The sequence below is a fragment of the Rattus norvegicus genome, chromosome 17 (assembly GCF_021556685.1).
Source record: "Rattus norvegicus strain SHRSP/BbbUtx chromosome 17, alternate assembly SHRSP_T2T, whole genome shotgun sequence".
In the NCBI taxonomy this organism is placed as follows: domain Eukaryota; kingdom Metazoa; phylum Chordata; class Mammalia; order Rodentia; family Muridae; genus Rattus; species Rattus norvegicus.
Window position 1 is genome coordinate 67,801,473 of NC_141550.1, and position 121,896 is coordinate 67,923,368.

Genomic DNA, 121,896 nt, shown 5'->3' on the forward strand with positions numbered 1-121,896 from the left:
AACAGTGCTATTCTGCTTTCTTAATAAAGTAAATTACATACATAATGCTGTTGGCAGGCCTCAAATGGTTATTTTACTTTGTGAATTTTATTTCCTATGAGATAAGTTTGGTTCCTGATCTCAGAGTCAAAAAAACTAGTCAACAATTGTTATGCCTATGAACACACATTATAGGCATTACTAATACACTATTGTTATTTATATGTAAGAGTCTCTTACACATGTTTCTGTCACTATTTTTTCTTTTTCAAATTAATTTAAAAAGTAACGGGCTTTCATAGGAAATTTTCCTACATGCTTCATTTTGGTTGGATTTCCCCCTCCTCCCTCATTTTACTTTGTGAGGTGTCACTGCAGAGGCTAGACACGCCTCAAACTCATGGACTAGTCTGTAGACAGTGAACATAACACTGCAGTCCAGCCAGGCAAGATATGCCATCGTCACGATAGTGCCAAGTCTGTTCTGCTATGAGTCAACCAAGTGGTCTCTGGTTTTGATGCCCACTTTATATGAAGGAACTGGTGTTTGGCATTGCAAACCTATCGAAAACTATATGTCCAGTGGAGAAGTTCTTACTCTTACTTTGTTAAATAGATATGATGCACACATCCAATTGCCTTCTAAATAATTATGTTATATGTCCATAGATTATTATTATTAATATATGCTCTAGTTGGAAGCTCCATTTTCAGTGGACAGTATTAACTGCAGAGATTCAACTGAGCACAGTGATGGGAATAAGTGACGTTGAACACTCAGCTCTGAATGAGACAACCATGTGACCCTCTTCAAAGATAGGAGGCATCACAGAGGAGGGAGAGGAAGAATGTAAGAACCCCCTCCCCCAATCGGTGAAGAGTGTTCAAAATGCTGTCATGAAGCCCCACCCATCCCTGAGGATTGATAAACAATTAATGGTTGCTGAGGGAGGAAGAGATATTTCTTTTCAATGGAAAAAGTGTCCATGCTCCCTGAAAACAACCCTAATGGAACCTCTTGGGTCACAAAACATAAAAGTCAGGGAAGTAGAATGGGTAGAGGGAAGAGATCAGCAGGGTTGGGAGTGGCCAACAGTAATAAAGGGTGAGTATGATCAAAATACCTTATGTGCATATATATATAAAAAATATAAAAAATGAACCCCATAATTACGCCTAGTTGATATATGCTAATAAAACATTTAAAATATCAAGATGGGGTTGTAGAGATGGCTCATCAGTTAAGATCATCAACTACTCTTTTGGATCAACGATCAATGCTCACACAGCCTTATCATAACCTCTAACTCTAGTCCTAGGGCAGCCAACACCTCCTTCAGGCTTCCAAGGGCTCTGAATATGTATAGTGTGCAGATCTACATCCAGACACACAAAATAAACACAAAAAATTTAAAAGATATTTTAAAGATCTTAGCATACAGATGTGTTCAGGCAGAGTTCCACAGGAATAAAGACCTGCTCACAAGTTTAGAGTTTTAATCTGACCAAGTCAAACCAACAAGGATAGAATCATTCCCTTTTCTAGAACTGGTCAAATCATGGACATGTAATATTCCTCCATGCAATATTTAGGCTAGATAAAAACTAAATCGTATTTATTGTTCATGTGCAGTCCATGTCAGTGGAGAGTGTGCATGGTGTCACACAAGGAGGTTGTGGTCAGGAAAAGCAAGCTTAGCCTCAGCTACATAGTGAGTTTGAGGCCAGTCTTGTCTCAAAAGAGAGTTCAATGAAACAAAGCAAAAGCTAACAAGGAGCTTCCCTTATTTGCTTGCTGACTCTGGCACCACACGTGCTTAGATAGGAATGGTTAGATCTAAAAATATAACTGTTGACACGAAACAATAGCTTAGATGTTTAGTGGAACGATAAATGTTTGGTGTGAGAACGGGACGGAGGTTTATTTATAAATAAATCATGCAGAGGGACTATGGGAAGAGTAAAATTACAGAAGATACTTAATAATTAACTTGAGCCCTTTTCTCTGCGGAATCACCATGATGGCTGGGACCCTGCACACAAACCCTGAAAACTGGAGGGCCTTCAAGGCCCTCATCGCTGCTCAGTTCAGCGGGGCTCAGGTCCGCATGCTCTCCGCACCACCCCACTTCCACTTTAGCCAAACCAACTGCACCCCCGAATTTCTCAGAAAACTTCCTGCCGGCAAGGTTGAGGGCAATGACGGACTCTGTATTTGAGAGCAATGCCATCGCTTATTGCTTAAGCAACGAGGAGTTGCAGGGAAGTACGCCAGAGGCAGCAGCTCAGGTGGTGCAGAGGGTGAGCTTTGCTGAGAGTGACATTGTCCCTCCAGCTGGCACCTGGGTGATCCCCACCTTAGGCATTATGCACCACAACAAGTAGGCCACTGAAAATGCCGAAGAGGAGGTGAAGCGAATCTTGGGGCTGCTGGACACTCATCTGAAGACACGGACTTTTCTGGTTGGTGAGAGAGTGACACTGACTGGCATCACAGTTGTCTGTACCCTGTTGTGGCTCTATAAACAGGTCTTAGAGCTTTCTTTTCGCCAGGCCTTCCCCAATATCAACCAATGGTTCCTTACCTGCATTAACCAGCCTCAGTTCAGGGCCATCTTGGGGGAGGTGAAGCTGTGTAAAAAGATGGCTCAGTTTGATGCTAAGAAGTTTGCAGAGAGACAGCCGGAAAAAGATACCCCAAGGAAAGAAAAGGGCTCACGAGAAGAGAAGCAGAAGCCCCAGACTGAGCGGAAAGAGGAAAAAGAGGCAGCTGCCCCAGCTCCTGAGGAAGAGATGGGCGAGTGTGAGCAGGCATTGGCTGCTGAGCCCAAGGCCAAAGACCCTTCGCTCACCTGCCCAAGAGTACCGTTGTGTTGGATGAGTTTAAACGAACGTACTCCAATGAGGACGTCCTCTCTGTGGTGCTGCCATTTTTTGGGAGCACTTTGATAAGGATGGCTGGTCCCTGTGGTATGCCGAGTACCGCTTCTCTGAAGAGCTCACCCAGACCTTCATGAGTTGTAACCCCATCACTGGAATGTTCCAGCGATTGGACAAACTGAGAAAGAATGCCTTTGCTAGTGTTATCCTGTTTGGAACCAACGACAGCAGCTCCATTTCTGGGGTTTGGGTCTTCCGAGGCCAAGATCTTGCCTTTCCGCAGAGTCCAGATTGGCAGGTGGACATGGCAGAAACTGGATTCTGGTAGCGAGGAGACCCAGACCCTCGTTCGAGAGTACTCTTCCTGGGAGGGAGCCTTCAGCACGTGGGCAAAGCCGTCAACCAAGGCAAGATCTTCAAGTGAACTTGTCTTGCTAGTCGCCTAACTGCCTGCACCTACCCTTCAAGGGAGATGGGGGTCATTAAAGGAAATGTACATTGAAAAAAGAATAATGATTAACTTGAACATAGAACAGCAACACATGCCAGCAGTCCTAGCACTCAGGAAGAAAAATCCAAGGTCCTACCAGACTACATAGTGCATCCGAGGCCAAGGTGACAAAATGCTGAGGCACCGTATCAAACATAGAATTTAAATAAACAGACCTGGCTGCTCTTTCAAATTACCTGGCTCCATTTCTAGCACCCACACACTAGATGACAACTGTGTAGAACTCCAGTTCTAGGGGCTCTCCACCTCTGTGGGTACTGAGCAGTGTACATGCATATGCAGGCAAAACATCCATAAACATAAAATAAAAATAAATAAGTCTTAAAATGAAACAAACAGGCACCAAAAAAAAAATCACATAAAAGAGGGGTGGGGATAGAGCTCCAATGTTAGAGTGCTTGGATCCCTGGGTCCTATCCTCTGATCTGCATAACTAGACAGATTGGAATACCCTCTAAATCTCAGCACATGAGAAATAAGGGCAAAACCAGGCTGGACAGTGTTTAATGGTTGACCCTCCTGTTGGAGGTGCTCATTTGTAGCATTTGATAATTGATTTTAAAAACCTACTGGGTATTATATTTCTGTCTGTTTAATAATTGTTATGACGGTTTGGAACAAAAGGGATAGAAAATATCTCAAGTCTGTGCGATCCTTTTCCATATTCAAGAACCCCTCACCCATCAGGGGCTTTGCAAACATCCAAACAAAAATCAGGAATAAAGGATCAGGGTTTGACATTGATTTGTCTAGTTACTTAAATAGCTAGTTAGTTGAGTTAGTTAGTATGTTCGTTATGAAGAAGGTCTCATGAAGCCCAGGCTGACATCACACTCACCATGTAGAGGGAGAAAACCTTGAATTTCTAATCCTGTCTCTAACTCCACGTGCTAAGATACGGGGGTTCACCACTCTACTTGGTTTTACACAGTGCTGGGCAGTGAACTAGTATGTCATGCATGCTAGGCAATCACTAAGCCAACCTAACTACCTAGCCCAAACAAAATAATTCTAAAGGAGATCATGACTAACAATCCAAGGAAGGACTCATAATCCAAGATGATGACGAAATGTGGCCTTTGTTGTAATTCTGCAGTTAGCAAGACAAAGGTTGACTATCCCAAGAAAGGACAGCAGGAGTCAGGTAGAAAAGTTGTCATCCTGCAGCATCCGATGGGCTATTGCACAAGGTTATAGGAGGGGTGTGTGGGATTGCACAGGGCCTGTTAGTTCTTTGTTGCCAGGATCCAGGGTGAACAGGAGTTACTAGGGTAGGACTTGAGTCTGTGGAAGTTTTGCAGGGAAAGTGGAATTAAGTTTGCAAGCAATGAGTCTCCGTGGGTCATCAGATTGGGAGATGAGATTTTTGGATTGTTTGCGTGTGTGTGTGTGTGTGTGTGTGTGTGTGTGTGTGTGTACATGTGTGTGTGTATGAAAGATTAGATAAAGAAGTTGAAAGACAGAATCACAAACAAATTCGAAGAATTTGTTGATGGATGGTAGCTGGTTTGTTTTAAGGACCTTAGTTCTATCCAAAGTTCTAGAATCGGGCAACAAATGACCCCTTATTCTGTGAAGCAGAATGAGTGCTTCCAGGAGCTGAGATTTGGAGATACACATGAACCAAGTAAAGCAGAGACAACACGAAGTAGTGATGTCCATTCTTAACTTTTCTTGACATAGGTGAGGCCTTCATGTATGTATACATACATACACACAAACACACACACACACATACATACATGCAGTTCATATTATTAGGTGCAATTTTGCTTTAACTTCAATTTGGGCTCTAAAACAGTAGAGACCCTTCTACTTTCCAGAAAAAGAAGACATTAAAAAATGGTGTCATGTGCAAATTCTCGTTTGCTGAAACTTGAGCCATCTGCCACATCGCAGGGCTTGCAATAAAAGTTGAATCCAGCAACAGGTTGAAGGGGAGGGAAGAGGAGACATATGCACTCGTCATCACCGACCCTTCTTGGTTGATTTCACACTGTGATGCTTCTCCCAGCACACTGTCAAGGCTCACTGATTCCAAGGATAATTCAAAGGTGAGTGTAGAACCCATGACGTCTATAGGTTTGCCACATTAAAGACCATGACTAGTATATTCAATTTCCCATCTGAGCAGAGGCATTTCACACTTTGACAGTAATAGATCCTACTGTGAGGAGAGAATGTGATGCAGTCCTCAAAATGTTTCCCTTCCGAGTCTAAAGATGTGGGTTTGATCCTCAGAACTCGGGTACAGATGTAAGGTGCAGGACCAGGTGAGTGGCCCTTGCTGCAAAAAGTACGTGTGAGTCAAGACTGGCGAGCCCACTTCAATCCCCAGAACACACGTAAAGGTGAAGGGAGAGAACCAACTGTGCAATTGTCCTCTGACCTCCCCAACAGTGCTGCGGCACATTGCACTCCCCATATTAATGATTGATGTAATCATTTTGCTGTAATCAATCACAGTATGGGGCAAAGACAGGGGAACCCTGGGGCTTACGACTTCCTCAGTCTAGCCTGATGGATGAGACAGTGAGAGATCCTGCTCCCAGGAGTCGGCTGGTGCTTGTCAGGCCGGCACCCACCTTCCTATGGTCTCTCTTGTACACATACAATCTCCATATGGAGCTGAACATGTGAACCTGCACATACATGTACACACGCATACAGCACACACATATAACACACACACACACACACACACACACACACACACATGCTGAACCACCGATTTAAAGAATGCCCTACAGGTCCTATGGTGACGTTTTGAACTGAAGTTTCTTCTTCTCCAATGACTATAGCTTTGTCAAGTTGACATCCTGCTAGACAGCACAACATACAAAATATTTTGACTTTTCTACAAATAATATTTTCCAGTTTCAGGAAATAGAGATGGAGGGAGGGTGTGTGTGTGTGTGTGTGTGTGTGTGTGTGTGTGTGTGTGTAAAATAAAAGCGAGGAAGTGAAGAACCAACAAGATCATTGTCAGGCAATCTGGAGTCCCTAAATAAATTTAAGGTCTACAACCCTCACCAATTTTACATACATACAAACATACATACACACACTCAATATTTATTTATTGTTAGTAGAGTCACACAGAGCTAGGAGCCACTGTCAACTTTAATATGTATATGTGATCATTTTAGGGGCAGGAGCAGATGGCTCGACACTTAAGAGTGCTCACTGCTCTTCCAGAGGATCTCAGGTCAGTTCCCAACATGCACCTACATGAGAGCTAAAAACCATTTGCAGCACCAGCTCCAGGGGATCTGATGCCTCTTCTGACCTCTACCTGTTCCTGCATTGCAAATGTTGTGTGTATGCAGGCCAATACACATAGACACACACACACACACACACACATACACACACAAACACACACAAACACACACATATACACACACACATAAACACACACACATGTACACAAAATAAAATAAGCACATATAAAATGTGATCAGTCTTGGTGTTACCTTTAGGATAAGTAGCTTTACTCCTTTGGGCCAGTGCAGAGGCTCCATGTAAGTGACCACAGCCTATGTATTTTATTTAACCAATAACTTGGCTAAATAGCCAAATTTATTCAACATATTGTATATATGTTTAAATTTTTTACATTTCAGCTGAGATTACAAAGACATTATATGAATAAAACTTAGAAAGGACTGAATATTTTTTCTGCAATGCAAAAAGAAGTCAAGCCTTGAAGAATCTTTAACACAGTGTGGCTCTTTCTGTAGACAGGCCCGTCCCAGTGTTAACTGCAATTTCCCTTCTTTTACTCTGAAACAGTAGAGAGCCATGTGTTTTCCAGAGAAAGAAGACAGACCACTTACACCATGTAATGGCATTCAAACACCTACTTGGTGAAACTTCAGTCATCTGCTACATCCCGGTTGTTGGAATAAAAGCTGAATTCAGCGGGTGGAGGGGAGAGAGGAGATGGGCTGGGGCAGGAGATCACCCTAGTTCAGACCTACAGGGAGGGATGTTAAGACTTTCCTTAAGACTCCACTGCATCTTCTCAAGTGTTAGTCTGAGAAGGCTACATGGACAGAAGTAGACGCCTGAGTGAGTGTGCATGGCCTGCCAGGGAACGGGATGTGAGCATGCATGTACCTGGAGAGTGTGATGGGATGCGGCTGGGTAGGTGGCCTCCATACATAGTCTCTACTCCAGGCACTGATGCTTCTGATTTGGGGCCTTCATTCATTTAATTTTGTGTGCATTGGTGTGAAGTTGTCAAATCCCCTGGAACTGGAGTTATAGACAGTTGTGAGCTGCCTTGTGGGTGCTGGGAATAGAACCTGGGTCCTTCAGAAGAGCAGACTGTGCTCTTAACCTCTGAGCCATCTCTCCAGTCCCGCTGCTTTTTCATTTTAAATTTAGTTTATTTAGCTCTGCTCTGACATGACTACTGTATTGGAGATGAAAAGCATCTGACATCACTAAGGACTTCTGTGTTCCCAACATGTACAACTACCTAATTCAAACTGCCGCCTCAGCCTTTTTATATTATTTATTTTATGTGCTTTTGGGGTTAAGTGCAATCAAGACTCGTAAATAATTTTACAGTGACTTGGGCCCCTGAGATCTCAGATAAACTACAGAGGAATATTTAATGCATGGATTCCAGAAAAAAAGTTGCAATGCCTGTCATTTTTATTCACCTATGCTAATACACTGAGGTAGGCACACCCTCCTTCAGTCTCCAGTGGGAAGGGATTAAGGACCCTACTTGTCACAGAGCCAAATCTGAAAAGGTCTTCCAACAGAATACTACTGTGTTACCCAGTATAAAAGAAGCTGCAGGTAAGGCCGCCTGTCTCCATTCATCCTGGGTTTCAGAGGCTGCACAAGACCCAACTTTGAGAAGGTGAGAGCCTAGGTCTGTCTGTGCCTAATGGTTGGTATCTCAGAGCTGTGCTGTCAGTGTGGTGTGTATCTCTCTGACCCAGGCACTCGTCTCCTGGCTTCCTTAGCATGATCACCCTGTATTGGGAGTGGGCTGCATTGGGGCTTGTGGGAACATTTATTTATCTATTCTGTAGTACTGCAGGATGGGTCTCAGGTCCTCGCTCAGATTAAAGTTCCCTATCACTGAACTCTATTCCCAACCCTGGTGCTTTTGATTTCTCCAATTCTACATACTCTCGGACTTCTTTTGTGAACGGGCAAGTATCAAATAAAAAACATAATCACAAATAAAGGAAGACAAGAGCATGACAATGATGGCTAACAGTAGAGACATTCTTTGGTGGCATTCGTCCAGGAGTGTCCATTGCCCACAGTTAGCTTCATTTGAGGACACTGCTCTCTCTACACAGTGATTTAATCATCAAGGAGAAATAAAATTCAGACCATGAGAACTCTCAGTTGCCCATGTAGCTCACTGTCTGATCACTAAAGCCTCATCCTTCTCGTTACACTTCCATATCTGCACATGCTTCCGGCGCTGACGTTGGAGGGGCTCACACACCTCTCTCCCCTTATGCTTTCTGTTTATACAAGAGGCCGTTGGTGTTCACAGGTATGTTCCAGGCAAGCAAAACCCACCTGAATGAACTCCAGATAAAACGCCTGGAGGAGATCCTCATTGTCATTGACAAGCAGGACCAGATCATTGGGGCCGACACCAAGAAGAACTGCCACCTGATGGAAACCATTAACAAGGGTGAGTGGAAAGGAGGGTGCCATGTGCAGGCCTGGTGCCATGGACCACTCTGAGCCATGCAGGGTCAGGAGGCAGCTGTCCAGCGGGTGCTGCTGCGGCTGCTGCTAACTTGATAAGGCTAACACTTCCATCAGTGCACTGGGTGATGCAGACTGTGACTGCTGCCTCGAAGGGATTGGGAAAGTCAGAAATTGTAGCCAAGCTGGGGGTGGCGCTGTACATCTTTACTCCCAGTAGAGAAGCAGAGACAAGTTATCTCTGTGAGTTCAAGGCCAGCCTCTTCTCCATAGGCAGGCCTGTCAGGTCTATATGTGTCTCCAGGAAAAGGGGTTGGTGGGAGACACCCCACTGTGAGCCCTCTAGGTGCCTCATGTGTCCCAACTTCCAGGCATAAGCAGTGACTCTCTGTGCCACTGGGCCATCCATATGCCTGCACAGTGTGGCCAAAGCAGCTAGAACATACTTTCAAGATTATAGCTTTAGATTCACACAGTGGGGCTCAGCCTGCCTTGCAAGGCTTACTTTACTTCTTGGCTCTCTAGCTTTTGTTTACAAGTGGAGGAAAACTGCAGTACTCACTTGCAGACTTTCTGTGTGTAAATAAATACTGAATCACCAAATGCCAATCGACTGGCATAGGTTCTATCCCAGCAAGAATCACCAGCCACTCCTGGTGCCATCATCCTGAGTTGCATGAGACTGAGAAAGAGATGGATATGCAGACTCCATGCTGACTCCAGCATGACCCTCGCACATGCTCACTTTGCAGGCCTGCTACACCGAGGCTTCAGTGTGGTCCTCTTCAACACACAAAACCAGCTCTTGGTTCAGCAGAGAGCAGATGCCAAGTACACTTTTCCTGGTGAGCCACCCAGGTCAACCCCAGGGAGCACTGGAGTCTAACTTAGGGTTTGGGAACCTGACAGGGATGTGAGAGAACCCATCTGAGCACTCTTCCCTCCTAACCCCGTGTGTGTGTGTGTGTGTGTGTGTGTGTGTGTGTGCGTGTGTGTGTGTGTTTGAGCGTGTGTGTGTGTGTTTGAGAGAGAGACAAAGAGAGAGAGAGAGAAGAGAGAGAGAGAAACAGAGAGAGAGAGAGAAGAGAGAGAAACAGAGAGAGAGAAACAGAGAGAGAGAGAAAAGAGACAGAAAGACAGTCCCACTGCCACTAGATACAATGAAATTAAATTCTAAGCATTTTGCAACTCGAATCAAGCTGTGAGATTTTATAATCTACTATTTGCATATAGAAGAGCTGATACTGATAAAAGTCCAAGGTGAACCCACTCTCTACACTAACTATGACCAGGAAGGAAATTGCTCCTATTCAATAAAGAGTGTTCTCTCTAAAGCTGCATGCTATATGTTGCCCCAAGACATTTTACAGATTCCTGTTCTAGTCACCCTTTATATGTGCCTGAGGAGCTGGAAGAGGAGGATGCCGTGGGAGTGAGGAGGGCGGCCCTGAGACGTCTGCAGGCTGAACTGGGCATCCCCCAGGACCAGGTACCCACTCACTCAGCATGGGCTCAATGAACTTTTTCATGTGCTCAGGGGTCTGTTTAATACGTAGAATGTCACATGACATTGCTGTCAAGTTTCATCCATCAAAAGCTGACCTAGGAAGTGTCTGCTGGCCTAACAGGGCTTCTGTCTTGCATAGGAAACAATGTTCCTGTGAAGTGCCCAACCCTGGTCCACAGGAGAGGCTATGGAACAAGGCACTGTATTGAAGCTGCTTTTCTTTCCATTCTCAAAAAGAAATCTTTCACATACCTGCATGTCCTAATGCTCAGAGCTGTGTTCAGCCTCATGTCCTGTTCACATGTGGTCTTCATTGTGAATGAAAAGTGAAGCTGTTGTTATAGAAATGGTGCCCTCTTCAATGTCATCTGCCTACACGCTAATAAAGTGCAAGTGCTTCAGAGGCACTCTATGAAAAGGACTGAGCAAAGGAATCAACTGTTTTGTTTTAATCTAAGTTTTATCTATTACTGAATTAATAATGTACCAACTTTGACACAGACTTCCATAATGGACAGCATTTTCATGAACCGGATCTACCACAAGAGTCCTTCTGATGATATCTGGGGAGACCATGAGAATGGCTATCTTTCTGTTGGTGAGGAAGATCCCAGAGAAGTGAGAAGCTACAGCTATATGAGCCAGGAGGACGTGCAGGAGCTACTGGACAGGGGGACCCGTGGAGAAGAGAAGATCACCCCTTGGTTCAGGACCATTGCAGAAGGCTTCCTGTTATCTTGGTGGCCCCATTTAGAGGATGTGTCCCCATTTGTGGAGCCTGACAAGATATATGGGCTGTGAGTCGTGAGAAGTACAGTTATAGGAGAGGTCATCTCCAAGCCATGATTGGAATACATAAGGATGAGGGTAGTTATAGAAGTTGAGTGCTGAAATCCTTCAGTCACTTTGTCAGCTAAAATCCACCCTGTGAGTTTTAACTAGTAGTTCCCTTGATTCTTCGTGCTCTTAAAAAGTTTTCAACTGCAGTCTACAGAAATATCACTTTCCTCCCTAAAAGTTCTGTGCGGTGCATCTGATACCCTGTAGTCTCTGTAGAGCAGAGGCTCAGACAAGGACCACTGCAATCCCGGTCGTCTCTGCCTGTTATAGTCATCACTTGCAACTGCAGAATTCCCTCCGGTGGGATGGGCTGCATGATTGTAACAATATGCAGGAGGAGTTTGTGGCTGGAAGGGGGTTGGGCACACCTTAGGTCACAGCACTCCGGAGGCAGAGGCAGATGGATCTCTAAGTTTGAGGCTAGGCTGATCTACTTAGAGAGTTCCAGAACAGCCTGGGCTACACAGAAAAACCCTATCTCCAAAAACTAAAATAAATAGAAAGATAAAAAGGTAAGTAGATGGTTGAAAGATAGGTAGGTAGGTAGGTAGGTAGATAGGTAAAATAAAGTTAAAAGAGGCAGAAATTTGCATTTCTAATCAGGTTCATTAACTTCACAGAAGCTCGCCCTCATTTGGTGAGCCAAACCCCAGAATTCCAGTTGCTTTCAGGTCTACTTGTACGCTATCTAGTATGAGTTACAAAAGAAAATACAGGACAGTTTTGGACAAATATAAAGAGAAATCAAAACTTTCATTTTCTTCAAAATGAGTAAGGGATGAATATTTTTGGCAAAATGCTATGCCTACATTATAAAAAATGTTGAATGTCTATTCCAAAGTATCTGTAATCTATAAATCATGGAAACACTGAATGCAGACTCTGGAGTCATTGACTTGATAGTCGGCGAACTGGAACTGTGATAAAATAGCTGGGAAGCAAACTTAGTACAGCAGGAACGATTGCTTTGGGTTTACTGTATCAAAGTCTCAATGTGTGTTCTATGGCTCAACTGCTTTGGACCTAAGGTAAGACAGAAACCAGTAAGGCAAAAGCTAGAGCTATGAGGTAGGTAGAAGAGGGCAAAGTTCATGTTGGCGAGGAAGCACAAAGAGGGAGAGAGACGCACAGAGAAGAGTAAATCCTTCACAGGCATAACCCACCTAGGTCCTACCTACTTAGAGCCCATTATCTATGAGTTCAATAGATTTGCCCACTGTTGCAATAAGAAAGCCCCGATGTTCTAGTCACCTAAACTATCTATCATCAATCCTGCATCAGGGTCAACCCTTTAATGCATGGACTTTGGGAGAAACATTTCTGAAATAACTAATAACAATCAAACGAAAAAAACTAGCTATTTTGATTTTTCTTGGTTTTTGATTTTTTTTTTTGCGGGGGGTTGTTTTTTGACTAATGAGAAAAGTAATTTCTTGTTACTACAAAAACAAAATTTTTTTGTTAACTGCTTGTTAAATCCTTTGCCATTTGCTGTCTTATAGCATTCAGTCATTTTTCTCGGTAATAAATAAAAACTAAGAACAAATTATCTGTTCCTTCACTGATTATTGTATGGCCTATAGTCCTGGGGTGATTGTTGGAATAAGGAATTCATAGGATTTCAAGGTAGAACTGGTCACTTGGAGAGGAGGGCTTCTGTCATTAGGATCTCTTCTCTGTCATTCCTAGTCTTGTCCCTTGCCACATTTAGACTCAGTGCTTTTGTCCTGATGACATCCCCAGCAGAGTCGAGGAGTCATCTGCACTTGTCATCACCGACCCTTCTTGGCTGATTTCACACTGTGATGTTTCTCCCAACAATTTCCCAGCACACTGTCGGGGAGCACTGATTCCAACGATAATTCAAAGATGAGTGTAGAACCCATGACATCTATAGGTTTGCCACATTAAAGACCGTGGTTAGTGTATTCAATTTCCCATCTGAGCAGAGTCATTTCACACTTTGACAGTAATAGATCCTACTGTGAGGAGAGAATGTGATGCAGTCCTCAAAATGTTTCCCTTGCAAGTCTAAAGACGTGGGTTTGATCCTCAGAACTCAGGTACAGATGTAAGGTGCAGGACCAGGTGAGAGGCCCTTACTGCTAAAAGCATGTATGAGTCAAGACTGGCGAGCCAAGTTCAATCCCCAGAACACACGTAAAGGTGAAGGGAGAGAACCAACTGTGCAATTGTCCTCTGACCTCCGCAACAGTGCTGTGGAACATTCCACTCCCCATATTAATGATCGGTGTAATCATTTCATTGTAATCAATCACAGTACTAAGGCAAAGACAGGAAAATCCCTAGGGCTTACTGCTTCCTCAATCTAGCCTGATGGATGAGACAGTGAGAGATCCTGCTCCCAGGAGTTGGCTGGTGCTTGTGAGGCCGACACCCACCTTCCTGTGGTGTCTCTTGTACTCATACAATCCCCATATGCAACTGAACATGTGAACCTGCACATAATGTGCACATGCATACAGCACACACATATAACACACACACACACACACACACACACACACACACACACACACACTCACCTGATGAACTACTAAACTCCACAATGAGACCCAAGCAGGGCCATGTGTGACAGTAGACAGACAGATTCTCTCAGCTCAGCCACACCTGCCCATTCAGTCTACACTGACAAAACCTGCCCCAAATCCTTCTAAGGGTTCTGTTGTTGTTTTCACCAAGAAGGCTCACTTCTAATTCTCCTTCCAACTAAGACTCTGCATTGCAAACTAGCTTCCAAATACTCCTGCTGGTTCAGGGCTGAGCTTAGAATAGGAAAGATGACCGAAGTATCCACACCACACAGGACACGTCATTTAAACCCAAGCTCAAGCTCTGCTTGAAGTGGAACAATACACAGATCCTACTTGGGGTTTTTATTGCTGCAGTGAAACACCATAACCAAAGCAACTCAGGGAGGAGAGGGTTTATTTTTCTTATGCTTCTGACTACTGTTCACTACTGAAGGAAGTCAGGACAGGAACTCGGAGGCAGAAGCTGATGCACAAGCCATGGATGGATGCTGTTACTGGCTTCTCCTCATGGCCTGCTCAGCCTGCTTTCTTATACAACCTAGGATGACCAGCCCAGCAGTGGACCAATGAATAATGAACTGGGCACTTTCCCTGACAATCACCAATTTAAACAATGCCCTACAGGTCCTATGGTGGCGTTTGGCAACTGAAGTTTCTTCTTCTCCAATGATTATAGCTTTGTCAAGTTGACATCATGCTAGACAGCACAACATACAAAATATTTTGACTTTTTCTACAAATAATATGTTCCAGCTTCAGGAAATAGTGATGGTTTGGGTGTATATATGTGTGTGTGTGTGTGTATGTGTATGTGTGTGTGTGTGTGTGTGTGTGTATAAAATAAGAGCAACGATGTGAAGAACCAACAAAATGATTGTCAGGCAATCTGGTGTCCCTAGATAAATTTAAGGTCTACAACCCCTCACCATTTTTACATACATACATACATACATACATACATACATACATACATACATACATACACTCAATATGTATTTATTGTTACTAGAGTCAAACAGAGCTAGGAGCCACTGTCAACTTTAATATTTACATGTGATCATTTTAGGGGCAGGGGGAGATGGTTTGACACTTAAGAGTGCTCACTGCTCTTCCAGAGGATCTCAGTTCAGTTCTCAACATGCACCTACATGATAGCTCAAAACCTTTTGCAACACCAGCTCCAGGGGATCTGATGAATCTTCTGATATCTACCTGTTCCTGCATGCACATGGTGTGTGTGTGCGTGTGTGCAGGCCAATGCACACACACACACACACACACACACACACACACACACATAGAGAAACTTACACAAAATAAGTAAACACATACAAAATGTGAATAGTCTTGGTGTGACCTTCAGGGTAAGTAGCTTTACTCCTTTGGGCCAGTGCAGAGGCTCCATGTAAGTGACCACAGCCTAAGTATTTTATTTAATCAATAATTTGGCTAAGTAGCAATCTAATCAGTACGTCTAGACTAACTTTACATGAGTTCATTGAGATGAATGGTGTTGGGAATGGAAAAATATTGGTTTTTATTTGTGTGTTCATTACAATAATGTGACTTTTAAAATTAATATATGTATGTATACATATATGTAACTTATATATGAAAGTAAAGATTTGATTTATTCAACATATTGTGTATATGTTTGAATTTTTGCATTTCAGCTGAGATTACAAAGACTTTATATGAATAAAACTTAGAAGGGACTGAATATTTTTTCTGCAATGCAAAAAGAAGTCAAGCCTTGAAGAATCTTTAACACAGTGTGGCTCTTTCTGTAGACAGGCCCGTCCCAGTGTTAACTGCAATTTTCCTTCTTTCACTCTGAAACAGTAGAGCCATGTGTTTTCCAGAGAAAGAAGACAGACCACTTACACCATGGAATGGCGCTCAAACACCTACTTGGTGAAACTTCAGTCATCTGCTACATCCCAGTCGTTGGCATAAAAACTGAATCCAGCGGGTGGAGGAGAGAAAGAAGATGGGCTGGGGCAGGAGATCAGCCTAGTTCAGACCTACAGGGAGGGATGTTAAGACTTTCCTTAAGACTCCACTGCATCTTCTCAAGTGTCAGTCTGAGAAGGCTACATGGACAGAAGTAGACGCCTGAGTGAGTGTGCATGGCCTGCCAGGGAGAGGGACGTTAGCATGCATGTACCTTGCGAGAGTGTGACGGGATGTGGCTGGGTAGGTGGCCTCCATACATAGTCTCTACTCCAGGCACTGATGCTTCAGATTTGGGGACTTCATTTATTTAATTTTGTGTGCATTGGTGTGAAGATGTCAGATCCCCTGGAACTGGAGTTATGGACAGTTGTGAGCTGCCTTGTGGGTGCTGGGAATAGAACCTGGGTCCTTCAGAAGAGCAGACTCTGCTCTTAATCTCTGAGCCGTCTCTCCAGCCCCGCTCCTGCTTTTTCATTTTAAATTTAGTTTATTTTGCTCTGCTCTGACCTGACTACTGTATTGGAGATTAAAAGCATTCTGACATCGCTATGGACTTCCATGTTCTAGACATGTACAACTACCTAATTCAAACTGCCACCTCAGCCTTTTTATTTTACTTTATGTGCTTTTGGGGTTAAGTGCAATCAAGACTCTTGCATAATTTTACAGTGACTTGGGCCTCTGATCTCAGATAAACTACAGAGGAATAGTTAATGCATGGATTCCAGGAAAAAAGTTGCAATACCTGTCATTCTTATTCGTCTATGCTGATACACTGAGGTAGGCACACCGTCTGTCAGTCTCCAGTGGGAAGGGATAAGGACAGAGACTGTTTTGTCACAGAGCCAAATCTGAAAAGGTCTTCCAACAGAATACTACTGTGTTACCACATATAAAGGAAGTTGCACGTGAGGCCGCCTGTCTCCATTCACTATGGGTTTCAGAGGCGGCACAAACTCAACTTCAGAGAAGGTGAGAGCCTAGGTCTGTCTGTGTCTAAAGGTTGGTATCTCAGAGCTGTGCTGTCAGTGCCGTGTGTATCTCTCTGACCCAGGCACTCGTCTCCTGGCTTCCTTAGCATGATCACCCTGTATTGGGAGTGGGTTGCACTGGGGCTTGTTGGGACATTTATTTATCTATTCTGTAATACTGCACATTGGGTCTCAGGTCCTCACTCAGATTAAACAAGTTCCCTATCAGTGAACTCTATTCCCAAACCTGGTGCTTTGATTTCTCCAATTCTAGATACTCCCAGACTTCTTTTGTGAACAGGCAAGTATCAAATAAAAAACATAATCACGCAAACACTGACGGGGCCCACGAGGATCTGGCACCTTCCAACACAATCTAGCACTGCAGTATCCCAAGATATCTGCTGGATATCTTGACAGAAGCATATGTTCCAATTCCGTGGCAGCCCAGAACAGCTGCCCCACATTCCCTTACACTTAAATCTGCACATGAAAGAATACACAACACAATGACCTTAGATCCAATTGATAAGATATACTTGCCCAACTGCTCCCAAACCCCTTGGGAGAGAGAGCTTGCCTCCCGGACAGGTGGGCACTCCTGACTGCAGAGCGGTAGAGACCAACTATACTGCCCACCCCTGCCCACATCCCTGGCCCAAGAGGAAACTTTATACAGCCTCTGGGAATCAGAAGATAGGGACACTCTTAGGGCAGACCCCATGCAGTCCAGACACCTCCCAGACCTGAAGGGAATCGGTCAACAGTTCTCTGCACCCAAATCCGGTGGGAGGGAGAGCTAAACCTTAAGAGTGATAGACACGCCTGGGAAGCCAGAAGAGACTACACTCTGCCCACATTTCTGATTCCAGAGGAAAACACCTAACGCCATCTGGGACCCCAGTGCACCAGGGCTCCGGGAAAAGGTGGCGCAGACCCTCCTGGTTGCTGCCCTCACTGAGAGCTCAAAAGCAGCCTGCCACAAGCAACTTGAGCTGCGGGACCACAGGTAAGACCAACTTTTCTGCTGCAAGTGACCTGCCTGGTGAACTCAAGACACAGGCCCACAGGAACAGCTGAAGACCTGTAGAGAGGAAAAACTACACGCCCGAAAGCAGAACACTCTGTCCCCATAACTGGCTGAAAGAAAACAGGAAAACAGGTCTACAGCACTCCTGACACACAGGCTTATAGGACGGTCTAGCCACTGTCAGAAATAGCAGAACAAGGTAACACCAGAGAAAACCTAATGCCAAGTGGCAAGCACAGGAACCCAAGCAACAGAAACTAAGACTACATGGCATCATAGGGACTCAATTCTCCCACCAAAGCAAACACTGAATATCCAAACACACCAGAAAAGCATGATCTAGATTTAAAATCACATTTGATCATGATGCTGGAGGACTTCAAGAAAGACATGAAGAAGTCCCTTAGAGAAACGCAGGAAAACATAAATAAACAAGTAGAAGCCTATAGAGAGGAATCACAAAACAGGACCCCCGTTGAAGGAATCAGAGAAAGATCTGTTTATTTATGTTTTCTTGGAATTCTTTCAGGCATTTTTGTGATTCCTCTCTGTAGGCTTCTACTTGTTCTCTAAGGGAGTTCTCCACGTCTTTCTTGAAGTCCTCCAGCATCATGATCAAATATGATTTTGAAACTAGATCTTGCTTTTCTGGTGTGTTTGGATACACATGTTTATTATGGTGGGAGAATTGGGCTCCGATGATGATGCCATGTAGTCTTGGTTTCTGTTGCTTGGGTTCCTGCGCTTGCCTCTCGCCATCAGATTATCTCTAGTGTTACTTTGTTCTGCTATTTCTGACTGTGGCTAGACTGTCCTATAAGCCTGTGTGTTAGGAGTGCTGTAGACCTGTTTTCCTGTTTTCTTTCAGCCAGTTATGGGGACAGAGTGTTCTGCTTTCGGGCGTGTAGTTTTTCCTCTCTACAGGTCTTCAGCTGTTCCTGTGGGCCTGTGTCTTGAGTTCACCAGGCAGGTCACTTGCAGCAGAAAAGTTGGTCTTACCTGTGGTCCTAAGGCTCAAGTTCACTCGCGGGGTGCTGCCCTCGGGCTCTCTGTGGCGGCAGCAACCAGGAAGATCTGCGCTGCCCTTTCCGGGAGCTTCAGTGCATCAGGGTTCCAGATGGCCTTTGGTGTTTTCCTCTGGTGTCTGAGATGTATGTGCAGAGAGCAGTCTCTTCTGGTTTCCCAGGCTTGTCTGCCTCTCTGAAGGTTTAGCTCTCCCTCCCATGGGATTTGGGTGCAGAGAACTGTTTATCCGGTCTGTTTCCTTCAGGTTCCAGCGGTGTCTCAGGCAGGGGTCCTGCCGCTCCTGGGCCCTCCCCCACGGGAGCCCAGAGGCCTTATACAGTTTCCTCTTGGGCCAGGGATGTGGGCAGGGGTGGGCAGTGTTGGTGGTCTCTTCCGCTCTGCAGCCTCAGGAGTGCCCACCTGACCAGGCGGTTGGGTCTCTCTCTCACGGGGTCTGGGAGCAGAGAGCTGCTGCAGGCCGGGATCCTCGGGTGTAGGTCATCCTTCTTGGTCTCCATCTCGATTCTCCTCCTCCGTCCCCTTCTCTCCCGCCTTACAAAAGCTTTGTCCCCGCCTTATTTTTTTTACTCTACAATCATGGCCTTGACCTAACTTGTGCCAGCCCTCACTTGCATATAGACATCAACCTACACTAGGTGTCCACCTTTTATTGGGAGTTACACCCTTTCCTTGGCCTGTTGTGTTCAGTGAGTTCTTGGATCTGTTTTCTTTGATACTATTTTAATATAGCCATGTTCCCCTGTGGTCCCAATTAACCCCAATATATTTATTAGGTACCTTTCATTTCCCAGTAATAGGTCATCTCAGCATGTCTGTGCATGTGGGTAGTGTTGAGCAGCAGATGCCCTTCAAATGCCTACCCAAATGCAGTCATATTCCCTCTTCCAAATGTAGGGGAAGGCTGCTTCCCAAATAGAGTCTCTGTCTGAAGCTCTGCCCACAAAACCCCATTGTTGTGCACTCTTTGGAATGACAGTAAAAAAGCCTGCTCCCAACGGAGAGAAACTCAGTGACACTGCATGATTTTGATTCTTAATCCTTTGAAGTATCCATTGAAGAACCTGGCCAGCGAGGTTCTTGTTACTTTTACTTTCTTTGAACTCAATAGCTGCACTTCTTTGCTATTATCTTTGAGAATAAATATCAGGGTGCAATGGCTGTTCCAGGTTGTCAATTTGACTATATCTGGAATGAACTATGATCCAGAATTGGAGGGCTCAACTGTAATCCAGATCTTGAGTCTGGAACAAACAAGTTCCTGACCTGGATCTTCACATGGAGATCTAGACACACAGTAGCCATGAAAAACTTAGGCCTAGGCAAGAAGTACACAGCCTTAATTTGGGAAACCAAGGCAAAAAGATCTCTGAGTTCAAGGTCAGCTGGGACAGATCCAGGCATGGTGGTACGCACCTTTAGTCTGGACCACACCTTCTGCTGGAGACCTACATAAGGACATTGGCCGAAAGATTTGCTCTTCTTCATCTGCTTGCATTTACTTGCCAGCACATCCGTGGGAACTCAACTTCTACAGAAGACCAGCTGAAACAACTAGCCTTGTGGGACTGAGTAACTACTAGATTCTTGGACTTCCTATCTACATCTGACCATTTTTTGGGTAGTTAGACTACAGACTGTAATCACAGTATATTCTCTCAGTATAGAGAGACATTCCATAAGTTCTGTGACTCCAGAGAACCCTGACTATTACACATGTAATCCCCCCAATTAGCTGTGAGGACTAAAAGGATGCTGAGAGGTTGACTGTAGTTAATTCATAGTAAGGGAATACTAAAGGTCTTAGGGGAGAAAAATAACTTTTACTCTTATGAGCCTTTACACCTAGATGCGTTTCCTTTCTCTTTTTGTTCTGATCAAGAATGACGAGAGTGTAAAGATTGGTGAGAAAGTCTGGAATGCCTGGAGGACTGATATAACACTGGGACAGCCAATGGTATCAGTCACAGGCTATATTAATCTCAGGGTAGGACTACCCTGTCTTGCTACCCTATTTCAGGTATCCTCCAGACTGCTATGCCCACAAATCTCTAATCACAGATGTTTATGCCCTATGGGTATTCAACTGAACTTTCATGGCAACTGTGGGTATTAAGGTTGACAGAAAACTAAATTAGGGATGGGCAAGATGACTCAGTGGGTAAAGATACCATCAAGGCTGATGACCTTAGTTCAATTCCCACGCCCCTCAGGATAGAAGGAGAGATCCACCTCCTTCCTGCTGTCTTCTGATCTCCAGATCTGCACTGTGATACAGGTAATACACACACATACTCTCTCTCTCTCTCTCTCTCTCTCTCTCTCTCTCTCTCTCTCTCACACACACACACACACACACACACACACAAATAAACATAATATTTTAAAGGTAGAACGAGAATACAATAACCAACTACCACATCCAATTTCACCTTCCTTATACTAGAAAGAATGAATGGCTGTCTGTTTAGGAGAAAATCATATTGGCTAGCAGAGAAGGGCATTTAAAGCCAAACAGCAAAAGATAATTTGTCCCCTACTGCGGATATGCAAAAGAAGAACGGAGGATGGGAGAGCGATCACTGGAGTCTGCCAACTTGTGTTTGTGTTCAGAAATGTGGCTCACACAGACTTGTACAAAATGTGGTCTTTAATGAAGTGATTTGAAGATAGGTTGGGCATTCTTGGTACTGGAGGTTTCTGAGGTCAAACAAGCTTGGGATCCTGTGCATACACTCCTCACAACCTACACTTGTGGCTCTAGGGTGAAGAGGGACATCTTTCTTTATGACAAAGACGTCCCAAGGCAAACATTATAAAGTACTAGTTGAATGCCATGTTTCCCAACAACAACCACATGTTCAACCTCTCTCAGCTGTCCATCCTTCTGACCATCCTCATGCTGACATACGAAAGTGTGGCCTCAGTATTGGTCTGAGCCTTAGCCTCTGGCTCTGACCAGTTTCTTCTGTTTCATTTGTGTCACATGCACAAGCTTATGCTTCATGTTTTCACTGCTTTGCTTCCTCACCATATTGGACTCTGACCCTCTGAGATCATGAGCCAAGCCAGTTAAGCAGTTTCAGTGCTTGATGACAATCATATAAGGGGAATTTAATATACATTAATAGACAGGGTGAACACACAATGGCCTGTGTGTGTTGAGGGGCAGACGTCAAAATATGAGCCACAGTTACCAAGCATGGTAGGTAGAAAAGTTGGGAGGTTGAGGAAGAAGAATTTTGAGTTCTAGGCTAACCTGGGTTACATAGTGTGATGCTATCACAAACAAACAAACAAACAAACAAACAGAGGTTAGACAAAATGAAATGAAATTGCTTTACAGATACAGGGTTTAATTTAGCAAGATGTAAAATGTAAGCAAAGGTTGTTGGGGGTACCTGGAAGAGAATGGGGGACAAGAGACTCAAAGAAAGATGCCAAGACAAGAGTCTGATCAAGGCGACAATTATATTTTTCCCAAAGCTGAATTTATACCATAACATGAGTAACAGAGGGAGCGGGGGGAAGTGTGAAACGTTTATGTAGGCCAAGGACACAGTATTCGTGTGGTCAGGGAGTCGGCTGATGTTGACAGGATGTCAGAAAGGTCACAGGTTTGTCATATTATTAGTCAGCAGGAGAGCTTTATCGTATCATTCATCCTGACCACAGATTTGTATTAGTCCTCTGCAGCTCGCTGGGGATTCTCCATGAACCCAGTCATACTTAATTCTAACCATAATAATAGCATCAACAATGGAGGGCTTAAAGGGCATCACTCCAAACAGTAAAATCCGTATTATTTTTTTCATAAATGGTGTTCTCTCCTCCATAAGAAAATCGAAACAGCTGGCTAGAGACTTGAGTTCAAAGTGTTCTTTTGAGGACATCAAAAACACTTTGTCAAATCAACTACTTTAAAAAATTATATTTATTTAAATGACTGTTCACTCATTTACCCAACTGATTTGAGCTTGACTGCGTGACTGTGTTCTATACAAATAGTTAGCATAGCAGTGAAGCCAGAGGCTCCCAGCGGACAGGTTATCTATCCAGTGGCTGCAAGTCAGAGCAGGATACAAGTTAAGTATTAGCTAGGTACTCTAGTCTTGCCAAATTTGGGTGCTTAACAGATTATTCTGGATTTAATGTTCTTACGGTTTCCTCCACACAAAGCCTCAGGCCTTTGAGAGGACTGGCATGCCCGCCATTCAAGGGCTGCCTCAGGTGGTTGTGTAACTTCAGTTCTTACAGCGTTGACATCGACTCTATCTTTAGGGGATCTTTTCTTCTTTAGTTCCTCTGTTTCTAATTTGGGGAAAACAATACATTTCTTTCCCACACCGAGGCAGTTGAAAATAAAGAAATGAAGCAACTAGGGGAAAAAAGGCAAGAAACCACGGGATGGGATTGGTTGTTGGTAGCATGTTTGCGCGCTGTACGTGAAGCTGCAGGTTCAGCCTCCAGCACTGAGCAGGCATACTGGTGTGTGCCTGGAATCCAAGGACCAGGGGAGGTGGAGGCAGGAGGATCAGAAATTCAAAGTCATCCTTGGCTACACGAGAAGTTTGAGGCTGGTCTGGGATACATAGCTCTGTGTCAAGAAAGAAAAGAAAAGAAGATTCAGAGTTAATGATAATGATTTTTGGCTTTCTGGAAAAGAGGAGTCCTTTCCCTGTTTTGGTCCGGGTGCATAGCTAACATCTGAGCTGTGGGTCTGCCCTGAGCTCAGTGCTGAACTGGGGCATCCTCACAGCCAGTGTCTTATTTCCGGTTCCTCATACTCTGTATATCTTGTCAAGCTCTATGAACCGGGTCGCTTCATCTAAGTAAGGCCACCATGCATACAGGAACTGCTCCACGACGAATCTCAGCCAGGGGGTCACTTGGACTTCACCCCGGGCCCCCCTTTCTAGAAGCTCTTCCAGTTCTTCTCGAGTCAGGTAGCTGAAGCTACTGACTTCACTCGGATCTGGACAGATCTTGACGTCTTTCTTGATAAGCAGAAGGTAACAAACTTCGTGTTCTCCCCAGACTGCATCAGATTTTGCCTTATAATGATACCTTTTCATAAACACGATGTCCTCTAGAGAAACCTGTGATGGAAATTGATACAATGAGAACAAATCTGGTGTAAAATGCAGAATACGTGGAGAAATAAAAGCAAATATATGTGTTCTCAAGAGAGATTAACAACTTTGTTTAGTAGTTGGTAATTGATTAAAGCTTAATTTGGTTGACTGATCTGTTCATTTTTTTTTGTGATTGTAATATATTTTATAAATGATGGATTTTTTTTTTGGTTCTTTTTTTTTGGAGCTGGGGACCGAACCCAGGGCCTTGCGCTTCCTAGGTAAGCGCTCTACCACTGAGCTAAATCCCCAGCCCCGGATTTTTTTTACAGTATATTCACACACGTGTAAAATATACTTTACACACACACACCCTTTAACACCTCTTGCCTCTTTTTTTACTTCTTGTTGTTACCCTCTTTCCTAACCATCAATCTTCTGTTTTCACCATAAACACACTCACAGACACACACAGAGACAAACACACGTACACACAGACAGACACACAGATAAACACACAAACATACAAATCTAGATTATGTTTATGAAATAAAATGTGATAATTGTCTTTCTTAGTCTTGTTTTGTTTGGTGTGATGATAACACACATAAATTAATGATAAAATAAATTTTAAAATATTTTTAAAAGAATATATTACACACACATATCCCCCACATTTGTTTTAAATAATATCAAACTTTTACACATCCAATCCAGTCTACTTCTATTATTTGGCTGCTGTGACTACTGTCCCAAGAAACATACACATGTATCTTTGTTGTATGTGTACAAGGACTCCTATGGGCCTGTGTACATGAGCTATAGGACCAGCTCAAATGGAAGTCTTTTTTTTCTTTAACAAGCAGCAACATCTTGTTTGGCATTTCAATGTAGTTAGGGTAATTATTAGGGTAATGGTTATGATGTTTAAGTTTCACTCCATGCCCTTTAATATACATTAAGGATAAAAGACCCGTATGAACTCCAGACATGAAGGGGAGAGGTATACTTCCACAGCACTCTTTGCCATTTTTCTTAGAAGTTTTCAGATATGCCATAGGGCATGGCATGACCGTGCATCATCTCTAGGCATTTTCTTTGGTACTCACAACACAACACTGGTGTAAAAAGAAGGGAAACAGGGGCTGCTAAATAGAGCTCGTGCTTGCTTTATTTCTCATGGGAACACAGGGGCCCCCACACTGATACTGGAGAAGATGATGCTTGGCAACTGCTTGGCATAGACAGCTATAGAATAACCCAAACATCTATGTCTCTTTCTTCTAGCTGTTGGAGAGGTGCAGATATGGAAGAGGAAGCTATCGAGAGGCCCCGCGCCAGCCTGAAGGACTGCTATTTAAAAGACAGTTCTTCAGCCTACTACTGTGTCTTGATTTTGCCAATAATTATTTCATTAAAACTTTGGAAGGCCCGGCCCGCAGCAGCTCTCTGCTCCCAGACCCTGTGAGAGAGAGACCCAACCGCCTGGTCAGGTGGGCACTCCCGAGGCTGCAGAGCGGAAGAGACCACCAACACTGCCCACCCCTGCCCACATCCCTGGCCCAAGAGGAAACTGTATAAGGCCTCTGGGCTCCCGTGGGGGAGGGCCCAGGAGCGGCAGGACCCCTGCCTGAGACACCGCTGGAACCTGAAGGAAACAGACCGGTAAACAGTTCTCTGCACCCAAATCCCGTGGGAGGGAGAGCTAAACCATCAGAGAGGCAGACAAGCCTGGGAAACCAGAAGAGACTGCTCTCTGCACACATATCTCGGACGCCAGAGGAAAAAACCAAAGACCATCTGGAACCCTGGTGCACTGAAGCTCCCGGAAGGGGCAGCACAAGTATTCCTGGTCGCTGCAGCCGCAGAGAGCCCGTGGGCAGCACCCCACGAGCGAACTTGAGCCTCGGGACCACAGGTAAGACCAACTTTTCTGCTGCAAGAAAGCTGCCTGGTGAACTCAAGACACAGGCCCACAGGAACAGCTGAAGACCTGTAGAGAGGAAAAACTACACGCCCGAAAGCAGAACACTCTGTCCCCATAACTGACTGAAAGAGAGGAAAACAGGTCTACAGCACTCCTGACACACAGGCTTATAGGACAGTCTAGCCACTGTCAGAAATAGCAGAACAAAGTAACACTAGAGATAATCTGATGGCGAGAGGCAAGCGCAGGAACCCAAGCAACAGAAACCAAGACTACTTGGCATCATCGGAACCCAATTCTCCCACAAAAACAAACATGGAATATCCAAACACACCAGAAAAGCAAGATCTAGTTTCAAAATCATATTTGATCATGATGCTGGAGGACTTCAAGAAAGACGTGAAGAACTCCCTTAGGGAAACACAGGAAAACATTAATAAACAAGTAGAAGCCTACAGAGAGGAATCGCAAATATCCCTGAAAGAATTCCAGGAAAGCATAATCAAACAGGTGAAAGAATTCAAAATGGAAATAGAAGCAATAAAGAAAGGACACATGGAAACAACCTTTGATATAGAAAACCAAAGGAAGAGACAAGGAGCCATAGATACAAGCATCACAAACAGAATACAAGAGATAGAAGAGAGAATCTCAGGAGCAGAAAATTCCATAGACATCATCGACACAACTGTCAAAGATAATGTAAAACGGAAAAAGCTACTGGTCCAAAACATACAGGAAATCCAGGATTCAATGAGAAAATCAAACCTAAGGATAATAGGTATAGAAGAGAGTGAAGACTCCCAGCTCAAAGGACCAGTAAATATCTTCAACAAAATCATAGAAGAAAACTTCCCTAATCTAAAAAAAGAGATACCCATAGGCATACAAGAAGCCTACAGAACTCCAAATAGATTGGACCAGAAAAGAAACACCTCCTGTCACATAATTGTCAAAACACCAAACGCACAAAATAAAGAAAGAATATTAAAAGCAGTAAGGGAAAAAGGTCAAGTAACATATAAAGGGAGACCTATCAGAATCACACCAGACTTCTCGCCAGAAACTATGAAGGCCAGAAGATCCTGGACTGATGTCATACAGACCCTAAGAGAACACAAATGCCAGCCCAGGTTACTGTATCCAGCAAAACTCTCAATTAACTTTGATGGAGAAACCAAGATATTCCATGACAAAACCAAATTTACACAATATCTTTCTACAAATCCAGCACTACAAAGGATAATAAATGGTAAAGCCCAACATAAGGAGGCAAGCTATACCCTAGAAGAAGCAAGAAACTAATCGTCTTGGCAACAAAACAAAGAGAAGAAAAGCACACAAACATAACCTCACATCCAAATATGAATATAAAGGGAAACAATAATCACTATTCCTTAATATCTCTCAATATCAATGGCCTCAACTCCCCAATAAAAAGACATAGATTAACAAACTGGATACGCAACGAGGACCCTGCATTCTGCTGCCTACAGGAAACACACCTCAGAGACAAAGACAGACACTACCTCAGAGTGAAAGGCTGGAAAACAACTTTCCAAGCAAATGGTCAGAAGAAGCAAGCTGGAGTAGCCATTCTAATATCAAATAAAATCAATTTCCAACTAAAAGTCATCAAAAAAGATAAGGAAGGACACTTCATATTCATCAAAGGAAAAATCCACCAAGATGAACTCTCAATCCTAAATATCTATGCCCCAAATACAAGGGCACCTACATACGTAAAAGAAACCTTACTAAAGCTCAAAACACACATTGCACCTCACACAATAATAGTGGGAGATTTCAACACCCCACTCTCATCAATGGACAGATCATGGAAACAGAAATTAAACAGTGATGTCGACAGACTAAGAGAAGTCATGAGCCAAATGGACTTAATGGATATTAATAGAACATTCTATCCTAAAGCAAAAGGATATACCTTCTTCTCAGCTCCTCATGGTACTTTCTCCAAAATTGACCATATAATTGGTCAAAAAACGGGCCTCAACAGGTACAGAAAGATAGAAATAATCCCATGCATGCTATCGGACCACCACGGCCTAAAACTGGTCTTCAATAACAATAAGGGAAGAATGCCCACATATACGTGGAAATTGAACAATGCTCTACTCAATGATAACCTGGTCAAGGAAGAAATAAAGAAAGAAATTAAAAACTTTTTAGAATTTAATGAAAATGAAGATACAACATACTCAAACTTATGGGACACAATGAAAGCTGTGCTAAGAGGAAAACTCATAGCGCTGAGTGCCTGCAGAAAGAAACAGGAAAGAGCATATGTCAGCAGCTTGACAGCACACCTAAAAGCTCTAGAACAAAAAGAAGCAAATACACCCAGGAGGAGTAGAAGGAAGGAAATAATCAAACTCAGAGCTGAAATCAACCAAGTAGAAACAAAAAGGACCATAGAAAGAATCAACAGAACCAAAAGTTGGTTCTTTGAGAAAATCAACAAGATAGATAAACCCTTAGCCAGACTAACGAGAGGACACAGAGAGTGCGTCCAACTTAACAAAATCAGAAATGAAAAGGGAGACATAACTACAGATTCAGAGGAAATTCAAAAAATCATCAGATCTTACTATAAAAACCTATATTCAACAAAACTTGAAAATCTACAGGAAATGGACAATTTCCTAGACAGATACCAGGTACCGAAGTTAAATCAGGAACAGATAAACCAGTTAAACAACCCCATAACTCCTAAGGAAATAGAAGCAGTCATTAAAGGTCTCCCACCCAAAAAGAGCCCAGGTCCAGACGGCTTTAGTGCAGAATTCTACCAAACCTTCAGAGAAGACCTCATACTAATATTATCCAAACTATTCCACAAAATTGAAACAGATGGATCACTACTGAATACCTTCTACGAAGCCACAATTACTCTTATACCTAAACCACACAAAGACACAACAAAGAAAGAGAACTTCAGACCAATTTCCCTTATGAATATCGACGCAAAAATACTCAACAAAATTCTGGCAAACCGAATCCAAGAGCACATCAAAACAATCATCCACCATGACCAAGTAGGCTTCATCCCAGGCATGCAGGGATGGTTTAATATACGGAAAACCATCAACGTGATCCATTATATAAACAAACTGAAAGAACAAAACCACATGATCATTTCATTAGACGCTGAAAAAGCATTTGACAAAATTCAACACCCCTTCATAATAAAAGTCCTGGAAAGAATAGGAATTCAAGGCCCATACCTGAACATAGTAAAAGCCATATACAGCAAACCAGTTGCTAACATTAAACTAAATGGAGAGAAACTCGAAGCAATCCCACTAAAATCAGGGACTAGACAAGGCTGCCCACTCTCTCCCTACTTATTCAATATAGTTCTTGAAGTTCTAGCCAGAGCAATCAGACAACAAAAGGAGGTCAAGGGGATACAGATCTGAAAAGAAGAAGTCAAAATATCACTGTTTGCAGATGATATGATAATATATTTAAGTGATCCCAAAAGTTCCACCAGAGAACTACTAAAGCTGATAAACAACTTCAGCAAAGTGGCTGGGTATAAAATTAACTCAAATAAATCATTAGCCTTCCTCTACACAAAAGAGAAACAAGCCGAGAAAGAAATTAGGGAAACGACACCTTTCATAATAGACCCAAATAATATAAAGTACCTCGGTGTGACTTTAACCAAGCAAGTAAAAGATCTGCACAATAAGAACTTCAAGACACTGAGGAAAGAAATTGAAGAAGACCTCAGAAGATGGAAAGATCTCCCATGCTCATGGATTGGCAGGATTAATATAGTAAAAATGGCCATTTTACCAAAAGCAATCTACAGATTCAATGCAATCCCTATTAAAATACCAATCCAATTCTTCAAAGAGTTAGACAGAACAATTTGCAAATTCATCTGGAATAACAAAAAACCCAGGATAGCTAAAGCTATCCTCAACAATAAAAGGACTTCAGGGGGAATCACTATCCCTGAACTCAAGCAGTATTACAGAGCAATAGTGATAAAAACTGCATGGTATTGGTACAGAGACAGACAGATAGACCAATGGAATAGAATTGAAGACCCAGAAATGAACCCACACACCTATGGTCACTTGATTTTTGACAAAGGAGCCAAAGCCATCCAATGGAAAAAAGATAGCATTTTCAGCAAATGGTGCTGGTTCAACTGGAGGGCAACATGTAGAAGAATGCAGATCGATCCATCCTTATCACCCTGTACAAAGCTTAAGTCCAAGTGGATCAAGGACCTCCACATCAAACCAGACACACTCAAACTAATAGAAGAAAAACTAGGGAAGCGTCTGGAACACATGGGCACTGGAAAAAATTTCCTGAACAAAACACCAATGGCTTATGCTCTAAGATCAAGAATCGACAAATGGGATCTCATAAAACTGCAAAGCTTCTGTAAGGCAAAGGACACTGTGGTTAGGACAAAACGGCAACCAACAGATTGGGAAAAGATCTTTACCAATCCTACAACAGATAGAGGCCTTATATCCAAAATATACAAAGAACTCAAGAAGTTAGACCGCAGGGAAACAAATAACCCTATTAAAAAATGGGGTTCAGAGCTAAACAAAGAATTCACAGCTGAGGAATGCCGAATGGCTGAGAAACACCTAAAGAAATGTTCAACATCTTTAGTCATAAGGGAAATGCAAATCAAAACAACCCTGAGATTTCACCTCACACCAGTGAGAATGGCTAAGATCAAAAACTCAGGTGACAGCAGATGCTGGCGAGGATGCGGAGAAAGAGGAACACTCCTCCATTGTTGGTGAGATTGCAGACTGGTACAACTACTCTGGAAATCAGTCTGGCAGTTCCTCAGAAAAATTGGAAACAGATCTACCTGAGGACCCAGCTATACCACTGCTGGGCATATACCCAAAAGATGCCCCAACATATAAAAAAGACACGTGCTCCACTATGTTCATCGCAGCCTTATTTATAATAGCCAGAAACTGGAAAGAACCCAGATGCCCTTCAACAGAGGAATGGATACAGAAAATGTGGTACATCTACACAATGGAATATTACTCAGCTATCAAAAACAACGAGTTTATGAAATTCGTAGGCAAATGGTTGGAACTGGAAAATATCATCCTGAGTGAGCTAACCCAATCACAGAAAGACATACATGGTATGCACTCATTGATAAGTGGGTATTAGCCCAAATGCTTGAATTACCCTAGATCCCTAGAACAAACGAAACTCAAGACGGATGATCAAAATGTGAATGCTTCACTCCTTCTTTAAATGAGGAAAAAGAATACCCTTGGCAGGGAAGGGAGAGGCAAAGATTAAAACAGAGACTGAAGGAACACCCATTCAGAGCCTGCCCCACATGTGGCCCATACATATACAGCCACCCAATTAGACAAGATGGATGAAGCAAAGAAGTGCAGACCGACAGGAGCCCGATGTAGATCGCTCCTGAGAGACACAGCCAGAATACAGCAAATACAGAGGCGAATGCCAGCAGCAAACCACTGAACTGAGAATAGGACCCCCGTTGAAGGAATCAGAGAAAGAACTGGAAGAGCTTGAAGGGGCTCGAGACCCCAAAAGTACAACAATGTCAACAACCAGAGCTTCCAGGGACTAAGCCACTACCTAAAGGCTATACATGGACTGACCCTGGACTCTGACCCCATAGGTAGCAATGAATATCCTAGTAAGAGCACCAGTGGAAGGGGAAGCCCTGGGTCCTGCTAAGACTGAACCCCCAGTGAACTAGACTATGGGGGGAGGCCGGCAATGGGGGGAGGGTTGGGAGGGGAACACCCATAAGGAAGGGGAGGGGGGAGGGGGATATTTGCCCGGAAACCGGGAAAGGGAATAACACTTGAAATGTATATAAGAAATACTCAAGTTAATAAAAAAAAAACTTTGGAAGACATCATCAATAGATTTAATTGGTGACAGAGCTGTTTAATCTGTCCTCCTCTGCCTTCTCTATCCTTGCTGACTTCTTTAGCCAGTTGTCGCAGCTCGTGGCAAGTGCTTCATGCACTTTGCAAACAGACTTGAGTCCTCAGAAATTTACAAAGGACTCAGAGGCCTTATCTAGAGCACTGGTAAAATGCTGATCGACATTCAGTTGTGTTGATACGTTGGACAAATTTACCACTTACTTCCAAAAGTCATTGTCCAAGTAGTGTTGGCGTGTTTTCCATAATCGCTCCCAGGCCCTTGTTGTGGATGAGAGTCCTCTTTTCCTGAGTCATTATGCGGTAAACCAGTAGACACAGCATGGTGTAAGTCATACATGTTTGCCATGTCATGTTTCTCTTGGCAAGTAATATGGCATTCCGCATGCAGGAACTGTAAGGGGCCTGCTGTTGTCCGTTGGGGATACTCATGATCACTTTAGTATACGAACTTATATGGATTTTCAACACTGAAATTCTTTATCTTTTAGTCCACCTAGAACCTTTTTCCTATGTGGTGATAATTTGATTTTTTTTAATAAACATGAAGTTTCTTGCTTGCAATAACCCCCTGTTCAGTTGGAAAGGGAGACTCCAAGATTCCCTAAAAAAAAACTTTAAGAGAAAAAAGTCCCTTAAACTCTTCAGCGTGAGCCAAGGAGTCAATAACCCTGTGGATTTCTGTCTGGTTTCGGTCTTCTCCACCACAGTCATTTTGATTTCTTGGAGCAGCTCTGGGAAAGGGTGGTTTGAAGGAGTTAAACCATGGATTGGTGCCGCGTGTCTAACCTTGGCTCTGCTCTTTCTGCCAAATCAGCTTCTGTCAATTTATCCTTTTTACTAAACTGGGTAATGACACACCTATTTAAGCAATCCCTTTAATCTTAACCTGGCTACCACTGTCTGCCTAGGATTCGTTTCTCAGACTCCAGGATGCTCTTGTACCAATGTACAACATGATTTCCAAAACAAAACCAGACAAACCACCTTGTACCTTTGTAAACTCTTTCTCTACGAAGTTTAGGGTAGACCACTCATAAAGCCCAGGTAAGAGTTGGTCATTCCACATTGCTCTCTTGACATATTCTAACACGATGGCTTCGGTCAGTTGGGCTTTTATTCCATGTCTCATTGAAATCTACCACTTTTGGTTCCAAAGACATTGTACTAGTGTGGAAACCTTATAGTTTTTTTGTAGGTCCAAAGTCAAGGATGAAGTCAAAGTCCAGAGGTGGGAGTAGCTTCTCACATAGGAAGAGATAATAAGTATTTCCTATAGAAGTCTTCATTCTATTTTTTTTGAGGAGTTTCCATGCTGATTTCCATGGTGGATACACTAGTTTACACCCCACTAGCAGAATAAGAGGGCTTCTTTCTTTCTAACCACATCTCTGTCAGCATTTGCCCTTCTTCCCAAGAAGCCATTTTTGATAGTAATAAGACAGAACCTCAGTGTATTTCAGTTCTTCAGTTATATTTCCCCCAAGGACAAAGAACGTTACAGACTTACGGGCTGTTCGCACTTGTGTTATGAACTCGGGTTCACTCATTTGTCCATTTGCTGTTGAGAGTGTTGGCTAATATTTTCCTATACCTTAATTTAGATAACTAAATCTTACTTAGACCCATTGAAATGGCCTGTATCCTTTAAAGAAGAAACTATTCCACCCCTTATTTCAGAGATCACCATGCAAGCTCAGCAGTTTTCTGTGGAAAATATCTATCCCCTCTCAAGCCCCTGCTCCAGTGGATAAATGAAGGGATGTGCACAGCCAATCCTAGACATTCTTTTCAGTGCATATTTTGGGAAACCTCAGGGTTTTCCCAAAAGCCATATTCCTCAGTAGACTTGACCTAGCTTAGATATTGAATTCCCCAAGCCCCACCACGTCTTTCTCACAGCCCCAGGTGAGCTGAGGCCAGGGGGCACAGACATGGGTACCTGGTCCTGGGGGATGCCCAGCTCAGCCTGCAGCCGTCTCAGGGCTGCCTTCTTCACTCCCAAGGCGTCTTTCTCCTCCATTTCTTCAGGATTACTCAGTGGATGACTACAACAGGAATCGGTATAGTACCCTGTAGAGAATACACATGAGAAACAATATTCTTATTTGTCCCTGGAGATACAATAGTTGCAACAGAACTGCAGCCCTCACAGGATCATCAAGGCATGAGAGAGGAGAGAAGGAAGGGAGTCAGGGTCCTTGCTTCCAGGGCTGTGGTGTTCTTAGTTGAAAAACTAAGTGTTAGTTGAAATTCCTGGACAGATCACACCAAGCCAGCACAGTTCTCTCTTTGGGAGGGGAAGAAGCGAGGAAGAAAAAGAGAGAAGAGAGAGTTGTGTTGGAGATTCCACTGAATCAAATCGCGTAGGCCTGTTCTTGTTAAGCCACTGTGAACCTACCAGGGAAGGTAAGCTTCGTGTCTGCTCGGCGCTGAATCAGAACTTTCTTCTCTGAGTTGAACAAAGCAACACTGAAGGCTCGGTGCAGCAGCCCTGAAAAGGCAAAGGTCCTCGTGTGCGCATGCGTGACAGACTTGTGACGGTTGCCTGCATCCTGTCTTCAATCCCCATGTTTCCAAAGAGACCTAGATGCTTCTAGCAGTTGCATGCTTCATAGGACCAAGGTTTCATACCATCTAGTTATTAAAAGTTATTTGACAAACTTGTGAGGGAAAACCAGATCTAGATGCTAGCGAAGCAAAATCCGCACACAAAGATTTTATTCAGGATTATTGTAACTGGGACAAAAGAGACGTCGGTATAGATTTGGGACCAACTCTGAGCATCAAATGGACACTTAAAGTCAAGTGACAGAGTGGAGGTGAGGGGAAATGTCTAAATGGGAAGAAAGACAAGGAAAAAGGAGAGTTGGGAGAAATTGGTACGTTCAGCTGGCCTTGGAGATCCATGAAGTTTTGAGGCAGAGGTAGGCAGGTCTCTGTGAGTTTCAGGTCTGCCTGTAATTCCTAGCACGTTTCAGACCAGCTAGGACTGCACTATGAGACTCTGTCTCAGAACAATCAAATAACACCTACATAATCCAATACCCCCTGTGATAGGGCTTGAAAACACGATTGAGGTTCAGGATGGGGAATTCTTTTTGATCCTCACAGGATTCTTATCCCATAAGATTTTAGAGGGAAGTGCGCAGCTGCCTATAAGGTTCAGAATTCTGATAGTGGATGGTTTTAACAGACAATCCTCTGTCCAAGTCAGCTCCCCATTTTAATCTTTGCCTCTTTATCAAATAAAAAGGGAGAGGAGGAGAAAGGGAGGGAAGAGGGAACGAATGGAGAGGGAGTGAGAAGAAGAGAGAAGGAGACAGAAGGATAGGGAGAGGAAGAGGGAGAGGGAGAGGAAGAAGAAGGAGAGGCAGAGGGAGAGGAAGAAGAGGGAGAGGGAGAGGGAGAGGGAGAGGGAGAGGGAGAGGGAGAGGGAGAGGGAGAAACTATTGCACAGTAGACAAAACAAAACTACCTTTCTCAATGTTTTTATTCTGATGGCAGTTCCTCTTAGTGTCTGCACCAATGACCTTATCGTTTTCATCAACAACAATCATCATCTCATCTAAACGCTCCAGCTGGTGTTTATCGATCCAGTCAACAGTGACATCAGACATGTCTACTAGCTGTGATCCGACCTGTGTAAAAGAGTAGCACCATCTACTGTTTTGCTATTTGTTATCAGACACCTCCAAGGTCATCACACACCTTCATCCCTCAATGACAAAAAACACTATCTACGGACGCAATAGTGCTGTTAGGTACCAACAGGGCATGTGTGTTTCCACTTGTATATTTCTGTAGAGAACCTCTTGATGACTTTCTGAGTGAGAACATAGCCCTCAAGTTCCCTTGAGTCTTTTCAAAGATGACCCAAAGGTAAATCTCCACAAAATGAATGAATACCGAGGAAAAGTACATGTAATGCTGTTTGTGACATATTTCAAAATGAAGGCCTGGCGGTTGGAACAGACCTGGAGACATTCTATATAGTCTTTCCAGAAAGTCATGTTCACCCATAGAAAGGCTAGTGTCTCCCTCTTAGTGTCTGTCTTAGTTAGGGTTTTACTGCTGTGAACAGACACCATGACCAAGGCAAGTCTTGTAAGGACAACATTTAATTGGGGCTGCTTTACAGGTTCAGAGGTTCAGTCCATTATCATCAAGGTGGGAGCACGGCAGCATCCAGGCAGGCATGGTGCAGGAGGAGCTGAGAGCTCTTCATCTTCATCTGAAGATGCTAGCAGGATACTAGATTCCAGGCAGCTAGGATGAGGGTCTTAAAACCCACACCCACAGTGACACACCTGTAACAGGACCTCACCTCCTAATAGTGCTGCTCCCTCGCCCGAGCATATACAAACCTTGACAGTGTCCAGATGGATTTTCTAAGAACATATTGTCAGTAACAATTGTTTTGACCAAGTGTTTCTATTTTCTTTCCCCTCTTGTTTGTGAGTCCAAGACAGTTTTTCTATGTAATCCAAGTTGGGATCAATTTAATTCATTAGCCTTCTGCAAAAGCCTCCTAAGGATCGGTAAGATTGGCACGGGTCCCTATGCCCGGCTTTTGCCCTCTTTAAAGAAATATGAAGAGGGAGGGTAAATACAGTCAATTCCTTATGTAGGTATAGAAAATGTCAGAGTGAGACCCATTATTGTGTACAGCAAACGTATGTTAGTAAGAGAAGCAAACAGTCACATTAAAGACTTTGTAATTCACTTCTGCTGTCCATCCTCATCCTCTTATTTCCCTACAAAATCATTGTCTCGGGGAAGAGGCTGCTTAGCTAGATCTCAGAGCATGGAATGGAGCAAAAATCCAAGAGGGGTGGGGAGGAAGAATTTAAAAAGTATATTGACGACTTCCTCAACAAAGGACTTTCTAGAGTGAAAGATACTAATCACTCCTGGCTATTGGAAATTGTAGCGGTGATGTCCATGCTGACCTGGGACCTTCGGGTGTGAAAAGGCCACAGTTAGGAGGTCTCCAAGTCTTAGTGTTTTGAACAGGAAGCCTCGCCCTAGTCTCTCTGTGTCTCACTTTATCCTGTCGCCTTCCTTGTGCAATCTGTTCTCTTCTTCTTTTCTTCAACCCTTAAACAAATGTTCCAGGCATCAACTATCTCCAGTGCCATGGAACAGGGCAAAATTATAAAAAACAAAGGAAGTATAAAAGAGCTAGAAAAATACATTCATGAACAGGGTAAGATTCTCTTAGAAAAATCCTTTCTGGATACTAATATAATAGCACACATTTCAAGACACAACCGAGGGGATTTAGCTCAGTGGTAGAGCGCTTGCCTAGCAACCTCGAGGCCCTTGGTTCAGTCCCCAGCTCCAAAAAAAAAAAAAAAAAAAAAAAAAAAAAAGAAAAAGAAAAAAAAAAAGAAATAAGGTTGGAATCAAGACACAACCGAACCACTAGTAAGTATCCACCTGGGGAAAGACATGCACAAAAAACAGGACAAATCAAAATGCAAAATTTTATCTTCCTGACATATTATTGTCCTATCACGTTATCAGAAGTTCTTGTTTTACAATAAAAATGTGCATAGTAGGAGATCACAGAAGAGCATAAATACATGATTTAAATATAAAGAAACCTGCTGAAGGGAGATCTCTTCCGTCGGAGGGCAGTCGACCAAATTCTCAGTGCAGTGGAGACATGGGCTTCTCCTCCTCCCTTTTATTCTAGGCAGGCCTTCTGAAGAATGGACAGTGGCCAGCCCGGTGTCAGGGACACCTCTCCCACTTAATCTACAAATCCAGTGCTAATCTCTTCCAGGAACTCCCTCGACAATCTCTCGTCTCTATGAGAAAATGCCTGACGAAAGAAAATTAAAGAAAGAATGTTTATTTAGCTCGCAGTTTGAGGAGGCTGCCCGTGATGCTAGGAAGGTGGGGTGACAAAGGAGTTTAAATGAGTGGACAGGAAAGTGAGGCAGCTGGTTACACCACAAACAAAACAAAAGGACAAAGAGGAATTCAGCTGTCTTTCTATCGCCCCCACCCCTCTTAATTCAGTCTGGAACTCTCGGCCAAGAGCTGCCCAGAGGTGTGTCTCATAGGTGATTTTCAATTTCTTCTAGTTGATAGGTTAACCATTTCATAGATACGCAAAGAAATAACATTTGATTCCTACCTGAGGTTAGTATTGTAAGTTCCCACATAAAGTTAACCCTCACTTAAAAGTAACGTACTTATAATTCCTGTAGCTGATGAGAGGGCTTTATCACTCAGTTTCTAAAAGATTGCCCAGCTTAAAATAAAAACTAAGACAGAAACAATGAGAGCAGAATAGAAGTTAGAATTCTTTTTTGTAAATAAAACTCAACATCCTACCAAGAGAAGTATTTTCAAGAGTTCATGAAATATCTGTGTTTGGGACCAGGTAATAGACCATTGACAAAAGCTGAAGCCATAGATGATATGTTATAGGTGCTACAACCAACATTAAACATATGTCTATACTTCAAAACAGTAGGAAAATGATGCCGTGAGATAATTTAGTAAGTAACGTCAGAAAGTTTCATATTATAGCTTGTATAATTCAGTGGCATTGCCATCACTGACAAGCCTGGTTCAGTGGAATACACCTGTTACTCCAACACTCCAGAAGGTGAAGCAAGAGGATCAGGAATTCAAGACTAACGTAGCCTACATAGTGAGGCACTGTCATAAACAGGACAAAAGAGGATTGTGGTAAGATGGACTCAAATGTTGCTTTTGTAGAGGACACAGATTCAGTTCCCTGGCACCCCCTATGGCTTCTCTCAACCATCAAAGTCCAGGTTAGGATATCTGATACCCTCTTCTGGCCTCCACGGGCACTTCTGCATACAGTGCCCATTCATACACGTGGGCACTCATAGATGCAATAAAATAAAGATAGATACATCTCTTTTCAAAAGGACGTAACAAAGAACGTCATGTCTTTAAATGGTGCATTAATTTCTTTAAGTGGTGCGTTATGAAATTTATTGCCCTTCATTTTAAAGATGAAAAGATAAAAGAACATTTTATAATGGGGCAGGAGAGATGATTCAGCACTTGTGAGAGATTATTTCTCTGGGAAAGGATCCAGGTTCATTTCCCATCACCCTATGGTGGCTCATAACCTGTAGAACCAAATTAAGCACAGAATGTACTACAGGCAAATTCACTCAGTATTCTCCATCCCTTTTCAACGTGCTCCAGGGCATAAGAGAGGGAATGTTGTCACTGGGTTAGTGGAGGAATCGGGATCTGATACATAGAGCACAAAAATACAAGTCATGAAGAGAAAGAATGAGAGGAGAGAAGGGAGAAGAGACAGATACAGAAGGAAGAAGAAAGAAAGAGATGGGGGTGAGATTGTGGTTGAAGAATACAAAGAATTTTCCTAAAACAGTTTTCACAACATTTTTTTTTCATTACTGAAGGGAATCCTGGGCCTCACTAAGGCTCTACCACTGTGCAAGATTTCCACTGTTATGGTTTTCAGAGTTGCAGTTCATAACCAAGATGGTACACAGGAAAGCCTTAGAAGAGGATTAATAAAATCAGATGATTATTAGGAAAGATTGTTATGTTATATGGAGACAAGCTAGAAGCAGCAGAAAGAGTATGAGCTATCAAGGGGAGATAGAGAAAGACAGGGCTAGAAGAAAAGCAAGCAATCGGTGGGAGAGTGAAATTCCAGTGGATAAAACTCGGGGTTGCTCTTCCCGAAGACCTGGGTTTGATTCTCAGCCCCCTCATTTTGTCTCACAAGAATCTGTAACTCAGTTCCAGGGAATCTGATGCTCTTTTCTGACCGTCACAGGCACTTGGGTGCATGTAGTACATAGACAGCCATGTAGGCAAAACACCCTCACATATAACATGATAATGAAATGTTTGAAAGAAAGATTAAGAACTGCAAAAAGACTGGGTTAAAAGGAGTAGACAGAGCAGTGCATATATGAGGGGGACACATGCACACAAAACCAAAACTATAAAAAACAAAACAAACATGTGTACTTTGAAAAACAGTAGCCCAACTTATGCTTGCCGGGTGTGGTGGCTTACACTTCGAATCCTAGCACTCAGGAGGCAGAGGCAGGTGGATCTTTGTGAGTTTGAGGCCAGGCTGGTCTACAGAGTGAGTTTCATGACTGTCAGGGCTACATAGAGAGACATTGTCTCAAAAGAAAAAAACTGAATTAATATTATTGAATTCAGACGGATAGGGCTGGGAGAGGTTCAGTAAGTGAAGTGCTTTCTTCTAGGGGAGACCCTGTGAAGAATTGATATCCTTTTCCATGATTTATTTGTTAGGCCATGGTGGTATTCTGGCAATGAAACCCAAAGCTTCACATGTGCTAAGAAAGTGAACTGCATCTCCATCCTATTTTCTTTTCAAATGTTTGGTCGAGCTCTCCAGTGAGGCCACCCTGCGTATCCTTTCACTGCAGGAAGATTTTAATTGCTCATCTCTTAAAGAGGTATACAGGAATGGATTCACATCCCTGTATCAGCAATTATTTATCAATTCCATCACTAATTTTAAAAATATGGGGCTGGAGAGATGGCTCAGCAGTTAAGAGCACTGACTGCTCTTCCAGAGGTCCTGAGTTCAATCCCCAGCAAACACATGGTGGCTCACAACCATTTGTAATGTGATCCGATGCCCTGTTCTGGTGTGTCTGAAGACTTTACAATGTACTCATATAAGTAAAATAAATATATCTTTAAAAAAAAATTGCCCTCTCTCTTTCTCTGTTCTGATCTCTCTATCTCTCTCTCTCGCTCTCTCTCTCTCTCTCTCTCTCTCTCTCTCTCTCTCTCTCTCTCTTTTATTAACTTGAACATTTCTTATTTACATTTCGAATGTTATTCCCTTTCCCGGTTTCCGGGCCAACATCCCCCTAACCCCTCCCCTTCCCCCCCCCTTTTTTTTTTGGTTCTTTTTTTCGGAGCTGGGGACCGAAGCCAGGGCCTTGTGCTTCCTAGGTAAGCGCTCTACCACTGAGCTAAATCCCCAGCCCCCATTCCCCTTCTTTATGGGTGTTCCCCTCCCCATCCTCCCCCCATTGCCGCCCTCCCCCTAACAATCTAGTTCACTGGGGGTTCAGTCTTAGCAGGACCAAAGGCTTCCCCTTCCACTGATGATCTTACTAGGATATTCATTGCTACCTATGAGGTTGGAGCCCAGGGTCAGTCCATGTATAGTCTTTAGGTAGTGGCTTAGTCCCTGGAAGCTCTGGTTGCTTGGCATTGTTGTTCATAAGGGGTCTCGAGCCCCTTCAAGCTCTTCCAGTTCTTTCTCTGATTCCTTCAACGGGGGTCCTGTTCTCAGTTCAGTGGTTTGCTGCTGGCATTCGCCTCTGTATTTGCTGTATTCTGGCTGTGTCTCTCAGGAGCGATCTACATCCGGCTCCTGTCGGTCTGCACTTCTTTGCTTCATCCATCTTGTCTAATTGGGTGGCTGTATATGTATGGGCCACATGTGGGGCAGGCTCTGAATGGGTGTTCCTTCTGTCTCTGTTTTAATCTTTGCCTCTCTATTCCCTGCCATGGGTATTCTTGTTCCCTTTTTAAAGAAGGAATGAAGCATTCATATTTTGATCATCCGTCTTGAGTTTCTTTTGTTCTAGGCATCTCGGGTAATTCAAGCATTTGGGCTAATAGCCACTTATCAATGAGTGCATACCATGTGTGTTTTTCTGTGGTTGGGTTACCTCACTCAGGATGATATTTTCCAGTTGTTCTGATCTCTCTTAAGTCATGTCCCTTTCCTCTCTCTCCTCATGAGATTTGGGCATATCCTAAAGAAAAATGATCCTATCAATGTGAAGGCAGTACAGATCTTTTTCTTATTGATTTTTGGTATATTTTTTTTAAGAAGCTAGTAGATCACTTTAGAGAAGGTTTTATTTGCATAAAAATGAGGAAAAAGCACATTTTCATGTAGTCTCCTCATATGCACACCACTCCTGTCCCTGTTATTGCTACTTTGCTTTAATACGATACATTTATTATCACCAATGAACCTACAATGACACCTTAGTGTCATATAAGGTCAACAGTTTACAAGAAGGCTAATTCTTGGTGTACATTCTTTAGACAGATGTATAATGACACATACTTGTCATTGTAGTTGCACACAGAAGTTTCATGGTTAATCAGGGATGAACCTGATTAATGAGTCAGAGTTTCTCTGAACAACCAGGATTACAATCCCAAAGGCATCTTCCCTACTCCGACATCCTCCCTAATTTCCAGCCCATCACCATTGATCTTTTAACTGCCTCCATTTAAAAGAATAGTTTTATTTTATTCTATGTGTATGGGTGCTTTCCTTCATTTTTTATGTACAGCTAGGAGAGGTGTCAGATCCCCTGGAACTGGAGTAACAGATGGCTCTGAGCTGCCATGTGAGTGCTGGGAAAAAGTCCAGATCTCCTCTAAAAGCAGCCAGTGCTCTTAACCACAGAGCCTTCTCTCCAGGTCCCTAACTTTCTCTATTTTAATATGTTAAATTCATTCTCTGAGAATTTCATATGTGCATATAATGTATTTCTATCTTGTTTGCCTCGTATTCCCACCAACTCCTCCTGGATTCCTCTCTTCACATCCCCCTCCAACCTCACGTCTTTCCTTGTTTGGTTTTGTAATGTCTTGGGTGACCCCTCCTTTTCTTTTCCAGGATGTCATGTGGTTGGGACAATATGCTATGTTTCCTTCTGTATTGAGGTTGTCTTTATTCTTTAAGTGGATGACTCTTTGAAACACAAAAAGGTAAAGTAATTCGGAAGGACAATCAAGGGAGATTCTGCATATCAACCTCACGTTGCTGCACATGTGCACTTGAACCCATACAGACATGAGAACACATCCATGCACACATGCATGCATAACTTTCTCTCTCTCCATCTCTCTGTCTCTCTTTGTCTCTCTGTCTCTGTCTCTGTTTCTCTCGCTCTCTCACACACAAACACACACACACACACACACACACACACACACACTCACACACACACACATGAGAAAAGAAGATTAGAATAGATGCACGTCCCTGTGTACACATCCTCTATCAGAACGTGGCCATCCTAACTCGTGGTACAGCTGTCTCTGTTGTCCTCAAGCCTTTCGGTCTGATGCCATGATGTCAGTTTCTGTTACAGTGTTTTCTTACCATCTTTATTTAGTGGTTTGCTTCCAAAGCCATTGATTTTCCGATTCTGTTCTCTTCTCAGCCCATTGATTTCCTCTCCAACCTTCACTTTCTTCTTTTTTTCTTGAGGTTAGTTCGCTCTTCAATTTCTGGTTTCTTGAGGTATAAATTGTTATCTGTCTGAGGTTTCTTATGGCTTTTAGAGTTTTGTGTACACATGTGTGAGCGTGTTCATGTGGGTACAGGTGCATGCACCCATGGCATGAATGTGGAGGTCAGAGGACAACCCTGGGTGTCTGTCTTCAGGTGATCTTTATCTGCTATTCGATATGGGGTCTCTTATTATCCTGCATCTGTCCCTACTAGCAAGCTTCAGAAGGTTTTGTCTGTTGCTTTCTCCTGTCTCACCATCACCAGAGGTACAAGGCTGCCACCACACGCAGCTTTTCAATGTGGAATCTAGAGATCAGAACTCCACTCCTCACTCTATGGAGGTAAATAGTCTACAACGGTGCCGTCTCACCAACCCATTCGACCTTTTTTTCTGATATGGGCACTTATAGTTATAACTGCTCCCCCAGCATTATTTATCAATATGTTGTGGGTGCCCTCACTTGATTAAATATATTTCGCTAATTTCCTTTGTGATATCTTTGAATTGTAAGTTACCTAGAAGAAGTGTGTGATTTAACTTCCAAATGTTTGGATTTTATAAATTTCCTCCTGTTATTGATTTGTGGTTTAATCTTATTGATCTCATATGATTTTGTTTCCCTTTACATTTATTAAATTCTATTCCACGTCTCAGCCTATCCTGAAATGTATTCATACAGATAAAATTTAAAAAAATCTAAATGAACAAAAATTAATCAGCAGAGTATTGTCTTCAAAACTGAGATTTTTTTGGAGGTGGGGGGTTCAAAATAGGGTTTTTCTGTGCAGCCCCATCTGTCCTGGAACTCACTCTGTAGACCAGGCTGACCTAAAACTCACAAAGATCTGCCTGCCTCTGCCTCCTGAGTTCTGAGATTAAAGGTATCTTCCACCATTGTCCAGGTAAAAGTGAGAATTTTTAGTATTTACGGGATCTCTCCTCCCTTCTGGCTTTGATTCTGAAATATGTCATAACCATCTTTTTCTTTGATCTAGAATTCTGCCATGATTAGAGAGAAAGAATGACTAGGCAAGGTTGGAGCAACATGAAAGCAGATGGTTGAGAAAAGTGTGATTTTTTTCCCTCAGACTTTATCATTAGTTCTGACATGACCTTTAAGTTTTTCTTAATTTTCTATTTATTTTTAACATCTCCTTGAATGATTTTTCCTTATTTTTAAATTTTAATCACAGCAGCCTGTTCATGTGTGACCTTCAGTTAAAACTTTCAGTAGAGTGAGGAAAAGAAATCCCAACCATACAGGGTCAAGGGTTTTCCCATAAGGCAGGAAGAAAGCCAAGTTCTTTGTAGCTAGCCTTCCCATTTTCCCCAAATCCTCATGAGTTGAATTAACATAATCATAAAACACAGGAGCAGCTAAAGTACCAAATTACAGTTTCCCCTGCCACCATTTCCTCTTTTTGTCAAATTAGACATCAGAGTGATGACAGATGAAAGGTTCAAGTGAGCACACAAACAAAAGGATACCTTAAATCGCTTATTGAAAGCAGCAAAATGGCACCCAAATACATCTGAAAATCGAGCTCAGAGTAAACCATCAGCAAAAGAGTGGACCATCAGCAAAAACATGAAGGTCCCAGCCCAGAAAGAACTCCCTAACAATCCACTTGGGATGGCAATATCAGATGGCTGGTCACGAGGTCCCGTGCTGGTATCCGGTGTCTACCTGGGTGACTCGTTTGGTGATCACAGATTGTTTGGCGTGCCCAGATTTATCCACACAAAACTGTCAACACAAAAACGAAACTCTCAACTCCAGGGGAATAAGATATTATTATCAAATATGAGTGATCACCAGGTGGGAACACAGATTCCGGTTATCTCAAACCTCATGTTCCACTGTGAAAGTGTAGTCACGTGGGATTTTATTAGTTATAGAACACAGCAAAAAAAAGCAAAAAAAAGGGGGGGGGGACTTTTACCAAACAGATTGGTGGAGGACAATAGGTAGATACGAACTAAGAAAATCTCTGTTAATGACCCAAGTATTTTCCAGTGATATTCTTCGGCTTTCAAACTGCTGAAGGCTAGTGTTTTTCTAAGAGAATTGGATAGTAAGAGATATAAAAGAATGACATAGAAGAATGGCTTCCAAAGGAACTGAAATTAGCCCAAAGTAATTGGCTCTAACCTGTTATATTTTAACTCTCTATAATCATAGGTTCCATCATTTGACCTTGTAGAATCCTTAACATATGGGGCTCCTCAGTATGTGTTTGTCAGATAGAGTTCAAAAGGCAAAGAGATTCATTCAGGTCATGTAAAGGCGAATGTGTTAGTATTTAGTTGAGCTGGCCTCTCCTAACTCCACGGGTATGGGAGGGTGATTAGAAGACCCATGGCAACATCTTGGGATAAAGAGGCAAACCTGTTTATGGAGAACATCTGTGGATGTTAGCAATCTAAGTAAAGCAGTGCCTTCCCACCCTTACATTGAACTCAGCATTGGTCTTTTGATGAAGCAAGTTATGGACTTGTTTCATCCTGTCTTGTTCCTTGTAAACATTTTGCTTTAGTATCGCTTTCTTTTTTTTTTCTTTTCTTTTCTTTTTTTCGGAGCTGGGGACCAAACCCAGGGCCTGGCGCTTGCTAAGCAAGTGCTCTACCACTGAGCTAAATCCCCAACCCCTAGTATTGCTTTCATTGCTGATTTCTGGTTCAGTTTTGGCTGGACAGCTGTGGGCCCTCAGAGATCCTTCCATTCCTTGGTGAATAAATACAAAGATTGTATCACATGGGTGACATACTGCTAGCCTCTGAGTGCTTATAGAATTGGAGAAACACTTGGAAAAAAATCAGAATTTTTAAGTGGTATCCTGCCTGCATGAAAAGGGACTTAACCCCCCCCCCCCAATCCAAAAGGGTATTAAATGAAAATTCCAGTGCAAGGGATGGCATCATTCCCTGCAAATTGTTGATCAGGAAGACCCAGAGGCCCCTAAAATGACAGAGTATCACTAATGCTATTGGTTGCATGCCCGAGCTAGATGGGACAACTGTAGGCTTAAGATCATGTAGTGGGGTTGGGGATTTAGCTCAGTGGTAGAGCACTTGCCTAGCAAGCACAATGCCCTGGCTTCAGCCCCCAGCTCCGAAAAAAAGAAAAAAGAAAAAAAAAAAGGATCATGTAGCACGTGAAGAAGACAACCTGAGACTGAGCTGAAAGCTCCCTTCTGAAGGGTGACTTTTATGGTCACTGGAAGTTATTATTATCCAAGATGTCAAGGGAGAATTTTCAACAACTGTCTCTGCAGGAGTGTACCTTATCAACATGAACAATAAGATTTGCCATCTAGTACAGTAGTGGCATAGGTACAATGGTTATGAACAGAGCAACAGATTCCTGGTTGGGTTTAAGAACTGCTCCATAAAGGAAAGTCATGTCTGGCACTGTAGTCAAGGACAAACTTGTGATTTGTGAAGTCCTAGGCCCCATTATGGAAGCAACAGCGACTGTCTGGTTGAGTAGGGTACCTGTCAAATTGTCCTCTCTCTAAACATTTGTGTTGATGCCTATAGACTACAGCTGCTGTTCCACATTTGTTTTGGAAGAAAACAACAAATGGGTAGTGGTTGCTGATAGATTTACCACTGGCTAAAATCTCAGGTAGAGATGAAGTTTAGGGTGTCATTGCCGTCCAACATTAAAAGAGGGATTATGAGTATATCACCCCTTCCAGGGTTCAAGGAACACTGTAGACAAGAGGATAGAGAGAATGTAAGAGTTGAAGAAAAGGGGAGATAGCCTTGATCTAGACATGGAAAGTAATGACTAGTGGAGCAGAGTGATAGAATGATAGCAGTCAGATCTATGGTGGCAGTCATGGGGCTAATGATACTAGTAGATGGGTGGGGGTAAACTCAAAGGAGCTTCACTTGGGATTTAAGCCATTCATCCTTTCTGTCTTTCCCACTCCACCATCTTCAAATGATCTTGGAAAATGCTAGAGCATTCAAGAAGTAGACGGCTGATTGAAGGAGGACTCCATGATGCAGCTTCTATATTGCAAGGACTGTGAATTGACTCAGCCAATTTTTTTCAATTAAATTCATTTAATGAGTCAAAAATTGAATTATGAGCATTAGAAGAAGAAACTTGTTTAGTGGTCAAAGCTTCCACCAACACCTCATTTCGCCATGCTCCATCCTCATCATGCTCAAACTTTCCACCCTTAGATTATTTCCTCTCTTTCATTTTGTCTCTATTTTATCAGTATTATTTATTTATTTATTTATTTATTTTTTTATTAACTTGAGTATTTCTTATATACATTTCGAGTGTTATTCCCTTTCCCGGTTTCCAGGCAAACATCCCCCTCCCCCCTCCCCTTCCTTATGGGTGTTCCCCTCCCAACCCTCCCCCCATTACCACCCTCCCCCCAACAATCACGTTCACTGGGGGTTCAGTCTTAGCAGGACCAAGAGCTACCCCTTCCACTGGTGCTCTTACTAGGATATTCATTGCTACCTATGAGGTCAGAGTCCAGGGTCAGTCCATGTATAGTCTTTAGGTAGTGGCTTAGTCCCTGGAAGCTCTAGTTGCTTGACATTGTTGTTCATAAGGGGTCTCGAGCCCCTTCTAGTTCTTCCAGTTCTTTCTCTGATTCCTTCAACGGGGGTCCTATTCTCAGTTCAGTGGTTTGCTGGACTCAGCCATTTTGAAGTCACCCAAATTCTTGTAATGTACCCTTGCCCCATGCTCCATAAGGAAATGAACACACCGAGTCACCAACCTGGATTCTGGTGGACTCATACTTTGGTCTGTCATTGGTGTCCTATCTGAGTGAACATGCATTTGTTTTCATCTTGCCTGTTATTGTAATCATTATGTCTCACAGTATATTCAGATGGAAAAATGAGGAAAAACCACCCTGTGTACATAGAACACATTAATAATTAATTTGTTGGCCCCTGAACATGCACTTTCTTGTCCCAGGACCCAGACAGTCAGCTATCCAGAGTAGACAGTCCAATCTGGTCTCCCATCTTATTCTGTCTGTTTGTCTCTGTCTGTCTGTCTGTCTGTCTGTCTGTCTCTATCTCTCTCTCTGTGTGTGTGTGTGTGTGTGTGTGTATGTGTACATATTCATGTGGATGTGTGCATGTGTTTGGAGGCCAGATGCTGACATTGTTGCCTTCAACTGTTCTCCTCTCTGCCTTATTTATTGAGACAAGATCTGTCGCTGGGCCTGAAGCTCAGTGACTCCGTTAGGCAGACCAGCCAATGTGTGCCTGACACCCTCCCCTTCCCTCCCCTCCTCCCAGCATTGTCACCAGGTTTACAGGTGCTCACTGCTGCACTTGGCTTGTTACCTGGGTGCAGGGGTTTCATGCTCTTGCAGGACACTTTACTGACTGAACCCTTTCTTTAGCTCCTTAACTGTCACTTTTTAAAATCTACATTCCCAGCTTTTCACCTCAGGAGTAAGTCAGTTTAGGATGACTTGTTGAGAATATATTCGTGGATTCAAGATAGGTCTTCCCTGTTCCTACGACTTGCTATAAAAATTCTAGGTCAAGTTTTCCTTGAAAATATTTTTTAAGATTTGCGTGCATGCATGCATGTGTGTGCGTGGATGCGTGCATGTGTGCGTGCGTGTGTGTGTGTGTGTGTGTGTGTGTGTGTGTGTGTATTACCCTGAAGTACAGCTTGCCCTAATGTTTCTTTCCAGGTGATTTTAGTCTAGGTGACTTCCTATTGTGTGGCTATGATTAGAACATTTTATCCCCATAGAAATAAAGATAATTATTGAGTATGAAAAAAGTTTCGCAAACATGGGAGGAGGAACTAAAGAGCCTAGTATTGATGTAAATCACACGCACACAATGAGCAGTAAAGCAAGCTTTACTTGGCAGCAGAGTTAGTATTTCAGTGAATTAAACAAAAGGGAAAAAACAGTGTAGGCATAGGACCTGGAGCAAGGGCTCATTGACTTTCAGATGCTGAGTTACCAAAGGTGATAGGTTAACAAAGGCTTTGTTAAATGGTTCATTGTGTACTTGGTGAATGACAGAATGGTGGCTGCACAGAGTTGTCTAGTTCTCTTAGGTCCACTGAAAAATCTATTGAAGAATCTATTTTCAACTGGTATCCCTTAACGAAATTGGGTTGTTCTGGCTAGTTTTATGCCAACTCGATACAAGCTAGAGTCATCAGAGAGAGGGGAGCCTCACCTGAGAAATGCCTCCATAAAATCAGGCTGTAGGTAAGCTGTAGGGCATTTTTAAATTAGTGATTAATGGTGGAGAACTGAGAACTTATGGGTGGTGCCATCCCTGGGCTGGTGGTCCGGGGTTCTGTAAGAAAGCAGGTTGAGAGAGTCATCAAAAACAAGCCAGTAAGAATCACCCCCCATTGTCTCCATATCAGCTCCTCTCTGCAGGCCCTTTTCCTGCTTCAGTTCCTGTCCTGATTTCCTTGGAACCATAACCTAAATAAACCCTTTCCTCCCCAAGTTTCTTTGGAGTTTTATCACAGTGAGAGTCTCATCACCCTACGACACAAGTCTATTACTTTGTGTTTGTTACATAGATTATTGGATAAAGAAGTTCTCAGAGGGTTTCAGTCATCCCCAATTGTGGTACAGTTCCCATTAGTGTGATGCCAGTTGAGTGACACTGTACTAAGAATAATACCTCTTTCTCTTCCCCACCTCCCCTCACTTCCTTTCCACCCCTGACCCATCTTTCCCTGTCTTTCTTTTTTATGCAGATGCCAAACTCAGGACCTTGGATACACTAGGCAAATACTTTACTCTAATAGCTATTTGGCAAACACACAACAACCAGAAGTCTAAATTTTAGATCTGGAGAAATTCTCACCAGATTAAGAGCACTTGCTGGTCTTGCAGAAGACCCTAGTTCGTTTCTCAGTACTCATATGTGGTGGTTCTCAACCACCTGCAACCCAACTCCAGGAGGTCTAATGTTCTCTTCTTATCTCTACAGGTATATATGTACACACACACACACACACACACACACACACACACACACACACACACACAAAGTGGTAATTTATGGTTTCTTTGGAAACTCAGTTATGTCATATGATGTTTTGTTGGGGAAGATAGGTGAAAGGATATTTTGCTGAAGCAAACACACGAGAGGACATACGATGTTTAGAAAGAATAGAAATATGACCCCACAGCCAGTGGGAGGAGTCTCTGGCATTGGTTCACCTTACATCTTGTTGCTGATCTTTGCTTGTCATGACTTTGTAGAGAGAAACTCACCAAAGTACTTTTCATGATATTGTGGAGGCTGCTTGCTGCTTGCTGCTTCCATGGACTCAGATGGACTGGTGAGGTCTTGAAGAACTTTGGACAAAATCCAAGCCTACATGCATGCATACAAACAAACAACATGCAGGCAAAGCACTCATACACATAAAATAAAATAGGAAAAAAATTTTAAAGTCTAAACTTTCTATGTCAGGTCACCGTATATATAGAACATAGTTTCCTATTTATAAGGTGACCTGAAGTACTAACTTGTCCTTCCTTTGCAAAACAAAGGAAGAAAAAGTGAAGAGCTAAGTACTTCTTGTTTTGAGGCAGGGTCTCTCTCCTTACACACTAGTTTCCGGCCAAGTCTCCTGCCTGTGCTCCTGTGTCACCCTGGGAAATCTGAGATTACAGCTGTGCATCACTACATCCAAGGGCTGAAGTCAGCTCACCAGACTTGTATGGCTTTTGTCTGCAGAACCATCTCCCAGTCCCTAGGCATCATCCTCTTTAAAAGTGAACGAGTAGTTTGCACTGGTTGGCTCACCTTTGCATTCATTCCCCTGCCCGGCCTTGAATGCTTTCCAAGGCAAAAACCACCATTGGCTTTTTTGTGGCTGGATCAGAAAGATCCGATGGCAGTGTGGTTCAGCAGACACCATTTGAACATGAAGCAGAATGGTTGAAATATTCCCAGAAGGGAAGTATTTGGCATTCATATTTAACAGAAAATAGATGCTTCTTGGGGTTGGAGAGATGGGTCAGCAGTTAAGAGCTCTGGCAGCTCTTCTAGGGGACCTGGGTTCAAGTCCCAGCAACTACATGACAACTCACAACTGTCTGTAACTCCAGTTCCAGGGAATTTAACATGCTCGCACAGACATACATGCTGGAAAAACACCAATGCAAATAAATCATAAACTTCATTAAAACTTTGAGGTTTTTTTTTCTTTTATGTAATTTAACCATCATTTCTCCAGTGTGAACTTTGTAGATATCAAACTGTTGTAAAGGTTGAAGGGCTTCAATAGAGTGGCAAAAGGCAAATAAGAAACAAGGTTTTGACCTGAAGGGACTGACCGGATAAACAGTTCTCTGCACCCGAATCCCATGGGAGGGAAAGCTAAACCTTCAGAGAGGCAGACATGCCTGGGAAACCAGAAGAGTCTACACTCGGCCCACATCTCTGACTCCAGAGGAAAACACCAAATGCCATCTGGAACCCTGGTGCACGGAAGCTCCCGGAAAGGGAGGCAAAGATCTTCCTGAATGCCTCCGCCTCGGAGAGCTCATAAGCAACACCCCACGAGCAAACTTGAGCCTTGGCACCACAGGTAAGACAAACCTTCCAGCTCCAAGCGACCTGCCTGGTGAACTCAAGACACAGGGCCACAGGAACAGCTGAAGACCTGTAGATAGGAAAAACTACACGCCCCAAAGTAGAACACTCTGTCCCCATAACTGGCTGAAAGAAAACAGTAAAACAGGTCTACAGCACTCCTGACACACAGGCTTACAGGACAGTCTAGCCACTGTCAGAAATAGCAGAACAAAGTAACACTAGAGATAATCTGATGGCGAGAGGCAAGCGCAGGAACCCAAGCAACAGAAACCAAGACTACATGGCATCATCCGAGCACAATTCTCCCACCAAAGCCAACACAGAATATCTAAACACACCAGAAAAGCAAGATCTAGATTCAAAATCACACTTCATCATGATGCTGGAGGACTTCAAGAAAGACATGAAGAACTCCCTTACAGAAACACAGGAAAACATAAATAAACAAGTAGAACTCTACAGACAGGAATCACAAAAATCCCTGAAAGAATTCCAAGAAAATATAAATAAACAAGTAGAAGCTTATGGAGAGGAATCACAAAAATCCCTGAAAGAATTCCAGGAAAAAATAATCAAAGAATTGAAGGAATTAAAAATGGAAATAGAAGCAATCAAGAAAGAACACATGGAAACAACCCTGGATGTAGAAAACCAAAGGAAGAGACAAGGAGCCATAGATACAAGCATCACCAACAGAATACAAGAGATAGAAGAGAGAATCTCAGGAGCAGAATATTCCATAGAAATCATCGACTCAACAGTCAAAGATAATGTAAAGCAGAAAAAGCTACTGGTCCAAAACATACAGGAAATCCAGGACTCAATGAGAAGATCAAACCTAAGGATAATAGGTATAGAAGAGAGTGAAGACTCCCAGCTCAAAGGACCAGTAAATATCTTCAACAAAATCATAGAAGAAAACTTCCCTAACCTAAAAAAAGAGATACCCATAGGCATTCAAGAAGCCTACAGAACTCCAAATAGATTGGACCAGAAAAGAAACACCTCCCAACACATAATAGTCAAAACTCAAAATGCACAAAATAAAGAAAGAATATTAAAAGCAGTAAGGGATAAAGGTCAAGTAACATATAAAGGCAGACCTATCAGAATCACACCAGACTTTTCGCCAGAGACTATGAAAGCCAGAAGATCCTGGACAGATGTCATACAGACCCTAAGAAAACACAAATGCCAGCCCAGGTTACTGTATCCTGCAAAACTCTCAATTAACATAGATGGAGAAATCAAGATATTCCATGACGAAAACATATTTACGCAATATCTTTCTACAAATCCAGCGCTACAAAGGATAATAAATGGTAAAGCCCAACATAAGGAGCCGGATTTAGATCGCTCCTGAGAGACACAGCCAGAATACAGCAAATACAGAGGCGAATGCCAGCAGCAAACCACTGAACTGAGAACAGGACTCCCGTTGAAGGAATCAGAGAAAGAACTGGAAGAGCTTAAAGGGGCTTGAGACCCCATATGAACAACAATGCCAAGCAACCAGAGCTTCCAGGGACTAAGCCACTACCTAAAGACTATACATGGACTGACTCTGAACTCTGACCTCATAAGTAGCAGTGAATATCCTAGTACGATCATCAGTGGAAGGGGAAGCCCTGGGTCCTGCTAAGACTGAACCCCCATTGAATGTGATTGTTGGGGGGAGGGCAGCAATGGGGGGAGGATGGGGAGGGGAACACCCATAAAGAAGGGGAAGGGGAGGGGTTAGGGGGATGTTGGCCTGGAAACCGGGAAAGGAAATAACACTCGAAATGTAAATAAGAAATACTCAATTTAATAAAGACAAAAAAAGTTAAAAAAAATGATGAAGTAGCCAAGTCTTTAGGAGGTGGGAGAGTTTGTCAGTTTTGATAGCCATGTGAAGAAAAGGCTCATTTCTCCCAGGGCCAATGTCTCTTCAGTGGACTCTGCAGGGTTTCCTTAGATGCCTGCATCTGTTCTTTTGAGACAGGCAGGGTCTCTCTAGTCAGGGTGACCTTAGCTCACTCACTGTAGTCACTCTAGTTTTACACTCATGGCAGTTACAGATGAGAGCCACCATACCAGCTCCTGTATTGGGTTTTTGTCTTATTAAAAAATAAGTACTTTTTTCCCTTGTTCCTTTGGTTATTATGGGCAGTTTTCAATGTTGCATTTTACACACTAGTTTTGTTAGAACTGTTTTGGATGTAGGAGAGTGACTCTGGGACAGCCAAGACACTTTGGAGTGAGTGTACTTCGGTTAATGAAGCCTGGTTGTTAGGTTGTAGATACTCCAGGGATTTTGGATCATCCTTTGGAGGATCAGAACACCATTGAGATGCAGGCCATCACAGCCCTGGCCCAGCCCCGAGCTGCAGTTCTGTATGTGATGGATTTGTCTGAGCAGTGTGGACATGGGTTGAAGGAGCAATTAGAACTCTTCCAGAATATCAGACCCCTGTTTATCAACAAGGTAAGTGTGCTAACTAATGCTTAGTTTACGTAGTAGCCCCTTCTCACTCATAGGTAATGGGTTCCAAGACCACTGGAGCCGTTCTATGTTCCTTGACCATAGATGTTAGTGATGTGACAACTTACATAAACCTGGTTGCCTGGTAGCACAGACAGTAGTAAGCCAGACAAAGGGATGATCTGTGTCCTGGTGGGAATGCAGCACTAAGACAAGACTTCATTGCACTGCTTAGGATGGAGCACATTTTATTTACAAGTTGTTTATTTATAGAACTTTCCACTTGGTGTTTTATAGCAGTAATTGATTTCAGCTTGGGTCAGGGAAATAGCAGAAAGCAAGGGCGTGGACAAGGAGAGGGACTACATGACTCTATACATGGTTTTATACATGGTTCTATACATGATTCTATACATTCTTCTATACATGATTCTATACATGATTCTATACATGCTTCTATACATTCTTCTATACATTCTATAAATGATTCTATACATTCTATACATTATTCTATACATTATTCTATACATGATTCTATACATGATTCTGTACATGATTCTATACATGATTCTATACATGATTCTATACATTCTTCTATACATGATTCTGTACATGATTCTATACATGATTCTATACATGATTCTATACATGATTCTATACATTATTCTATACATGATTCTATGGTGTGAAAGTAGTGACTTCTTTCTTCCTTGCTAGCCTCTTATTGTTGTAGCAAACAAATGTGATGTGAAGAGAATAGCTGAACTTTCTGAAGAAGATCAGGTAAGTCACTGATACATTAATTATGTATACTTTATTTTAAAGTAGCTGTGAGTCCTTTGACTGTCCTTTAGAAAGATTTTTAGTGCTCCCAGAACAGGTTTCTATTCGAGAACTAAGATGATCCTCAGTGGTTTAGTGGCAGGACATTAAAGCTGGAGTGTAGGTTCCTGACTCCTGCTCTGTGTCCAGTCTGTAGGAACGCCTGTGTTCTGGGGTTGCTACACTAAACCATTGGGAAATGTGCTTCCCTAGAAAAGGACTGCTTTTAAATTGGTACCCAAGGGGAAGCCAGGTACCTCAAGTCATGTGTACTTTTATCTTTTCCAGGCCTTAGGCTATGAAATGTTCTAGGGAAGTATTTCCCACAAGTTTCTCTTTAGAACGAGTGTAAATATGGCTTACTTTATTACATAGTGGAATCTGTAGCTAAGTAAGTTTGCAAGTGAGTAAGGGAGAACACCTTCTAAGTTCAGTGTCTGCCAGCATTATCCATGAGGTAGGCTGCATTGGTAGTCAAAAATTTTCAAACAGTTTAATCCTTTTAGTAGACAGTTTTCAGGATAAATGCTTTGAGAGACAGGTACTTGAACAGTGCTCTCACTGCCATCCTGAGTATAAGTTCCCTTCATGTTTACCTGTAGCTTGTCAGAAATTAATACCCTAGGGCTCATAGACTCCTCGTCCAACCCCCTGGGGTATGGAGCAGTATGAGTTTGCACAGGTGACAAGTGCACACTGAAAGTGCTGTCTGGATATATCTTTATATCTTTTGTCATGTTTAAACCAAGGTGGATGGTTCCTGAGTGGAAGGGACTTCTGTCCATGGGAAGCATTAGTTTGTCCTAAGTTGTCTTCTTAGGGCAGAACACAGCAAGTTTGGGGTTTTTTTTCGACTACTTACTTATTTAAAGACAGGACTAATGTAGGTTAGGATGGCCTTGAACTCTTTATCCTCCCGTCTGCTCATTCCAGCTGGCAGGATCGTATATTCTTTAAATTACTAATTACCTAACTGATGTCAGAGAATCAGTTTATTTTGAAAAGCAGAGAAACAAAAACTCTTTATATCTTATAAATAATCTTAATTTGTCAGTCCATATGGCATTGAAGAGAGGAGGAGGCGGGAAGGGAGTGGGCAGAGCCTGGGAGACTTACAAGTGAAACAAACTGGTCAGGTGCTCAGGCTTTGGGGTCAGCTCAGGTCCAGCTTCACTACTCAGCAATGTGGTAGGAAAGGGAGTCACCCTGTGGAGCCCCACATGTCTGGCTAGTGAAGGTACTGCCTGGATAATTGGTCACTGGCCAGCTGTTAGTAGAGAGCTGACATCACTGTAGGTTATCTTTCTGGTCTCTGATTCTCTCTAGTGAAAACAGTGCCTACCCTGCAGTCATTGGTGTTACAGGAATTGGGAAGTGGATGCTGTAGAAATGTACAGCTTGCTTAGCACTTGCACTATAGAGCCTGTCCTTCAACATTGGTGTGTTGTCACATGGTAGTAACAGTCAACAGTTATCACATGACTGGGGACTCAGTGACTGCCTTACACCCCGGGTCACAGTGACTGCCTTACACCCTGGGTCACAGTGACTGTTTTACACCCCGGGTCATTCTTTGTTAAGTGACAGGATTTGTGCTCAGAGACCCTAGCTTTCGCTGAAATCATGCTCTACACCCTTGATAATAGAAGTTGACCTTGTTCATGGGAACTTTTAGTGTCTATTATAAGTTGGTCCCCCGTCTCTAAGCTAGAGAGAGGTTTGTAGTTGTAAACATTTGAGAAGAGCATATTGCGTCCCTTCTTTAGAGTCTTAGTGATTCACAAAATGAAACAGCAAATATTTTTGTATTTTCTGAAGAATTATCTTGGGCTATTATAGCAGAAACTTTAAAATAAGGAATAGCATTGAAAACGTCTTTTGAAAAGTTGGTCCTGTCTTCATGAGGAACTGTGCTTCAGAAATCCCAGCAGGGAGACTGAGGCAGAAGCTAGCTTGTATTACATGGTGTATGTGTTCTAGGCCAGCCTGAACTACGAATCCAGGGTCTGCCTTCTTAAAACAAAACAATAAAAGTTGGTCATCCTCTTCTTTTGCATTTTTCCTCCTGAGAAATTGCATCTTGAGTTTGTGGATATAGGTCAGTGGGAGCTTGCTTGTAGCTGAGTTTAACCCCTAGTGCTGGGAGTTGGGGAGTAGGGGAAATCTTACAGAGTATTCCACAGAGCTTCTGACTTTGATTCGGTTTGATTCTGTGGGGGTTTGTTTGTTTGTTTAATTTTTGAGGCAACATTTTTCTCTGTAGCTTTGACTGTTGTAGAGCCTCACTTTAAACCAGGCTGGCCTTGAACTCAGAGATCCACCTGGCTCTGCTGTTCCACTTATGTATTTATTTATTTATTTTTAATTATATAAGATTGTTGTAGAAATTAACTTAAAACTGTTCTTAGAGTTAAAAACAAATCATAGTTGTTGAGCAAATAGTGTTTGCAACTTCCATTCACAAAACATTAATGCATGTTGCCCTTCTTTTCTTTGTATTCCAGAAAATATTTCTAGACTTGCAGGCTGAAGGATTTCCTGTCATCGAGACCAGCACCCTGACTGAGGAAGGTGTCATTCAAGTTAAAACAGAGGTTGGTGCTTTCTTAACTCGGGGCTAGTGTTTTTGTCTGAGATAGGTCAGTTGTGGGAAACTGTTTGCATTTTGGGAATTACTAACACTGGAAATAATTTAGGTTGGGTTTTTGTTTTTGTGTTTGTTTTTGTTTTCCTTGAATAGGATTAGTTGTTTAAATTCTTAGGGGAACCTAGTTACCTGCTGAAAGAAAATATGTAGGAAGTTCCATACTGGGTTGTGAACCTGTGGATGAGTGGAGGACTTGATTCTTCCTTGCAGTGTGAGGCTGGGGACTGGCCTCAATGGCTTTGTGACTCTTGTTTTTCTACTTTCTTAGGCTTGTGATAGGCTTTTGGCTCACCGAGTAGAAACGAAAATGAAAGGAAATAAAGTGAATGAGGTTCTGAACAGATTGCACTTAGCTGTGCCCAACAAGAGAGATGACAAGGTAAGGCAAGGCTGCCCTTCTTCGCAGGCTTCAGTTTGTGTTGCTGTGCTGGGCCGGTGGCCGCTTGGCACGTCCTCTTCCTGGTGTACACAGAGTCACATGTGGGTTTCACTTTTTCGTTCCTGGTGAAGTCACACGTGCCTGTGGGAGGGATGAAGTAAAGAAGAGTTCTGTGCACCTACTTCTCCCTGTCACAGTCTGTGTTGTAACTTGTTGTTTGTCCCTTAGAAGTAGCTTGGGTGCAATTGTCACACATCCCCATCCCCCCTGTTTTTTAAATTGTCAGTGGAAGCATATTTTTGTGTTTTTCTGCCATTATAAGCAGTCTACATCTTTATAGATGTGTTCCTACAAATAAATCTGTATTTTAGGATAGAAGTTCCTAAAAGTTGTTTTCTTTACCACTTTTTTCCTTGCCTGCTTTGTAAATATGTACACAGTGTGCATTCCTGGTGTCTGTGGGGGTCCAGAGACAGCATCAGATCCCCTGAAGTCATAGTTAGCGGTGAGCCAATTGAGTCCTGAGTCCTGTGAACTGAACTAGGTCCTCCACAGGAACAACCTGCAGATTTTCTTAACTGCTGAACTGTCTCTCCAGCCCCTCTTTATTTTATTGTTGTTTTTAAACACCTCAAAAACCTGCACATTTTCATTACATTAGCATTAGTGCTCTTTCGTAGTTATTAGATTGTGGGTTCTAGAGAACTGACAACATTATTTCTAAAATACTTTAGTGTCATTTTTCTCTGTATTTTCGTATTTTTGTTTCTGTTTGCTTTCATTTTTCTTCTGAATAGAGTTTTATGTGTGCTCAATTTAGTTTTTCCTGAGGGAGGTGTGGTTTACTACTTGTTTCATGGGGTGGTCATTGTTCTCAACTAATTAATGAATTTAATTCTGTTGAATTGTAAACATACTTAGGTTTATGTCTGTTTCTCATTCTACTGTTTTCCTGTATGTTTTTCTTATATGTTTCATGATAATTTTTTAAAAAGATTTATTTATCTATTATATATAAGTATACCGTAGCTGTCTTCAGATACACCAGAAGAGGGCATCGGATCTCCTTACAGATGGTTGTGAGCCACCATGTGGTTGCTGGGAATTGAACTCATGACCTCTGGAAGGGCAGTTGGGTCCTCTTAACCGCTGAGCCATCTCTCCAGCCCTTACGATAATTTTTGTTTTTGTTTTTTTTCCAAATGAACTATAGAATCAATTTTGGTGGTTGTCTGGTCTCTTTTACCTACTCTGGCCCCAAACCTCACTCCCCAGAATGCACTTTCTTTTAATTGGTGTGGGTTGTTTTGTGTTTCCCTTGTAGACTGTCTTTTTGTGTGTGTGTTTGGTTCCTTTAAGTTTCTTTCATACTTGGGAAGGCATTTCACATACTTTAAACAATGTCTTCTTAGGAGAGACCCCCTTTCATCCCAGAAGGAGTGGTAGCTCGTCGGAAGAGAATGGAGATCGCAGAACCCAAGAAGAAGAGGGTCGGTTACTGGACCTCTTTGTCTGAGTTTCTTATGAACAGGGACAGAGGGCCTGCCTGTGCACCAGAAAAAGTGATGCTGGGTGGTGGTCTTAGCCATGTGAAGCCTCCTTGGTGCAGGAAATGCAAATTGAGTGTGCCCAGGGTTTGGCCCTGTAAGATTCAGGGACACAGTGGTGAATCCTTAGCATATGCTTGACTGGAGCTTTTCAGTTGATGTCATAGTTCAGTGAACAAAGTCCATGAGACACGTAGTCCTCAGGTGGGCAAAACAGCCCTCCTGATAGACATAGATGTGCAAAAGGTCAGAGGCTGCTTCATCGGGAAGGAGGCTGCAAAGCATCTGGGGACATAAAGCTAAGACAAACTTTTGGGGCTTTCTTTTCAGGAACGAGATCCTGAAAATGGGAGATGATTATATTTTGGATCTTCAGAGTAAGTAAGGTGTTTTGGAATGTCAGTTGTATGAAAAGTGTTTCAGAAAAGAAAGGAACTCAGTGAGTGAAAGTCTTCCAGAGAGTTTATTGGTTTATAAACTTTTACTTATTTTCTTTTTTTTAAAAAATATTTATTTATTATATATGAGTCCACTTAAGATGTCCTCACACACACACAGAAGAGGTCATCAGATCCCATTACAGATGGCTGTGAGCTACCATGTGGTTGCTGGGAATTGAACTCAGGACTTCTGTAAGAGTAGTCAGTTCTCTTAACCACCAAGCCATCCCTCGAGCCCCCAAGATTTTACTTTTTTGAAGATTAGAACTTGCAGACTTACAGAGATGTGTATAAATAATGTCCTGTTGTTTCAGATGAAAGGATTCTTTTTTTGTAGTATTTGGAAGTCGGACACACGGGTCAGTATTCTTGTTAGTAGTAAGTTAAGGGTGTTGAACACAGCTGTTTTGTTAGGCTGTAAAGTGGTTTTACTTATAAAGGGATTATCCAGAGTAGTCATCTTGATGACACAGTACTTGAAGATTTGAGAAACTACCATAAACATAACTCCTTTTTCCTTTCAATATTAGAATACTGGGACTTAATGAATTCATCTGAGAAGTATGATAAGATACCAGAGATTTGGGAAGGCCACAATGTTGCTGATTATATCGATCCTGCTATCATGAAGGTCTGCAATGCTTTTTGAATTACTTGCCCCACTTTGACATTTAGAAGAACTTCACCAACTTTTACTCCTTCCTTGTTCTCCTTTTGTTAAATGCCCTCAGAGATCCTTTCACCCTGTTTTTGCTCTCTTGGAGACATCACTTCTCAATTCAAAGGACATTAATTATTCTTTTTCTGTGTGGTCCTGGTGGCGCCCAGCCTTCCCTACCGAGCTGCAGTGGCCCCATCATTTTGCTTGTGTTGATGTCCAGTGTGGAGATCCATCCTGTCCCTGGCTCCGTCCTCTCTCTGGAACATCTTCTGAGTCTTCTCAGACATCCTCCTGCAGTCTTTTGCCAGTTTAGCAAGTGACAGCAAATTAACAAGAAAATTCAGTCCATGGGGTGTGAGCTCTGATTTCCAGATTTCTCTGTCTCACTGACCTTTTTATGTTTGGTTCCTTCTAATCTGGAAGGGGGGATTAACCTCAGTGCCTTTCTTAGACACATTCCCACAGAGAGCTGGCCCACCGCCGACCTCTCTCCTGCCGGGCACCTATCCCTTGCTTGCTTTTTCATAGCGCGTCAATGTTTACACGATTATCTTCTCATTTATCTATATTTCTGTGTGCGTGCGTGTGAGTGTGCATGTTTGTGTTCGTGTGCATGTGCGTGTTTGTGTGCGTTGCTGGGGCGTGAACCCAGGATCTTGTGCTTGTGAGCTTTGTCACCTCGCTGCATCCCCAACCTCTGTGCATTTAAAGTTTCACTTTGTCACCAGTGCAGTTGTGCTTAGTATGGTATTTGAGAGGATGAATGGGGGTTTGTACAGATTTATTTTGTGTATCTGCAGTGGACACTAGGGAATGAGGGAAGGGGTCCCTATGTTTTTTATCTTTAAAGATGAAATGCAATTGGCAGAAAACAGTGCATACGTTGGTCATGCTGTCTCTTTGGCCTTCGTAAATCCTCTTTTCCATGAGATTAACTGTACACGTGGGCCCCGGTTGTGACGAGACCACACAGCGTTCTCATACCTTCAGGTATCTGAGGACACATGATTCCTGTAAATATGTCGCTGCACTTACCTCCCTGCAGGGTTTCCTTGTTAACTTCATGATTCTTTTTAAAGAAATTAGAAGAGTTGGAAAAGGAAGAAGAGCTCAGAACAGCTGCTGGGGAGTATGACAGCGAGTCTGAGAGTGAAGACGAGGAAATGGTGGAAATCCGACAGCTGGCAAAACAAATTAGAGAGAAGAAGAAGTTGAAAATTCTACAGTCCAAAGAAAAGAACACACAGGGACCCCGGATGCCCCGGACTGCTAAGAAGGTTAGTGTGGAGCCCCGCAGAGCCAAGTCCAGGCTTGCATGCTGGATCCTGTGTAATCCGCCATGAGAGCCCGGCTTCGCTGCCTGGGATGTCAGGTGCGGCACACCCCGGCGTTCGCAGGGTCCTGCTCTGGGCTGCAGCTTCTCTCCATGCATTGCAGCTCCAGGTGCATCCCTGCTGCAGACTGAGTCATTGCTGCCATGATGTGAGTTAAACCGAAACCTGATGACGGCTGAGGATGTTAGGTAGTTGTTAAAGAGGGTCTCAGGTAGTCCGGGCTTGAACCTGCAGCCAAGGAGTTCCTTCCCGACTCCTGCTCCACAGGTGCCAGGAGTACAGCCGTGTGCCACTGTGCATTTTCGTGACCTAGTTTTCTATTGATTGAGACTCCTAAATCCACAAGGCAGCTCGCCAGCCCCTGATGTTGCTGAGCATAGGAGCATCGCTCTCCAGGTGTGAATGGACCCTGAGCACCACTTGGCTTTGTGTCGGGATGTCATTGTCTTTACTTCTGTTCTCCTTGGAACTACCTCTGTGTCCATAGCCTTCCTGAAAGCTGAGGTCAGGGAGTGAGTGGCAGGTTCCCAAAAGGGATAGATACTGGGCAGTTAAAGTATAATGGAGGTGGGGGGTTGGAGGTGGGGGGTTGGCGTTGTAGATTCCACAATGGACGCTCCTGGTTTGAAAATACTGTTTTCATGTGCTTGGGCGGCCACTAATATTCACAGACGTGTTGTTTCTCCTGGTGCTTAGTTGTCTGTGAGAAGAGAGTCTGGTTCCCGAGTCTGTCTTCCCTCAGCTGTAGTGCCTTCTCTAGCCCATGCAGCCATTCTCTCACCCCGAGAACATAGCAGTCTTGCCATGACTTCTGTGTAGCAAATGCACTGTTTGTTTTTGTGGGGTTTAGCTGAACTGTCCAGAAACTGAAGTTATCCCAACTGGCAACAAGCATTGACAGTAGGTAATAGTCACTGTACAGCTATACTCTGAAGACCCAGAGCAGGAACAAACTCAGTCTCTCCTGCTGTATGCTGACACGTGGATCCTTTATTTGACTCCGGCTGGGTGGGAGAAATCTCCACCATCAAGCCATCAATCAGTCCTGCACCGACTCTGCTGGGTATCCCTCAGTTAATTCACATCTCACACTGTCTCCCTGCCTGAAGGGAGCATCAAGACCGTGAGGCTGAGAGTTTCCTTGCACCAGGCTAGCCCCACTTGCAGGTTATGGGGCAGGGCCTCTAGAGCTCAACTCTCTAATTACAGAGTGTGGTTCCCCTGATCCTGTCTTTGAGTTTGATTAATTTACTAGAGTACCTCACAATTGGGAAAACATTCCCTTTTGTTGATTACATTTGCCAGTTCATCGTAAAGTGTATTTTAAAATTTAAGAGATGAAGGCAGTGAAGTGCTGAATGAGGGCAATCTGAAGGGACCTTCAGTCCTGGGCCATGTGACCCCTCTTAGCACATGGCTGGGTGTTTCTCATTTTCCTGTATGCTAGGCATTTAGAGTCACTTCAAACTCTGTTCTTTTAGGTTTTTATTAAAGCTTTTTGCATAAACATACTTGGATCCTGGACTGTAAAAGTGTGATGGGCAAGCTTCTAAACTAATGCTAACAGACTATGTCTGTCCGCCCAGCCTCTTTAGGCCTTTCTGTGCTACATACCTGTGCGCCTCTGAAACAGGGTCTTGAGTTTGCTGCCACAGGGTAATCATAGGTGGCCTGCTCCCGTACAGAAAGGCGGGGGAAGGGGAAGGGACATTTTTTTCCCCTTCGGAGCTGGGGACCGAACCCAGGGCCTTGCGCTTGCTAGGCAAGCGCTCTACCGCTGAGCTAAATCCCCAACCTGGGAAGGTACCTTTTTAAGGTCTGTCGTCTGCCTTGGAGAAGAGATTATAATATTACATGTAATGGTGTAATACTATAGCCTGTCCTTCCATAGAGACGTAGTTGGTGCAGCTTTCTATTTCTTAGGAAGAAAATGGAGCATGTGTAAAGGGGGCAGAAGATGAGAGAAACCGAGAGACAGACAGACTGACTGACTGACTCTTGTGTATGACCTGAAGTCCATAGTTAAAAAGACTCAACTTTACCCCAGGTAGCCTCTGGAACCAGGGACTAAAGGCCAGATGCTCTAGTCCTTTCTGTTCCAGTCCTGAGGAAAGGATGAGGGCTGCGGGCTGGCATCCAGTAACCGAGAGCAGAGCACGTGTCTGCCACTTCTCTGTCCAGCACAGCTTCACCTGTTTTTTTCCTCTCTCTCTTTCTCTCTCTCTCTCTCTCTCTCTCTCTCTCTCTCTCTCTCTCTCTCTCTCTCTCTCTCTCTCTCCCCTTTTCTTTTAAAATTAAATTTCAACAGACATCTTACTTAGAACAAGTTATCTTCCCTCCCTTCCCCACCTTCTCAGGTTCAACAGGCAGATTTAGAGAATGAGATGCGTAGTCTTGGCGTGGACATGGATGATAAAGACAATGTAAGTCTGGAGGGGCAGTGTGGTTTCAGATGATCCGTGCTTTTGTTGTTTTGAGACGTTCATTGTCTTGCTGTGTCGCCCAGCCAGCCTTCAATCTCAGTCTTTCCCTGCCTCTAGTTCTCCAGTGCTGGTGGCAGGCATGTGCTGCCAAACCCTTCCCACAGTCAGTTTGCTTAACGATGCGGGTACCTTCCGAGAAATCTGTCCTAGGTGATCTGCTAATGTAAATGTCATGGCATGCACATGATATACGTAATGTAGCTGATGCATATGCCTACTGCCTCAGCTGTTTGGAGTGGGAGGTTAAAACCTCAGCATACATCATGTGAACTGTGGACCAAAACCATTGCCATTACTGCTTGTGATTGATGTTATCCAGTAAAGAACATTAGTGCACAGGATGTGCAAGAGCTGTGGCCTAAGAGCACCATCTTACTCACCACCAGCATGGGTGCTGAGCTGGACATTTCTGAAGCCTTGTCAGGAGACACAGGAGAGCATAGCACTGCGTCTGACCCTTAACCCCTGGCTTCAGACCAGAGCCCGCGAGTAAGCTGCAGTAGGCCTTCCAGAGTCTTTCACTTGCGAGTGATATTGTCTTTAAGAGCTTGTCTGTTTTCTCTTCTTGTTGGACTAATTTCGATTGTTACCAAGAGCACTGTTTGTTTTCCAGGCCCACTATGCAGTCCAGGCCAGAAGATCTCGGAGTGTCACCAGGAAAAGAAAACGAGAAGAGTCTGTTCCTCCCTCTTCCATAGCCCGCAGTCGCAGTCGGAGTTGCTCTAAAACGCCACGTGATGTTTCTGGTCTTCGGGATGTCAAGGTTTGTTTCGTTGATCTGGGACAAAAGAAAATAAGAACCTTCAGGGGTGTTTATAGAACCTCCAGCAAGCACCAGCCATTACTTGAGGAGGGTTGTGATTAAGAGATTAGCTGTTCGTCCTATCTTCTACTTTGTAGCATCTTTGGAGAGGAACTTGGACCAGAAGCAGTTGGATCCCCTGGATAGGTGTTCTGGCAAACCATTCTGAACCCCTTGACATGGCAGATAGACAGACATGGCCTCATAAAGTATGGATAGTCTAGGCTTAGGTCCCAACTGTTTGCAAAATACTAGGAAGAGGCCCCATTTCCAGTGAGGAAGTAGGCTGGGAAAACTTGGTTCATTTTCCTCATTAGGGGAATTGTTATCTCTTCAAGGTGGTAGCTTGTCACTATGGTATAATTTGTAATGTCTTTTTCAAAGGTGCAATAGTTGCTTAAAATCTCACTGAAATTTCTTTTTGAGAAAAAACTTTTTTTTTTAGTATTTTGAAAATTCAAATATAAGAGAAAACCTATTTAAACTAGCAGGTTCTCTAATAGAAGGCTGAAGTTTTCATTTCAGATGTCATTTCTATCTGGAAGTCTAGGAAGTGAGTGTTGAGTTGAGGTAGTGTTTTACTATGACTCCTAAGCGGCCTGAGAGTCCAGACTGCTCCATGTTCACCCGGGAGTAAGATTACACTATTGGTCTATGGGTTTCAATACTGGCATTGACATAAGTCAGAAGGTTCAGACCCTGGAAGTCTGAACAGATGCTCTTATAGTCTACTAATGGTAGAAAGGTCCAAGGCTTCCTCACGTAGTCACTGAGCTCAGATGCTCTTGTAGTCTATTGACTGTAGAAAGGTCCAAGGCTTCCTCATGTAGTCACTGAGCTCAGATGCTCTTATAGTCTACTAACGGTAGAAAGGTCCAAGGCTTCCTCAGGTAGACACCGAGCTCAGATTCTCTTATAGTCTATAACTGTAGAAAGGTTCAAGGCTTCCTCACGTAGTCATTGAGCTCATGCAGATAGTTGGGTGGTCTGAGAACCCGGTGACTGAGACAACTGGGTCTTGATGGTTCCTTCTGACTTTGGTAAAATGGTTCCCAGGTAATTACAATGCAGGACAGAAATGTGGTTTTCATTGTTGTGTGTTCTCCTGTGTAGATGGTGAAGAAAGCCAAGACCATGATGAAGAAAGCCCAGAAGAAGATGAATCGCTTGGGGAAGAAGGGGGAAGCAGATAGGCATGTGTTTGATATGAAGCCCAAGCACCTACTCTCTGGGAAGAGGAAAGCTGGTAAAAAGGACAGGAGATAATGTCCTCTTCGGTCGGAGTAGTTTAACTAGACCCGTGATTATTTCTGAGTGTGTGATGGTGTGTTTTATAGAATTTGGGATCAACATCTGTTAACCAAAGAAACGATGGAAATGACTTTTAAATGCTTGTTGCTGTGCTGAAAACTGGTAAAGCCGAGTAAGCGTGTGGTGCCGTGGCCCTGTGCAGTCAGATGTTACCTGCAGAGTGCTCTGTACTGGATGACGCGCTTCTTTCACAGCCAAGGGACTCATTTTGCAGAAAAGATGTATTGGTGTAAGGAGGCTGCTTTGGTGGGGGAAAACTTTTGTAGTAGATCTTTTGACACCCAAAATACCTATTTTTGTTAAGAAAGTATTCCTGCTGGGAGGTCTTACATTTAGCGTGTATCAGAACTTAAACTACAGTCTTAAATTATTTTCTGCATCTGTAGTACAATGTATCATTGTAACTTCAAACATTTTATCCAAAGTAAACATCCAGCAAAAACATAGTTTTGATCATTTACATTTAGTTTGATTTAATTGCAAGTCTCTTGATAGCCAAAAGGAACGGGCAGGGAATAGGACTTTGCTTAGAGCAAAAATAGTTTTTTAAAGGGAATAAGTGCCTGGATATGTCTTCTTTCACTAACAACAGCTGGATTAAGATTGGTGTCCTAGAAAGTAAAGAAACATTGATGAGAGGGATCCCAGTGTGGCTGGAACTGCAGCCCTGTCCACAGATCAGAAGACAGCCTTCCCACTGTCAGCGCTTCCTGTCAGTGTGACCGCTTCTGACCTGTATCGGAAACCAGTGATGTATACATGTATTATATTCTCTATCCTAAATCATATGGACTCTTTGAGACTTTTTTAAAAAATAGTTTTATTTGTCTTGGATATGTCATGTATTTGCATTTCAAGTGTTATCCCCTGTCTCCCCTCTTCCATCCCCCTCCCCAGCTTCTATGAGGGTGCTCCCACTCCCACCCACCCACTCCAACCTCAACACCCGAGACTTCTTATATTGGCTTTAGTTGTCTGATGACATTTGATGTCTTGATCTATTTTTTTATGTGTAGATGATTAAAGTTTATAATCATTAGTATGACTAATACCTTGATTAAATCATAGAATTATTCATCTAACAGTAGAAGATCTAGACAAAGCTTTTTTTTTCCTTAATAGAACTTGTATTTACTTAAATTTCAGAGGCGTTAGTGAGAAAGGGTAGAGGGTGCTGTTCAAAACAAAACAATTAAGCAAATACAGGAGCAGAATGTTCGAGGTCTTGAGCTTCACTGTGTTAGGAATCTGTCCTCATTGCTGTTAGAAAGAACTGGCTGTGAATGCTGGTGTTTGGTAGGTAGGCACTGGGCTACCTCTCTGCCTACCATGCCCTTTAGCAGTGCTGGTTACTAATAGAAGAAGCTGGAATGTGGTGGGGATTCAGCCGCTCCTCCTCTAGAGAGACACTAAATAGTCTTTAAATGTTAGAGGACTCATTCTGATTGTAAGCATATACTACAAAGACTACAAAGACTAAAGACAGCACTGCAGTACTGTCATAAAGACAACCATGCAGATGGTTGGAACAGAGTAGAGTAATAGCAGAAATCATTATCCTAAACAATGGACCAGAACAAACAGTGGGCAAAGGACTGTTTCTCCAGCAGCCACTGTGGGAAATGTATGGTTAAAGTCAGGCTCTACCTTACACCACATTAGAACATACATGTTTAAAAGCCTAAGGAGGAGAAGGACCTGCAGAACTCCAAAGCTTTAAAGAAAAGGGTAAAACCATCAGAACAATTGACAATTTCTTGGCTATGGCACCAGAGTAAAGGAAAGGTGAAAGTACATAAGCAGGACGCCCTCGGGATTCTTGGTATCGGAGGAGACAGCCTGCGGGATGGGAGAGGAGGTCTGCAGGTGGCAGGAGTATGAGTAATCCATGGTTTGTAAAGCTCAACAGAGACCAACTCAATATTGCAAGGGTCTTGAATATGTATTTCTCCAACCGAGATAGTCAGGTGTCCAGATAGCCACAGGCAGACATCTTCAGGGATGCTTTCACCTAAACATTGGGGAAATAGGAATTAGCGTGAAACCACTGCTGCACACCCACCAAGCTGACCAGGTCAAACAACAGCCAAGAAGGGGGTAAGCATGGGAAACCCAGGTAATTCTTCCCTTGTAGTATGTCCCTCAGGTGCTTGGTAGAGTGCTTTGCTAACATGAAACATTCCTGGATAGACAGTCAACACACAGGTGGAAACCTTACCATGCCTTGCTCCTTATCCTGCTTGCTGCTAAGGTGATCCCTCCTTGTTTGAGAAAAATAACTGACTGTATTTTCAAAAGCTATCTCACTCATTTTTAATTTTTTTCTAAAGATATCAGTCATCTTGTTTGTAACAATGATAGTTTAATTTCATGTTTATTCTGTTCCTGGGGTTCAATACATAAAACGAAAAATGTTTATAACCAGAAAATGTTCACTGGATCAAAGTTTTCCCTAAATCTGTCTGTGAATTATCAATAAAAAAGTGATCTGAAGTTAGGGTCTATTTCCAACAAGGTAAAAGTTATTGTTCACAGTGGGGAGGGCGTGATGCCTATTCTTGGTTGTCAACCTGACTATGGGGATTAACTAAAACCCCAAAATGGCGAGCACAACTGTGAGGGATTTTTGCTTAATTTGAAGCTTAGATTCTTCCTGGGCATTCCAGCAGGAAAAATCTACTGAGTCTAAATGTTGCAGCACGACAGGAGAGATGGGAGAAAAGACATCCTGGGGTTTCGGTGTTAGAATTTGTTCCCTCCAAGTCAGCCTGTTGAACTCTGAATTCATTATAGGAATAATGACTCCTACTCAAGGAAGAATTAGGCAACATCCACTGGATGTTTTTAATTTTCAAGACAGTTGCCCAAGCTTGGTGTAGTGGCAAATGCCTTTAATCCAGCACCTGGGAGGCAGAAGTAGAGGGATCTCTGAGTGGAATGCTAGCCTGGTCTACAGTGAGTTCCAAGATAGCCAGAGCTTATAGTGAGACCCTGTCTTTGAAAAAAGAAAAGAAACATACCCAGTACTATGGGGAACAGGGAATTTTTTGATGACTGAATCTTCTAGCACAATTCTCATAGTAAAGATTATATGTTTCCATCATTATTGGTAAGTATATTCACAATGACATTTGACCAGGCAAATTTATTCGTTGATTTATACTGACGAACATTAAGCTGCTTGCTTTTTGGCCGTTATTTAACATGTAGAAGACAGGCTTAATGTTTTGTACTGGGGGTCAGCAGTGGCCTAGGTAAAAATTCAACAGGAAGTACTTGATTAAGCTCATCAGCTCCACAAAGAGTCCTTGTGAAATCTGTGAAGCCGGTGAAAACCAACAAAGCTCTTATGTAATCCTCACGCACCACATGCTGCCTACAGAGAGAGCCCTGATCAGGTGAGCCTATGTAACACAAGGGACGGTGGTGACACCACAGGGAGGTTTTAGGAGAAAAGAGATATTTTTCCATAGATGATACAGAAATATTCTGAGCTGGAGAGAAAGAGGAAGCAATTAAATGAAATGAAGAGCTTGAATTTTATTTAGTGCAAGCAATTAAAGGAAATTAGAACTCAAGGTTCTGTCATACATGCCAGTTTTACCCATGGGTTATTAAAGAACTTTGTTTTTGAGACATTTTATAATTTTATGCACACGAGGTTTTGCCTTGTTCTGTATGTATACCACATAGTTCATTCCAGGTACCCACAGAGGTCATAAGAGTGAACAGGAGCAAGTACTCTTAGCTGCTGTCATTTCCCACACCCAATCCCTGCTTCAACCATTACTTTTCTATACCCCTCAAAGTCCATATATCTTGTCAGGCTCCACAAATGGGGACACATCCTCTAAATAAGGCCACCAAGGCAACAGGAAGTCTTCTACCATGCTTCTGAACCATCGGGTGATCTTCTCTGCCCCACGGGCTCCCTGTCCAGTAGCCCCTGCACATCCTCCTGGCTCATATAGCTGTAGCTTCTCACTTCCCTGGGATCTGGGTTCAGCGTAAGGTCCTTCCTTACCAACAGAAGATAGCCAATCTCATGGTCTCCCCAGACGGCATCTGACTGACACTTTTGGTATTTTCGGGTTATGAAGGTTATGTCCTTTATGGAAATCTGTTAAAGTTGTTACAGTATTAATAACAGAGAAAATGGGCATTAGATAGAAAACAGCTCATTTCTTTCCTCATTCCTTTCCAGAATGCCATACAAGCACTTAAGCTTCAAGCAGATGGTAGGCAAATCACAATGAGGAGAGCACCGAACTTGGGTTTCATTTCCTGGTCACTATGGCTTCCTTGTTCACTTACAGTGAAGACCATGTATACAGGACATAAGGCTAAACACAGTTATGTAGTGTAGGACATACAGTTACGGGAAAGATTTCTTTTAGAAAATGCAAATAAAAGCACTGGAGGGCTGGTGATGGTAGTACACGCCTTTAATCCCAGTACTAAGGCAAGGCAAGCAGATCATTGTGAGATCCAGGTTAGCCTAGTTTACAAAGCAAGAACCAGGACAGCCAGGCTTACCTACACACACAGACACACACACACACACTCACACACACACACACACACAAGCACACACACATACACACACACACACACACACACACACACACACACACACACAAGCACACACACATACACCCTGTAAAAAAAGTTGGGCACTTCATAGGAATGCTGTTTCCTACGGGAGACAGAAGCCATGTTAGCCCAGCAGCCACTCCCTAAGTTACCATTTTATGGATGAAACTTGACAACACTGGCATGTGACCTTCTATGTATCAAACAGATCCCTGAGCACATGAAAAAGTTCATTGAGCCCCATGCTGAGTAAGTGTGTACCTGGTCCTGGGGGATGCCCAGTTCAGCCTGCAGACGTCTCAGGGCCGCCCTCCTCACTCCCACGGCATCCTCCTCTTCCAGCTCCTCAGGCACATATAAAGGGTGACTAGAACAGGAATCTGTAAAATGTCCTGGGGCAGCATACAGCATGCTGCTTTAGAGAGAACACTATTGAATAGGAGCAATTTCCTTCCTGGTCATAGTGTAGAGAGTGGGTTCACCTTGGACTTTTATCAGTATCAGCTCTTCTATATGCAAATAGTAGATTATAAAATCTCAAAACTTGATTCGAGTTGCAAAATGCTTATAATTTAATGTCCTTGTATCGAGTGCGAGTGGGACTGTCTTTCTGTCTCTCTCTCTCTCTCTCTCTCTCTCTCTCTCTCTCTCTCACACACACACACACACACACACACACACACACGGGGTTGTGAGGGAAGAGTGCTCAAATGTGTTCTCTCACTAGTCATTCCTGTGAGGTTCCCAAACCCTAAGTTAGACTCAAGTGCTCCCTGGGGTTGAGCTGGGTGGCTCACCAGGAAAAGTGTACTTGGCATCTGCTCTCTGCTGAACCAAGAGCTGGTTTTGTGTGTTGAAGAGGACCACACTGAAGACTCGGTGTAGCAGACCTGCAAAGTGACCATGTGCGAGTTAGGGTCATGCTGGAGTCAGCATGGAGTCTGCATATCCATCTCTTTCTCAGTCTCATGCAACTCAGGATGATGGCACCAGGAGTGGCTGGTGATTCTTGCTGGGATAGAACCTATGCCAGTCGACTGCATTTGTTGACTCACACAGTAAGTCTGCAAGTGAGTACTGCAGTTTTCCTCCACTTGTAAACAAAACCTAGAGAGCCAAGAAGTAAAGTAAGCCTTGCAAGGCAGGCTGAGCCCCACTGTGTGAATCTAAAGCTATAACTTGAAAGTATGTCCTAGCTGCTTTGGTCACACTGTGCAGGCATATGGATGACCGAGTGGCACACAGACTCACTGCTTATGCCTGGAAGTTGGGACACATGACGCACCGAGAGGGCTCACAGTGGGGTGTCTCCCACCACCCCCTTTTCCTGAGACACATATAGACCTCACAGGCCTGCCTATGGAGAAGAGGCTGGCCTTGAACTCAGAGAGATAACTTGTCTCTGCTTCTCTACTGGGACTAAAGATGTACAGCGCCACCCCCAGCTTGTCTACAATTTCTGACTTTCCCAATCCCTTCGAGGCAGCAGTCACAGTCTGCATCACCCAGTGCACTGATGGAAGTGTTAGCCTTATCAAGTTAGCAGCAGCCGCAGCAGCACCCGCTGGACAGCTGCCTCCTGACCCTGCATGGCTCAGAGTGGCCCATGGCACCAGGCCTGCACATGGCACCCTCCTTTCCACTCACCCTTGTTGATGTTTTCCATCAGGTGGCAGTTCCTCTTGGTGTCGGCCCCAATGATCTGGTCCTGCTTGTCAATGACAATGAGGATCTCCTCCAGGCGTTTTATCTGGAGTTCATTCAGGTGGGTTTTGCTTGCCTGGAACATACCTGTGAACACCAACGGCCTCTTGTGTAAACAGAAAGCATAAGGGGAGAGAGGTGTGTGAGCCCCTCCAATGTCAGCGCCGGAAGCATGCGCAGATATGGAAGTGTAAGGAGAAGGATGAGGCTTTAGTGATCAGACAGTGAGCTACACGGGCAACTGAGAGTGCTCATGGTCTGAATTTTATTTCTCCATGATGATTAAATCGCTGTGTAGAGAGAGCAGTGTCCTCAAATGAAGCTAACTGTGGGCAAGGGACACTCCTGCACGAATGCCACCAAAGAACGTCTCTACTGTTAGCCATCATTGTCGCTGTCTGGGTCTTCCTTTAATATGTGATATTTTTATCTTTATTAACTTAAGTATTTCTTATTTACATTTTGATTATTATTCCCCTTCCCTGTTTCCAGAGCAACATGCCCCTATCCCCTCCCCCTCCCCTTCTATATGGGCTTCCCCTCCCCACCCTCCCCCCATTACCGCCCTCCCCCAAACAATCACATTCACTGTGGGTTCAGCCTTCGCAGGACCCAGGGCTTCCCCTTCCACTGGTGCTCTTACTAGGATATTCATTGCTACCTATGAGGTCAGAGTCCAGGGTCAGTCCATGCATAGTCCTTAGGTAGTGGCTTAGTCCCTGGAAGCTCTGGTTGCTTGGCATTGTTGTACATATGGGGTCTTGAGCCCCTTCAAGCTCTTCCAGACCTTCTCTGATTCCTTCAATGGGGGTCCCAATCTTAGTTCAGTGGATTACTGCTGGCATTCGCCTCTGTATTTGCTGTATTCTGGGTGTGTCTCTCAGGAGCGATCTACATCCGATTCCTGTCGGTCTGCACTTCTTTGTTTCATCCATCTTATCTAATTGGGTGGGTGTATATGTATGGGCCACATGTGGGGCAGGCTCTGAATGGGTGTTCCTTCTGTTTCTGTTTTAATCTTTGCCTCTCTATTCCCTGCCAAGGGTATTCTTGTTCCCCTTTTAGAGAAGGAGTAAAGCATTTGCATTTTGGTCATCCTTCTTGAGTTTCATGTGTTCTATGCATGTAGGGTAATTCAAGCATTTGGGCTAATAGCCACTTATCAATGAGTGTATACTATGTGTGTTTTTCTGTGATTGGGTTACCTCACTTAGGATGATATTTTCCAGTTCCATCCATTAGCCTATGAATTTCAAAAGTCATTGTTATTGATAACTGAGTAGTATTCCATTGTTTAGATGTACCACATTTTCTGTATCCATTCTTCTGTTGAAGGGCATCTGGATTCTTTCCAGCTTCTGGCTATTATAAATAAGGCTGCTATGAACATAGTGGAGCACGTGTCTTTGTTATATGTTGGGGCATCTTTTGGGTATATGCCCAAGAGAGGTATAGCTGGGTCCTCAGGTAGTTCAATGTCCAATTTTCTGAGGAACCTCCAGACTGATTTCCAGAATGGTTGTACCAGTTTGCAGTCCCAGCAGCAATGGAGGAGTGTTCCTCTTTCTCTGCATCCTCGCCAGCATCTGCTGTCACCTGAGTTTTTGATCTTAGCCATTCTCACTGGTGTGAGGTGAAATCTCAGGGTTGTTTTGATTTGCATTTCCCTTATGACTAAAGATGTTGAACATTTCTTTAGGTGTTTCTCAGCCTTTTGGCATTCCTCAGCTGTGAATTCTTTGTTTAGCTCTGAACCCCACTTTTTAATAGGGTCATTTGTCTCCCTGCGGTCTAACTTCTTGAGTTCTTTGTATATTTTGGATATAAGCCCTCTATCTGTTGTAGGATTGGTAAAGATCTTTTCCCAATCTGTTGGTTGCCATTTTGTCCTAACCACAGTGTCCTTTGCCTTACAGAAGCTTTGCAGTTTTATGAGATCCCATTTGTCAATTCTTGATCTTAGAGCATAAGCCGTTGGTGTTTTGTTCAGGAAATTTTTTCCAGTACCCATGTGTTCGAGATGCTGCCCTAGTTTTTCTTCTATTAGTTTGAGTGTATCTGGTTTGATGTGGAGGTCCTTGATCCACTTAGACTTAAGTTTTGTACAGGGTGATAAGCATGGATCGATTTGCATTCTGCTACATGTTGACCTCCAGATGAACCAGCACCATTTGCTGAAAATGCTATCTTATTTCCATTGGATGGTTTTGGCTCCTTTGTCAAAAATCAAGTGCCCATAGGTGTGTGGGTTCATTTCTGGGTCTTCAATTCTGTTCCATTGGTCTATCTGTCTGTCTCTGTACCAATACCATGCAGTTTTTATCACTATTGCTCTGTAATACTGCTTGAGTTCAGGGGTAGTGATTCCCTCATAAGTCCTTTTATTGTTGAGGATAGTTTTAGCTATCCTGGGTTTTTGTTATTCCAGATGAATTTGCAAATTGTTCTGTCTAGCTCTTTGAAGAATTGGATTGGTATTTTGATGGGGATTGCATTGAATCTGTAGATCGCTTTTAGTAAAATGGCCATTTTTACTATATTGATCCTGCCAACGCATGGGAGATCTTTCTATCTTCGGAGGTTTTCTTCAATTTCTTTCTTCAGTGTCTTGAAGTTCTTATTGTACAGATCTTTTACTTGCTTGGTTAAAGTCACACCGAGGTACTTTATATTATTTGGGTCTATTATGAAGGGTGTCATTTCCCTAATTTCTTTCTCGGCTTGTTTCTCTTTTGTGTAGAGGAAGGCTACTGATTTATTTGAGTTAATTTTATACCCAGCCACTTTGCTGAAGTTGTTTATCAGCTTTAGTAGTTCTCTGGTGGAACTTTTGGGATCAGTTAAATATACTATCATGTCATCTGCAAATAGTGATATTTTGACTTCTTCTTTTCCGATCTGTATCCCCTTGACCTCCTTTTGTTGTCTGATTGCTCTGGCTAGAACTTCAAGAACTATATTGAATAAGTAGGGAGAGAGTGGGCAGCCTTGTCTAGTCCCTGATTTTAGTGGGATTGCTTCAAGTTTCTCTCCATTTAGTTTAATGTTAGCAACTGGTTTGCTGTATATAGCTTTTACTATGTTTAGGTATGGGCCTTGAATTCCTATTCTTTCCAGGACTTTTATCATGAAGGGGTGTTGAATTTTGTCAAATGCATTCTCAGCATCTAATGAAATGATCAGGTGTTTTTGTTCTTTCAGTTTGCTTATATAATGGATCACGTTGATGGTTTTCCATATATTAAACCATCCCTGCATGCCTGGGATGAAGCCTACTTGATCATGGTGGATGATTGTTTTGATGTGCTCTTGGATTCGGTTTGCCAGAATTTTATTGAGTATTTTTGCGTCGATATTCATAAGGGAAATTGGTCTGAAGTTCTCTTTCTTTGTTGGGTCTTTGTGTGGTTTAGGTATAAGAGTAATTGTGGCTTCATAGAAGGAATTCGGTAGTGCTCCATCTGTTTCAATTTTGTGGAATAGTTTGGATAATATTGGTATGAGGTCTTCTATGAAGGTTTGATAGAATTCTGCACTAAACCCATCTGGACCTGGGCTCTTTTTGGTTGGGAGACCTTTAATGACTGCTTCTATTTCCTTAGGAGTTATGGGGTTGTTTAACTGGTTTATCTGTTCCTGATTTAACTTCGGTACCTGATATTTGTCTAGGAAATTGTGCTTTTCCTGTAGATTTTCAAGTTTTGTTGAATATAGGCTTTTATAGTAAGTTCTGATGATTTTTTGAATTTCCTCTGAATCTGTAGTTATGTCTCCCTTTTCATTTCTGATTTTGTTAATTTGGACACACTCTCTGGGTCCTCTCGTTAGTCTGGCTAAGGGTTTATCTATCTTGTTGATTTTCTCAAAGAACCAACTTTTGGTTCTGTTGATTCTTTTTTTTTTTTTTTTTTTAAAGATTTATTTATTTATTATATATAAGTACACTGTAGCTGTCTTCAGATGTACCAGAAGAGGGCATCAGATCTCTTTACAGATGGTTGTGAGCCACCATGTGGTTGCTGGGAATTGAACTCATGACCTCTGGAAGAGCAGTCGGGTGCTCTTAACCGCTGAGCCATCTCTCCAGCCCCGGTTCTGTTGATTCTTTCTATGGTCCTTTTTGTTTCTACTTGGCTGATTTCAGCTCTGAGTTTGGTTATTTCCTGCCTTCTACTCCTCCTGGGTGTATTTGCTTCTTTTTGTTCTAGAGCTTTTAGGTGTGCTGTCGAGCTGGTGACATACGCTCTCTCCTGTTTCTTTCTGCAGGCACTCAGTGCTATGAGTTTTCCTCTTAGCACAGCTTTCATTGTGTCCCATAAGTTTGGGTATGCTGTACCTTCATTTTCATTAAATTGAAAGAAGTCTTTAATTTCTTTCTTTATTTCTTCCTTGACCAGATTATTGTCGAGTAGAGCATTGTTCAACTTCCACGTATATGTGGGCATTCTTCCCTTAATGTTATTGAAGACCAGCTTTAGGCCGTGGTGGTCTGATAGCACGCATGGAATTATTTCTATCTTTCTGTACCTGTTGAGACCCATTTTTTGACCAGTTATATGGTCAATTTTGGAGAAAGTACCATGAGGAGCTGAGAAGAATGTATATCCTTTTGCTTTAGGATAGAATGTTCTATAAATATCTGTTAAGTCCATTTGGTTCATGACTTCTCTTAGTCTGTCTAGGTCTCTGTTTAATTTCTGTTTCCATGATCTGTCCATTGATGAGAGTGGGGTGTTGAAATCTCCTACTATTATTGTGTGAGATGCAATGTGTGCTTTGAGCTTTAGTAATGTTTCTTTTATGTATGTAGGTGCCCTTGTATTTGTAGCATAGATATTCAGGATTGAGAGTTCATCTTGGTGGATTTTTCCTTTGATGAATATGAAGTGACCTTCCTTATCTTTTTTGTTGACTTTTAGTTGAAAATTGATTCTATTTGATATTGGAATGGCTACCCCAGCTTGCTTCTTCAGACCATTTGCTTGGAAAGTTGATTTCCAGCCTTTCACTCTGAGGTAGTGTCTGTCTTTGTCTCTGAGGTGTGTTTCTTATAGGCAGCAGAATGCAGGGTCCTCGTTGTGTATCCAGTTTGTTAATCTATGTCTTTTTATTGGGGAGTTGAGTCCATTGATGTTGAGAGATATTAAGGAATAGCGATTATTGCTTCCCGTTATATTCATATTTGGATGTGAGGTTATGCTTGTGTGCTTTTCTTCTCTTTGTTTTGTTGCCAAGGTGATTAGTTTCTTGCTTTTTCTAGGGTGTAGCTTGCCTCCTTATGTTGGGCTTTACCATTTATTATCCTTTGTAGCGCTGGATTTGTAGAAAGATATTGCGTAAATATGTTTTCGTCATGGAATATCTTGATTTCTCCATCTATGTTAATTGAGAGTTTTGCAGGATACAGTAACCTGGGCTGGCATTTGTGTTTTCTTAGGGTCTGTATGACATCTGTCCAGGATCTTCTGGCTTTCATAGTCTCTGGCGAAAAGTCTGGTGTGATTCTGATAGGTCTGTCTTTATATGTTTCTTGACCTTTTTCCCTTACTGCTTTTAATATTCTTTCTTTATTTTGTGCATTTGGTGTTTTGACTATTATGTGACGGGAGGTGTTTCTTTTCTGGTCCAACCTATTTGGAGTTCTGTAGGCTTCTTGTATGCTTATGGGTAATTTTTTCTTTAGGTTAGGGAAGTTTTCTTCTGTGATTTTGTTGAAGATATTTACTGGTCCTTTGAGCTAGGAGTCTTTACTCTCTTCTATACCTATTATCCTTAGGTTTGATCTTCTCATTGAGTCCTGGATTTCCTGTATGTTTTGGACCAGTAGCTTTTTCTGCTTTACATTATCTTTGACAGGTGAGTCGATGAATTCTATGGAATCTTCTGCTCCTGAGATTCTCTCTTCTATCTCTTTTGTTCTGTTGGTGATGCTTGTATCTACGGCTCCTTGTCTCTTCCTTTGGTTTTCTATATCCAGGGTTGTTTCCATGTGTTCTTTTTTGATTGCTTCTATTTTCATTTTTAATTCCTTCAACTGTTTGATTGTGTTTTCCTGGAATTCTTTCAGGGATTTTTGTGATTCCTCTCTGTAGGCTTCTACTTGTTTATTTATGTTTTCCTGTGTTTCTGTAAGGGAGTTCTTCATGTCTTTCTTGAAGTCCTCCAGCATCATGATGAAGTGTGATTTTGAATCTAGATCTTGCTTTTCTGGTGTGTTTGCTTTGGTGGGAGAATTGGGCTCCAATGATGCCATGTAGTCTTGGTTTCTGTTGCTTGGATTTCTGTGCTTGACTCTCGCCATCAGATTATCTCTAGTGTTACTGTGTTCTGCTATTTCTGACAGTGGCTAGACTGTCCTATAAGCCTGTGTGTCAGGAGTGCTGTAGACCTGTTTTCCTGTTTTCTTTCAGCCAGTTCTGAGAACAAAGTGTTCTGCTTTTGGGCATGTAGTTTTTCCTATCTACAGGTCTTCAGCTATTCCTGTGGGCCTGTGCCCTGAGTTCACCAGGCAGGTCTTTGGAGCAGAAAAGTTGGTCTTACCTGTGGTCCCGAGGCTCAAGTTTGCGCGTGGGGTGTTGCTTATGAGCTCTTCGTGGGGGTAGCAACCAGGAGAACCTGTGCCGCCCTTTCTGGGAGCCCCCATGCACCAGAGTCCCAGATGGCGTTTGGTGTTTTCCTCTGGATTCAGAGATGTGGGCAGAGTGTAGTCTCTTCTGGTTTCCCAGGCGTGTCTGCCTCTCTGAAGGTTTAGCTCTCCCTCCCATGGGATTTGGGTGCAGAAAACTGTTTATCCAGTCAGTCCATTCAGGTTCCGGCGGTGTCTCATTCGCAGGAGACCTGCTGCTCCTGTGCCCTTATCTATGGGAACCCAGAGGCCGTATACAGTTTCCTCTTGGGCCAGGGATGTGGGCAGGGGTGGGCAGTGTTGGTGGTCTCTTCCGCTCTGCAGTCTCAGGAGTGCCCACCCTGAGAGTTTTAACTAGTTGTTCCCTTGATTCTTCGAGCTCTTAAAAAGTTTTCCACTGCAGTCTACAGAAATATCACTTTCCTCCCTAAAACTTCTGTGTGGTGCATCTGATATGCTGTAGTCTCTGTAGAGCAGAGGCTCAGACAAGGACCACTGCGATCCCGGTCATCTCTCTGCCTTTTATAGTCATCACTTGCAACTGCAGAATTCCCTCCGGTGGGATGTGTGCTGCATGATTATAACAACATACAGGAGGAATTTGTGGCTGGACAGGGGTTGGGCACCTTTGGTCATAGCACTCCAGAGGCAGAGGCAGATGGATCTCTGAGTTTGAGTCTAGCCTGATCTACTTAGTGAGTTCCAGAACAGCCTGGACTACACAGAAAAACCCTGTCTCCAAAAACTAAAATAAATAGAAAGATAAAAAGGTAAGTAGATGATTGAAAGATAGGTAGGTAGGTAGGTAGGTAGGTAGGTAGATAGATAGATAGATAGATAGATAGATAGATAGATAGATAGAATAAAGTTAAAAGAGGCAGAAATTTGCATTTCTAATCAGGTTCATTAACTTCACAGAAGCTCGCCCTCATTTGGTGAGCTAAACCCCAGAATTCCAGTTGCTTTCAGGTCTAACTCTATGCTATCTAGTAATGATTTACAAGAGAAAATACAGGACTGTTTTGGACAAATGTAAAAAGAAGTCAAAACATTCATTTTCTTCAAAGTGAGGAAGGGGTGAATATTTTTGGCAAAATGCTATACCTATATTATAAAAAATGTTGAATGTCTATTCCAAACTACCTTTAATCTATAAAATTCATGGAAATGCTCAATGCAGACTCTGGAGCCATTGGCTTGTTAGTCGGCGTTCTGGAACTGTGATAAAATAGCTGGGAAACAAACTTAGTACACAGGGACGAATGCTTTGGGTTTACTGTATCAAAGTCTCAATGTGTGTTTATGGCTCAATTGCTTTCGACCTAAGGTAAGACAGAAAGCAGTAAGGCAAAAGCTAGAGCTATGAGGTAGGTAGAAGAGGGCAAAGTTCATGTTGGCAGGGAAGCACAAAGAGAGAGAGAGACGCACAGAGAAGAGTAAATCCTTCACAGGCATAACCCACCTAGATCCCACCTCCTTAGAGCCCATTATCTATGAGTTCAATAGATTTGCCCGCTGTTGCAATAAGAAAGCCCCAATGTTCTAGTCACCTAAACCATCTATCATCAATCCTGCATCAGGGTAAACACTTAAATGCATGGGCTTTGGGAGAAACATTTCTGAACTAACTAATAACAAGCAGATGAAAAAAAAAAACTAGCTGGGTTTGGGGATTTAGCTCAGTGGTAGAGCGCTTGCCTAGCAAGCGGAAGGCCCTGGGTTCGGTCCCCAGCTCCGAAAAAAAAAAAAGAAAAAAGAAAGAAAAAACTAGCTATTTTGATTTTTCTAAGTTTTTTGGGTTGTTTTTTTTTGTTTTTGTTTTTTTTTGTTTTTTGACTAATGAGAAAAGTAATTTCTTGTTACTACAAAAACAAAAAGGTTTTTTTGTTAACTGCTTTGCCATTTGCTGTCTTATTGCATTCGGTCGTTTTTCTTGTCAATAAATAAAAACTGAGAACAAATTACCTGTTCCTTCACTGAGTATTGTATGGCCTATAGTCCTGGGGTGATTGTTGGAATAAGGAATTCATAGGATTTCAAGGTAGAACTGGTCACTTGGAGAGGAGGGCTTCTGTCATTAGGATCTCTTCTCTGTCATTCCCAGTCTTGTCCCTTGCCACATTTAGACTCAGTGCTTTTGTCCTGATGACATCCCCAGCAGAGTCGAGGAGTCATCTGCACTCGTCATCACCGACCCTTCTTGGTTGATTTCACACTGTGATGTTTCTCCCAACAACTTCCCAGCGCACTGTTGGGGAGCACTGATTCCAACGATAATTCAAAGATGAGTGTAGAACCCATGACATCTATAGGTTTGCCACATTAAAGACCGTGGTTAGTGTATTCAATTTCCCATCTGAGCAGAGCCATTTCACACTTTGACAGTAATAGATCCTACTGTGAGGAGGGAATGTGATGCAGTCCTCAAAATGTTTCCCTTGCAAGTCTAAAGACCTGGGTTTGATCCTCAGAACTCAGGTAGAGATGTAAGGTGCAGGACCAGGTGAGAGGCCCTTACTGCTAAAAGCACGTATGAGTCAAGACTGGAGAGCCCAGTTCAATCCCTGGACACACGTAAAGGTGAAGGGAGAGAACCAACTGTGCAATTGTCCTCTGACCTCCCCAACAGTGCTGTGGAACATTCCACTCCCCATATTAATGATCGGTGTAATCATTTCATTGTAATAAATCACAGTACTAAGGCAAAGACAGGAAAATCCCTAGGGCTTACTGCTTCCTCAATCTAGCCTAGTGAGAGATCCTGCTCCCAGGAGTTGGCTGGTGCTTGTGAGGCCGACACCCACCTTCCTGTGGTGTCTCTTGTACACATACAATCCCCATATGCAGCTGAACATGTGAACCTGTACATAATGTACACATGCATACAGCACACACATATAACACACACACACACACACACACACTCACCTGATGAACCACTAAACTCCACAATGAGACCCAAGCAGGGCCATGTGTGACAGCAGACAGACAGATTCTTTCAGCTCAGCCACACCTGCCCATTCAGTCTACACTGACAAAACCCTGCCCCAAATCCTTCTAAGGGTTCTGTTGTTGTTGTTTTCACCAAAAATGGTCAGTCTTTCTTCTCCTTCCAACTAAGACTCTGCATTGCAAACAAGCTTCCAAATACTCCTGCTGGTTCCGGGCTGAGCTTAGAATAGGAAAGATGACTGAAGTATCCGCACCACACAGGACACGTCATTTAAACCCAAGCTCAAGCTCTGCTTGAAGTGGAACAATACACAGATCCTACTTGGGGTTTTTATTGCTGCAGTGAAACACCATAACCAAAGCAACTCAGGGAGGAAAGGGTTTATTTTTCTTATGCTTTTGACTACTGTTCACTACTGAAGGAAGTCAGGACAGGAACTCGGAGGCAGAAGCTGATGCACAAACCATGGATGGGTGCTGTTACTGGCTTCTCCTCATGGCCTGCTCAGCCTGCTTTCTTATACAACCTAGGATGACCAGCCCAGCAGTGGACCAATGAACAATGGACTGGGCACTTTCCCTGTCAATCACCAATTTAAACAATGCCCTACAGGTCCTATGGTGGCGTTTGGCAACTGAAGTTTCTTCTTCTCTAATGATTGTAGCTTTGTCAAGTTGACATCATGCTAGACAGCACAACATACAAAATATTTTGACTTTTTCTACAAATAATATGTTCCAGCTTCAGGAAATAGTGATGGTTTGGGTGTGTGTGTGTGTGTGTGTGTGTGTGTGTGTGTGTGTGTGTGTGTATTGTGTGTGTGTATAAAATAAAAGCAAGGATGTGAAGAACCAACAAAATGATTGTCAGGCAATCTGGAGTCCCTAGATAAATTTAAGGTCTACAACCCCTCACACTTTTTACATGCATACATACATACATACACTCAATATGTATTTCTTGTTACTAGACTCAAACAGAGCTAGGAGCCACTGTCAACTTTAATATTTACATGTGATCATTTTAGGGGCAGGGGGAGATGGTTCGACACTTAAGAGTGCTCACTGCTCTTCCAGAGGATCTCAGTTCAGTTCCCAACATGCACCTACATGATAGGTCAAAACCATTTGCAACACCAGCTCCACGGGATCTGATGAATCTTCTGATATCTACCTGTTCCTGCACGCACATGGTGTGTGTGGGCGTGTGTGCCAATACACACACACACACACACACACACACACACACACACAAACACACACACTTTCACAAAATAAGATAAACACATAGAAAACGTGATCAGTCTTGGTATGACCTTCAGGGTAAGTAGCTTTACTCCTTTGGGCCAGTGCAGAGGCTCCATGTAAGTGACCACAGCCTAAGTATTTTATTTAATCAATAATTTGGCTAAGTAGCAATCTAATCGGAACGTCTAGACTAACTTTACATGAGTTCATTGAGATGCATGGTGTTGGGAATGGAAAAATGTTGGTTTTTATTTGTGTGTTCATTACAATAATGTGACTTTTAAAATTAATATATGTATGTATACATATATGTAACTTATATATAAAAGTAAAGATTTGATTTATTCAACATATTGTGTATATGTTTGAATTTTTGCATTTCAGCTGAGATTACAAAGACATTATATGAATAAAACTTAGAAGGGACTGAATATTTTTTCTGCAATGCAAAAAGAAGTCAAGCCTTGAAGAATCTTTAACACAGTGTGGCTCTTTCTGTAGACAGGCCCGTCCCAGTGTTAACTGCAATTTTCCTTCTTTCACTCTGAAACAGTAGAGAGCCATGTGTTTTCCAGAGAAAGAAGACAGACCACTTACAGCATGGAATGACATTCAAACACCTACTTGGTGAAACTTAAGTCAGCTGCTACATCCCAGTTGTTGGCATAAAAACTGAATCCAGCGGGTGGAGGAGAGAGAGGAGATGGGCTGGGGCAGGAGATCAGCCTAGTTCAGACCTACAGGGAGGGATGTTAAGACTTTCCTTAAGACTCCACTGCATCTTCTCAAGTTTGAGTCGGAGAAGGTTACACGGACAGAAGTAGATGCCTGAGTGAGTGTGCATGGCCTGCCAGGGAGAGGGACGTTAGCATGCATGTACCTTGGGAGAGTGTGACGGGATGCGGCTGGGTAGGTGGCCTCCACACATAGTCTCTACTCCAGGCACTGATGCTTCAGATTTGGGGCCTTCATTTATTTAATTTTGTGTGCATTGGTGTGAAGTTGTCAGATCCCCTGGAACTGGAGTTATGGACAGTTGTGAGCTGCCTTGTGGGTGCTGGGAATAGAACCTGGGTCCTTCAGAAGAGCAGACTGTGCTCTTAACCACTGAGCCGTCTCTCCAGCCCCGCTCCTGCTTTTTCATTTTAAATTTAGTTTATTTTGCTCTGCTCTGACCTGACTACTGTATTGGAGATGAAAAGCATTCTGACATCGCTATGGACTTCTGTGTTCTAGACATGTACAACTACCTAATTCAAACTGCCGCCTCGGCCTTTTTATTTTACTTTATGTGCTTTTGGGGTTAAGTGCAATCAAGACTCTTGAATAATGTTACAGTGACTTGAGCCTCTAAGATCTCAGATAAACTACAGTGGAATACTTAATGCATGGATTCCAGGAAAAAAGTTGCAACACCTGTCATTCTTATTCATCTATGCTAATACACTGAGGTAGGCACACCGTCTGTCAGTCTCCAGTGGGAAGGGATAAGGACAGAGACCGTTTTGTCACAGAGCCAAATCTGAAAAGGTCTTCCAACAGGATACTACTGTGTTACCACGTATAAAGGAAGCTGCAGCTGAGGTCTCCTGTGTCCATTCACTCCCGGGTTTCAGAGGCGGCACAAACAAAACTTCAGAGAAGGTGAGAGCCTAAGTCTGTCTGTGCCTAACGGTTGGTATCTCAGAGCTGTGCTGTCAGTGCGGTGTGTATCTCTCTGACCCAGGCACTCGTCTCCTGGCTTCCTTAGCATGATCACCCTGTATTGGGAGTGGGCTGCATGGGCTTGTGGGAACATTTATTTATCTATTCTGTAGTACTGCGCATTGGGTCTCAGGTCCTCGCTCAGATAAAACAAGTTCCCTATCACTGAACTCTATTCCCAACCCTGGTGCTTTTGATTTCTCCAGTTCTACATTCTCCTGGACTTCTTTTGTGAACAGGCAAGTATCAAATACAAAAAAAAATAATAATCGCAAATTAAAGGAAGACACAGAGAGCGACAATGATGGCTAACAGTAGAGACGTTATTTGGTGGCATTCGTGCAGGAGTGTCCCTTGCCCACAGTTAGCTTCATTTGAGGACACTGCTCTCTCTACACAGCGATTTAATCATCATGGAGAAATAAAATTCAGACCATGAGCACTCTCAGTTGCCCGTGTAGCTCACTGTCTGATCATTAAAGCCTCATCCTTCTCGTTACACTTCCATATCTGCACATGCTTCCGGCGCTGACATTGGAGGGGCTCACACACCTCTCTCCCCTTATGCTTTCTGTTTACACAAGAGGCCGTTGGTGTTCACAGGTATGTTCCAGGCAAGCAAAACCCACCTGAATGAACTCCAGATAAAACGCCTGGAGGAGATCCTCATTGTCATTGACAAGCAGGACCAGATCATTGGGGCCGACACCAAGAGGAACTGCCACCTGATGGAAAACATCAACAAGGGTGAGTGGAAAGGAGGGTGCCATGTGCAGGCCTGGTGCCATGGGCCACTCTGAGCCATGCAGGGTCAGGAGGCAGCTGTCCAGCGGGTGCTGCTGCGGCTGCTGCTAACTTGATAAGGCTAACACTTCCATCAGTGCACTGGGTGATGCAGACTGTGACTGCTGCCTCGAAGGGATTGGGAAAGTCAGAAATTGTAGACAAGCTGGGGGTGGCGCTGTACATCTTTAGTCCCAGTAGAGAAGCAGAGACAAGTTATCTCTCTGAGTTCAAGGCCAGCCTCTTCTCCATAGGCAGGCCTGTGAGGTCTATATGTGTCTCAGGAAAAGGGGGTGGTGGGAGACACCCCACTGTGAGCCCTCTCGGTGCGTCATGTGTCCCAACTTCCAGGCATAAGCAGTGAGTCTGTGTGCCACTCGGTCATCCATATGCCTGCACAGTGTGACCAAAGCAGCTAGGACATACTTTCAAGTTATAGCTTTAGATTCACACAGTGGGGCTCAGCCTGCCTTGCAAGGCTTACTTTACTTCTTGGCTCTCTAGGTTTTGTTTACAAGTGGAGGAAAACTGCAGTACTCACTTGCAGACTTACTGTGTGAGTCAACAAATGCAGTCGACTGGCATAGGTTCTATCCCAGCAAGAATCACCAGCCACTCCTGGTGCCATCATCCTGAGTTGCATGAGACTGAGAAAGAGATGGATATGCAGACTCCATGCTGACTCCAGCATGACCCTAACTCGCACATGGTCACTTTGCAGGTCTGCTACACCGAGGCTTCAGTGTGGTCCTCTTCAACACACAAAACCAGCTCTTGGTTCAGCAGAGAGCAGATGCCAAGTACACTTTTCCTGGTGAGCCACCCAGCTCAACCCCAGGGAGCACTGGAGTCTAACTTAGGGTTTGGGAACCTCACAGGAATGACTAGTGAGAGAACACATCTGAGCACTCTTCCCTCACAACCCCGTGTGTGTGTGTGTGTGTGTGAGAGAGAGAGAGAGAGAGAGAGAGAGAGAGAGAGAGAGAGAAAGAGAGACAGAGAGACAGAGAGACAGAAAGACAGTCCCACTCGCACTCGATACAAGGACATTAAATTATAAGCATTTTGCAACTCGAATCAAGTTTTGAGATTTTATAATCTACTATTTGCATATAGAAGAGCTGATACTGATAAAAGTCCAAGGTGAACCCACTCTCTACACTATGACCAGGAAGGAAATTGCTCCTATTCAATAAAGAGTGTTCTCTCTAAAGCTGCATGCTGTATGTTGCCCCAGGACATTTTACAGATTCCTGTTCTAGTCACCCTTTATATGTGCCTGAGGAGCTGGAAGAGGAGGATGCCGTGGGAGTGAGGAGGGCGGCCCTGAGACGTCTGCAGGCTGAACTGGGCATCCCCCAGGACCAGGTACCCACTCACTCAGCATGGGGCTCAATGAACTTTTTCATGTGCTCAGGGATCTGTTTAATACACAGAATGTCACATGCCAGTGTTGTCAAGTTTCATCCATCAAATGATCACTGAGGGAGTGGCTGCTGGCTAACATGGCTTCTGTCTCCCATAGGAAACAGCATTCCTATGAAGTGCCCAACTTTTTTTAGAGGGTGCATGTGTGTGTGTTTCTGTGTGTGTATGTGTGTGTGTGTGTGTGTGTGTGTGTGTGTGTGTGTGTGTGTAGGTGAGCCTGGCTGTCCTGGTTTGTGTGTGTGTGCATGTGCGTGTGCGTGTGTGTGTGTGTGTGTGTGTGTGTGTGTGTGTGTGTGTGTAGGTGAGCCTGGCTGTCCTGGTTTGTGTGTGTGTGCATGTGCGTGTGTGTGTGTGTGTGTGTGTGTGTGTGTGTGTGTGTAGGTGAGCCTGGCTGTCCTGGTTTGTGTGTATGTGCGTGTGTGTGTGTGTGTGTGTGTGTGTGTGTGTGTGTGTGTGTGTGTGTAGGTAAGCCTGGCTGTCCTGGTTCTTGCTTTGTAGACTAGGCTAACCTGGATCTCACAATGATCTGCTTGCCTTGCCTTAGTACTGGGATTAAAGGCGTGTACTACCATCACCAGCCCTCCAGTGCTTTTATTTGCATTTTCTAAAAGAAATCTTTCCCGTAACTGTATGTCCTACACTACATAACTGTGTTTAGCCTTATGTCCTGTATACATGGTCTTCACTGTAAGTGAACAAGGAAGCCATAGTGACCAGGAAATGAAACCCAAGTTCGGTGCTCTCTTCATTGTGATTTGCCTACCATCTGCTTGAAGCTTAAGTGCTTGTATGGCATTCTGGAAAGGAATGAGGAAAGAAATGAGCTGTTTTCTATCTAATGCCCATTTTCTCTATTATTAATACTGTAACAACTTTAACAGATTTCCATAAAGGACATAACCTTCATGACCCGAAAATACCAAAAGTGTCAGTCAGATGCCGTCTGGGGAGACCATGAGATTGGCTATCTTCTGTTGGTGAGGAAGGACCTTACGCTGAACCCAGATCCCAGGGAAGTGAGAAGCTACAGCTATATGAGCCAGGAGGATGTTCAGGAGCTACTGGACAGGGAGGCCCGTGGGGCAGAGAAGATCACCCCATGGTTCAGAAGCATGGTAGAAGACTTCCTGTTGCCTTGGTGGCCTTATTTAGAGGATGTGTCCCCATTTGTGGAGCCTGACAAGATATATGGACTTTGAGGGGTGTAGAAAAGTAATGGTTGAAGCAGGGATTGGGTGTGGGAAATGACAGCAGCTAAGAGTACTTGCTCCTGTTCACTCTTATGACCTCTGTGGGTACCTGGAATGAACTATGTGGTATACATACAGATCAAGGCAAATAACTCGTGTGCATAAAATTATAAAATGTCTCAAAAACAAAGTTCTTTAATAACCCATGGGTAAAACTAGCATGTATGACAGAACCTTGAGTTCTAATTTCCTTTTTGCTTGCACTTTCCTAATTGCTTGCACTAAATAAAATTCAAGCTCTTCATTTCATTTAAGTGCTTCCTCTTTCTCTCCAGCTCAGAATATTTCTGTATCATCTATGGAAAAATATCTCTTTTCTCCTAAAACCTCCCTGTGGTGTCACCACCGTCCCTTGTGTTACATAGGCTCACCTGATCAGGGCTCTCTCTGTAGGCAGCATGTGGTGCGTGAGGATTACATAAGAGCTTTGTTGGTTTTCACCGGGTTCACAGATTTCACAAGGACTCTTTGTGGAGCTGATGAGCTTAATCAAGTACTTCCTGTTGAATTTTTACCTAGGCCACTGCTGACCCCCAGTACAAAACATTAAGCCTGTCTTCTACATGTTAAATAACGGCCAAAAAGCAAGCAGCTTAATGTTCGACAGTATAGATCAACGAATAAATTTGCCTGGTCAAATGTTATTGTGAATATACTTACCAATAATGATGGAAACACATAATCTTTACTATGAGAATTGTGCTAGAAGATTCAGTCATCAAAAAACTCCCTGTTCCCCATAGTACTGGGTATGTTTCTTTTCTTTTTTCAAAGACAGGGTCTCACTATAAGTTCTGGCTGTCTTAGAACTCACTGTAGACCAGGCTAGCATTCCACTCAGAGATCCCTCTACTTCTGCCTCCCAGGTGCTGGATCAAAGGCATTTTCCACTACACCAAGCTTGGGCAACTGTCTTGAAAATTAAAAACATCCAGTGGATGTTGCCTAATTCTTCCTTGAGTAGGAGTCATTATTCCTATAATGAATTCAGAGTTCAACAGGCTGACTTGGAGGGAACAAATTCTAACACCGAAACCCCAGGATGTCTTTTCTCCCATCTCTCCTGTCGTGCTGCAACATTTAGACTCAGTAGATTTTCCCTGCTGGAATGCCCAGGAAGAATCTAAGCTTCAAATTAAGCAAAAATCCCTCACAGTTGTGCTCGCCATTTTGGGGTTTTAGTTAATCCCCATAGTCAGGTTGACAACCAAGAATAGGCATCACGCCCTTCCCACTGTGAACAGTAACTTTTACCTTGTTGGAAATAGACCCTAACTTCAGATCACTGTATTATTGATATTATCACAGACAGATCTAGGGAAAACTTTGATCCAGTGAACATTTTCTGGTTATAAACATTTTTCGTTTTATGTATTGAACCCCAGGAACAGAATAAACATGAAATTAAACTATCATTGTTACAAACAAGATGACTGATATCTTTAGAAAAAAATTAAAAATGAGTGAGATAGCTTTTGAAAATACAGTCAGTTATTTTTCTCAAACAAGGAGGGATCACCTTAGCAGCAAGCAGGATAAGGAGCAAGGCATGGTAAGGTTTCCACCTGTGTGTTGACTGTCTATCCAGGAATGTTTCATGTTAGCAAAGCACTCTACCAAGCACCTGAGGGACGTACTACAAGGGAAGAACTACCTGGGTTTCCCATGCTTACCCCCTTCTTGGCTGTTGTTTGACCTGGTCAGCTTGTTGGGTGTGCAGCAGTGGTTTCGCGCTCATTCGTATTTCCCCAGTGTTTAGGTGAAAGCATCCCTGAAGATGTCTGCCTGTGGCTATCTGGACACCTGACTATCTCGGTTGGAGAAATACATATTCAAGACCCTTGCAATATTGAGTTGGTCTCTGTTGAGCTTTACAAACCATGGATTACTCATACTCCTGCCACTTGCAGATCTCCTCTCCCATCCCGCAGGCTGTCTCCTCCGATACCAAGAATCCCGAGGGCGTCCTGCTTATGTACTTTCACCTTTCCTTTACTCTGGTGCCATAGCCAAGAAATTGTCAATTGTTCTGATGGTTTTACCCTTTTCTTTAAAGCTTTGGAGTTCTGCAGGTCCTTCTCCTCCTTAGGCTTTTAAACATGTATGTTCTAATGTGGTGTAAGGTAGAGCCTGACTTTAACCATACATTTCCCACAGTGGCTGCTGGAGAAACAGTCCTTTGCCCACTGTTTGTTCTGGTCCATTGTTTAGGATAATGATTTCTGCTATTACTCTACTCTGTTCCAACCATCTGCATGGCTGTCTTTATGACAGTACTGCAGTGCTGTCTTTAGTCTTTGTAGTCTTTGTAGTATATGCTTACAATCAGAATGAGTCCTCTAACATTTAAAGACTATTTAGTGTCTCTCTCAGAGGAGGAGCGGCTGAATCCCCACCACATTCCAGCTTCTTCTATTAGTAACCAGCACTGCTAAAGGGCATGGTAGGCAGAGAGGTAGCCCAGTGCCTACCTACCAAACACCAGCATTCACAGCCAGTTCTTTCTAACAGCAATGAGGACAGATTCCTAACACAGTGAAGCTCAAGACCTCGAACATTCTGCTCCTGTATTTGCTTAATTGTTTTGTTTTGAACAGCACTCTCTACCCTTTCTCACTAACGCCTCTGAAATTTAAGTAAATACAAGTTCTATTAAGGAAAAAAAAAGCTTTGTCTAGATCTTCTACTGTTAGATGAATAATTCTATGATTTAATCAAGGTATTAGTCATACTAATGATTATAGACTTTAATCATCTACACATAAAAAAATAGATCAAGACATCAAATGTCATCAGACAACTAAAGCCAATATAAGAAGTCTCGGGTGTTGAGGTTGGAGTGGGTGGGTGGGAGTGGGAGCACCCTCATAGAAGCTGGGGAGGGGGATGGAAGAGGGGAGAAAGGGGATAACATTTGAAATGCAAATACATGACATATCCAAGACAAATAAAACTATTTTTTAAAAAAGTCTCAAAGAGTCCATATGATTTAGGATAGAGAATATAATACATGTATACATCACTGGTTTCCGATACAGGTCAGAAGCGGTCACACTGACAGGAAGCGCTGACAGTGGGAAGGCTGTCTTCTGATCTGTGGTGTAGTTCCAGCCACACTGGGATCCCTCTCATCAATGTTTCTTTACTTTCTAGGACACCAATCTTAATCCAGCAGTTGTTAGTGAAAGAAGACATATCCAGGCACTTATTCCCTTTAAAAACCTATTTTTGCTCTAAGCAAAGTCCTATTCCCTGCCCCTTCCTTTTGGCTATCAAGAGACTTGCAATTAAAGCAAACTAAATGTAAATAATCAAAACTATGTTTTTGCTGGATGTTTACTTTGGATAAAATGTTTGAAGTTACAATGATGCATTGTACTACAGATGCAGAAAATAATTTAAGACTGTAGTTTAAGTTCTGATACACGCTAAATGTAAGACCTCCCAGCAGGAATACTTTCTTAACAAAAATAGGTATTTTGGGTGTCAAAAGATCTACTACAAAAGTTTTCCCCCACCAAAGCAGCCTCCTTACACCAATACATCTTTTCTGCAAAATGAGTCCCTTGGCTGTGAAAGAAGCGCGTCATCCAGTACAGAGCGCTCTGCAGGTAACATCTGACTGCACAGGGCCACGGCACCACACGCTTACTCGGCTTTACCAGTTTTCAGCACAGCAACAAGCATTTAAAAGTCATTTCCATCGTTTCTTTGGTTAACAGATGTTGATCCCAAATTCTATAAAACACACCATCACACACTCAGAAATAATCACGGGTCTAGTTAAACTACTCCGACTGAAGAGGACATTATCTCCTGTCCTTTTTACCAGCTTTCCTCTTCCCAGAGAGTAGGTGCTTGGGCTTCATATCAAACACATGCCTATCTGCTTCCCCCTTCTTCCCCAAGCGATTCATCTTCTTCTGGGCTTTCTTCATCATGGTCTTGGCTTTCTTCACCATCTACACAGGAGAACACACAACAATGAAAACCACATTTCTGTCCTGCATTGTAATTACCTGGGAACCATTTTACCAAAGTCAGAAGGAACCATCAAGACCCAGTTGTCTCAGTCACCGGGTTCTCAGACCACCACACTATCTGCAGGAGCTCAATGACTACGTGAGGAAGCCTTGAACCTTTCTACAGTTATACACTATAAGAGCATCTGAGCTCAGTGACTACATGAGGAAGCCTTGAGCCTTTCTACAGTCATACACTACAAGAGCATCTGAGCTCAGTGACTACGTGAGGAAGCCTTGGACCTTTCTACAGTTATAGACTATAAGAGTATCTGAGCTCAGTGACTACGCGAGGAAGCCTTGGACCTTTCTTCCGTTAGTAGACTACAAGAGCATCTGTTCAGACTTCCATGGTCTGAACCTTCTGACTCATGTCAATGCCAGTATTGAAACCCATAGACCAATAGTGTAATCTTACTCCCGGGTGAACATGGAGCAGTCTGGACTCTCAGGCCGCTTAGGAGTCATAGTAAAACACTACCTCAACTCAACACTCACTTCCTAGACTTCCAGATAGAAATGACATCTGAAATGAAAACTTCAGCCTTCTATTAGAGAACCTGCTAGTTTACATAAGTTTTCTCTTATATTTGAATTTTCAAAATAGTAAAAAAAAAGTTTTTTCTCAAAAAGAAATTTCAGTGAGATTTTAAGCAACTATTGCACCTTTGAAAAAGACATTACAAATTATACCATAGTGACAAGCTACCACCTTGAAGAGATAACAATTCCCCTAATGAGGAAAATGAACCAAGTTTTCCCAGCCTACTTCCTCACTGGAAATGGGGCCTCTTCCTAGTATTTTGCAAACAGTTGGGACCTAAGCCTAGACTATCCATACTTTATGAGGCCATGTCTGTCTATCTGCCATGTCAAGGGGTTCAGAATGGTTTGCCAGAACACCTATCCAGGGGATCCAACTGCTTCTGGTCCAAGTTCCTCTCCAAAGGATGCTACAAAGTAGAAGATAGGATGAACAGCTAATCTCTTAATCACAACCCTCCTCAAGTAATGGCTGGTGCTTGCTGGAGGTTCTATAAACACCCCTGAAGGTTCTTATTTTCTTTTGTCCCAGATCAACGAAACAAACCTTGACATCCCGAAGACCAGAAACATCACGTGGCGTTTTAGAGCAACTCCGACTGCGACTGCGGGCTATGGAAGAGGGAGGAACAGACTCTTCTCGTTTTCTTTTCCTGGTGACACTCCGAGATCTTCTGGCCTGGACTGCATAGTGGGCCTGGAAAACAAACAGTGCTCTTGGTAACAATCGAAATTAGTCCAACAAGAAGAGAAAACAGACGAGCTCTTAAAGACAATATCACTCGCAAGTGAAAGACTCTGGAAGGCCTACTGCAGCTTACTCGCGGGCTCTGGTCTGAAGCCAGGGGTTAAGGGTCAGACGCAGTGCTATGCTCTCCTGTGTCTCCTGACAAGGCTTCAGGAATGTCCAGCTCAGCACCCATGCTGGTGGTGAGTAAGATGGTGCTCTTAGGCCGCAGCTCTTGCACATCCTGTGCACTAATGTTCTTTACTGGATAACATCAATCACAAGCAGTGATGGCAATGGCTTTGGTCCACAGTTCACATGATGTATGCTGAGGTTTTAACCTCCCACTCCAAACAGCTGAGGCAGTAGGCATATGCACCAGCTACATTATGTATATCATGTGCATGCCATGACATTTACATTAGCAGATCACCTAGTGACAGATTTCTCAGAAGGTACCCGCATCGTTAAGCAAACTGACTGTGGGAAGGGTTTGGCAGCACATGCCTGCCACCAGCACTGGAGAACTAGAGGCAGGGAAAGACTGAGTTTGAAGGCAGGCTGGGCGACACAGCAAGACAATGAACGTCTCAAAACAACAAAAGCACGGATCATCTGAAACCACACTGCCCCTCCAGACTTACATTGTCTTTATCATCCATGTCCACGCCAAGACTACGCATCTCATTCTCTAAATCTGCCCGTTGAACCTGAGAAGGTGGGGAGGGGAGGGAAGATAACTTGTTTTAAGTAAAATGTCTGTTGAAATTTAATTTTAAAAGAAAAGGAGAGAGAGAGAGAGAGAGAGAGAGAGAGAGAGAGAGAGAGAGAGAGAGAGAGAGAGAGAAAAAACACAGGTGAAGCTGTGCTGGACAGAGAAGTGGTAGACACGTGCTCTGCTCTCGGTTACTGGATGCCAGCCCGCAGCCCTCATCCTTTCCTCAGGACTGGAACAGAAAAGACTAGAGCATCTGGCCTTTAGTCCCTGGTTCCAGAGGCTACCTGGGGTAAAGTTGAGTCTTTTTAACTATGGACTTCAGGCCATACACAAGAGTCAGTCAGTCAGTCCGTCTCTCGGTTTCTCTCATCTTCTGCCCCCTTTACACATGCTCCATTTTCTTCCTAAGAAATAGAAAGCTGCACCAACTATGTCTCTATGGAAGGACATGCTACAGTCTTGCACCATTACATGTAATATTATATATAATGTCCTCTCCAAGGCAGACGACAGAACTTAAAAATGTCCGTTCCCCTTCCCCCGCCTTTCTGTACGGGAGCAGGCCAGGTCTGATTACCCTGTGGCAGCAAACTCAAGACCCTGTTTCAGAGGCGCACAGGTATGTAGCACAGAAAGGCCTAAAGAGGCTGGGCGGACAGACGTAGTCTGTTAGCATTAGTTTAGAAGCTTGCCCATCACACATTTACAGTCCAGGATCCAAGTATGTTTATACAAAAAGCTTTAATAAAAACCTAAAAGAACAGAGTTTGAAGTGACTCTAGATGCCTAGCATACAGGAAAATGAGAAACACCCAGCCATGTGCTAAGAGGGGTCACATGGCCCAGGACTGAAGGTCCCTTCAGATTGCCCTCATTCAGCACTTCACTGCCTTCATCTCTTAAATTTTAAAATACACTTTACGATGAACTGGCAAATGTAATCAACAAAAGGGAATGTTTTCCCAATTGTGAGGTACTCTAGTAAATTAATCAAACTCAAAGACAGGATCAGGGGAACCACACTCTGTAATTAGAGAGTTGAGCTCTAGAGGCCCTGCCCCATAACCTGCAAGTGGGGCTAGCCTGGTGCAAGGAAACTCTCAGCCTTACGGTCTTGATGCCCCCTTCAGGCAGGGAGACAGTGTGAGATGTGAATTAACTGAGGGATACCCAACAGAGTCAGTGCAGGGCTGATTGATGGCTTGATGGGGGAGATTTCTCTCACCCAGCCGGAGTCAAATAAAGGATCCACGTGTCAGCATACAGCAGGAGAGACTGAGTTTGTTCCTGCTCCGGGTCTTCAGAGTATAGCTGTACAGTGACTATTACCTACTGTAAATGCTTGTTGCCAGTTGGGATAACTTCAGTTTCTGGACAGTTCAATTACACCCCACAAAAACAAACAGTGCACTTGCTACACAGAAGCCATGGCAAGACTGCTATGTTCTCGGGGTGAGAGAATTGCTGCATGGACTAGAGAAGGCACTACAGCTGAGGGAAGACAGACTCGTGAACCAGAGTGTCTTCTCACAGACAACTAAGCACCAGGAGAAACAACACGTCTGTGAATATTAGTGGCCGCCCAAGCACATGAAAACAGTATTTTCAAACCAGGAGCGTCCATTGTGGAATCTACAACGCCAACCCCCCACCTCCAACCCCCACCTCCATTATACTTTAACTGCCCAGTATCTGTCCCTTTTGGGAACCTGCCACTCACTCCCTGACCTCAGCTTTCAGGAAGGCTATGGACACAGAGGTAGTTCCAACAAGAACAAAAGTAAAGACAATGACATCCCGACACAAAGCCAAGTGGTGCTCAGGGTCCATTCACACCTGGAGAGCGATGCTCCTATGCTCAGCAGCATCAGGGGCTGGCGAGCTGCCTTGTGGATTTAGGAGTCTCAATCAATAGAAAACTTAGGTAACAAAAATGCACACTGGCACACGGCTGTACTCCTGGCACCTATGGAGCAGGAGTCGGGAAGGAACTCCTTGGCTACAGGCTCAAGGCTAGCCCGGACTACCTGAGACCCTCTTTAACAACTACCTAACATCCTTGGCCATCATCAGGTTTCGGTTTAACTCACATCACGGCAGCAATGACTCAGTCTGCAGCAGGGATGCACCTGGAGCTGCAATGCATGGAGAGAAGTTGCAGCCCAGAGCAAAGACCCTGCGAACGCCCGGGTGTGCCGCACCTGACATCCCAGGCAGTGAAGTCTGGCTCTCATGGCAGATTACACAGGATCCAGCATGCAAGCCTGGACTTGGCTCTGCGGTGCTCCAGACTAACCTTCTTAGCAGTCCGGGGCATCCGGGGTCCCTGTGTGTTCTTTTCTTTGGACTGTAGAATTTTCAACTTCTTCTCTCTAATTTGTTTTGCCAGCTGTGGATTTCCACCATTTCCTCGTCTTCACTCTCAGACTCACTGTCATACTCCCCAGCAGCTGTTCTGAGCTCTTCTTCCTTTTCCAACTCTTCTAATTTCTTTAAAAAGAATCATGAAGTTAAGAAGGAAACCCTGCAGGGAAGTAAGTGCAGCGACATATTTACAGGAATCATGTTTCCTCAAATTCCTGAAGGTATGAGAATGCTGTGTGGTCTCGTCACAACCGGGGCCCACGTGTACAGTTAATCTCATGGGAAAGAGGATTTATGAAGGCCAAAGAGACAGCATGACCAACGTATGCACTGTTTTCTGCCAATTGCATTTCATCTTTAAAGATAATGAGGGACCCCTTCCCTCATTCCCTAGTGTCCCCAGCAGATACACAAAATAATCTGTACAAACCCCCATTCATCTTCTCAAATACCATACTAAGCACAACTGCACTGGTGACAAAGTGAAACTTTAAATGCACAGAGGTTGGGGATGCAGCGAGGTGACAAAGCTCACAAGCACAAGATCCTGGGTTCACTCCCCAGCAACGCACACAAACACGCACACGCACACACACAGAAACATAGATAAATGGGAAGATAATCGTGTAAACATTGACGCGCTATGAAAAAGCATGCAAAGGATAGGTGCCCCAGCAGGAGAGAGGTCGGCGGTGGGCCAGCTCTCTGTGGGAATGTGTCTAAGAAAGGCACTGAGGTCAATCCCCCCTTCCAGATTAGAAGGAACCAAACATAAAAAGGTCAGTGAGACAGAGAAATCTGTAAATCAGAGCTCATACCCCATGGACTGAATTTTCTTGTTAATTCGCTGTCACTTGCTAAACTAGCAAAAGACTACAGGAGGTTGTCTGAGAAGACTCAGAAGATGTTCCAGAGAGAGGATGGAACCAGGGACAGGATGGATCTCCACACTGGACATCAACACAAGCAAAATGATGGGGCCACTGCAGCTCGGTGGGGAAGGCTGGGCGCCACCAGGACCACACAGAAAAAGAATAATTAATGTCCTTTGATTTGAGAAGTGATGTCTCCAAGAGAGCAAAAACAGGGTGAAAAAGATGTCTGAGGGCATAGAACAAAAGGAGAACAAGGAAGGAGTAAAAGTTGGTGAAATTCTTCTAGTCTCATCAAAGTGGGGCAAGTAATTTAAAAAGCATTGCAGACCTTCATGATAGCAGGATCGATATAATCAGCAACATTGTGGCCTTCCCAAATCTCTGGTATCTTATCATACTTCTCAGATGAATTCATTAAGTCCCAGTATTCTAATATTGAAAGGAAAAAGGAGTTATGTTTATGGTAGTTTCTCAAATCTTCAAGTACTGTGTCATCAAGATGACTACTCTGGATAATCCCTTTATAAGTAAAACCACTTTACAGCCTAACAAAACAGCTGTGTTCAACACCCTTAACTTACTCTTAACAAGAACAATACTGACCCGTGTGTCCAACTTCCAAATACTACAGAAAAAGAATCCTTTCATCTGAAACAACAGGACATTATTTATACACAGCTCTGTAAGTCTGCAACTTCTAATCTTCAAAAAAGTAAAATCTTGGGGGCTGGAGGGATGGCTCAGTGGTTAAGAGAACTGACTACTCTTACAGAAGTCCTGAGTTCAATTCCCAGCAACCACATGGTAGCTCACAGCCATCTGTAATGGGATCTGATGCCCTCTTCTGTGTGTGTGTGAGGACATCTTGAGTGGACTCATATATAATAAATAAATATTAAAAAAAAAAGAAAAAAGTAAAAGTTTATAAACCAATAAACTCACTGGAAGACTTTCACTCACTGAGTTCCTTTCTTTTCTGAAACACTTTTCATACAACTGACACTCCAGAACACCTTACTTATTCTGAAGATCCAAAATATAATCATCTCCCATTTCCAACTCAAGATCTCATTCCTGAAAAGAAAGCCCCAAAAGTTTGACTTAGCTTTATGTCCCCAGATGCTTTGCAGCCTCCTTCCCGATGAAGCAGCCTCTGACCTTTTGCACATCTATGTTTATCAGGAGGGCTGTTTTGCCCACCTGGGGACTACGTGTCTCATGGACTTTGTTCACTGAACTACGACATCAACTGAAAAGCTCCAGTCAATCATATGCTAAGGATTCACCACTGTGTCCCTGAATCTTACAGGGCCAAACCCTGGGCACACTCAATTTGCATCTCCTGTACCAAGGAGGCTTCACATGGCTAAGACCACCACCCAGCATCACTTTTTCTGGTGCATAGGCAGGCCTTCTGTCCCTGTTCATAAGAAACTCGGACAAAGAGGTCCAGTAACCTACCCTCTTCTTCTTGGGCTCTGCGATCTCCATTCTCTTCCGACAAGCTACCACTCCTTCTGGGATTAAAGGGGGTCTCTCCTAAGAAGACATTGTTTAAAGTATGTGAAATGCCTTCCCGAGTATGAAAGAAACTTAAAGGAACCAAACACACACACACACACAAAGGCAGTCTGCAAGGGAAACACAAAACAACCCACACCAATTAAAATAAAGTGCATTCTGGGGAGTGAGGTAGGTAAAAGAGACCAGGCAACCACCAAAATTGATTCTATAGTTCATTTGGAAAAAAAAAACAAAAATTATCATAAAACTTATAAGAAAAACACACAGGAAAACAGTAGAATGAGAAACAGACATAAACCTAAGTATGTTTAGAATTCAACAGCATTAAATTCATTAATTAGTTGAGAACAATGACCACTCCATGAAACAAGTAGTAAACCACACCTCCCTCAGGAAAAACTAAATTGAGCACACACAAAACTCTATTCAGAAGAAAAAAGAAAGCAAACAGAAACAAAAATATGAAAATACAGAGAAAAATGACACTAAAGTATTTTAGAAATAATGTCGCCAGTTCTCTAGAACCCACAATCTAATAACTACGAAAGAGCACTAATGCTAATGTAATGAAAATGTGCAGGGTTTTTGAGATGTTTAAAAACAACAATAAAATAAAGAGGGGCTGGAGAGATAGTTCAGTGGTTAAGAAAATCTGCAGGTTGTTCCTGCGGAGGACCTAGTTCAGTTCACAGGACTCAGGAGTCAAGCGGCTCACCGCTAACTATGACTTCAGGGGATCTGATGCTGTCTCTGGACCTCCACAGACACCAGGAATGCACACTGTGTACATATTTACAAAGCAGGCAAGGAAAAAAGTGATAAAGAAAACAACTTTTAGGAACTTATATCCTAAAATACAGATTTATTTGTAGGAACACATCTATAAAGATGTAGACTGCTTATAATGGCAGAAAAACATAAAAATATGCTTCCACTGGCTCAATTTAAAAAACAGGGGGGATGGGGACGTGTGACAATTGCACCCAAGCTACTTCTAAGGGACAAACAACAAGTTACAACGCAGACTGTGACAGGGAGAAGTAGGTGCACAGAACTCTTCTTTACTTCATCCCTCCCACAGGCACGTGTGACTTCACCAGGAATGAAAAAGTGAAACCCGAGTGTGACTCTGGGCAACACCAGGAAGAGGCACGTGCCAAGCGGCCACCGGCCCAGCACAGCAACACAAACTGAAGCCTGCGAAGAAGGGCGGCCTTGCCTTACCTTGTCATCTCTCTTGTTGGGCACAGCTAAGTGCAATCTGTTCAGAACCTCATTCACTTTATTTCCTTTCATTTTCGTTTCTACTCGGTGAGCCAAAAGCCTATCACAAGCCTAAGAAAGTAGAAAAATAAGAGTCACAAAGCCATTGAGGCCAGTCCCCAGCCTCACACTGCAAGGAAGAATCAAGTCCTCCACTCATCCACAGGTTCACAACCCAGTATGGAACTTCCTACATATTTTCTTTCAGCAGGTAACTAGGTTCCCCAAAGGTTCACCTAACAATTTAAACAACTAATCGTATTCAAGGAAAACAAAAACAAACACAAAAACAAAAACCCAACCTAAATTATTTCCAGTGTTAGTAATTCCCAAAATGCAAACAGTTTCCCATAACTGACCGTTCTCAGACAAAAACACTAGCCCTGAGTTAAGAAAGCACCAACCTCCGTTTTAACTTGAATGACACCTTCCTCAGTCAGGGTGCTGGTCTCGATGACAGGAAATCCTTCAGCCTGCAAGTCTAGAAATATTTTCTGGAATACAAAGAAAAGAAGGGCAACATGCATTAATGTTTTGTGAATGGAGGTTGCAAACACTATTTGCTCAACAACTATGATTTGTTTTTAACTCTAAGAACAGTTTTAAGTTAATTTCTACAACAATCTTATATAATTAAAAATAAATAAATAAATACATAAGTGGAACAGCAGAGCCAGATGGATCTCTGAGTTCAAGGCCAGCCTGGTTTAAAGTGAGGCTCTACGACAGTCAAAGCTACAGAGAAAAATGTTGCCTCAAAAATTAAACAAACAAACAAACCCCCACAGAATCAAACCGAATCAAAGTCAGAAGCTCTGTGGAATACTCTGTAAGATTTCCCCTACTCCCCAACTCCCAGCACTAGGGGTTAAACTCAGCTACAAGCAAGCTCCCACTGACCTATATCCACAAACTCAAGATGCAATTTCTCAGGAGGAAAAATGCAAAAGAAGAGGATGACCAACTTTTATTGTTTTGTTTTAAGAAGGCAGACCCTGGATTCGTAGTTCAGGCTGGCCTAGAACACATACACCATGTAATACAAGCTAGCTTCTGCCTCAGTCTCCCTGCTGGGATTTCTGAAGCACAGTTCCTCATGAAGACAGGACCAACTTTTCAAAAGACGTTTTCAATGCTATTCCTTATTTTAAAGTTTCTGCTATAATAGCCCAAGAGAATTCTTCAGAAAATACAAAAATATTTGCTGTTTCATTTTGTGAATCACTAAGACTCTAAAGAAGGGACGCAATATGCTCTTCTCAAATGTTTACAACTACAAACCTCTCTCTAGCTTAGAGACGGGGGACCAACTTCTAATAGACACTAAAAGTTCCCATGAACAAGGTCAACTTCTATTATCAAGGGTGTAGAGCATGATTTCAGCGAAAGCTAGGGTCTCTGAGCACAAATCCTGTCACTTAACAACGAATGACCCGGGGTGTAAAACAGTCACTGTGACCCAGGGTGTAAGGCAGTCACTGTGACCCAGGGTGTAAGGCAGTCACTGAGCCCCCAGTCATGTGATAACTGTTGACTGTTACTACGATGTGACAACACACCAATGTTGAAGGACAGGCTCTACAGTGCAAGCCCTAAGCAAGCTGTACATTTCTACAGCATCCACTTCCCAATTCCTGTAACACCAACGACTGCTGGGTAGGCACTGTTTTCACTAGAGAGAATCAGAGACCAGAAAGATAACCTACAGTGATGTCAGCTCTCTACTAACAGCTGGTCAGTGACCAATTATCCAGGCAGTACCTTCACTAGCCAGACATGTGGGGCTCCGCAGGGTGACTCCCTTTCCTACCACATTGCTGAGTAGTAAAGCTGGACCTGAGCTGACCCCAAAGCCTGAGCACCTGACCAGTTTGTTTCACTTGTAAGCCTTCCTGGCTCTACCCACTCCCTTCCCGCCTCCTCCTCTCTTCAATGCCATATGGACTGACAAATTAAGATTATTTATAAGATATAAAGAGTTTTTGTTTCTCTGCTTTTTAAAATAAACTGATTCTCTGACATCAGTTAGATAATTAGTAATTTAAAGAATATACGATCCTGCCAGCTGGAATGAGCAGACGGGAGGATAAAGAGTTCAAGGCCATCCTAACCTACATTAGTCCTGTCTTTAAATAAGTAAGTAGTTGAAAAAAAAAACCCCAAACTTGCTGTGTTCTGCCCTAAGAAGACAACTTAGGACAAACTAATGCTTCCCATGGACAGAAGTCCCTTCCACTCAGGAACCATCCACCTTGGTTTAAACATGACAAAAGATATAAAGATATATCCAGACAGCTCTTTCAGTGTGCACTTGTCACCTGTGCAAACTCATACTGCTCCATACCCCAGGGGGTTGGATGAGGAGTCTATGAGCCCTAGGGTATTAATTTCTGACAAGCTACAGGTAAACATGAAGGGAACTTCTACTCAGGGATGGCAGTGAGAGCACTGTTCAAGTACCTGTCTCTCAAAGCATTTATCCTGAAAACTGTCTACTAAAAGGGTTAAACTGTTTGAAAATTTTTGACTACCAATGCAGCCTACCTCATGGATAATGCTGGCAGACACTGAACTTAGAAGGTGTTCTCCCTTACTCACTTGCAAACTTACTTAGCTACAGATTCCACTATGTAATAAAGTAAGCCATATTTACACTCGTTCTAAAGAGAAACTTGTGGGAAATACTTCCCTAGAACATTTCATAGCCTAAGGCCTGGAAAAGATAAAAGTACACATGACTTGAGGTACCTGGCTTCCCCTTGGGTACCAATTTAAAAGCAGTCCTTTTCTAGGGAAGCACATTTCCCAGTGGTTTAGTGTAGCAACCCCAGAACACAGGCGTTCCTACAGACTGGACACAGAGCAGGAGTCAGGAACCTACACTCCAGCTTTAATGTCCTGCCACTAAACCACTGAGGATCATCTTAGTTCTCGAATAGAAACCTGATCTGGGAGCACTAAAAATCTTTCTAAAGGACGGTCTAAGGACTCACAGCTACTTTAAAAGAAAGTATACATAATTAATGTATCAGTGACTTACCTGATCTCCTTCAGAAAGTCAGCTATTCTCTTCACATCACATTTGTTTGGTACAACAATAAGAGGCTAGCAAGGAAGAAAAGAAGTTACTACTTTTACACTATAGAATCATGTATAGAATCATGTATAGAATCATGTATAGAATCATGTATAGAATCACGTGTAGAATCATGTATAGAATCATGTATAGAATAATGTATAGAATCATGTATAGAATCATGTATAGGATAATGTATAGAATAATGTATAGAATCATGTAGTCCCTCTCCTTGTCCATGCCTTTGCTTCCTGCCATTTCTCTGACCCAAGCTGAAATCAATTACTGGTATAAAACACCAAGTGGAAAGTTCTATAAATAAACAACTTGTAAATAAAATGTGCTCCATCCTAAGCAGTGCAATGAAGTCTTGTCTTAGTGCTGCATTCCCACCAGGACACAGATCATCCCTTTGTCTGGCTTACTACTGTCTGTGCTACCAGGCAACCAGGTTTATGTAAGTTGTCACATCACTAACATCTGTGGTGAATGAACATAGAATGGCTTCAGTGGTCTTGGAACCCATTACCTATGAGTGAGAAGGTGCTACTACGTAAATTAAGCATTAGTTAGCACACTTACCTTGTTGATAAACAGGGGTCTGATATTCTGGAAGAGTTCTAATTGCTCCTTCAACCCATGTCCACACTGCTCAGACAAATCCAACACATACAGAACTGGGCCAGGGCTGTGATGGCCTGCATCTCAATGGTGTTCCGATCCTCCAAAGGATGATCCGAAATCCCTGGAGTATCTACAACCTAACAACCAGGCTTCATTAACCGAAGTACACTCACTCCAAAGTGTCTCGGCTGTCCCAGAGTCACTCTCCTACATCCAAAACAGTTCTAACAAAACTAGTGTGTAAAATGCAACATTGAAAACTGCCCACAATAACCAAAGGAACAAGGAGAAAAAGTACTTATTTTTTAATAAGACAAAAACCCAATACAGGAGCTGGTATGGTGGCTCTCATCTGTAACTGCCATGAGTGTAAAACTAGAGTGACTACAGTGAGTGAGCTAAGGTCACCCTGACTAGAGAGACCCTGCCTGTCTCAAAAGAACAGATGCAGGCATCTAAGGAAACCCTGCAGAGTCCACTGAAGAGACATTGGCCCTGGGAGAAATGAGCCTTTTTTTCACATGGCTATCAAAACTGACAAACTCTCCCACCTCCTAAAGACTTGGCTTCTTCATCTTTTTTTTTTTTTTTACTTTTTTTTTGGCTTTATTAAATTGAGTATTTCTTATTTACATTTCGAGTGTTATTTCCTTTCCCGGTTTCCAGGCCACCATCCCCCTAACCTCTCCCCCTCCCCTTCTGTATGGGTGTTCCCCTCCCCATCCTCTCCAAATTGCCACCCTCCCCCTCAACAATCACATTCACTGGGGGTTCAGTCTTAGTAGAACCCAGGGCTTCCCCTTCCACTGGTGATCTTACTAGTATATTCACTGCTACCTATGAGGTCAGAGTCCAGGGTCAGTCCATGTATAGTGTTTAGGTAGTGGCTTAGTCCCTGGAAGCTCTGGTTGCTTGGCATTGTTGTTCATATGGGGTCTCAAGCCCCTTTAAGCTCTTCCAGTTCTTTCTCTGATTCCTTCAATGGGGGTCCTGTTCTCAGTTCAGTGGTTTGCTGCTGGCATTCGCCTCTGTATTTGCTGTATTCTGGCTGTGTCTCTCAGGAGCGATCTACATCCGGCTCCTGTCAGCCTGCACTTCTTTGCTTCATCAATATTGTCTAATTGGGTGGCTGTATATGTATAGGCCACATGTGGGGCCGGCTCTGAATGGGTGTTCCTTCTGTGTCTGTTTTAATCTTTGCCTCTCTATTCCCTGCCAAGGGTATTCTTGTTCCCCTTTTAAAGAAGGAGTGAAGCATTCACATTTTGATCATCCGTCTTGAGTTCATGTGTTCTATGAATCTAGGGTAATTCAAGCATTTGGGCTAATAGCCACTTATCAATAAGTATATACCATGTGTGTTTTTCTGTGATTGGGTTACCTCACTCAGGATGATATTTTCCAGTTCCATCCATTAGCCTATGAATTTCATAAAGTCATTGTTTTTCATAGCTGAGTAATATTCCATTGTGTAGATGTACCACATTTTCTGTATCCATTCCTCTGTTGAAGGCATCTGGGGTTTTCCAAGCTTCTGGCTATTATAAATAAGGCTGCCGGTTGGGGATTTAACTCAGTGGTAGAGCGCTTGCCTAGGAAGCGCAAGGCCCTGGGTTTGGTCCCCAGCTCCGAAAAAAAAAAAAAAGAATAAATAAGGCTGCTATGAACATAGTGGAGCACGTGTCTTTTTTTGAATATTTATTATTCATTCATTTATTCATTCATTCATTCTACAACCCAATTGCTTCCTCCCAGCTCCACCCCCATGGAGTCTCTCCCCTCCCTCTCCCCTTTCCCTGAGAGGGTAGGGCCCCCTGTAGGTATCCCCCAACCCTGGCACATCAGGTCTCTGCAGAGCTAGATGCATTCTCTCCCACTAAGGTCAAACAAGGCAGACCAGTTGGGGAACGAATTCCATAGACAGGCAACAGATTTAGGGAGAGCCTCTGCTCCAGGTTTTGGTGGACTCCCATGAAGACTGAACTACCCAACTACACATCTGCTACATATGTGCAGGAAGGCCTAGGTCCAGCCCGTGTATGTGCTCTTTGGTTGGTGGTTCAGTCTGTGAGAGCCCCAAAGGTCCAGGTTAGTTAACTCTGTTGGTCTTCCTGTGTATCCCTCAGTCCTTCCCTCAACTCTTCCATAAGAAACTCCCAGCTCTAATGTTTGACTGTGGGTCTCTGCATCTGTCTGAGTCAGCTGCTGGGTGGAGTCTCTCAGAGGACAGTGATGCTAGGCTCCTATCTGCAAGCAGAACAGAGTATTTATTAATCATGTCAGGATTGATGCTTGCCCACGGGATGGGTCTCAATTTGGGCCAGTTATTGGTCAGTTATTCCTTCATGTCCCTGCATTTCTTTTATTTTTTTTATTAACTTGAGTATTTCTTATATACATTTCAAGTGTTATTCCCTTTCCCGGTTTCCGGGCAAACATCCCCCTCCCCCCTCCCCTTCCTTATGGGTGTTCCCCTCCTCCCCTCCCCCCATTGCCGCCCTCCCCCAAAAGTCTAGTTCACTGGGGGTTCAGTCTTAGCAGGACCCAGGGCTTCCCCTTCCACTGGTGCTCTTACTAGGATATTCATTGCTACCTATGAGGTCAGAGTCCAGGGTCAGTCCATGTATACTCTTTAGGTAGTGGCTTAGTCCCTGGAAGCTCTGGTTGCTTGGCATTGTTGTACATATGGGGTCTTGAGCCCCTTCAAGCTCTTCCAGTTCTTTCTCTGATTCCTTCAACGGGGGTCCTATTCTCAGTTCAGTGGTTTGCTTCTGGCATTCGCCTCTGTATTTGCTGTATTCTGGCTGTGTCTCTCAGGAGCGATCTACATCTGGCTCCTGTCGGTCTGCACTTCTTTGCTTCATCCATCTTGTCTAATTGGGTGGCTGTATATGTATGGGCCACATGTGGGGCAGGCTCTGAATGGGTGTTCCTTCAGTCTCTGTTTTAATCTTTGCCTCTCTATTCTCTGCCAAGGGTATTCTTGTTCCCCTTTTAAAGAAGGAGTGAAGCATTCACATTTTAATCATCCGTCTTGAGTTTCATTTATTCTAGGCATCTAGGGTAATTCAAGCATTTGGGCTAATAGCCACTTATCAATGAGTGCATACCATGTATGTCTTTCTGTGATTGGGTTAACTCACTCAGGATGATATTTTCCAGTTCCAACCATTTGCCTACGAATTTCATAGACTCGTTGTTTTTGATAGCTGAGAAATATTCCATTGTGTAGATGTACCACATTTTCTGTATCCATTCCTCTGTTGAAGGGCATCTGGGTTCTTTCCAGCTTCTGGCTATTATAAATAAGGCTGCGATGAACATAGTGGAGCACGTGTCTTTTTTATATGTTGGGGCATCTTTTGGGTATATGCCCAAGAGAGGTATAGCTGGATCCTCAGGCAGTTCAATGTCCAATTTTCTGAGGAACCTCCAGACTGATTTCCAGAATAGTTGTACCAGTCTGCAATCCCACCAACAATGGAGGAGTGTTCCTCTTTCTCTGCATCCTCGCCAGCATTTGCTGTCACCTGAGGTTTTGATCTTAGCCATTCTCACTGGCGTGAGGTGAAATCTCAGGGTTGTTTTGATTTGCATTTCGCTTATGACTAAAGATGTTGAACATTTAGGTGTTTCTCAGCCATTCGGCATTCCTCAGCTGTGAATTCTTTGTTTAGCTCTGAACCCCATTTTTTAATAGGCTTATTTGTCTCCCTGCGGTCTAACTTCTTGAGTTCTTTGTATATTTTGGATATAAGGCCTCTATCTGTTGTAGGATTGTTAAAGATCTTTTCCCAATCTGTTGGTTGCCATTTTGTCCTAACCACAGTGTCCTTTGCCTTACAGAAGCTTTGCAGTTTTATGAGATCCCATTTGTCGATTCTTGATCTTAGAGCATAAGCCATTGGTGTTTTGTTCAGGAAATTTTTTCCAGTGCCCATGTGTTCCAGATGCTTCCCTAGTTTTTCTTCTATTAGTTTGAGTGTGTCTGGTTTGATGTGGAGGTCCTTGATCCACTTGGACTTAAGCTTTGTACAGGGTGATAAGCATGGATCGCTCTGCATTCTTCTACATGTTGCCCTCCAGTTGAACCAGCACCATTTGCTGAAAATGCTATCTTTTTTCCATTGGATGGTTTTGGCTCCTTTGTCAAAAATCAAGTGACCATATGTGTGTGGGTTCATTTCTGGGTCTTCAATTCTATTCCATTGGTCTATCTGTCTGTCTCTGTACCAATACCATGCAGTTTTTATCACTATTGCTCTGTAATACTGCTTGAGTTCAGGGATAGTGATTCCCCCTGAAGTCCTTTTATTGTTGAGGATAGCTTTAGCTATCCTGGGTTTTTTGTTATTCCAGATGAATTTGCAAATTGTTCTGTCTAACTCTTTGAAGAATTGGATTGGTATTTTGATGGGGATTGCATTGAATCTGTAGATTGCTTTTGGTAAAATGGCCATTTTTACTATATTAATCCTGCCAATCCATGAGCATGGGAGATCTTTCCATCTTCTGAGGTCTTCTTCAATTTCTTTCCTCAGTGTCTTGAAGTTCTTATTGTACAGATCTTTTACTTGCTTGGTTAAAGTCACACCGAGGTACTTTATATTATTTGGGTCTATTATGAAGGGTGTCGCTTCCGTAATTTCTTTCTCGGCTTGTTTCTCTTTTGTGTAGAGGAAGGCTACTGATTTATTTGAGTTAATTTTATACCCAGCCACTTTGCTGAAGTTGTTTATCAGCTTTAGTAGTTCTCTGGTGGAACTTTTGGGATCAGTTAAATATACTATCATATCATCTGCAAATAGTGATATTTTGACTTCTTCTTTTCCGATCTGTATCCCCTTGACTTCCTTTTGTTGTCTGATTGCTCTGGCTAGAACTTCAAGAACTATATTGAATAAGGGAGAGAGTGGGCAGCCTTGTCTAGTCCCTGATTTTAGTGGGATTGCTTCAAGTTTCTCTCCATTTAGTTTAATGTTAGCAACTGGTTTGCTGTATATGGCTTTTACTATGTTTAGGTATGGGCCTTGAATTCCTATTCTTTCCATGACTTTTATCATGAAGGGGTGTTGAATTTTGTCAAATGCTTTCTCAGCATCTAATGAAATGATCATGTGGTTCTGTTCTTTCAGTTTGTTTATATAATGGATCACGTTGATGGTTTTCCGTATATTAAACCATCCCTGCATGCCTGGGATGAAGCCTACTTGATCATGGTGGATGATTGTTTTGATGGGCTCTTGGATTCGGTTTGCCAGAATTTTATTGAGTATTTTTGCGTTGATATTCATAAGGGAAATTGGTCTGAAGTTCTCTTTCTTTGTTGGGTCTTTGCGTGGTTTAGGTATAAGAGTAATTGTGGCTTCATAGAAGGAATTCGGTAGTGATCCATGTGTTTCAATTTTGTGGAATAGTTTGGATAATATTGGTATGAGGTCTTCTATGAAGGTCTTATAGAATTCTGCACTAAACCCGTCTGGACCTGGGCTCTTTTTGGTTGGGAGACCTTTAATGACTGCTTCTATTTCCTTAGGAGTTATGGGGTTGTTTACCTGGTTTATCTGTTCCTGATTTAACTTCGGTACCTGGTATCTGTCTAGGAAATTGTCCATTTCCTGAAGATTTTCAAGTTTTGTTGAATATAGGTTTTTATAGTAAGATCTGATGATTTTTTGAATTTCCTCTGAATCTGTAGTTATGTCTCCCTTTTCATTTCTGATTTTGTTAATTTGTACACACTCTATGTGTTCTCTCGTTAGTCTGGCTAAGGGTTTATCTATCTTGTTGATTTTCTCAAAGAACCAACTTTTGGTTCTGTTGATTCTTTCTATGGTCCTTTTTGTTTCTACTTGGTTGATTTCAGCTCTGAGTTTGATTATTTCCTGTCTTCTACTCCTCCTGGGTGTGTTTGCTTCTTTTTGTTCTAGAGCTTTTAGGTTTGCTGTCAAGCTGCTGACATATGCTCTTTCCTGTTTCTTTCTGCAGGCACTCAGCGCTATGAGTTTTCCTCTTAGCACAGCTTTCATTGTGTCCCATAAGTTTGGGTATGTTGTACCTTCATTTTCATTAAATTCTAAGAAGTTTTTAATTTCTTTCTTTATTTCTTCCTTGACTAGGTTATCATTGAGTAGAGCATTGTTTAATTTCCACGTATATGTGGGCATTCTTCCCTTATTGTTATTGAAGACCAGTTTTAGGCCGTGGTGGTCCGATAGCATGCATGGGATTATTTCTAACTTTCTGTACCTGTTGAGGCCCGTTTTTTGACCAATTATATGGTCAATTTTGGAGAAAGTACCATGAGGAGCTGAGAAGAAGGTATATCCTTTTTCTTTAGGGTAGAATGTTTTATAAATATCTGTTAAGTCCATTTGGCTCATGACTTCTCTTAGTCTGTCTAATTCTCTGTTTAATTTCTGTTTCAATGATCTGTCCATTGATGAGAGTGGGGTGTTGAAATCTCCTACTATTATTGTGTGAGGTGCAATGTGTGTTTTGAGCTTTAGTAAGATTTCTTTTACGTATGTAGTTGCCCTTGTATTTGGGGCATAGATATTTAGGATTGAGAGTTCATCTTGGTGGATTTTTCCTTTGATGAATATGAAGTGTCCTTCCTTATCTTTTTTGATGACTTTTAGTTGAAAATGGATTTTATTTGATATTAGAATGGCTACTCCAGCTTGCTTCTTCTGACCATTTGCTTGGAAAGTTGTTTTCCAGCCTTTCACTCTGAGGTAGTGTCTGTCTTTGTCTCTGAGGTGTGTTTCCTGTAGGCAGCAGAATGCAGGGTCCTCATTGCATATCCAGTTTGTTAATCTATGTCTTTTTATTGGGGAATTGAGACCATTGATGTTGAGAGATATTAAGGAATAGTGATTATTGCTTCCTGGTATATTCATATTTGGATGTGAGGTTATGTTTCTGTGCTTTTCTTCTCTTTGTTTTGTTGCCAAGACGATTAGTTTCTTGCTTTTTCTAGGGTGTAGCTTGCCTCCTTATGTTGTGCTTTACCATTTATTATCCTTTGTAGTGCTGGATTTGTAGAAAGATATTGTGTAAATTTGGTTTTGTCATGGAATATCTTGGTTTATCCATGTATGTTAATTGAAAGTTTTGCAAGGGTTGGGGATTTAGCTCAGTGGTAGAGCGCTTACCTAGGAAGCGCAAGGCCCTGGGTTCGGTTCCCAGCTCCGAAAAAAAGAACAAAAAAAAAAAAAGAGAGTTTTGCAGGATACAGTAACCTGGGATGGCATTTGTGTTCTCTTAGGGTCTGTATGACATCTGTACAGGATCTTCTGGCTTTCATAGTCTCTGGCGAGAAGTCTGGTGTGATTCTGATAGGTCTGCCTTTATATGTTACTTGACCTTTTTCCCTTACTGCTTTTAGTATTCTTTCTTTATTTTGTGCATTTGGTGTTTTGACTATTATGTGTCGGGAGGTGTTTCTTTTCTGGTCCAATCTATTTGGAGTTCTGTAGGCTTCTTGTATGCCTACGGGTATCTCTTTTTTTAGGTTAGGGACGTTTTCTTCTATGATTTTGTTGAATATATTTACTGGTCCTTTGAGCCGGGAGTCTTCACTCTCTTCTATACCTATTATCCTTAGGTTTGATCTTCTCATTGAGTCCTGGATTTCCTGTATGTTTTGGACCAGTAGCTTTTTCCGTTTTACATTATCTTTGACTGTTGAGTCGATGATTTCTATGGAATCTTCTGCTCCTGAGATTCTCTTCTATATCTTGTATTCTGTTTGTGATGCTTGTATCTACGGCTCCTTGTCTCTTCCTTTGGTTTTCTATATCCAGGGTTGTTTCCATGTGTTCTTTCTTGATTGCTTCTATTTCCATTTTTAATTCCTTCAATTGTTTGATTGTGTTTTCCTGGAATTCTTTCAGGGATTTTTGTGATTCCTCTCTATAGGCTTCTATTTGTTTGTTTATATTTTCCTGGAATTCTTTCAGGGATTTTTGTGATTCCTCTCTGTAGACTTCTACTATTTATTTATGTTTTCCTGTGTTTCTGTAAGGGAGTTCTTCATGTCTTTCTTGAAGTCCTCCAGCATCATGATCAAATATGATTTTGAAACTAGATCTTGCTTTTCTCGTGTGTTTCAATATTCTGTGATTGCTTTGGTGGGAGAATTGGGCTCCAATGATGCCATGTAGTCTTGGTTTCTGTTGTTTGGGTACCTGCGCTTACCTCTCGCCATCAGATTATCTCTAGTGTTACTTTGTTCTGCTATTTCTGACACTGGCTAGACTGTCCTATAAGCCTGTGTGTCAGGAGTGCTGTAGACCTGTTTTCCTGTTTTCTTTCAGCCAGTTATGGGGACAGAGTGTTCTGCTCTCGGGCGTGTAGTTTTTCCTATCTACAGGTCTTCAGCTGTTCCTGTGGGCCTGTGTCTTGAGTTCACCAGGCAGGTCAGTTGGAGCTGGAAGGTTTGTCTTACCTGTGGTCCCGAGGCTCAAGTTTGCTCGTGGGGTGTTGCTTATGAGCTCTCCAAGGCGGAGGCATTCAGGAAGATCCTGCCCTTTCCGGGAGCTTCCGAGTACCAGGGTTCCAGATAGCGTTTGGTGTTTTCCTATGGAGTCAGAGATGTGGGCCGAGTGTAGACTCTTCTGGTTTCCCAGGCGTATCTGCCTCTCTGAAGGTTTAGCTTTCCCTCCCACGGGATTCGGGTGCAGAGAACTGTTTATCCGGTCATTCCCTCAGGCCAAAACCTTGTTTCTTATTTGCCTTTTGCCACTCTATTGAAGCCCTTCAACCTTTACAACAGTTTGATATTTACAAAGTTCACAGTGGAGAAATGATGGTTAAATTACATAAAAGAAAAAAAAACCTCAAAGTTTTAATGAAGTTTATGATTTATTTGCATTGGTGTTTTTCCAGCATGTATGTCTGTGCGAGCATGTTAAATTCCCTGGAACTGGAGTTACAGACAGTTGCGAGTTGTCATGTAGTTGCTGGGAATTGAACCCAGGTCCCCTAGAAGAGCAGCCAGTGCTCTTAACTGCTGACCCATCTCTCCAACCACAAGAAGCATCTATTTTCTGTAAATATGAATGCTAAATACTTCCCTTCTGGGAATATTTCAACCATTCTGCTTCATGTTCAAATGGTGTCTGCTGAACCACACTGCCATTGGATCTTTCTGATCCAGCCACCAAAAAAGCCAATGGTGGTTTTGCCTTGGAAAGCATTCAAGGCCGGGCAGGGGAATGAATGCAAAGGTGAGCCAACCAGTGCAAACTACTCGTTCACTTTTAAAGACGATGACGCCTAGGGACTGGGAGTCGGTTCTGCAGGCAAAAGCCATACAAGTCTGATGAGCTGACTTCAGCCCTTGGATGTAGTGATGCACAGCTGTAATCTCAGCTTTCCCAGGGTGACACGGGAGCACAGGCAGGAGACTTGGCAGGAAACTAGTGTGTAAGGAGAGAGACCCTGCCTCAAAACAAGAAGTACTTAGCTCTTCACTTTTTCTTCCTTTGTTTTGCAAAGGAAGGACAAGTTAGTACTTCAGGTCACCTTATAAATAGGAAACTATGTTCTATAGATAAGGTGACCTGACAAAGAAAATTTAGACTTTAAAATTTTTTCCTATTTTATTTTATGTGTATGAGTGCTTTGCCTGCATGTTGTTTGTTTGTATGCATGCATGTAAGCTTGGATTTTGTCTAAAGTTCTTCAAGACCTCACCAGTTCATCTGAGTCCATGGAAGCAGCAAGCAGCAAGCAGCCCCCAGAATATCATGAAAAGTTCTTTGGTGAGTTTCTGTCTACAAAGTCATGACAAGCAAAGATCAGCAACAAGATGTAAGGTGAACCAATGCCAGAGACTCCTCCCACTGGCTGTGGGGTCATATTTCTATTCTTTCTAAACATCGTATGTCCTCTCATGTGCTTGCTTCAGCAAAACATCCTTTCACCTATCTTCCCCAACAAAACATCATATGACATAACTGAGTTTCCAAAGAAACCATAAAATACCACTTCGTGTGTGTGTGTGTATGTGTGTGTGTGTGTGTGTGTGTGTGTGTGTGTGTGTGTGTGTACATATATACCTGCAGAGATAAGAAGAGAACATTAGACCTCCTGGAGTTGGGTTGCAGGTGGTTGAGAACCACCACATATGAGTACTAAGAACCGAACTAGGGTCTTCTGCAAGACCAGCAAGTGCTCTTAATCTGCTGAGAATCTCTCCAGATCTAAAATTTAGACTTCTGGTTGTTGTGTTTTTGCCAAATAGCTTTTAGAGTACAGTATTTGCCTAGTGTGTCCAAGGTCCTGAGTTTGGCATCTGCATAAAAAAGAAAGACAGGGAAAGATGGGGTCAGAGGTGGAAAGGAAGTGAGGGGAGGTGGGGGAGAGAAAGAGGTATTATTCTTAGTACAGTGTCACTCAACTGGCATCACACTAATGGGAACTATACCACAATTGGGTATGACTGAAACCCTCTGAGAACTTCTTTATCCAATAATCTATGTAACAAACACAACGTAATAGACATGTGTCGTAGGGTGATGAGACTCTCACTGTGATAAAACTCCAAAGAAACTTGGGGAGGAAAGGGTTTATTTAGCTTATGGTTCCAAGGAAATCAGGACAAGAACTGAAGCAGGACAAGGGCCTGCAGGCAGGAGCTGATGCAGAGACCATGGGGGGTGCTGCTTACTGGCTTGTTTTTGATGACTCTCTCAACCTGCTTTCTTACAGAACCCCGGACCACCAGCCCAGGGATGGCACCACCCATAAGTTCTCAGTTCTCCACCATTAATCATTAATTTAAAAATGCCCTACAGCTTACCTACAGCCTGATTTTTTGGAGGCATTTCTCAGGTGAGGCTCCCCTCTCTCTGATGACTCTAGCTTGTATGGAGATGGCATAAAACTAGCCAGAACAACCCAATTTCGTTAAGGGATACCAGTTGAAAATAGATTCTTCAATAGATTTTTTTCAGTGGACCTAAGAGAACTAGACAACCCTGTGCAGCCACCATTCTGTCATTCACCAAGTACACAATGAACCATTTAACAAAGCCTTTGTTAACCTGTCATCTTCCGTAACTCATCATCTGAAAGTCGATGAGTCCTTGCTCCAGGTCCTATGCCTACATTGTTTTTTCCCTTTTGTTTAATTCACTGAAATACTAACTCTGCTGCCAAGTAAAGCTTGCTTTAGTGCGCATTGTTGCGTGTGATTTACATCAATGCTAGGCTCTTTAGTTCCTCCTCCCATGTTTGCGCAACTTTTTTCATACTCAATAATTATCTTTATTTCTATGGGGATAAAGTGTTCTAATCATAGCTACACAGTAGAAAGTCACCTAGACTAAAATCACCTGGAAAGAAACATTAGAGCACGCTGTACTTCAGGGTATTAAACACACACATGCACGCACGCACGCACACATGCACACACACGTGCACGCATGAATGCACACAAATCTTAAAAAATATTTTCAAGGAAAACTTGACCTAGAATTTTTATAGCAAGTCGTAGGAACAGGGAAGACCTATCTTGAATCCACGAGAATATTCTCAACAAGTCATCCTAAACTGACTTATTCCTGAGGTGGAGAGCTGGGAATGTAGATTTTAAAAAGTGACAGTTTAGGAGCTAAAGAAAGGGTTCAGTCAGTAAAGTGTCCTGCAAGAACATGAATCCCCTGCACCCAGGTAGCAAGCCAAGTGCAGCAGTGAGCACCTGTAAACCTGGTGACAATGCTGGGAGGAGGGGAGCGAAGGGGAGGGTATCAGGCACACATTGGCTGGCCTGCCTAACAGAGTCACTGAGCTTCAGGCCCAGCAACAGATCTTGTCTCAATAAATAAGGCAGAGAGGAGAACAGTTGAAGGCAACAATGTCAGCATCTGGCCTCCAAACACATGCACACATCCACATGAATATGTACACACACACACACACACACACACACACACACAGAAAGAGAGAGAGAGAGAGAGAGAGAGAGAGAGACAGACAGACAGACAGACAGACAGACAGACAGAGACAAACAGACAGAATAAGATGGGAGACCAGACTGGACTCTCTACTCTGGATAGCTGACTATCTGGGTCCTGGGACAAGAAAGTGCGCCCAGACCCCGTGAGAGAGAGACCCAACCGCCTGGTCAGGTGGGCACTCCTGAGGCTGCAGAGTGGAAGAGACCACCAACACTGCTCACCCCTACCCACATCCCTGGCCCAAGAGGAAACTTGACAAGGCCTCTGGGCTCCCGTAGGGGAGGGCCCAGGAGCGGCAGGACCCCTGCCTGAGACACTGCTGGAACCTGAAGGAAACAGGCCAGATAAACAGTTCTCTGCACCCAAATCCCGTGGGAGGGAGAGCTAAACCTTCAGAGATGCAGACAAGCCTGGGAAACCAGAAGAGACTGCTCTCTGCACACACATCTCGGACGCCAGAGGAAAAAGCCAAAGACCATCTGGAACCCTGGTGCACTGAAGCTCCCGGAAGGGGCGGCACAGGTCTTCCTGGTTGCTGCCGCTGCAGAGAGCCCATGGGCAGCACCCCACGAGCGAACTTGAGCCTCGGGACCACAGGTAAGACCAAATTTTCTGCTGCAAGAAAGCTGCCTGGTGAACTCAAGACACAGGCCCACAGGAACAGCTGAAGACCTGTAGAGAGGAAAAACTACACGCCCGAAAGCAGAGCACTCTGTCCCCATAACTGACTGAAAGAGAGGAAAACAGGTCTACAGCACTCCTGACACACAGGCTTATAGGACAGTCTAGCCAGTGTCAGAAATAGCAGAACAAAGTAACACTAGAGATAATCTGATGGCGAGAGGCAAGTGCAGGAACCCAAGCAACAGAAACCAAGACTACATGGCACCATCGGAGCCCAATTCTCCCATCAAAACAAACATGGAATATCCAAACACACCAGAAAAGCAAGATCTAGTTTCAAAATCATTTTTGATCATGATGCTGGAGGACTTCAAGAAAGACGTGAAGAACTCCCTTAGAGAACAAGTAGAAGCCTACAGAGAGGAATCGCAAAAATGCCTGAAAGAATTCCAGGAAAACATAAATAAACAAGTAGAAGCCCATAGAGAGGAGACACAAAAATCCCTGAAAGAATTCCAGGAAAACATAAATAAACAAGTAGAAGCCCATAGAGAGGAGACTCAAAAATCCCTGAAAGAATTCCAGGAAAACACAATCAAACAGTTGAAGGAATTAAAAATGGAAATAGAAGCAATCAAGAAAGAACACATGGAAACAACCCTGGATATAGAAAACCAAAAGAAGAGACAAGGAGCTGTAGATACAAGCTTCACCAACAGAATACAAGAGATGGAAGAGAGAATCTCAGGAGCAGAAGATTCCATAGAAATCATTGACTCAACTGTCAAAGATAATGTAAAACGGAAAAAGCTACTGGTCCAAAACATACAGGAAATCCAGGACTCAATGAGAAGATCAAACCTAAGGATAATAGGTATAGAAGAGAGTGAAGACTCCCAGCTCAAAGGACCAGTAAATATCTTCAACAAAATCATAGAAGAAAACGTCCCTAACCTAAAAAAAGAGATACCCGTAGGCATACAAGAAGCCTACAGAACTCCAAATAGATTGGACCAGAAAAGAAACACCTCCCGACACATAATAGTCAAAACACCAAATTCACAAAATAAAGAAAGAATTCTAAAAGCAGTAAGGGAAAAAGGTCAAGTAACATATAAAGGCAGACCTATCAGAATCACACCAGACTTCTCGCCAGAGACTATGAAAGCCAGAAGATCCTGGACAGATGTCGTACAGACCCTAAGAGAACACAAATGCCATCCCAGGTTACTGTATCCTGCAAAACTCTCAATTAACATACATGGATAAACCAAGATATTCCATGACAAAACCAAATTTACACAATATCTTTCTACAAATCCAGCACTACAAAGGATAATAAATGGTAAAGCACAACATAAGGAGGCAAGCTACACCCTAGAAAAAGCAAGAAACTAATCGTCTTGGCAACAAAACAAAGAGAAGAAAAGCACAGAAACATAACCTCACATCCAAATATGAATATACCAGGAAGCAATAATCACTATTCCTTAATATCTCTCAACATCAATGGTCTCAATTCCCCAATAAAAAGACATAGATTAACAAACTGGATATGCAATGAGGACCCTGCATTCTGCTGCCTACAGGAAACACACCTCAGAGACAAAGACAGACACTACCTCAGAGTGAAAGGCTGGAAAACAACTTTCCAAGCAAATGGTCAGAAGAAGCAAGCTGGAGTAGCCATTCTAATATCAAATAAAATCAATTTCCAACTAAAAGTCATCAAAAAAGATAAGGAAGGACACTTCATATTCATCAAAGGAAAAATCCACCAAGATGAACTCTCAATCCTAAATATCTATGCCCCAAATACAAGGGCGCCTACATACGTAAAAGAAACCTTACTAAAGCTCAAAACACACATTGCACCTCACACAATAATAGTGGGAGATTTCAACACCCCACTCTCATCAATGGACAGATCATGGAAACAGAAATTAAACAGTGATGTCGACAGACTAAGAGAAGTCATGAGCCAAATGGACTTAACGGATATTTATAGAACATTCTATCCTAAAGCAAAAGGATATACCTTCTTCTCAGCTCCTCATGGTACTTTCTCCAAAATTGACCATATAATTGGTCAAAAAACGGGCCTCAACAGGTACAGAAAGATAGAAATAATCCCATGCGTGCTATCGGAGCACCACGGCCTAAAACTGGTCTTCAATAACAATAAGGGAAGAATGCCCACATATACGTGGAAATTGAAGAATGCTTTACTCAATGATAACCTGGTCAAGGAAGAAATGAAGAAAGAAATTAAAAACTTCTTAGAATTTAATGAAAATGAAGGTACAACATACCCAAACGTATGGGACACATTGAAAGCTGTGCTAAGAGGAAAACTCATAGCGCTGAGTGCCTGCAGAAAGAAACAGGAAAGAGCATATGTCAGCAGCTTGACAGCACACCTAAAAGCTCTAGAACAAAAAGAAGCAAATACACGCAGGAGGAGTAGAAGGCAGGAAATAATCAAACTCAGAGCTGAAATCAACCAAGTAGAAACAAAAAGGACCATAGAAAGAATCAACAGAACCAAAAGTTGGTTCTTTGAGAAAATCAACAAGATAGATAAACCCTTAGCCAGTCTAACGAGAGGACACAGAGAGTGCGTACAAATTAACAAAATCAGAAATTAAAAGGGTGACATAACTACAGATTCAGAGGAAATTCAAAAACTCATCAGATCTTACTATAAAAACCTATATTCAACAAAACTTGAAAATCTTCAGGAAATGGACAATTTCCTAGACAGATACCAGGTATCAAAGTTAAATCAGGAACAGATAAACCAGTTAAACAACCCCATAACTCCTAAGGGGATAGAAGCAGTCATTAAAGGTCTCCCAACCAAAAAGAGCCCAGGTCCAGACGGGTTTAGTGCAGAATTCTATCAAACCTTCATAGAAGACCTCATACCAATATTATCCAAACTATTCCACAAAATTGAAACAGATGGAGCCCTACCGAATACCTTCTACGAAGCCACAATTACTCTTATACCTAAACCACACAAAGACACAACAAAGAAAGAGAACTTCAGACCAATTTCCCTTATGAATATCGACGCAAAAATACTCAATAAAATTCTGGCAAACCGAATTCAAGAGCACATCAAAACAATCATCCACCATGATCAAGTAGGCTTCATCCCAGGCATGCAGGGATGGTTTAATATACGGAAAACCATCAACGTGATCCATTATATAAACAAACTGAAAGAACAGAACCACATGATCATTTCATTAGATGCTGAGAAAGCATTTGACAACATTCAACACCCCTTCATGATAAAAATCCTGGAAAGAATAGGAATTCAAGGCCCATACCTAAACATAGTAAAAGCCATATACAGCAAACCAGTTGCTAACATTAAACTAAATGGAGAGAAACTTGAAGCAATCCCACTAAAATCAGGGACTAGACAAGGCTGCCCACTCTCTCCCTACTTATTCAATATAGTTCTTGAAGTTCTAGCCAGAGCAATCAGACAACAAAAGGAGATCAAGGGGATACAGATCGGAAAAGAAGAAGTCAAAATATCACTATTTGCAGATGACATGATAGTATATTTAAGTGATCCCAAAAGTTCCACCAGAGAACTATTAAAGCTGATAAACAACTTCAGCAAAGTGGCTGGGTATAAAATTAACTCAAATAAATCAGTTGCCTTCCTCTACACAAAAGAGAAACAAGCCGAGAAAGAAATTACGGAAGCGACACCCTTCATAATAGACCCAAATAATATAAAGTACCTCGGTGTGACTTTAACCAAGCAAGTAAAAGATCTGTACAATAAGAACTACAAGACACTGAAGAAGGAAATTGAAGAAGACCTCAGAAGATGGAAAGATCTCCCATGCTCATGGATTGGCAGGATTAATATAGTAAAAATGGCCATTTTACCAAAAGCAATCTACAGATTCAATGCAATCCCCATCAAAATACCAATCCAATTCTTCAAAGAGTTAGACAGAACAATTTGCAAATTCATCTGGAATAACAAAAAACCCAGGATAGCTAAAGCTATCCTCAACAATAAAAGGACTTCAGGGGGAATCACTATCCCTGAACTCAAGCAGTATTACAGAGCAATAGTGATAAAAACTGCATGGTATTGGTACAGAGACAGACAGATAGACCAATGGAATAGAATTGAAGACCCAGAAATGAACCCACACACATATGGTCACTTGATTTTTGACAAAGGAGCCAAAACCATCCAATGGAAAAAAAGATAGCATTTTCAGCAAATGGTGCTGGTTCAACTGGAGGGCAACATGTAGAAGAATGCAGAGCGATCCATGCTTATCACCCTGTACAAAGCTTAAGTCCAAGTGGATCAAGGACCTCCACATCAAACCAGACACACTCAAACTAATAGAAGAAAAACTAGGGAAGCATCTGGAACACATGGGCACTGGAAAAAATTTCCTGAACAAAACACCAATGGCTTATGCTCTAAGATCAAGAATCGACAAATGGGATCTCATAAAACTGCAAAGCTTCTGTAAGGCAAAGGACACTGTGGTTAGGACAAAATGGCAACCAACAGATTGGGAAAAGATCTTTAACAATCCTACAACAGATAGA

At 42.9% G+C, this 121,896-nt stretch overlaps 5 protein-coding genes and 2 pseudogenes across 7 annotated transcripts; 4 read left to right on the forward strand and 3 right to left on the reverse strand.

Annotated features, from left to right (window-relative positions):
- Window positions 1-1,982: 1,982 nt before the first annotated feature.
- Window positions 1,983-3,283, forward strand: LOC148000236 (elongation factor 1-gamma pseudogene; annotated as a pseudogene).
- Window positions 3,284-8,900: 5,617 nt separating this feature from the next.
- Window positions 8,901-11,372, forward strand: LOC148000237 (isopentenyl-diphosphate delta-isomerase 2-like). Its single transcript, XM_087591954.1, has 4 exons — window positions 8,901-9,047; window positions 9,817-9,922; window positions 10,424-10,553; window positions 11,073-11,372. Exons 1-4 carry the CDS (start codon window positions 8,906-8,908, stop codon window positions 11,370-11,372), a joined length of 678 nt encoding a protein of 225 aa, XP_087448080.1. The 5' UTR covers window positions 8,901-8,905.
- Window positions 11,373-23,531: 12,159 nt separating this feature from the next.
- LOC134484815 (isopentenyl-diphosphate delta-isomerase 2-like) lies at window positions 23,532-33,970 on the reverse strand. Its single transcript, XM_087591955.1, has 2 exons — window positions 33,845-33,970; window positions 23,532-24,045 (listed from the first exon to the last, which is right to left on the reverse strand). Exons 1-2 carry the CDS (start codon window positions 33,923-33,925, stop codon window positions 23,728-23,730), a joined length of 399 nt encoding a protein of 132 aa, XP_087448081.1. The 5' UTR covers window positions 33,926-33,970; the 3' UTR covers window positions 23,532-23,727.
- A 24,023-nt stretch (window positions 33,971-57,993) lies between these two features.
- LOC134484814 (GTP-binding protein 4-like) lies at window positions 57,994-67,717 on the forward strand. The gene is made up of 6 exons (XM_087591738.1): window positions 57,994-58,100; window positions 59,978-60,024; window positions 60,618-60,718; window positions 61,828-62,025; window positions 65,179-65,328; window positions 66,481-67,717. The coding sequence occupies exons 1-6, from the start codon at window positions 58,093-58,095 to the stop codon at window positions 66,631-66,633; spliced, it is 657 nt and encodes a 218-aa protein (XP_087447864.1). The 5' UTR covers window positions 57,994-58,092; the 3' UTR covers window positions 66,634-67,717.
- A 2,740-nt stretch (window positions 67,718-70,457) lies between these two features.
- Window positions 70,458-73,060, reverse strand: Idi2-ps1 (isopentenyl-diphosphate delta isomerase 2, pseudogene 1). The gene is given in 5 exon segments (XM_087591956.1): window positions 70,458-70,612; window positions 70,615-70,798; window positions 71,533-71,663; window positions 72,069-72,161; window positions 72,919-73,060. Coding segments are annotated over 5 exon segments (681 nt in total). The 3' UTR covers window positions 70,458-70,481.
- Window positions 73,061-83,776: 10,716 nt separating this feature from the next.
- LOC134482632 (isopentenyl-diphosphate delta-isomerase 2-like) lies at window positions 83,777-91,918 on the forward strand. Of its 2 annotated transcripts, XM_087591736.1 has the most exons (6): window positions 83,777-83,875; window positions 85,343-85,444; window positions 86,108-86,251; window positions 87,009-87,101; window positions 87,525-87,655; window positions 88,597-91,918. In XM_087591736.1, the coding sequence occupies exons 3-6, from the start codon at window positions 86,110-86,112 to the stop codon at window positions 88,912-88,914; spliced, it is 684 nt and encodes a 227-aa protein (XP_087447862.1). In that variant the 5' UTR covers window positions 83,777-83,875; window positions 85,343-85,444; window positions 86,108-86,109; the 3' UTR covers window positions 88,915-91,918. The 2 variants fall into 2 exon arrangements, with proteins under 2 accessions (XP_087447862.1, XP_087447861.1); XM_087591735.1 differs by lacking the exon at window positions 83,777-83,875 and having other exon boundaries at window positions 84,302-85,444.
- Window positions 91,698-115,943, reverse strand: LOC134484813 (GTP-binding protein 4-like; annotated as a pseudogene). The gene is made up of 12 exons (XR_015641987.1): window positions 115,860-115,943; window positions 104,660-104,838; window positions 104,042-104,106; window positions 101,406-101,495; window positions 100,963-101,073; window positions 99,676-99,753; window positions 99,228-99,288; window positions 98,543-98,643; window positions 97,272-97,465; window positions 94,902-94,967; window positions 94,078-94,227; window positions 91,698-92,927 (listed from the first exon to the last, which is right to left on the reverse strand). The product of XR_015641987.1 is annotated as a GTP-binding protein 4-like, transcript variant X2 (transcript).
- Between the last annotated feature and the right edge of the window lie 5,953 nt (window positions 115,944-121,896).

Coding starts and splice junctions, on each gene's coding strand:
- LOC148000237 (XM_087591954.1), top strand. CDS start 8,906: ATGTTCCAGGCAAGCAAAACCCACCTGAATGAACTCCAGATAAAACGC. Junction 9,048..9,816: donor GATGGAAACCATTAACAAGG/GTGAGTGGAAAG, acceptor CTCACTTTGCAG/GCCTGCTACACCGAGGCTTC. Junction 9,923..10,423: donor TTTCCTGGTGAGCCACCCAG/GTCAACCCCAGG, acceptor TGTTGCCCCAAG/ACATTTTACAGATTCCTGTT.
- LOC134484814 (XM_087591738.1), top strand. Junction 60,719..61,827: donor TCGATCCTGCTATCATGAAG/GTCTGCAATGCT, acceptor TTCTTTTTAAAG/AAATTAGAAGAGTTGGAAAA. Junction 62,026..65,178: donor TGCCCCGGACTGCTAAGAAG/GTTAGTGTGGAG, acceptor TTTGTTTTCCAG/GCCCACTATGCAGTCCAGGC.
- LOC134482632 (XM_087591736.1), top strand. CDS start 86,110: ATGTTCCAGGCAAGCAAAACCCACCTGAATGAACTCCAGATAAAACGC. Junction 86,252..87,008: donor GATGGAAAACATCAACAAGG/GTGAGTGGAAAG, acceptor GTCACTTTGCAG/GTCTGCTACACCGAGGCTTC. Junction 87,102..87,524: donor TGCCAAGTACACTTTTCCTG/GTGAGCCACCCA, acceptor ATGTTGCCCCAG/GACATTTTACAGATTCCTGT.
- LOC134484815 (XM_087591955.1), bottom strand. CDS start 33,925: ATGGAGGAGAAAGACGCCTTGGGAGTGAAGAAGGCAGCCCTGAGACGG. Junction 24,046..33,844: donor TGGGCATCCCCCAGGACCAG/GTACCCATGTCT, acceptor TTTCCATCACAG/GTTTCTCTAGAGGACATCGT.